We start from the raw sequence: 144,179 nt of genomic DNA, 5'->3' as shown, positions 1-144,179 counted from the left end.
GCCAGGTAACCTAATCAGGGTTTGTAGTTAAATCAGAATACCTGGAGAAAAACTGATGTAGAGATGAGGAAACCGTGCAAACTCCAGCTAGAAGACCACCGGGCATGGGACAGACTCGAACCCTGGGCTCAGGGGAGCATGACATACTGGCACTGCCATGTCACTGGAGTTTAAATATGGGGCGAGGTGGGACGCCAATGACCTACAATCTGATTTTTACAGCACAAAAGCAAAGATTATAAGACTGTGTGGATTCTTTATAGTCTGAGGGGCCGGTAAGAAAGGCACAAGTAGAAGGCATACTGTGGGCCCCCGTGGTGGGCAGCCCCCTTATCTGATCTCCTTTATCTGATCCTCAGTTTTCCATACCGATATAACAATTCCATGTGGCTCGGGAGTACAACACTCTGATTATCTGAGGGCCTGGCAGGCGGCATCACTGATATCCCACCCAGAAACCCAAAGATTTCACGCTAAATTACGCGTGCCTGTGACTTAACTATGCATTAGGCTGACGAGAGCTTCAATAATGGAGTCCAAGGAAGTCTAAATTATTAACAGTTGTAGAAGTGACTTTTAGAAATGGAACCTCTTAATGGCTTACAGTCTCCCACCGAGCACAGCTTGGAGAGATTTGGTTGAGGAGGACGCCCACCATGGAGGTGTCTCAGCGCCAGTAAAGCGTCTGTCCGTCCAGCTACAGGTGGACCATCACGTCCATCCACTTTCATAAATGCTAATCTGATGGTGTTGTGTGTAAGGCAGGAATCAGCCCTGAAAGTTGGCAGGGGGCTGGTGGTCTTCCAAGGGGCACACTCACAGAGGCTTCAGAAAGTCCTCAGACCCTCCACTTTTTTCAGATTTCCGGTCACCGCCGCCTTGTGCTAAAATCATCTCAGTTCATTTTTTGTTTCCCATCATGCACCATTCCATGAAGCAAAATGACAAGACAGAAACACGACTTTAGACATTTTTACAAAAAAACTAAAGAGCTGAAATCTCACATCAGACCATTTATTCGGTGCTTCATTGAAGACCCTTTGGAAGCCATTCCAGCCTGGAGTCTTCGAGGGTCTGACACAACAAGGTTCACACAGCTGGACCTTTCATTCTTCTTGGCAGATCCTCGGAAGCTCTGGCAGGTTGGATGGAGACCACCACTGGACAGCTACTCTCTGGGCTGGTGCTCTGGTGGTACGCTCTACCATCAGGGGCATTCTGGGTGCCCCCCAGTGAAGTCAAGGGGTCTTTCACCCATCAACCGCTCAATGAAACGATGTGAGTGTCAGAGAATAGAAATGTCCAAATCCAGGGGTCTGTGGTGGTCTTAATCCAGCAGTGACTTTGGGACATTCACAGAGTTGTCCCTAAGCCACCTTTGCCTTGTCTTTGTTTTCTACTTCGGGTCATTGCGGTTTCGGAAGGTGAACCTCCAGCCCAGTCTGATGTCCAGGGTGCTCCGTAGGTCTGCACGTTGCTCCATTTTGCTCTCCCAGTCCTTGATGCTACCATCGCCCTGCTTCACTGTTGAAAGCGTATGGCACCGCTGATGAGCGCTGGCTGGTTTCCTTCACACCTGACACTTGCATCTTGGCTTCATCAGACCAGAGAGTCTTGTTTCTCGTAGTCTCAGAGCTGTTTGGGTGCCATCTTGCAGACTCCACGTGGGCTTCCATTATCTGGCCACTGCGTCTTAAAGCCGAGTGGTGGTGGTTGTCCTTCTGGATGTTTCTCCCCTCTTCACAAAAGTTCTCTGGACCTCAGGGTTGAGTGATCGCCAGGTTATTGGTGACCTTTCTTCTCATGGCCCTTTGTCCCTTAATTGCTCAATTTGGCCGGGTGGCAAGCTTTAGAAAGAGTTGTGGTCTTCCATTGAGGAATTATGGAAGCTGCTGTGCTTTTCAGGACTTACACCTTTTCACATGTTTCTCCCATCTGCACGGAGGTTCTCTGCAACTCAGCCAGAATGCCCATTGGTTTCTTGGTCATCTCTCTTACCATGACCCATCTTTCCCAGTTGCCCAGTTTATCCAAGTGGTTATTCCAAGCTTCTTCCTTTTGAGTGCTGCAGGATTTTTTTTTCTGTAGCCTTCCCCACATCTGTGCTTCAGCATAAACCCGTGTCTAAGTTCTGCAGGCAATTCCTTGGACCTCATGGCTTGATGTTCACTCATGTCTGGCATCTTCTGAAGTCAGTCAATTGGACTGACCATGCGTGTACACCAATCAAGGTGTAGAAACATCTCAATGGTGGTCAATAGAATGGGATACACTGGAGCCAAAGCAATGGGTCAGAATATTTGTACCAATGGGATTTTTCTACTTTTTTATTCACCTGGGATAAGTGTCTGTGTGTCCGTCTGATTGTTATTTCTCTGTCATTCAAAAAGATGGTACATCACAAACAGTTTTAGTAATAGGATGCATTGCATTTATCATTCCAACAGACAGTGGGTCACAAATATTTGTAGTAATAAAATGTATTACATTTATCATTCCAACAGATGGTGCATCACAAACATTAATACTTCTTTTACAAATCCCATACCAAATGGCATATAACAGAGACATATGCATTGCATTTGTCATTCCAACAGGGAGAACATCATAAACAAATAACATTTCTTTTATTAATTACATACCAAATGGCATATAATACTGTAGATATGCATTGTATTTATCATTCCCACAGATGCCACATCACAAACATGTGTACAGTAGTAATAAAATCCATTGCATTTGTCATTTCAACAGGTGGCACATCACAAACATTAACACTGCTTTTACAAATCCCATACCAAATAACATATAACAGAGACATGTGCATTGCATTACCATTCCAACTGATGATGCATCACAAACATTTGTAGTAATAGCGTCCATTACATTTGTCATTCCAACAGGTGGCACATCATAAACAAACAACATTGCTTTTATGATTCCCATAACAAATGACATATAACAGAGAAATGTGCATTTCATTTATTTTTCCCACAGATGACACATCACAATTTGCAGTAGTAAAATCCATTACATTTGTCATTTCTAAAGGTGGCGTACTGCTAACATCCACACCGCTTTTATGAACCCCATACCAAACGGCATATAACAGAAACATATGCCTTGCATGGTGCACTGCAAGCGTTAATACTGAGGTCCATGTTGATTATTCAGATTTAAACCCATCATAGAGCACTTAGTATTTAATAAATATGAAATAATTCCTAAAAGCCTGATTTTGCCAGTTCGTTCTGGTGTGCTGAGTGTTGCTGGATGAGGGAAAACATGAACTGAAATGATTTTAGCACAAGGGTGCAACATAGCAAAATGAAGAAAGTGAAGCGGCCTGAAGCCTTCTTGAACGTCCATAATTTCCCTGTGGAGACGTCAACATCAACAAGGCGCTTTGTAATGTATATGAATAAGTCATACAATATAGCGCCTTTCATTGGTTGTTTACAAAAATGGGCGCTTATGTTTTATCACTATGTTTCGGTCATGCCCGATTATCATTATTCAAACAGTCCTTTGGTAAGTAATTTGCACTCGGCGCATTCATCTTTATTTTCTTTTGTTTTCAAAAGGCTTCGCGGCGTTAATCCCAATGAGCTATGAGTCACGAGCCTTTATCACATAAAGCAGCGCTCATCACTGCGCTGTCACGAAGGGCGTTTCGAATAATGGAAGAGCTTAACTGCCTTTAAGTGACGAAAGCCTCAAAAACGTGCAGCGCCTTTCATGAATTGTGACAGCAGGGGATGAACGCTCATATCTGGCACTCCGTTGAAATTTAGGACACCCAATCTGCAAGGACATTTGTGGAGAAGGGTCTGCTTTCGTTGAGATATCCCGTCCAGAACGCTTGTAAAACTCGCTTTTTCATAAACATTGACGAATTTTCCAAAATGTCACCTTACAAGGGAGACACATTCACTTAAAGATTGATTCTTTTGTATTTATATTAAGAGAGGTTCGTTCATCCTGTTTGTACGTTTTATTTTAAAACTCTCCCAGACGGCATAACAACTCCCCAGTACAAGTCACTGAAACGGCAGTAGAATAGCGCGTGTGGCTGGCAGGTCGCAGTCACCTCCGCTACTGGAGCGCCTGGACGGATTCCACCTGTCCATTGGGTGAGTCTTTCAGAAATTTAACGTTTAAAAAACACGACATCAAATTAGCCATAGACCCTCCATAATCAGACAGCAACAGCACACCAGCCCTTCCATCACCTGAGCAGGAATCTTTTATCTGGGAAAGCTGCGCGATCCGCCACAAGCAAGCAGTTGGGCTCTGCTTTAAAGCAACTCGATACTGCAAAGTGGCAATAAGAAGCGTGCGCATTACACACTCGCTGCAATTACACTCACCTTCCGATGTTATTTTTTAATATGACTTGTTGCTATTGACACATGTAATAAATGACAACGCGATTACTGGCTTTGATCACGTGGTTGACAATTAAATTAAAAATGCCCCGACTTTCAAAACACTTAACTGAGTCCCCGAACGTCACGCTATGCTTACGACATGTGACTTATTTATTATTACCATCACATGTTTGACAGATGGCCTTCACAAGCACAGACAAGCTAAGTGACTTCCTCAGGGTCACACAGTAAGGGGGAGTAAGGGTTGAACTACCGCTCTTGTGAACGGAAGTCCAGAGCCTCAACCACTATGCCACACATCGGCTTATCTATCTCGGGGTCGTGAGGGGATCAGCATTGTGTGCCAGGCTGGATGCCATGCCAGTCCCTCATAGATAGATAGATAGATAGATAGATAGATAGATAGATAGATAGATAGATAGATAGATAGATAGATAGATAGATAGATAGATAGATAGAAGTGAAAGGCACTATATAATAGATAGATAGATAGATAGATAGATAGATAGATAGATAGATAGATAGATAGATAGTGTAGTAGGCAAGACTATAAAATTAAGATTAACAAAATCGGAATTGTAGATAGATAGATAGATAGATAGATAGATAGATAGATAGATAGATAGATAGATAGATAGATAGAAGTGAAAGGCACTATATAATAGATAGATAGATAGATAGATAGATAGATAGATAGATAGATAGATAGATAGATAGATAGATAGATAGATAGAAGTAAAAGGCACTATATAATAGATAGATAGATAGATAGATAGATAGATAGATAGATAGATAGATAGATAGATAGATAGATAGATAGACCGGAGCCATCTTAGCGGCAATAAAGGGCAAAGCAGGGCACTGATGCCCCTACCTACACATCCACTCAGCAAGTCACAATATACATAGATTAGCATGGGGCTCCTATGCTTGTGGGGCTCCCGTGCAAATGCCCAGTTTACCCGTGCGTTAAGACGGCCCTGATCATGACTTCAGTGATGAGGTCTGTGACATCTGAGTCAAAGATTTTATCATCTGAAGAGTTGTGCTCACACGGTGGGCTTGCACCTACTTTGAACTAGCAGGGAAGTTGGTGGGCTAGCCACCCAGACCTCACGCCCAGGACTGTCATATGGCACACTGGAGTTTTAGACCCTGTGCCAATGTGGCTATTTTTTTGAGTGGCAAATCTTTGTGATTCCTTTGTTTATGAGGATTGAGGCAACATGACAAAAACGATTCTCAAATCTAAGATGGGTTCTTATAAATTTATTATGCCATATGGAAATCAGGGACTGATAAAAGTTTGACAGAAAAGGTAAGATCGGTTTAGGTGGATCAGACAGGAGTTGGTGCTCATTGAATTTCAAATCATTCACTTTTTTTGCAAAAGTATAAGAGCCACAAGTCTCACATAATTGTTGTAAGAGATCAGGCCTACATCAGCTGTGTCGTCAGCAAACTTGAAAATGATGTTTGAGTTTTGTGCGGCCATATTTCTATTTATTTATTTATGTGTTGTGGTTTTGCACCAAATCCCCACCAATTGTAACCCAGTTGGAATTTAAGAACGGTCTGAAAGTTGAGATTTTTCATTGTATCAACAATAAAATGCATGCAAAAATTCCATGAACTCTGAATCAGACATTTTGGAGTTTCAAGAAAGTGGCTCTGCCAGCCACGGAGCCCATGGTAGCGACTTCTGCGGGGGGCCATCGATAGCGTCTCCCACCGACATCTTCTGTTCATGTTGGTCAGCCCCTCACAGCTGCTGCTCCCATGAGTCCCCCCATTACTAATCACAATCACCTCCGTTTTAAGCCAATCAGAAGGCCTCATGAAGAATACCGTGCTTGTGTCACAAAGGGCCTCGGCCATGCAGGACAACTCTACGATGAGAACTGTACCTGTTCTAGCATTTTCAAAATAAAGGGCTGGTGTGAATTTAGGCTGATTTAGACTTTTTTTTCTTTTAGTCATAATCTTCTCATGTTGGTGGCACAGTGATTAACACTGCAGCTTCATGGAGCTCAAATCCCATGCCAGTCAATATCTGTGTGGGTTTGCTGGGCTCCTTCTGACTGGGCCCAGTAATGCATCTCTTCCAGGGGTGGTCTGTCCTCTCTGACCCTGAACTGGAATAAGTCTGTGACCGGCCATCAAGCTGATTATGGTGCTCATAATACAATGAAATTCTACCTTGCATGTCTTCTCAGAATAGTGACAGTGACACGACACCAAAGAAAGCCACACAGAATAATCACAATCACCAACCTCTAGATGTATGCCAACACTGGCATGTCACTGAGGCTTCACAAGCATCACTACCGAAGCCCACCAGCCTGCAGTTGTAATCCTTATGCAATCCCCCCTAACCACGTAAAGGCCTGCGATTGCCCAAACATGTAGTTGGCCCCTAGCGGCCTACGCACTTGATTATGTCAGGGCTCATTAACCTCAATTAAGTACTTCCCCAAATCGCCAAACCACAACATGCAGGCAGCAAAAACAAGTTTTACTCATCAAAAAAACGGAAAACGCCGTCCCCGGCACCTGGCATGGCGGGCTATCAGAAACGGGAAGTGGCTTCCACATCGAGCGCACCACACAGGAGGTCGTACTTTTGTGAGATCGGCCGCTGATAAACGCCCCCAGCTTCTGACCCTGGGCCGCGATGATGGGGGGGCACTTCGGCAGACTGACCTCTCCTTGCTTCTCCGGATGCTTTCTGTGTGAACTTCTAAGAACATGCAGCCCCCTTAACGTTATGTTGACCCCTGAAAAAGAGAGCCCAGAATCAGTGGCTCTATAAAGTGGAGTGTAGCGAGGGGCAGCAAGGCTAAAAAGGGGGGGTGAGACCACCGTGCAAATTAGGCTGTCAGTTGCAGCTTCACGCCAAAGGACCCGTCAAAGTGGAAGTTCCCATAAGCTCAAAGGAGTAAGCAGGTGGTCTCTTTCACTTTATGGACCAGTAACAGATTGGGGGTCCAGTGACATTTAGTGTAGTGAGGGATCACCCTGTATGCTGTGACATCCTCACAGTTGCAGTCTGAAGTCAAAGGCCCACTTGGTCACTTGTGTGGGGGACCCCCAATTAGCTCAAAAGGGTAAGATGCTGCCTTGTGACTCTGAGGCCCCCATGTTTAGTGTAGAATGGGCAGGGTGGGCTCCTGAGAGATTTCTCACCAGTGACATTTTGGGGTTCATCCGGAATCACCAGGATGAAGTGGTGTAGTGTGGGGTAGTGACGCTAAATAGATAGATAGATAGATAGATAGATAGATAGATAGATAGATAGATAGATAGATAGATAGATAGATAGATAGATAGATAGATAGATAGATAGATGTGAAAGGCACTATATAATAGATAGATAGATAGATATATTTTATTAATCCCAAGGAGAAATTCCCATACTCCAGCAGCCGCATACTGATAAAAAAAATATTAAATTAAAGAGTGATAACAATGCAGGTATAACAGACAATGACTTTGTGTAATGTTAACGTTTACCCCCCACCCCCCAGGTGGAATTGAAGAGTCGCATAGTGTGGGGTCTCCTCAGTCTGTCAGTGGAGCAGGACGGTGACAGCAGTCTGTCGCTGAAGCTGCTCCTCTGTCTGGAGATGATCCTGTTCAGTGGATGCAGTGGATTCTCCATGATTGACAGGAGTCTGCTCAGCGCCCGTTGCTCTGCCACGGATGTCAGTCTGCTCAGCGCCCGTCGCTCTGCCACGGATGTCAGACTGTCCAGCTCTGTGCCTACATTACAGCCTGCCTTCCTCACCATTTTGTCCAGGCGTGAGGCGTCCCTCTTCTTTATGCTGCCTCCCCAGCACACCACCGCGTAGAAGAGGGCACTCGCCACAACCATCTGGTAGAACATCTGCAGCATCTTATTTTAGATGTTGAAGGACACCAGCCTTCTAAGGAAGTATAGTCAGCTCTGTCCTCTCTTACACAGATCATCAGTATTGGCAGTCCAGTCCAGTTTATCATCCAGCTGCACTCCCAGGTATTTATAGGTCTGCACCCTCTGCACAGTCACCTCTGATGATCACGGGGTCCATGAGGGGCCTGGGCCTCCTAAAATCCATCACCAGCTCCTTGGTCTTGCTGATGTTCAGGTGTAGGTGGTTTGAGTCGCACCATTTAACAAAGTCCTTGATTAGCTTCCTATACTCCTCCTCCTGCCCACTCCTGATGCAGCCCACCATAGCAGTGTCGTCAGTGAACTTTTCAACTGGCAGGACTCCGAGTTGTATTGGAAGTCTGATGTATGTTGGCTGAACAGGACCTGAGAAAGTCCAGTCCCCTGTGGTGCTCCTGTGTTGCTGACCACAATGTCAGACCTGCAGTTCCTGAGACGCACATACTGAGGTCTGTCTGTAAGATAGTCCATGATCCATGGCACCAGGTATGAATCTACTGCCATCTCTGTCAGCTGGTCCCTAAGGAGCAGAGGTTGGATGGTGTTGAAGGCGCTAGAGAAGTCCAGAAACATAATTCTTACAGCACCACTGTCTCTGTCCAAGTAAGAGAAGGATCGGTGTAGCATGTAGATGATGGCATCCTCCACTCCCACCTTCTCCTGGTATGTGAACTGCAGAGGGTCGAGGGCGTGGCGGACCTGTGGCCTCAGGTGGTGAAACAGCAGCCGCTTCATGGTCTTCAGTACATGTGACATCAGAGCGACAGGCCAGAAGTCATTCAGCTCACTAGGACATGATACCTTTGGGACTGGGGTGATACAAGATGTTTTCCAAAGCCTCGGGACTCTCTCCTGTTCCAGGCTCAGGTTGAAGATGTGCTGTAGAGGACTCCCCAGGCCTTCAGCAGTTGTGGTGATACTCCATCTGGACCCGCTGCTTTGCTGGCATGAAGTCTCCTCAGCTCTCTGCTTACCTGGGCTGCTGTAATAATATGGACTTAACATAATATGGGACCCTCATAATAACATCTCGGGGGGGTAATCTGGTACCTTGTGACCCTGAGGCCCAGAGTTCATAGCCATCTTCTCTGTGTGAGCACCTGAAACAGAGTAGGGCAGGACCGGACCCTGAGAGATTTGTCACCAGTGACATTTAGGGACTTGTCTGGGATTGCCAGGGGACGGAAACAGAGGGACACAGATAGAGGGATCCCACAGCGTGGTGTGACATTCTCAAAGTTGCAAGTTGAAGTCAGGGGTCCGCTTGTCCTGTTGAGCAGATAACTCCTTTTAGTTTAATGGGGTAGGCGGGTGCTTTCTGCCTCAGAGGTCCCAAATTCATGGCATGAGCCCCCAGTGAGAGGATGTAAAATGGATGAGGAGCCCCGAGCCATTTATCACAGGTGACACTTCGGTGGCTCGGCCACGATTGCTTGGGTTTAAAGGTGGTGTGACTGGAAAGCGGAGGAGAGTCTGATTTGTAGTATGACATTGCAATTAGAACCCAGTGGTCCACATGCTTACGTGTGAGGTGGGCTCCTTTGAGGTCAATTGGGTAACCTGGTGGTTGATGACTCCATGTGAAGACGTAAAACTGAACAGTCCTAAATGATTTTTCAAGACATCTGGGGGGCTCATCGAGGACCACTTCATGTGGAGAGATGAGCTGCAGGGTACTGAGACAATATGACACCCTCACGTTGGCAGTCAGAAGTCGTGGATCCGCTTCTTCACATGAACAGGAGTTCCCACACAGCACAATGGGGTTAGCCGATGTTTCCTGACTCCAAGGTCCTGAATTAATGGCCAGCTGGCTTGTGTGAGGAGGTGAAATGGAGAAGCAGGGAGTCCCAAGCAGTTTCTCACTTATGATATGGCTCATGGATAAAGCAGCAGACCCCCAATTTGCCCACAGGCCAGTCCTCCAAATGGCAGCTCGCTTTTCGAGATGTTCTTCTCTTTAAGTTAAGAACTGGCATTTCTCCTCAGTTATCTTCTCTTGTCAGAACTGGTCCGATGTTCTAATGGCTACTGTGTCTGCTTCATCAAGTGCGAGGTGCTCAGCATCCCACCTCTGTTCCACTCAGCTCATCATCACTAAAACCCACCTAATCAGTACGCAGCCTTAGGGGGGTGGGCGATGGCCACCTGTCCTTCAGGGACCATGTTGTCACACCACATCTGACAAGTTCAGGTCCAGTGTTTGGCATCGTCACCTCTGGACTACCGAAACTCTCTGGTGGCAGGAGCACTGGAATGTGTCACCAAACCACTGCAGAAGATTCAAAATGCCACGTTGAGCACACGTCACTCCTCATCTCACTCTGTGGCTCCTTGTAGCAGCACATAAGTTCAGTTCCTTGATGCTCACCTACAGAGTGGCCCGGGGGTCCACGCTGATGTATATGGAGTCACCTGGGAAGTTCTCTGCTCCTTCTCACCCACTCAGGTCTGCGGATGCCACCTCTACGTGGTATCAAACCTCAGCCCAGAATCGGTTCATGTGTAGCTCCTGGCTGGTGGAACGAGCTGCCCACCTCCATTCAGACTTCTGTCTGACCTCAGGGTGTTCCAGAAGGATTTGAAGACCCTCTTGATTGGTGATATTAACTGTTAGGCTTTACCATCTAGGAATTGTAACTCTGTTGTATTTTGTTCTGAGGTCTTCACTTGCAGTAATCAGCCCTGTCACCTTGTCCTGTCACACAATTGTTGCCCAACAGCCCTGCAGAGTGAATGCTGCTCGATTATGTCTTTTGTAACTCACTTTGGATATAAGCGCCTGCTAAGTGGAGAAATGGAAATGGAAAAAAAGAACAATATTGGGTATCCATCGCCCTCTGCTGGTGGCTTATAATTATTACACTAATCACAGGAAAATAAAACACTCGGAGACCTCACTGTCAGTCAGCAAGAGCCGTCAAACATGAACTCCGGCTGCTATCTCTGAGTAAATATGTCCTCCTGCAAGGTGCTTCTGGCGCCTTATCACCACATGGATAGGTCCTGAGTCCTGGGTTCAAATTCCATAAAGGGTAGGAGCCTCAGCGGGCATTTTTAGTGGTTGCCGCTGCTTTAGCGCTACAGGGGGTTCAAATCCTGGCCTTGTCTCTCTTCTCTTAGGTTACTTGGTGACTCTAAAGTGGATGTGGACGGTGGACCGTATAAAGGACTGGTATCCTGTCCCAGGATGCTTCTCCCCTTGTGCCCAGTGCTGTCTGCCAGGCTCAAGCCCCCAAAACCCTGCACTGGAGAAGTGGGTTAGAAAATGAATGGTGGTGATGTTCAATAGAACCTAACAAAAAGCTCTAGGGGGCGCCATTGAGTTTCACTAAGGAAAATGGAAAAAAACAGGGGGCAGGATCAGAGGCTGGCCGGGGTCTCATAGGATTGTGCAGGCAAACAGCAGCAAAAAAGACTTCTGAGCTTGGAGTTTGGGGTTTTTTAATTTCACTTCAGAAGTGATGAGGAGTTTTCTTCATCCATGGCTGGCTTCGAGTTTGCTAGGACAACCTCCGTCCTACCGTGATCACAAGAATACACGTATGGAGAAGTGGATCAGAACTTCATCAATAAAAAAGGGGAACAAATGAAACGTTTATATGTGGTGTAGGAGAACAGCGCCACCTAGGAGTTTACTCAACCAGTAATGACACCAAAAGTTATTACCACAAAATAGATTTTATTAACCAAATTACTAATAAGGGATGATTATAAGTAAGACATGAGGCTAGCAAGTGACAAATAAATCGTACTGTCCCACTATGCCTGCCCGGACATTTATTTGTCTTCTCTCTGCTGGCCACCTGCTCTCTCTGGCCCACCAGTGTCTAGTCAGGAATGGTGTTAAAAATACACTGGAACTCCATAATCAATGCCAAGGTAAAATACATCTGAGATACCACAGCACCCTCTAGTGGCCACCAAATGAAGCCCCTCACTGAACATTCCCTTTTTTATTATTATTGAACGATTTTACGAGTAATTTGACTCCTCCGTCTGTGTGTTTGTTTGGGTCAAATCTTGCAACTGATTTTAAACTCACTTTTGCCGAAACAAATTTCTTCAAATATTGCATACTTGTTCAGTATCGATGACAATGCAATAATCAGTCAAAACCGATGCAATTACGTAACACATTTCGCCGTAATCAATGGTTATGTGATTCCAACTAACACAACACACGACAATGAATAATATAATGCGATATTGGAGCATACAAGTGAGACGCGCATCGGATTTCCCCCATTTGCCTCTTCCGGAGAGTGGAGTCGCTAAATACGCGCGCCGACTTTACTTTCTTGCGAAGGAGTCGCCGTGATGATCGCGCTGAGGACGAATCGCCGTAAATCTGCCGTCGATATTATTTTTTCGCAGCGACCGAGCGCTAATCCCATAAGAGCCTGGACAGGAAAATAGAGACAATAATCTCATTCTTTTTAGTATTGAAATAATTCTGCAAAGAAAGTTATGTAATACGTTTAAAGAAGTTTCCCGGTCATGAAAAATGATTAAAGAAAAATCATTTGTGAAATACCCATCCATCCATTTTCTAACCTGCTGAATCCGAATACAGGGTCACGGGGGTCTGCTGGAGCCAATCCCAGCCAACACAGGGCACAAGGCAGGAACCAATCCTGGGCAGGGTGCCAACCCACCGCAGGACACACACAAACAACAAGCACACACTAGGGACAATTTAGAATCGCCAATCCACCTAACCTGCATGTCTTTGAACTGTGGGAGGAAACCGGAGCGCCCGGAGGAAACCCACGCAGACACGGGGAGAACATGCAAACTCCACGCAGGGAGGACCCGGGAAGCGAACCCGGGTCTTCTAACTGCGAGGCAGCAGTGTGAAATACACACAAAATAAAATAAATTTTTTAAGTAAAACGTTTTTTATTTACTTTAGTTATAATTGCAATAAAACGCAAAACAAAAAAAAATTATTTAACCACATTTTTCGGGGTTCTATGTGACTAAATAAAATCGTGGGGCGCACATAAATTAATTCAATCAACTAATAGAATAGCTACTTTCATCATAAAGTATAAAAAAACAACATTATAATTCCCCACCATGCTAAAAACGTTTCAAAAATTTTTTGAATCAATTAATTTATGTGCGCCCTACGAATTTATTTAGTCACATATAACCGTGAAAATTGTCGTTAAAGAAATTTTTATTTTTTGCTTTTTAGTGTATTTATAACTTAAAAACTATATATATATATATATATATATAGAATATACACTCACCTAAAGGATTATTAGGAACACCTGTTCAATTTCTCATTAATGCAATTATCTAATCAACCAATCACATGGCAGTTGCTTCAATGTATTTAGGGCTGTGGTCCTGGTCAAGACAATCTCCTGAACTCCCAACTGAATGTCAGAATGGCAAAGAAAGGGGATTTAAGCAATTTGGAGCGTGGCATGGTTGTTGGTGCCAGACGGGCCGGTCTGAGTATTTCACAGTCTGCTCAGTTACTGGGATTTTCACGCACAACCATTTCTAGGGTTTACAAAGACTGGTGTGAAAAGGGAAAAACATCCAGTATGCGGCAGTCGTGTGGGCGAAAATGCCTTGTTGATGCTAGAGGTCAGAGGAGAATGAATGGGCCGACTGATTCAAGCTGATAGAAGAGCAACTTTGACTGAAATAAACACTCGTTACAACCGAGGTATGCAGCAAAGCATTTGTGAAGCCACAACACGCACAACCTTGAGGCGGATGGGCTACAACAGCAGAAGACCCCACCGGTACCACTCATCTCCACTACAAATAGGAAAAAGAGGCTACAATTTGCACGAGCTCACCAAAATTGGACAGTTGAAGACTGGAAAAATGTCGCCTGGTCTGATGAGTCTCGATTTCTGTTGAGACATTCAAATGGTAGTCAGAATTTGGCGTAAACAGAATGAGAACATGGATCCATCATGCCTTGTTACCACTGTGCAGGCTGGTGGTGGTGGTGGTGTAATGGTGTGGGGGATGTTTTCTTGGCACACTTTAGGCCCCTTAGTGCCAATTGGGCATCGGCTACCTGAGCATTGTTTCTGACCATGTCCATCCCTTCATGACCACCATGTACCCTCCTCTGATGGCTACTTCCAGCAGGATAATGCACCATGTCACAAAGCTCGAATCATTTCAAATTGGTTTCTTGAACATGACAATGAGTTCACTGTACTAAAATGGCCCCCACAGTCACCAGATCTCAACCCAATAGAGCATCTTTGGGATGTGGTGGAACGGAGCTTGCCCTGGATGTGCATCCCACAAATCTCCATCAAGTGCAAGATGCTATCCTATCAATATGGGCCAACATTTGTAAAGAATGCTTTCAGCTCCTTGTTGAATCAATGCCACGTAGAATTAAGGCAGTTCTGAAGGCGAAAGGGGGTCAAACACCGGATTAGTATGGTGGTCCTAATAATCCTTTAGGTGAGTATATATAGATATATAGAGATATATATGTGTGTGTATAGATAGATAGATATTATTTGACGTGTATTGCTTACGTGGCTGACGTTTTAGAGTGACTTATGACATTGGAGTTAGAACTGGTGACGTATGACTGTATGCTTTCAGAATCCAATGCAGTTTACGATCGTGAACCTTTCATCAGAGCCATTTAGACACCAGGATGAGATGCGATTGTGAAATTAGAAACATGAAAATGAGATTTGCTTTAGTGGCTTTAATGAAATTCACCTTCTTTTTGGCTTAAGAGAAACTTGTATTGCTCTCAGTTTGGGGGTCCTTTATTGGGGGGTGGACATTTCCTAGTCAAAGTAATGTAAAACTTCCCACCCTCGGACCAGTGCTGGATTAAGCAAAGTAAGCACATGCTTAGGGCATCAAGGGTAAAGGGGGCACCACAAACATTTTTCATGGCCGAATTTATCACATAAGTTATTAAATTAATTAAATTTATGGCCATTTTCAAACTTTAGTGAAAAATGAATAATGACTCCCTGCACCTCCCTATGCCGTCACAGTTCGCAGATGGCGCCTTACACCGTGCGTTCTGCAGACTACGAGGGGGAATTCCCGTTTCATGGTGATTCTCTTAAACGCCATGTTATGTCAAAATATTGTGAAAATAATTTGATTCAAAACAATATGTTTTTAAGTTTTTAAATAATAGTTAATAGCTGATTAAACATTATTATTACGTAATTTTTGTGTTTCGTGAATTATCTGTTATTTAACTTAAAATAAATTTCTAGTGCGTAGAAAGCGTTATTTTCTGTTTTAAGCAAAAACAAAAAATCATCACATTTTGAGGAAAAAATATTCTGGTAAGTCTATTTAATTCTATTCTTGGATATTTTTAAATTCATTTACACTATGTAAAATTGAAAATCGTACAGCTGATTACTACTGGATAGTTTTTATAATTTTTTTACTAATAAAGATTTATTAACTAAATTTTCACAAAATATTCTTCAAATCTTGTACTAAGAATTTGTGTAAATAGATTTGCTAAACTGACACAAAAGCCATAAATAAATTAAATAATCAAAATGGTAAATCTACGGTTTTCATGTCAAAATGTTTTGTATAATTTCGAATTTTCGATAATAAAATAACATTTTATTTTCTAGTTTGTTATTATTTTAATATTTTGAATTATTATTGTAAGGGGGCACCAAAGTTACTTAGTGCTTAGGGCATCTAAGGGTCTTAATCCGGCCCTGCCTCAAAGGTTAATGAATCACTTAAAGAGGGAGAAGCGCCAACAATGAATTACCTGTCATTCCACAACTGCCCTATAGGTGGCAGTCAGTACAAGTCCAAGCCATGTTTCAATTTGCTTATTATTGCAGGTAATTATTGTGGGTGTAGACCCCAAATTAAAGCCACCTAAAGTTGTACGCCGCTCCCAGTCATCCCAGACCCAGCTGGAACCCAACAGTAAGGGTGCAATGAAGACTTAAGCCGAATTGCCCCCCTCCGTATTGTGACTCATTCCTTCAGTCCACAATGCCAAAGGACCGATGTCTGTCCCATAATGCTGGGACTTGTTCTGGGCCAAATGCCAATATACTCCTTCATGTCTCTTGGATGTGAGTGGGAAATGGGAGCCCCTAAAAGGAAAATCATAAAGGCGCCTGAGAAAAATGCAAACTCCGGGGAGGTGGTGCCCACCCTGGGATTTGAACGCAAGCTGTGAGGAAACTTTCTTCCATGCCATGCAGAACTGCAGCCCACTCCCTTAATTAAGTGCACTTAGGGGCACGTGTGCAAATGTTTGCGTAGAAATAGAAGGAGGACCCTGAGGCTAAAATGTGGTGGGCTTAGAAGCAAAGCGAGGCCACTCTCATTTTACAGATGTGCCCCTCCAGTTCGTATCACTTGGTGCAAAGATACTGGAACACCATTACTGGGGAGAGGGTCCACATTGGGAGGCATTTTTTTAACCTCTTGGTGGTCCCTGAATGAGACAGAGACACATCATCAACAGTGCCAATGAATGGGGGTCTCCTACTTCAACAGTGGTCCTTGGCTTTTTCCAGATCTTTCCAAATATACAGCAGCTGGTCGGGCTCTAGATGCGAGACGCTGATGAGTCGAGAGAATCGGCACCTGCTATACGCCACCGGGTAAAGGCTGAACCAATTGCTGTCTGCGGGTTGCGTTGGTTGGATGCCCAGCTCCTGAAGGCACATGCCTACGTAGACATCTTCCAAATAGACGGGCACCACAGACAATGAGGCAGATAAAATCTTTTGGGCCAGGTCAACAGAAAATACGTAGCCAATCCCAGAGACGTACGTCGGATAGAACAATCCGGGGACGAGTTTGAACGGCATGTACCATTTGGAGTCTTGGTCTCGGCGAATTATTCCAAAGTGGAGAACATTGCCAGTAATGAAGTTGACTTTGGCATGAGGGGCTTGGGGCTGCAGGAGTTTGTTCACCAGAGTGTCCACATTGAGGAACATATCAGTGTCAATCTTCATGGCATAGGACGCTTTAGGACAGTAGGAGGCCAGCCAGTCCATCATCATCATGGTCTTGATGGTTAGGTTGAGGTAGGTGTCCTGAAAGTCCTTCTGGACCAGATCATGGTGCCGCCGGCTCTCCCTCTCAAGCTCTTCCTGCAGACCGCCCCTTCTGTTTTGAGACGGAAGCCCCAAGTAAAAGATCCGTCGGATCGTCACCGTTGGCATCGAGTTTTCGTCTCCCCAGGTTTCTCGAATGACATCTCTGACTTTCCGGTTTTCCGGAGCCACCGGTATCATCAAGACCAGAAAGGGAGGCTTGCCGCTGCATTTTTGGGGCTCATTGAGGATGTAATTGTAGGGTCTCGGGTAGGCGATGTTGTAGATGTCGAGGGATATTGGATCCCGTAGCATGACGTGGACTCGGCTGAAGATCTGGAGAAGGAAGGAACCAGTCAGGACCAGGATGAGTGGAAAGAACCATTTCTTTAGGAGCCTCATGTGAATATTGCCTGGTGGTGCTTCCTCCGGGACTGTGCTGAGAAAGACAAAAAAAATGGATAGAATTCACAAAAAAAAGATCAAAAACAAAATGATAATCAAATATAAAGTAGGGGAGGAATACGAATAACCTACTACTCATTGGCAGAGTCCAACTGCCGATGTCAGGATTCAAGTCACAGTCCTTTAGCTGGGATAAGGACATAGAAAGTGGACGGGTGGTGCGGTGACGTGCGGTGAGGTTCATGGCTGGTGACTCCTTCAGAGTCAGATTTACAAATTTATGAACTCAAGGAGTCGCTTATTCAATATTCAATAATTGGCAGTCTGCACATTGACTACTGGTTATTTTTCATATCTCATTCTTTACACACACACAGGTAAGGCGCATATTTGGCTAAGAAAGAACAGAGAGAGAGCGCGTTTACTCCTCACCCTCCATGTGTTCTTAATCTGCCATTGCAATTCCACAATTCACACTCACTTAATGCAAATGAAAGTATAGAGTGGTGTAAAAAATGGATTTCAATTTTGACCTTAATTGAAACATTTAGTTCAAAGCTTTTAATTCTGATGCTTTCACCAATTTTAATACAGACTGTTCAACAAAAGGATAACACGTAAAACGAATATTTAAGGTCAAAATGTAGTTTTTAAATATTGGATTGTTTTGTTTTTCTTAGTCTGATCCCATTTTTTATAAAATTGAAAACCGTTCATGGTGTTACCTTTATTTGTAAATGAAGTCCGTGCGTCTATCCTTCTCCACTAAAATCTCCGTCACTTTCTTTTAATAGTCGTCCTTATTTTCCTTTAGTTTTAAAAATAGTTATCTTCCATTTTGGCAGTCAGTCCGAACAAAAAATAAAAATAAACGGCCCGCTGCAATGCACTTGAGTTTCTGATGTCGCTAACTTATTGACGCCTCTGCGTAGAACAGCAGCAACGAGAACCGGTTTAGCTCACATGCGCCCCCTTCAGGCCGGCGCGGTACTGTCTGCTTCACCTTGTGCCTTTGCGCTGCGGTTTTATGTGCAATCACCAGGACTAGATATGTCAGACACATTCATTAAAGATATTAGCCAGACTGTCGAAAGTCGGTGTATAACAAACGTGTCTGCAAACCTTATATTGGCGACATACAGACAGACAGCAACGGGCACGCGCCAATCGCACGCATCAACCCCAACAGTGTGAGGGAGGGCGTCGTCCCATGTGAGGTGAGGCTCGTCGTTGCCGCACCTCACATTTCCACCTTGTATTTGAACAGGAAATGCGCCATTTCAGCAATTTTGGCTATAAACATTATCACAATTATTGGAATCATACAGAAAACAAATTTATAGCACAGACCAGTGGACACATTTATTTTATGTTATCATTATTAGTTTTTTTTTTTTACTTTTCATGATGACCTGCCTCCCCTGACTGCACATCACTGAAGGTTGGTCTGAGAATTGAACTGATGCTTAAATGGATGCAGGGATAAGTACATTGATGCTTATATGGTTGAATTTATGGATAGTATGGATGGATGGTTGAATGGATGGATTCATGGATGTGATGATACGTGGGTAAAGGTAAAGAGATGGATTCATAGATAGAAGGACAGATTTTTGGATGGAAGTATGGTTGGATCTATGGACAGACATACAAAGAGTATGGACAGATGGAAGGAAGGATGAATTGATTCATGGAAAAATATACACAGGAATAGGAAGACTGCAGGAACACATGGATTGAGGACTGAATATTTTGATGGACATGTGGATAAATAGATGGTTGGACTGATACTCGAGAGGATTCTCAGCTGGGTGGATAGATAGATAGATTTATAAATTAAGATGTGATTGGGCTCAAGATTTACTAAAGGGTTGGTGAATGGATGGCTGGACTAAGGATTGATTGGACTGGGTTGGTGTGTGTATGAAGAGACCAATGATGAATGATGATTCGGTGGGTATATGGATTTAAAATGGATTGGTGGACTCATAGACATAGGCAGCCTCTGGCTCTGGTCTGGTAAATATAATGGGGGAGAACTTGAGTGTGGCACAGTTGGTAACACATTTGTCTTCCTAGACTGAAGGAAGAGAAGACCCTGGAACACATTCTGCTCAATTATGAGAAGCTCCATCTCTTCTCTTCTTCCCAAAGAGCCAAGTTCTCCCACCGAGACAACCTCATTTGGTGGAGCAGCTCGTTTGGTGAAACAGCCTAGGACTGGTAGTCTGGGTTTCTTCTGTTGTGTGTCCTATTAAAAGGGGGTACCTTTACCCCAATTGTACATTTTAACACTTCTTGTGTCACATGATGGTGGTGTGTGGCATAAATCGGGCAGATTATCATTTCTAGCATTAGCTAAAGTTCAAGTGGGCAAAAGGAGTGACCTCGGTGCCTTGGTAGTTGGCAGTAGGCTTGTCTGTTCTCACACAACTGGTTTCAAGGGTTTACCAAGCACAGGGGTGAGACATAAAAAAACTACCAGAGACGGGTGAAAATGACATGAGGGGTCAAAGGAGACGGGCAAGAATCGGACCAGCAGACAGATGGGCGACAAGCAGGCCAGTCACATGTGAAGTCAGTGTCGGTGTGCAGAATGTCATCGCAGGACAGACGGCTCAGAGTTCATGAGGGTCCAAAACACGCACCTAAAACTGGAGGGTGGGTAAAAAACTGCTTGGTGAAATGGATCCTGGCATGTTTTCTCATCATAGAAGGACCACCCTCAAGAGTTCATGAAACTAAAGTCAAAAGTACAGGCAGGGTGATGGTGAGGCACACATTAGGATCCCTCGGAGTCACTGAAGAACATCTGGACACCAAGGCCTATTTGAACATTGTTGCTGGCTGGGTTCATCTCTTCAGGGCCACGAGTGGTCCACACTTGGATGGACACTACCAAGCATGCATCATGCCACAAGGCACATGTCACTAACAAAACAGTTCTGGGGACACGGCAGTGAGGATTCTCCTCAGATCTCAAGCCTACGGAGCCTCTTTTGGGTTGAGGTGGACAGAGTTGGGCAGCAGGTCAGTAAACACCTGACACAATCACTTGCACGTGGCGTACCCTGACTGAACAACACATCCAGAATGTCACAGACGCCATGGCCAGTTCTGCAGGTCAAAGGATGCATGAGAAATAGGAGGACCTAAGAAACTGTCAGAGTACAGTATGTCTGGACGGAAGTCTTTATTGATGGATGGATAAATGGACAGATGGGCAGGTGGATGGACTGGAAGAGCATTGGATGGATTCATAGACACATTATATATATGGACAGGTGGATTATACGGCTGGCGTGATGGATGCACTGAATACATTTTGACGAATGGATGGTTGGCCTCTTAGAAGGATAAATAGTTGGGCAAGTAGATGAGTTAGAAAATACATGAATGTGTGGATTTATCAGGTCAGGTCAGCTTGGGGGGCATACACTGGTACAGTACATTGCCACACCCACCACATAATGAAACAGCTCGAGATCCTGGTTGGCAACACCCCAGGCAGACATGCAGTCCAGTACCACCCCCCACCCAGAAATGACCCTCTATCTGCCACATTCAGGTGTTTACTGGGTGTCCCCTTGGCCTGGACCAGCCTTCAAGTGGATCACCCTCGGGTAATCAAGCCACATGGCCATAGTGCCATAAATGACGCTCCCTCACAATGCAGGTCATGTGCCTCATTCAGGACTCCGTGAGCAACACAAAGTCAAACCAGCGACACCCAAGGACCCTCTGAACAGACACAGTACTGAAGGAGTCCAGTCTTCATCTCAGGTCACTGGATAGCGTCCATGTCTCACAAACAGGAAGCACCAGGACTCTAAAGACTTGGACCTTCGTCCTTTTGCAGAGATATCAGGGGGACCACACACCCCTTTACAGTGACCACATGATCCCCCCATGCTCTCCCAGTTCATCTACTGACTTCATAGGAAGACATTCATGTCTCTGGTGTGGATTTATGGATTGACAGATCATTTCTAGAAGGTTTGATTCCTTCAATATGCCAATATCAAGACCCCCTAATTGACCCCATGCCTAAGGGTGGTGACGTTTCTGTACAATATATCATGATCCTTTTAGTCAGAGCAGAATGTGTGCAACGGATGCAAATTCATAGAATTCATCTCCATCACCAACATTCAACAAACCTACCTTGAGAATGTGGGAGTGAAGCGTTCTTTGATGCCAACATAGATGTCTGGGAAGATGGCGTGATGTCAAGGGTGTGGCCTTCCAACACCAGACTCTTCAGCTATTGTGTGTCATTCCTATAGAGAATACTGGCAATGGATGAGAGGGCTGACCAAGATGGTGAGACTAACTCTCGATACCCAACAAAAGGCTACGGTGAGATGTTCACCCGTTGCCACATTCCTGTGTGGGCCAAACTTTCGAAAGGCTCATTTATTAAGCCACCTAAAGTGACACAACATTTCCACTCATACCGAATCAGGTTACAATCACAGATACACCTGACAGCCTGACTCATGGGAAGACAAGGAGAACATTTCAAACCTACATGGACACGGACTGGCCTGGAAATGAGAACACAACCGGTTGAAAATAAAACCAGGGTTTAGGAGTTCTGAGGTAACCACACCATTCTAGTCCATTGAAAGTGCCCTGAAGTTGGATCTTCTAGCTGGCCCAGACAAATCGTGGACTGTTGGTCTGGCGCTGAAGTCCAAATGTAGAAGTGTCACCTAACTGAAGCGATTTCAACAGAGCGGAATGGCAACCCTGTGGCATCACATGCCACATGCTCACTCCATTCCAAGGCGTTTGTTGTCTGTACTAATAAATACACGTCAGTTTTCATTCCAGCAGATGGCGCATACAACCACAGCTCAATTAAGGAGGGCAGGGGCCCCTGGGCTAGAGACATTTTTGGGGCTCCCACGAAACACAAAATATTTTGAGTGTACCGTACATCATCTTCAAGGTATCAGAGGAATACTACAGAGAAAATGAGGGACACAAATCTGAAGAACAGAAGAAAACACACAGCAGTCAGCCAGTATATTCAAACCACCACCAGGTGACGTGAAGAACAGTGATGATCTCGTCACGGGTGAGTTATATTAGGCAGCAAGGCAACAGTCAGTCCTTGAAGGTGATGTGCTGGAAATGTGGGCAAGCAACTTTGACCAGGGTCAAACTGTGATGGCCAGACGACTGGGTCAGAGCCTCTCCAGGTCTTGTGGGGGTACTCCCGATGTGCAAATCTTAGGAGTTACCAAAAGAGGTCCAAGAAGGACAACCGGTGAACTGGTGACAGGGTCCTGGGCACCCAAGGCTCACTGGGGAGTAAAGGAGCCCCTCTGGTCACAAGCTGCTTAAGAACTTAATGCTGGCCGTGAGAGGAAGGTGTCAGAACACACAGACCCCCACATGTGATACACCATTCAACTCATCGTGATGTTTAGTTCTGCAAGACTTCAGCGTTTTGGGGTTCCTCTAACTATTTTAGTCCCTTTATATCCAAAAAGGTACTCATTTTAAGGTCAGTTTTGGACCATACATTGTCTAGGAAATGACACCCTTATGATAAGGCGTAAACCCATAGGTGTCTTCAGCAAAAAAATGATCAGGGGGACTTGAAACTGTGCAGACCACGTCAACCGACCCCTGGGGTCTACCCCTAATGGGATACAAGGGGTCAAAGTTGCTCCCTTTCACAAAACTTTGAAGAAATGGGTCTCAGTAATACAGGCACCTGGAGTGTTGTTTTCTGCTTTTCTGAGGTCGCTAATCACGAATGTGTTTAAATTTTTCATGCTTTACTGGTGGTCTTAGCCCCCTAAGATCCATTTCCAAAAGGTTAATCAAACATAAGCATGTGGGGTGTCGTTTCAGACTATTTCAAGGTCAGTGATTACGATTATGAGGTTGTTTTTTTATTTTTGGTCCTTCGCAAGCCCCCTGTTGACCTCAATCAGAAGGTAACAAATGACACCTTTCTATTGCAGTTGAGACTATTTAGACTTAAACATTTAAATTAAAGCACACGTTTTAATATTTCCAATATCTGACGTAACGATTTGTGTTTATTATGCGACTCTTCCTCATGAAGTAAATCATTACCTTTCTTATCAAGCCCCTGAACTAGGGTGGCTTACACTGATTCAGACCTTGTCGTTCAAGTTGCAGTTCATGAAATTGCAGAGTCAGCTTGTCTGTCCTCTCGTTTGCCACAGGATTCTCAGCAGCAGTGCTAATGTTTGTGATGCGTCATCTGTTGGAATACAAAATACAGTTGAGTTCGTTTATGGAATACAAAATACATTTCAATATGTCAGTCATCACAAACAAGAACTTTTTCCCCTTATTTACATGCTACACAATACACAACAATATCAAAATATTTTTTTCATTTCCATCAACATTGATTTGATATCCTACAGTGGATTTAGAAAGTTTTCAGACCCCTTCACTTTCTGCACCCTTTATTGTGTTGTAGATTAAATTTTATACAAGCTGTGCTACTCGTCTAAAACTGGTGAAAATCGAACTAATCAATGTAGACTTCGGCGTCACTGTTGGCAGTGCACTATCTACGGGAATGTATTCTGTAATGTATGCAGTAACACAATGCACAGCATTTATCATTCCAACAGATGGTGGTGCATCAAAAACAGTTGCAGTAATAAAAGGCATTAAAATTCTTTACGATGCACCATCTGTAGGAACGACAAATGCAATGCATAGGTGTCTGTCATTTGATATGGGGTTCATTAAAACAGCGGTAATGTTTGCGATGCACCATCTGTCGGATTGACAAATGTCTTGTGATGTGCCACCCGTTGCAATGACAGAGACATACACAGACACAGAGATATGAGGTGCCTTATACCCAATAACCCTAATGACAAAATGAAAATCTGTTTTCAGAAAGGATTGTAATTTCATTAGAAATCAAACCTGAGACCTTTCATTCCCACAAGCATTCAGACCCTTTGCTGAGGCCCTCCAGACTTGACCAACAGGTGCATTCTGTCGATTCTGTCATTGGATTGAATGACATTGTATTGGTGTGCTTGATGGAGGACCAGGGGACCAGAGGGACCCCTACCCCCCATTCGATCGAGTGCTATTGCATCGTCACAAACAGAGGACCGCCAGTTCCACTTCAAGCACTGGTACATTTGACGCGTTACGTGTCACCAAAAACATCTTCCCCGTGGAAGGCCATTCAAAACAAGAGCACTGTGGTACAACGACATGCATTTTTTTTAAAAAAGAAGCAAAAATAAGCTGTTGTGCAGACCACCACACATGGAGTTTTATTCAAATTAACCGAAATGGTGATTTGGGTAAGCCGTAAATACTTCGGGTGGAGACTAATGACGGTGACCGTACGGACAGGATTGACATCGCCGCTCCTCGCAGCAGCGCAGTGCGGTGACAACGGCAGGGACATCAGTGTGGAGGACAAGGAGACCACCGCAGCAGGCAAGAAGCACCAAAAAAAAGCGATCGATGTTCCCCCTTTGCGGTGTCGGTAGACTTATGAGATTCCGAACGCGCAGATACGTATCAATCGTTAGCTTTGTAGGCTTTTTACGAAAATTGCACACGATGTCTGTTAGCGGCGCTGTCAACGGGAAAGGAAGTCCGTTTCCCGCACATATGACGTAAGAAATAAATGAACAAGAAAGGAGAAGCTGCGGACCTTACCCAGGTTGCGATATGTTTTCCATTTCAGCCCCCTCCACCTGATTTGTTACCAACATTCTGTACGGGAAGTTCATAGAGTGTGAGTGTGCCAGGTGGGGTCAGGGGGCGAAGTCAGTTTGGACACCCTGGGGGTCTTAATTCTGTCTGGCCGCTGCATACCCTGTTGACTGAGCGGACACTCATTGCAAGAATCTTTTTAAGAAGAAGAGTAAGCAAAATTTTGATAACCCTGGACAAACGATACTACAGTCATACATTCCTGGAGATGTCAAAAATATATTTTTATATATTTTCAAATTGATTCCTCGATTTCTTAAACTGTGTTTCTTATATTTGAATTTGAGATGTCTTAAATTTGACTCTAGCCTTTACAATATCTTTAAAAACTGGCAAGCCAACATATATACAGTAGGTGTATCGTTAAAGAAGCTGCAGATGAACCTCATTTCAAGATTTTGCCAAATCTAAGCTCCTTCACATTTTAGGACATCTGCATTATATTTTGAGATTTCTAAGTACTGTAATAAACATTTATAGATATTGCAAAAATAGCACCCTGCGCATGCCCAGATACCCGCCTAAAATTAAAGGAGCACGAGTTATTTTTCATAACCATAAACGTTTTGGGACTGTGGCGCCATACCAAAGTAAAAACAACATCAACAATAATAATAATAATAATAATAATAATAATAATAATAATCTGTGGAACCCAATATAAAATTGTAAAAAATAAATACATTTCATTAAATTTCTGGGAGCCCTCACAAGTCCAACAAGAATACCGAATGCACGCTACGGACACTAAGGGGCGCTGTTTGTGAAAGTCGACGGGCCTGCGCTCCAGAATCACTATACAGAACAAATTGAAGGGGCGGCACACTGGCGCAATAGTGGAGCTGCTGCCGCCCCGCTGTGTGTTTTGCGTGTTCTCTTCGTCTCTGCGCTCGTTTCCTGCTACAGCAGGTTAGGTGCATTGGTGGCTCGTGTGTGTGTGTGTGTGTGTGTGTGTGTGTCTTCCCTGCGACGCACTCGCGCCCTCTCCAGGGTTTGTTCCTGCCTTGTGCCCTTTGCTGGGTTATGTGGGTTAGAAAAGGAAACGATGTGATCACAAAAGTACGAAAATTACCTCCAAAATAATCCTTTATTCTTAAAAACTTGTGTTGATTCTGATAGAATATCAATACTGTTGCTGTTAGTTGTACTGTATTTGAGTACTAATTACACCCAAGATACCAAACCTTTTCTATGATTTGTGTGTGTGTCTTATGTGTTATTTATATCTCTATATATTTATTCGTAGCTCTGAATCGCATTCTGTGCCTACCGTGTTAACGCTTGTGGTCGGCAAACATCCGCCATGTCCTGTCAGTTTCAACTAGCAGCGCTCACGGCGTATCAGGCAGAGTCCCCGACACACGTCTTTGACCAGCTGCAAAACCGGGGATTGGGTTTCGAGGTGGTCGACACCGCTGACTGACGCTGTGCACTCATTTTCTAATTTGTTTAAGTATAAGAAATGGTTTATTTCGCCACAAGTACAAGAAGACCAAACAAGTTTTCAGTCATTTAAGTCTTAAGTATTTAAGAACTTGCACAATTTTTTTTTTTACAAAGTTTCAAATGTGTTATTTAAATGAGATTTAGGTTTGGTGATATCTTTATTTTACAAACTATGTATAAAATATTATTTGCATATGACTTTCCCCAGGCTCAAAGTGCTTTATGTTTTGTAACAATAGGCCTGGGGTGTCCTATGCAGCATTACAGTCGTGACGGCTTTCACCGCTGCGTTCGGTTGGTTGGATGCGTTTTCGAATGGCATCAAAGAAAAGACGTCGCATGCAGCTTTTTCTGCCAAAATCCCGATGAACGCGAAGAAAATGTCTCTATTGTGTTTAGATGCTGTTCATGATTACGCGTGTGTGTAATATGTATATACAGTATGTGTGCGTGTGTGAGAAAAAAATGCACATTGAATAGTTTTACTGTCAAATAATGCAAAGAGTACGCGACACGTGTTTCACCCTAATTCTGGGCTCATCGGACGTACACACTCACTGCACCCCCTCTCGTGGAATCGAACCTCGGAAGTCAGCGGCGAAGCCTCTTTACGTTGTGCCACGGCGTGTAGTTCGTTTATTGGACAGCATGTAGAGCGGGGTAATTAATTACATTTAAATTCACAATCTGATTGTATGGGTGGTTACGGTGCTGAAAGAGGGCCGGGATGTTTGCCGACTTGCATACCAACCACAAGCGTTACCTGGTAGGTAACCACCCATACAATCAGATTGTGATTCAGACTACGAATGGCATATACGGTGCATCCAGAAAGTATTCCCAGCGCCTCACTTTTTCCACATTTTGTTATGTTACAGCCTTATTCCAAAATGGATTAAATTCATTTTTTTCCTCAGAATTCTACACACAACACCCCATAATGACAACGTGATAAAAGTTTACTTGAGATTTTTGCAAATTTATTACAAATAAATAAACTCAGAAAGCACATGTCCATAAGTATTCACAGCCTTTGCCATGAAGCTCCAAATTGAGCTCAAGTGCATCCTGTTTCCCCTGATCATCCTTGAGATGTTTAATTGGAGTCCACCTGTGGTCAATTCAGTTGATTGGACCTGATTTGAAAGGCACACACCTGTCTATAGAAGGTCCCACAGTTGACAGTTCATGTCAGAGCACAAACCAAGCATGAAGTCAAAGGAATTGTCTGTAGACCTCCGAGACAGGATTGTCTTGAGGCACAAATCTGGGGAAGGTTACAGAAAATTTCTGCTGCTTTGAAGGTCCCAATGAGCACAGTGGCCTCCATCATCCGTAAGTGGAAGAAGTTCAAAACCACCAGGACTCTTCCTAGAGCTGGCCGGCCATCTAAACTGAGCGATCGGCAGAGAAGGGCCTTAGTCAGGGAGGTGACCAAGAACTCAATGGTCACTCTGTCAGGGCTCCAGAGGTCCTCTGTGGAGAGAAGAGAACCTTCCAGAAGGACAACCATCTCTGCAGCAATCCACCAATCAGGCCTGTATGGTAGAGTGGCCAGACTGAAGCCACTCCTTAGTAAAAGGCACATGGCAGCCCGCCTGGAGTTTGACAAAAGGCACCTGAAGGACTCTCAGACCATGAGAAACAAAATTCTCTGGTCTGATGAGACAAAGATTGAACTCTTTGGTGTGAATGCCAGGCGTCACGTTTGGAGGAAACCAGGCACTGCTCATCACCAGGCCAATACCATCCTACTGTGAAGCATGGTGGTGGCAGCATCAGGAACTGGGAGACTAGTCAGGATAAAGAGAAAGATGACTGCAGCAATGTACAGAGACATCCTGGATGAAAACCTGCTCCAGAGCGCTCTTGACCTCAGACTGGGGCGACGGTTCATCTTTCAGCAGGACAACGACCCTAAGCACACAGCCAAGATATCAAACGAGTGGCTTCAGGACAACTCTGTGAATGTCCTTGAGAGGCCCAGCCAGAGCCCAGACTTGAGTCTGATTAAACATCTCTGGTGAGATCTTAAAATGGCTGTGCACCGACGCTTCCCATCCAACCTGATGGAGCTTGAGAGGTGCTGCAAAGAGGAATGGGCGAGACTGGCCAAGGATACGTGTGCCAAGCTTGTGGCATCATATTTAAAAAGACTTGAAGCTGGAATTGCTGCCAAAGGTGCATCGACAAAGTGATTTCTCAGTTTTTTTTTTATTTTTAATAAATTTGCAAAAACCTCAAGTAAACTTTTTTCACGTTGTCATTATGGGGTGTTGTGTGTAGAATTCTGAGGAAAAAAATGAATTTAATCCATTTTGGAATAAGGCTGTAACATAACAAAATGTGGAAAAAGTGAGGCGCTGTGAATACTTTCCGGATGCACTCTTTATATATAATAAAAGTTGAAGGCCCTCGGGAGTGGCTGTTGGGTCCGATTGAGGGAGGGCGGATGACTGACAACGGGGGTATGATTGACGCTGAAATGCGGGCGGTACCCGGAAGGGATGGGATGGAAGCAGGGTCGGGGTTCGAGAATGAGGGCGGCATTGTATTACAAAGTCGGCGTGGTTTTTTCTTTAACGTTCTTCGGGCCTGAACAATGACAGATGTACAGGTGCCGGTCATAAAATTAGAATATCATGACAAAGTTGATTTATTTCAGTAATTCCATTCAAAAAGTGAAACTTGTATATTAGATTCATTCATTATGCACAGACTGATGTATTTCAAATGTTTATTTCTTTTAATTTTGAGGATTATAACGGGGGGCGGCACGGTGGAGCAGTGGTAGCGCTGCTGCCTCGCAGTTAGGGTTCGCTTCCCGGGTCCTCCCTGTGTGGAGTTTGCATGTTCTCCCCGTGTCTGCGTGGGTTTTCTCCGGGCGCTCCGGTTTCCTCCCACAATCCAAAGACATGCAGGTTAGGTGGATTGGCAATTCTCAATTGGCCCTAGTGTGTGGGTGTGTTTGTGTGTGTCCTGTGGTGGGTTGGCACCCTGCCCAGGATTGTTTCCTGCCTTGTGCCCTGTGTTGGCTAGGATTGGCTCCAGCAGACCCCCGTGACCCTGTATTCAGATTCAGCGGGTTGGAAAATGGATGGATGGATGGATGGATTATAACTGACCACTAATGAAAGTCCCAAATTCAGTATCTCAGAAAATTAGAATATCAATTAAGACCGACGCAAAAAACAGATTTTTAGAAATGTTGGCCAACTGAAAGGTATGAACATGAACAGTGTGAGCAGGTACAGCACTCAATATTTAGTTGGGGCTCCTTTGGCCAGGATTACTGCAGCAATGCGGCGTGGCATGGAGTCCATCAGTCTGTGGCACTGCTCAGGTGTTAGGAGAGCCCATGTTGCTCTGATTGTGGCCTTCAGCTCTTCTGAATTGTTGGCTCTGGCGTATTTCATCTTCCTCTTCACAATACCCCATAGATTTTCTATGGGGTTAAGGTCAGGCGAGTTTGCTGGCCAATCAAGAACAGGGATACCATGGTCCTTAAACCAGGTACTGGTAGCTTTGGCACTGTGTGCAGGTGCCAGGTCCTGTTGGAAAATGAAATCTGCATCTCCATAAAGTTCATCAGCAGCAGGAAGCATGAAGTGCTCTAAAACTTCCTGGTAGACGGCTGCGTTGACCTTGAACCTTAGAAAACACAATGGACCAACACCAGCAGATGACATGGCACCCCAAACCATCACTGACTGTGGACACTTTACACTGGACCTCAAGCAACGTGGATTCTGTGCCTCTCCTCTCTTCCCCCAGACCCTGGGACCTTGATTTCCAAAGGAAATGCAAAATTGACTTTCATCAGAGAACATAACTTTGGACCACTCAGCAGCAGTCCAGGCGAGACGCTTCTGACGCTGTCTCTTGTTCGAGTGGCTTGACACGAGGAATGTGACAGCTGAAGCCCATGTCTTGCATACGTCTGTGCCTGGTGGTCCTTGAAGCACTGACTCCAGCTGCAGTCCACTCTTTGTGAATCTCCCCCACAGTTTTGTTTCACAATCCTCTCCAGGGTACCAGCGGTTATCCCTATTGCTTGTCCACTTTGTTCTACCACCACATCTTGTCCTTCCCTTCGCCTCTCTATTAATGTGCTTGGACACAGAGCTCTGTGAACAGCCAGCCTCTTTAGCGATGACCTTTTGTGTCTTACCCTCCTTGTGCCAGGTGTCAGTGGTCGTCTTTTGGACAACTGTCAGGTCAGCAGTCTTCCTCATGATTGTGTAGCCTACAGAACTCGACTGAGAGACCATTTAAAGGCTTTGGAGTTAATTAGCTGATTAGAGTGAGTGTGGCACCGGGTGTCTTCAATATTGAACCTGTTCACAATATTCGAATTTTCCGAGACACTGAATTTGGGACTTTCATTAGTTGTCAGTTATAATCATCAAAATTAAAAGAAATAAACATTTGAAATACATCAGTCTGTGTGTAATGAATGAATCGAATATACAAGTTTCACTTTTTGAATGGAATTACTGAAATAAATCAACTTTGTCATGATATTCTAATTTTATGACCGGCACCTGTATTTGTAAATAGTTCAAAAGATCAAAGACGTTCATTTTCGCTGTTACAATCCTGTGTGTTTGTATAATGTTCTAGTAAACTGTTCTGTGATCCCTTCTTCCTCTTTCTATTTTTTTTTTTTATTATTCTTCTTTTCGAACCTGACGAGGAGGTCGCGTCAATATATTTATTATACACTCACACGCGCGTTCAAATGTATCAACATAATTATAATGGAGAATTCGAAACCGTTTGGTGCTAATGCCGTAACTTGAGCTACCACTGCTGATTATTAATCCCGGTGCGCGACTGCACTCGTGGGTACGGTTTGTAGGTTTGCTTACCTCAAGGTGACCAGCAGCCGCTCTTCAGGACTCCCACTGACTCGCGTGTTGGCTGATCGGCAGTCAAAACCCGAACATGACAACCGACTGGATTAGAACATCCGCAGGAAATCGTCGCATTTCTTCATACTTCATTCTTCACACACACACACACACACACAAACACGCGCGCGCTGTGCTTTCTCTTCCTACGTTGCCGTATCAGGAGGATTTTCAACACCAGGAGGTTAACGTTCAGGTCTAATAAAGTCAACTGATTCACGTTCCGCGAATTCAAGGAAGGGGTGAACCTCAAACCCCACAGGTCTAAAACACCGAGGAGTCCAGAGTCTGGACTTCCTGATCACTGCCCCCTAAAGGTAAACACACAAAACTACAATCGGGGCTGCAGGTACGAATATTTATTTGAATTATTTTGCCATTTATTTGTACTCGGGGAACAAATAACGTGACATCAAATAGGCACTGTCTGCGTCTGCCTGCTTGTGCTTAAGCTGCACCCCCGCTGACAAGAACACGCAGTGAAGCTCCGCTTTCGCTTTTCGGAACGCGTTGGACTTCGCGAGGCCACTTTATCTTTTTTTTCAGTTGGACATGCAATATGTGACTTTCCCCATGCAGGCTCAAAGTGCTTTATGTTTTGTAACAATAGGCCTGGGACGTCCTATGCAGCATTACAGTTGTGACGGTGTAAAAAAAAAAGGCAACCATTTCCCAGATTAGTTTTGGTTTTAGTTAAAAAGCAGTCTCACATCACAAACATTTGTAGTAGTAACATGAATTAGGAAACATGTTTGTAATGCACCATCTGTTGGAATGACAAATGCAATGCAGTTTACAGGCATCTTAACATGCATTCCAATAGATGGAGCAAACGTTAATGCTGAGGTTTAGGCTGATTAGATTTCAACTCCTCTGAAATGGGCAGCACAGCTAATTGCAAATTATATAAAAACACAAAAAGCTGTTGCGTATATAAATGGAGGGCCGTTATGCTCAAACCAAAGAATGCACTTGAGAGACCTCATCTGTTGTGTTGTGTGCTGCTGTGGTCCCCGCGCTACAAGAATGGCGTAACAACAACTGAAGTTGTGCGCAAAGGAGAGGAGCCAGAGAGTGACGGACTCGAGAATGAAACCTCGTGCAGACCTCATCCGGGTCTTCTGAATGCTCAATGGCGTTAATAGAGCGGTTCAGCAGAATTATTTTAATTTAACAGTGAAGCGCGTACTCGTGAATACCGGATGGGCGGTAGGGGAAGTGAGTTTAGGACTGAAGCCAAGAAGAACTTCTCTATAAGAGAACTGTGGTCATCAGGAACAAATTACCAAGACATGGAGTTGAAGCACAAACCTTGACACCCTTTAAGAAGGACCTGGATGGACAAATAGACCAAGCGGTGGTCTCTTGTTTTTTTTTCAGATTTCGTATGTTCACTGCCTTTATCTCCGTTTATCTGCCATCTGTAGTGTCAGGCTAGCGTGAACTGAACGCCGAGCGTGTTTGATTGGCATTGCAGCCAATCAGACCGTCCACACGGGCTTTCACCGCTGCGTTCGGTTGGTTGGATGCGTTTTCGAATGGCATCAAAGAAAAGACGTCGCATGCAGCTTTTTCTGCCAAAATCCCGATGAACGCGAAGAAAATGTCTCTATTGTGTTTAGATGCTGTTCATGATTACGCGTGTGTGTAATATGTATATACAGTATGTGTGCGTGTGTGAGAAAAAAAATGCACATTGAATAGTTTTACTGTCAAATAATGCAAAGAGTACGCGACACGTGTTTCACCCTAATTCTGGGCTCATCGGACGTACACACTCACTGCACCCCCTCTCGTGGAATCGAACCTCGGAAGTCAGCGGCGAAGCCTCTTTACGTTGTGCCACGGCGTGTAGTTCGTTTATTGGACAGCATGTAGAGCGGGGTAATTAATTACATTTAAAGTATTCGTAGTCTGAATCACAATCTGATTGTATGGGTGGTTACGGTGCTGAAAGAGGGCCGGGATGTTTGCCGACTTGCATACCAACCACAAGCGTTACCTGGTAGGTAACCACCCATACAATCAGATTGTGATTCAGACTACGAATGGCATATACGGTGCATCCAGAAAGTATTCCCAGCGCCTCACTTTTTCCACATTTTGTTATGTTACAGCCTTATTCCAAAATGGATTAAATTCATTTTTTTCCTCAGAATTCTACACACAACACCCCATAATGACAACGTGATAAAAGTTTACTTGAGATTTTTGCAGATTTATTACAAATAAATAAACTGAGAAAGCACATGTCCATAAGTATTCACAGCCTTTGCCATGAAGCTCCAAATTGAGCTCAAGTGCATCCTGTTTCCCCTGATCATCCTTGAGATGTTTAATTGGAGTCCACCTGTGGTCAATTCAGTTGACTGGACATGATTTGAAAGGCACACACCTGTCTATAGAAGGTCCCACAGTTGACAGTTCATGTCAGAGCACAAACCAAGCATGAAGTCAAAGGAATTGTCTGCAGACCTCCGAGACAGGATTGTCTTGAGGCACAAATCTGGGGAAGGTTACAGAAAAAGTTCTGCTGCTTTGAAAGTCCCAATGAGCACAGTGGCCTCCATCATCCGTAAGTGGAAGAAGTTCGAAACCACCAGGACTCTTCCTAGAGCTGGCTGGCCATCTAAACTGAGCGATCAGGGGAGAAGGGCCTTAGTCAGGGAGGTGACCAAGAACCCGATGGTCACTCTGTCAGAGCTCCAGATGTCCTCTGTGGAGAGAAGAGAACCTTCCAGAAGGACAACCATTTCTGCAGCAATCCACCAATCAGGTCTGTATGGTAGAGTGGCCAGACGGAAGCCACTCCTTAGTAAAAGGCACATGGCAGCCCACCTGGAGTTTGCCAAAAGGCACCTGAAGGACTCTCAGACCATGAGAAACAAAATTCTGTGGTCTGATGAGACAAAGATTGAACTCTTTGGTGTGAATGCCAGGCATCACGTTTGGAGGAAACCAGGCACTGCTCATCACCAGGCCAATACCATCCTACTGTGAAGCATGGTGGTGGCAGCATCAGGAACTGGGAGACTAGTCAGGATAAAGGGAAAGAAGACTGCAGCAATGGACAGAGACATCGTGGATGAAAACCTGCTCCAGAGCACTCTTGACCTCAGACTGGGGCGACGGTTCATCTTTCAGCAGGACAACGACCCTAAGCACACAGCCAAGATATCAAACGAGTGGCTTCAGGACAACTCTGTGAATGTCCTTGAGTGGCCCAGCCAGAGCAGAGCCAGACTTGAATCTCATTGAACATCTGGTGAGATCTTAAAATGGCTGTGCACCGACGCTTCCCATCCAACCTGATGGAGCTTGAGAGGTGCTGCAAAGAGGAATGGGCGAAACTGGCCAAGGATAGGTGTGCCAAGCTTGTGGCATCATATTCAAAAAGACTTGAGGCTGGAATTGCTGCCAAAGGTGCATCGACAAAGTGATTTCTCAGTTTGTTTATTTTTAATAAATTTGCAAAAATCTCAAGTAAACTTTTTTCACGTTGTCCTTATGGGGTGTTGTGTGTAGAATTCTGAGGAAAAAAATGAATTTAATCCATTTTGGAATAAGGCTGTAACATAACAAAATGTGGAAAAAGTGAGGCGCTGTGAATACTTTCCGGATGCACTCTTTATATATAATAAAAGTTGAAGGCCCTCGGGAGTGGCTGTTGGGTCCGATTGAGGGAGGGCGGATGACTGACAACGGGGGTATGATTGACGCTGAAATGCGGGCGGTACCCGGAAGGGATGGGATGGATGCAGGGTCGGGGTTCGAGAATGAGGGCGGCATTGTATTACAAAGTCGGCGTGGTTTTTTTTTTTTTCATTAACGTTCTTCGGGCCTGAACAATGATAGATGAAAGCCTTAATGAAAGTCCCAAATAGTTGTCAGTTATAATCATTAAAATTAAAAAAAATAAACATTTGAAATACATCAGTCTGTGTATAATGAATGAATCTAATATACAAGTTTCACTTTTTGAATGGAATTACTGAAATAAATCAACTTTGTCATGATATTCTAATTTTATGACCGGCACCTGTATTTGTAAATAGTTCAAAAGATCAAAGACGTTAGTAGTTATATGCATGCGGCTTCTGTCACAATGATTTATGACCCTTAAGCCCCGCCCCCTTTGGACTTTGGACCGGAAGTCCCTCCCAGCTGAAGCAACACCGGAAGTCCCGCCCCTAGGACACAATACCGGAAGTCCCTCCCAGCTGAAGCAACACCGGAAGTCCCCCCACGTGACCTAGCCCCCGTCCTCTGGCACCTGATTGGTTCAGGAAACTGTCAAGGGCCTTTTGATGGATGTCTGTCCCCTCGTTGAACACGCCCCCGGCACCTGATGTAGTTATATGCATGCGGCTTCTGTCATAATGATTTATGACCCTTAAGCCCCGCCCCCATTGGACTTTGGACCAGTAGTTATATGCATGCGGCTTCTGTCACAATGATTTATGACCCTTAAGCCCCGCCCCTTTATACTTTGGACCGGAAGTTCCGCCCTATGATTGATTACCCTGAAGCCCCGCCCCTATGACACAATACCGGAAGTCCCTCCCAGCTGATGCAACACCGGAAGTCCCGCCCCTGCTGACGTCACATCTCCCCCACGTGACCTAGCCCCCGCCCTATGGCACCTGATTGGTTCAGGAAACTGTCAAGGGGAATTTGATGGATGTCTGACCCCTGTTTGAACTCATCCCACAGGTGCTTAATTAAACAAACTGTCAAGAGCAGCCCCTCTCCATGAACGGGCATGTCGTGACAAATCCACGCCAGTTACAGACCTGTTGGTGTCCCCACTTCTCTCGAAGACACACAAGCGTTTCAAGGGGCAGAGCTGCCTGCCTCTACGGTTTGGGTAAGAACTCCTGTATCTATCTATTATTTAAAATAATCTACGACTTTAAAGATCTAAACCTTAGTTTAGCACTTGTAAACCGTTTTTTTTATTTTATCTAAATCAAGCCCCCAGACATTCTCTGCACTGACAAGCTGTCCCTTCACTCACTCTACACAGTTGATGCGTGAGAGCTGAGAGAGCCTCTGCTGGGTCGAAGCTCCGAGCGCACATGCAGTCAAGTTCGAAAGACGATTTGCCGGCTCTGGGTCTACACTTCCCAGTCCCCCACACGTCCCTGCCAGTTCTGAAAGGCCGGTATAAAAAGCGAAGCATTTTGTTCTATCTACGATTTTAAGACGAACACGCAATTAAAACATTTCATCTTTGCTTCAAACTTAGTCAAGCTGCTTTTTTTCCATCTCACAGACAGATTCTGCAGTAAAAAGCAGCCTTAGCGGCGATTCAAGTTCCCCACCTCACAGAAATCAAGCAGCCCCCGCTCTCAAAAAAATGACAGGTTCTGTGTAGACAGAGAGAGTCGTGCAGCCCCCATGTCCCCCCTGCACGGCCCTGCGAGGTCTATAGCTGCAAACTGTATGAAGCCGGAGCTCTGCTGACAGAAACACCCCCATGCGCATGCTTGTCAACCTCCCACCCTAACCCGGAACGGGAGCGCGCATCAAGCTCGAACGTTCGCTCAGCTAATCAGTCCGGGAGAACAAGTTACGTGTGTAACTTTTAAAGTTAAAGGATTTAAAAATCACTCGCTTGGTTAAATAATAGGCAACAGGGATCTTTTAAAGAACGTTTGAGACGCTAGCTTCGAATGTATATTTTGTATATCTTTAAAAAAAGCCCTGTTCCATCCATTACATGCCATTTTACATAATCAGCTGCCCCTAAGGAAACAGATCGCGAAAGCACGGCGAATAGTTTTCTAAAAGTTACAATTGTATTCAGATAATCCCAGAGTGAACGGAGCACAAATATTTACCAGAAGCGGGATTCGAAACCAAGCTGGCATTTGTCCCTTGAGTCTTAAAACCATAGATCGGACCTCCGGGGATACATAAATGCGCTTCACAGCCCAGAGATGGCAGGTGTTTTGTGTGACCGGTTAGGGGAGAAAGGAGGGGCGCTATACAGAGCACCTAGGCAACACAAATTGCCTTACATGTGGAATGCAGCTTGTAAAACAAAGGATGATTTTAGGAGACATTCCAACACTCTAAAAACTACTGTTTTGAGCCAACAAAAAAAATTAACGCAACGCTCTGCATCAAGCTTTTTAAGTTACTACAACTTCTGATTAAAATTACGTTGAACCAACCCACAACATTGAGTAACTGGAAAAGGTTTTTCTTTCAGATCTTAAATTGCTTTTAAGCACCATCAGCTTAAAAAATTATAGGGTACACAGAACTTTTTAAATTCACTGCACATAAAAAATTAAGTTGTCCCAACTAATTTATGTTACATTTTTAAAGACTCTTTTAAGTTCTACGTACTTAATTAGTAATATATTTTAAAGTTGTGATGATGTAAAAAATGAAGTTGGTGCAATTAGTGTTTTCACACTATTATTTTCAGCTTCATCAAGTTTAATTATTTATTAAATTATCAAAAATACAGCCACTTAAAGAATGGGAGTGTTGCAAAATTTACTTTATTGGAAATATAACATTGTATTTTTACATTTTTCAACATCTTTCAAAAACTTTGACTAACAAATAGCCATACTACAGTGGTTTGAAAGAAAAAATTGCTGTTCTTGAAATTCATTACTTTTTCCACATGTTTTTAGTCCATCAAGTTCAAGGAGCAGTTTCTGAAATACTTTGTATGTACATTTGAGACCCTTGATAGCTTCGATTCAGAGCACATATTAAACCCACGAGCAAAGCACAGCACCTTAAGACATCAATTCCATCCAGGATTTTGGCTCCCTCGATCACGATGGTTCCAGTGTTCGGATCCTGGTCTTTGATGATGGCGATGTTCAATACTTGCCTGTCAAGGTTTGTTTCAAACTCTTCAATATCCTGACAGAACAAAAGCAAAAGTATATTAAGAGGTTTAGTAAAACAGAATTGTGTTATTACTGTTGACGTTATTTTAACCATTCCAACACACAACCATACATATCTACTTACATGAGCAGTGAGTAGCATTGCCATCACACCGTAGCTATGGAGACAAATTTAACTCGCTTTTTTTGTTTGTTGGGGTCAAAAGTGCCAATCTGAAGTATTACAAGAGCAGTAAAGCTTACTAGAATCTTCATAGTGGCAAAGTTGGTCAGGTAGTAATCCACCAACAAGAAAAGACGGTGTTTGGCAGCCTAATCAAAAACCTGACTATGTCCGGACTAAGCATTAAGTCAATACATTCAGAATTTTTTTTTTTCTCAGTTACAAATGGAACAATGGTCAGATCGATTTCCAGGATTTAGCAAAATGCTGCTGTGCTGATTTCTATTATTTAATGAAGTCTTCTTGCATATAATGTGTTAAGTTATCCTCTAGCATTATAATGTGTCATTCTTTAGGAAAGTGAGAAGGTTTAATCTATTAGTGATGTCAAATTTTGCCACTGTAGAACTTACTTTCAATTTTCAATTCTTTGGTTGAGGTCTGCAGAGAACAATTTCCTTTTTTAAAATGTCATCTCTTACTTTAGGCATATCACAGTGAAAGTTATAAAAACACCACATTTTTTTTTTAAAAAATAACCACCTTACAAGTGAAACAGGTTTTCAGTAACAATTACAGTCGTCTACAGCAGGTTTTTTCCTGGTGTATTAAAATGTAGATTCCACTGTGATAAATTACTTACATTAAACTCCTTGAGAAGGTCCTGTTCCTTTTCTCCAAGGTAGACAACCAGGCAACGAATGGCCACCTCTCACTGTACGTCAATTGCATTGTTCTTATTGAGTAAAAAGAGAAAAAAGAATAAAATTAAATTCCAATACGACTAATCCAAAAGGGTGACAAGTCAGCAGGCTGAATTTCAAAGACAGACAAGTCTGATTAGTGTTCATACCTCTAGAAGCTGATTCTTAATGTGCCTTCTCCTCAGTCCTGAAGTTCCTCCCCTCGATGAGACTACATCCATTAATTTGGAGTTTGGCCATAAATGTCGATTCGAGACTTACAGTGGTTATTCTTGTGAATTCTTCATTTATCTGTATTTTACACAAATAAGTTGTCACATAATTAAAGTTAGCAGGCCATTAGCTAAACCACATCTTGATAGTTCAAGAGCAACAACAAAACGCAGTGATATTCCAATATGACTGTTCACCAGTAATGCACTACGCTGCTGGCCTTTAGCTTGAATGTGTTGACTGCTCTTTAGTGCCTGGCGCGCTCACTCTTGGGAGGTTAACAGATAATTCGACCTTAAACTAGGGAGGCATCCATCCGAAATATTCGGTATCAGTTACTGGGTCACTCAAATGGCATTGCCACAGCAAGGACCGGTGATCTGCTTCTATGTGGAGAGCCACTAAACTCAGCAGGACTGGAAACACTTTGCAATTAACTGTCTAAAGCATGCCAAGCAAATGTTGACTTTTAAATAAGTTTTAAATAAGAGTGTACAATCTCACCTGTGTTGCATCAAATAAAGCAGGCCATCGGTCAATGATGTCTTTAATTGCAGGGGCCAGATAAATTATTTCCTTCCTGCGAAGAGAGAAGGTTTTGGCCATTTTCTCTGCAACCACAACACAATTATCCCTCTTCATCACTTCATATAAGAGGTTCACTCTTTCCTTCTCCAAACTTCCACTTGTTTCACCTTGAGGTGGTAGATAATTTACTTCAGCCTTTTTTGGTTTTTTAACATTTTACAAGGGGGGCGTCGAATAAATGAACAAGACATCAAAATTGTATTTCAAATTTAAATGTGCAAGCATATAATCATAATGAATGAATTATAACTCTAATTAAAATAAAACATTTCTAAGGCAGAGATCTAATGACTAATATGTGCCAGCTTTAAAGTACACAGTCTGTCCAGGTTTGGTTTGATATCTGAGATACGACACTCTGAGCTCCTTTTGAAGTTTGTTTCTATGACGAGCGCCACTGCTGCTGCTTTTATAGTCGCGTATTTTCAATCCAGAAAGTTCGAGACGTATCGGTGTCTGTCGCGAACATTCGGGTAACAGTAGATCAGGTGATCATGCGGCGCAACTGCACCGCATTGGCAGTGTAGCCAATATTACCAAATTGAGTGAAATAATTGACTGCCTATTGGGTTATTTTCGTGATACAACTAACAGCGGCATAATTTTTGTCGAAAATACGTTCGTCTCGCGCAGATTGACTTCATCGGTGTCGTCGTTTACGAGATTTTTAAAAATTAAAACTTATGTAATCTTTTCTTTACATAAAAAAATTAAAGAAGAATAAATAATTTATTCTTTGTTTTGGGGATTAGAATTACTACCAAAAACCGCACAAGGCATTTTAACAGTCATTAAAGCACTTAAAAAAAAAAAATTGTAAATATTTCATCGAAGTTAGCCGAACACATGCAAATCTTATGGAACTAAAAATGATAGGATACAGCGACACTGCACGAGTATCATACCTTTGTTAGTTGTATCAGGGGTTATTGCCATCTATTTTATATTATGCAGGGGGCGCAGATTTATTCCAGGTTGAAAGGGGTGCATAATACGAACGTTTGAGAACCGCTGTCTTAGAGCAATGTAAATAATTATTAACTTGAAATGGCTCCTCTATTACTTAGCTTTTACCTGCTCAACTGCCTAATGCTATATAGACAGCCATTACGTTAGCCTGCCTGACTCCGTTGCTTAACTTCTACAGACGTAAAGTAAAATTACTAGTCCTGTCAGCATTGCGCAAATAATAATGAATGATTATTGAGGGAGGAATTAAGTACTATTCACCTTTGACAGCAATTAAAATATCTGCTCTATCACTCACCGTAGTTGTTTGTTGCACTAGCAGTATGGCGTTACGATCTTGTCACAGCATGTTAAGAGGGAGGAGCTTCTTGCCCACTCATGAAACAGAGAAATTAAGTAGCCATAACATTATATTAGGTTAGACGAACTTGAATATTGCTTTTCAATAAATGAAAAAAGGAATTTGAGTTTAGATTACTTACAAGTCTAAGCTAAAGTATGTACTAATAAAATTCTTTCACGTCAACATACTAAATCATGTTTTCAAATTAAAATGTTTAATAAAATCATTGAACTTGAATTTTTAACCTAATATAATGCATTTGGTTAAGTGGTGGTTAGAGGTCCCTTGAATTGCTTTTTAGAGTGAAAGACGCGGTGCAACGAGCGTGACTTGTGTCCGGTTAAAATGATTGGCAAACATAAAGCACTTCCAAAATACCGCTTTATAAAGAGAGATGCTTTAAAATGCTTCTAAAACCTTTTTCATCCCATTTAAATATATTCCGGTTCAAATGATTGGTAAACATTAACATAAAGCACTTCCAAAAATACAGCTTTATAAAGAGAGATGCTTTAAAAATGATCTAAAAACTTTTTTCATCCCCTTTTAAATATAATTTGATATATAAGCCTTGTAAAAATCACACAGTTAAATAGGCAACAGCACCCTTTTTAAATGGCTTATTTTTTAAAAAAAGCTATCCTCGGTGTATAAAAAGTATTTCCCCAAACTTAGATTTTATTTTTTAGACATTTATAGGTCTAAAAGTTAGATCGCCTTCAATATGCCGTCATTCTGGGAAAAAAGGTAAAGACGCTTTGGCCATCCACGAAAACGGAGGACATTTACCCAATACATGCGGCGCTCGCCTGAAGCTAAAGTGGTGATGGGGGGTGCGCTTCACAGCACAGAGATGGCAGGTGTTTGTGTGACCGGTTAGGGTTAAAGGATGGGCCGCGATTCAGAGTACCTAGCAACACAAATTACCTTACCTTGTGGAATGCAGCTTGTAAAACAAAGGATGATTTTAGGAGACATTTCAAAGACGCGGTGCAACGAGCGTGACTTGTGTCCGATTGAAATGATTGGTAAACATCTGGTATCATAAAGCACTTCCATAATACATCTCTATAAAGAGAGATGCTTTAAAAATGATCTAAAAACTTTTTTCATCCCCTTTTAAATATATTTTGATATATAAGCCTTGTAAAAATCACACAGACGTATGCCGCAGTTCCCTTTTAAATCATGTTTGAGACGTCTAAAATATCTAGCCTGGGCTGATTGGTGGCTGATACCAAAAATGTTCACATATATACAGAGCTTAACTTTAGGGTTTATTTTCCTGGGGGGCGTTTAAAATCAGACAAAACACAGTTACTAAAAAAGAGCAAAACCCTAATTTCCTTAATTACATTGTCCTCCTGGCTGAGTAATGAATCACGTCCTGTACATGTCTGCCGTCCCTTACAAAATGAGCAACCTAAAAACGTTATATAGTGTAAGTATAATATAATGAAGTTATTTTTAAAAGTAACACCACGCCGCTCAAGAGAGAGACTGATTCCACAGGTGTTTTTGGATTTGCTGTGGTCAGTGATTTTTTTATTTTTAGATAGATAGATAGATAGATAGATACTTTATTAATCCCAAGGGGAAATCACCTAGAAGCCTTTTGACAAAGGAAAACTCTGTAAATGCACTTGTGCGTTTAAACGGAGCTTTATAAGGAAGCACACGAGGCTCTACTGGAGTGTGCTGGTTTAACTAGAGGCCTTTAAAACACCCTTTGGCAAGCCACGAATACGTCGGTCATTTTTCAACTGTTTCCAAGGCACATAGCCCCCAGCGTCTATATGATCTTCTTAGAAAAAATATTTCTTTTATCTTTGTATAGGATGAAATGAAATAAAACTATTCTTCATGCAGACTATTCATGATTCTTATATATTTTTAAAAATGGAAGTTTGAATCCTTTTTTATAATATATTTTAGAGGGTTATATCCCCGAAGAGTCTCCGATCTTTTATACGGATTCAGGTAAGACCCTTTTTTTAAAACTGCTTTAGGCTTGCAAGGTGCTTCAGAGCACTCGTGCGTGTGTGCGTGCATTTTGGGCACGCGCATCGTGCGTGTGTGCGCGAGCTTGGGCACGCACTTGTGTCCAAAGTCCGGGCGACTTGTAAACGTCTCCAGTGTATTGTTTAATGGGTAAATGAATAGGGTTAAGAACTAGGGTGTCTGTTTTGATAAAGTTTTTATCTCGGTGTAGGGATTGAGGTTTCAGGTAGTTACAAAATAACCTATTTAGTCCGAGATTCTGTTTAGCTAACGTAAAATAGATTTTTTTGTATGGACAAGCATCTAGCGGAATAGAGTCTGCAGGGTGGCAACGCATGAGCTGTGGTTGCATGTGTGGATGGATTGATTTAAAGAGAGAGCACGTGTGTTTTTTAATGAGCCGAGGCAAACCTTGGAAGCTTAGGACTTTTTGTTTTTTAGAAGCTAGTCCTTTACACAGTGAAGAAGTTTCTCAAGGGGCTTCCTCAGGGTTGACCAATCGCAGTAGTTTTTGTCTCGGCGTCTGAAAATTCAAACAGGGGCCTCTCCTCTGAGAATATTCAGGAGTGGCTTTAAAGCGCAGGCCGGTGGTGCATTAACTCCGACATAATAAAAGGATTCTGAACGACCTGCAGAAGGGACCCGCTGGTGAAATGCCTACTGTCCGAAACGGCCTCTCTCTGTACGGAGCCGCCTGTTTTAAAAGGCTGAGATAACGAAACATTTTTGCTTTATAAACTCTCATTTGAACAACCGGTTAGAGACAGACTCCAGGAGCTTACTGTAACGGTGTTTTCATTCATTTCATTAAATGTAATGATTTTAATACAGAATAGTAGCCCAGATTCCGGATGATTTTAGACGTGTGAGTAATATAATGAAGTTATTTTTAAAAGTAACCCCAAACCGCACAAGAGAGACTGATTCCACGTGTTTTTTAGGATTTGCTGCGGTCAGTGATTTTTTTTACATTTTTTGCTTAGCTCATTTCTATCACCTAGGAGCATTTTGACAAAGGAAAACTCTGTAAGTACACTTGTGCATTTAAACGGAGATTTATAAGAAAGCAGGTTGCACACCTTATCCCAGTTTTGTACGTGCATTTAAAAGCACTCACTGTTACACGAGCACAAATGTTAATATTTTCTGTCTACTCAGAACTAAAATTATTTCTATTAACACAGGGGATAATTCGAAATCATTTTACTATTTTTAATTAAAAAGTTAAAAACAGAAAAGCCCAATTATGATTTTTGTTTCTGCGGTGGGTTGGCGCCCTGCCCGGGATTGGTTCCCTGCCTTGCGCCCTGTGTTGGCACGGAACGGCTCCAGCAGACCCCCGCGACCCCGTGTTCGGATTCAGCGGGGCGCTCTGTTGCACATCCGAAGTTCGTTGTACTAAAATAGCAGAGCTAATGACTCTTTCTGCTTAAACTAATGATCAAATATTTAGGTAATTCTTAATTAAACACTAAAGCATTAGTGAACAAAACATATTTTCAGTAACCCAGTAAAATGACCAGTTGCTTTAACATGAAAATAAAGCATTATAAGAAAAATCCCTTTTTCCAACAGGTTTTCTTGACCGGTCTTTGGAATTATCAGTGCCTTTCTGATCACATCCACCCCAAACATAGCATAGAACTTAATTTCTGTACTCATTTTAAATGATAATAGCCAGTATAAAGACCCTTAAAGGAACTGGAGACATCCGATATCTTCTATCATATATCTTTTCTTGCCACCCCAAGTCATTCAGATTCTGCTTACAACACACGGTTATTTTTCTCAAACGGCCAAATCTTTGGCCTGCTAATCATGAAAAAATCAGATTTTATTCTCATGACACTTTTATTATACCTACTTAACTTTTATCGACATTTATCTACCTCTATATTTATTTTTCTGTATCAGAATGTAGTTTAAGTTCATTTGTTTTGGGTTCAATAGATGTATTTTTCATATTTTCGATTCTTGTTTTCTTTTATTTCACATCTTCGAGTCCCCTTTTTGTTACTTCGCGCCCCCTAGCGTTTGAGAACCACTGTGTAGGTTTTATGTGTAAAACACTCTGCGGCATTTCAAGCTAAGTTAGATCCCCTTGTTTATTCAGCCGTTCGTCGGTGTTCCATTTTTATTATAAATTGTATTTAGTCTCTCTTTACTTACTAAGCATTTTGTACGATGATTAGAAAACAGTTATCTTGTTCAGGCTTTAATTTAAAACAGCATTTTCATCAACAGGTTATAAACACTTTGGTACTCAGGGGGCTTTGTATAATACAACGTTTTAGAAATTCTGTGAACGCCTTCCATTTTACATCAGTTATGAACCCCTGAAAATAAGAACGGTTAGAGGAGGTTATAGGAGCAGATACACTACAGGGCTGCTGAGGATTAGGCTTTGGACACGTTACGCCAATCAGGATGGAAAATGTTTTAGTGAATAGTTACATCATATCTATTATATGTGTTAGCACAAGGATTAAAATTTTACTAAAACTATGAGGTTTTATTCTTTCTTTTAGGTAGTCCAGGTGACATAGGACGGCTGTCATTGAAAACCGCTTTTCCCCTCTGTTTGTGAAAAAGCACCCTTGGTTTTAGTAGCATTCAGGGTGAAGGGGATGTAAGTTTAAACTGTGATTCCAAGAGTCAACAAGTGTCTTCAAACGTCTTGAATACGAATCACAGGACCAGAGTTTGTGCAGGGGTCATAGTCAGGGGCAGAGTTAAGATGGACATTATTATTAATCCAAAATGAAACAATGACTCGCCCCTATGACAAAGATAAGACAGTACAAACTAAAATGTACAAATACTAAGTGACAGAGGAGATTAAAAAACATCTTAAGACCGGATCACCAAGGGATCACCCCAAGCTCACCGAACACTGCAACAGAACCGACGTGTTCTGCGATTTATTATCAGCTAAACTGTCATCTATGTACAGTAGGCACTTCCACAGGATTGCAAAGAGTTGGGGAAAACATTATTGAACATCGGCTAGTATGAGGCTAATTAACATGAGCCGGTTATTGTTAGAATCTTATCTGGCACTAAAAGTGTGGCGTGTGCTCCTCCTGATTCAGGAAGAACATTAAATATTGGATTTTAAAATATGAACTAGACTGGTAGTCATGATGGTAAGGACATTTTGTGCAAAATAAATAAATAAAGATAATACTTAACCCTAATTGATATCATTAAATGATATTTCTGTGTTTTATTCAGATGTAATATTTTTAATTTGCCTTTTTAAATAACTTTAAATAAAAATAACTTCATTATATTATACTTACACTATATAACGTTTTTAGGTTGCTCATTTTGTAAGGGACGGCAGACATGTACAGGACGTGATTCATTACTCAGCCAGGAGGACAATGTAATTAAGGAAATTAGGGTTTTGCTCTTTTTTAGTAACTGTGTTGTGTCTGATTTTAAACGCCCCCCAGGAAAATAAACCCTAAAGTTAAGCTCTGTATATATGTGAACATTTTTGGTATCAGCCACCAATCAGCCCAGGCTAGATATTTTAGACGTCTCAAACATGACGTTGCACCGCGTCTTTGAAATGTCTCCTAAAATCATCCTTTGTTTTACAAGCTGCATTCCACAAGGTAAGGTAATTTGTGTTGCTAGGTGCTCTGAATCGCGGCCCATCCTTTAACCCTAACCGGTCACACAAACACCTGCCATCTCTGTGCTGTGAAGCGCACCCCCCATCACCACTTTAGCTTCAGGCGAGCGCCGCATGTATTGGGTAAATGTCCTCCGTTTTCGTGGCTTGCCAAAGCGTCTTTACCTTTTTTCCCAGAATGACCGCATGTTGAAGGCGATAACTTTTAGACCTATAAATGTCTAAAAAATAAAATCTAAGTTTGGGGAAATACTTTTTATACACCGAGGATAGCTTTTTTTTTTAAAATAAGCCATTTAAAAAGGGTGCTGTTGGCTATTATTTAACTGTGTGATTTTTACAAGGCTTATATATCAAATTACTAGCAAAAAACCCGCGCTTCGCAGCAGAGAAGTAGTGTGTTAAAGAAGCAATGAAAAAGAAAAGGAAACATTTTGAAAATAACGTAACATGATTGTCAATGTAATTGTTTTGGCACTGTTGTGAGTGATGAGTGTTGCTGTCATCTATCTATCTATCTATCTATCTATCTATCTATATATATATATATATATATATATATATATATATATATATATATACACATACATATACATACACACAAATACATATATATATATATATATATATATATATATATATATATATATATACACACACACATATATAATACATATATCTACATATATACACACACAGCTATTTCAGTATCAGTGCAATACGCTGTTTGTTAAAACGGATAACTCCCGCTCTTACGTGCAAGTCTGCGTGGATATTATGAACTATCGTATTTGTTCAAGTTCTATTTAAATTTTAAATAGAAGGAATTTTTATTTAGTCGACAGAAATATCTTTGGTAGGAATGGTAAAAACAGACAGGAATATTATTCCTGAATAAATCAACTCAAACCTTAAACAACTTATAATATTTTGCTCTCCATAAAAATATATCCTGTCTAAATTATACAAGTTAGAAATAAAGTAAACGTTAAAAGAACAAACATTCAAATTTCTTTACTCTTATGTAATTTTATATAAAAATAAACTTAGATTTTAAATATCCCAAAAGATTTTGCTCTCCATAAAAATATATCCTGTCAAAATTATACAAATTCAAATATGAACATGCTGCATAACAAAACCTGGAAATATAAATAAAATGTGTTCCTTTCAGCAATAACAAATCAAATCATTCAGTTGTCTTTGCTCATATGTCATTTTAGAGCTGGACGCCTGGCATCTTTTTGGCACAGGTTCGTTTCTGTTTGGTGTGAGGTTCTGTGTTGTGGAGATTCTCAGGATGGATTGCAGGTGCTCATCAGTGAGGCGACTCCTGTGTGCTGTTTTGTTAGTCTTTATCACTGAGAAGAGCTTCTCACACAGATATGTGCTACCAAACATGCACAAGGTTCGAGCCGCATGTAGACGGACTTTTTTTGTTCTTCAAAGTCACCAAAGCGCGTGCAAACTCAGTGTGCTCAGTTTATCAGCAAAGTGCGTATTTGGGAACACCGTAGTGACGACTTGGTTTAACATTACTTGGCAACAGGGAAAGTGGGGCAAATTGCACTGGTGCATAAAAGCAGCTTCACTTGAAATCACTGTGTGATTGTGCACGGGTAAAAACGTCCGCTGAAGTGTCAGATTCTTATTTAATTCTTCTGCTTTCTGTATCTTCTGCATTGCATTCAGGTTACCCTGATGTTTTGTCTCATAGTGCCGTCTTAGATTAAATTCTGTAATTACAGCCACATTAGCTCCACAAATGAGACACACGGGTTCAGTAAACATATACTCAGCCTCCCATCGGTTTTAAAGGCTCTATTTTCAGAATCAACTTTTCTCTTCAGCATCGTGTGAGCTAGCTTCGCAATAACTTGCAGCATCATAAGGTAGACTTGATTAACGCGGTAAGTGTTCGGCAAGGCAGCTGAAGCGCTGCATTATGGGATCTGTAGTTTATTGTGTTACCAGCGCTTCATATACCCGGGCATTAATAACAATAATACAGTATATAAAATGATCTCGCAGGCCGGATATAATTACACGCGGGCGGATGTGGCCCTGCCCTTGAGTTTGACACATATGGACTAAATAGAACTTGAAAAGATATATTTTTTCAAATGTGATCGCGCAATTCAGATAGAGTTGACGCGCACTACAGCCTGCATGCCTCAATAAGTCATCCTCCCTCGCTCTTACTTTTTACCGCTCATCTAATGAATACACTGAGTATGGCTTTACCAAAACAATCATTGATGGCAAATAAAGTATCCATTATTCGAGTATGTAGATCGGGATATATATATACATATATATATACCCGCGTATCGCAGCGGAGAAGTAGTGTGTTAAAAAGCTAGAAAAGAAAAGGGAACATTTTAAAAATAACGTAACATGACTGTCAATATACAGTATTTGTTTTGTGAGTGTTACTGAGTGTTGCTGTCATCAAGGATTTGATTATCATTATTTCTTTCAATCAGGTTCGTATTTGTAGGATGTGTTGTGTTCAAGTTACATTCCGTGTTTGTCAATCGCTGTAAAGATGACAGGTTTCATTCATCGATTCGTTTCTTACTGCATCAATAAACAGCTCGTCTTCTTCTTTATCTGAGACCTGACACACTGCATGCACGGGTTGTTTTTACACTGTCTTCCTTTAGCGGGACATTGACTTTTTCCACGTGTGCTTTGTTTCCGCAGTAGCTGGATTTATGAATATGCTTGTATGTATCAGACGCTTCATACTTTTTGCTGCCTTTTCAATTGTGTAATTCGGTTTTGTTCAGCTCTTTGGAACTGTTGCTTTTATCTGTGCACTGCGCCAGTTCACGTGAGCCGCCGGTGTACATGCATCGAAGGTTCCCAGCTGTGCTGGTGCCATCTCGTGCTATGTCCATGGCTGTATTTAATGTTACCTTAGTCCTGGCACTTAAAACTTTCTCTCACAGTTTCGCTGAGTTTGTGTCAAACACCACCCTGACCATCTCATCTTCCTCTCCATAAGCACAGTCCTTCACCCGTGAATATTTAGTGGAGTTTGCTATTGGATTGCCGCTGACGGACGGCCTTATATGGGCAGGCACTAAATTACAAACGCCAGCGCAGCCTGTCTATGAACTTAATTTAAAGTGTAGGTTTACATCGTGCTTTGTTTCTGAAGTAGCAGAACTCATGAATATGGTTGTATATGTCACTCGCTCGCTTCTTATTGTTTCACTGCCTTCTCAATTATATAATGCATGTTTTCTTCAGCGCTTTTGAGGTCTTCCTGGTTTTCTATGTACTGCGTGATTACGTGGGAGGCGTGATGATGTCACACGAAACTCCGCCCCCACGGCGTTCAAGCTCATCTCCATTACAGTAAATGGAGAAAACAGCTTCCAGTTATGACCATTACGCGTAGAATTTCGATATAAAACCTGCCCAACTTTTGTAAGGAAGCTGTAAGGAATGAACCTGCCAAATTTCAGCCTTCCACCCACACGGGAAGTTGGAGAATTAGTGATGAGTCAGTGAGTGAGTGAGTGAGTGAGTGAGTGAGGGCTTTGCCTTTTATTAGTATAGATATTTAAAAGGGGATGAAATAAGTTTTTAGATCATTTTTAAAGCATCTCTCTTTATAAAGCTGTATTTTTGGAAGTGCTTTATGTTAATGTTTACCAATCATTTGAACCGGAATATATTTAAATGGGATGAAAAAGGTTTTAGAACCATTTTAAAGCATCTCTTTATAAAGCGGTATTTTGAAGTGCTTTATGTTTGCCAATCATTTTAATCGGACACAAGTCACGCTCGTTGCACCGCGTCTTTGGAATGTCTCCTAAAATCATCCTTTGTTTTACAAGCTGCATTCCACATGTAAGGCAATTTGTGTTGCCTAGGTGCTCTGTATAGCGCCCCTCCTTTCTCCCCTAACCGGTCACACAAAACACCTGCCATCTCTGGGCTGTGAAGCGCATTTCTGTATCCCCGGAGGTCCAATCTATGGTTTTAAGACTCAAGGGACAAATGCCAGCTTGGTTTCAATCCGCTTCTGGTAAATATTTGTGCTCCGCTCACTCTGGGATTATCTGAATACAATTGTAACTTTTAGAAAACTATTCGCCGTGCTTTCGCGATCTGTTTCCTTAGGGGCAGCTGATTATGTAAGGGGCGGGACTTCCGGTGTTGCATCAGCTGGGAGGGACTTCCGGTATTGCGTCATATGGGCGGGGCTTCGGGGTAATCAATCATAGGGTGGGACTTCCGGTCCAAAGTCCAAAGGGGGTGGGGCTTAAGGGTCATAAATCATTGTGACAGAAGCCACATGCATATAACTACTGATGTTCATTTTTGCTGTTACAATCCTGTGTGTTTGTATAATGTTTCAGTAAACTGTTCTGTGATCCACTCTTCGTCTTCTATTTTTTTTTTTTTATTATTATTCTTTTCGAACCTGACGAGGAGGTCGCGTCAATATATTTATTATACACTCACACACGCGTTCAAATGTATCAACATAATTATAATGGAGAATTCGAAACCATTTGTCGTTTGGTGCCTTAGCCGTAACTTGAGCTACCACTGCTGATTATTAATCCCGGTGCGCGACTGCACTCGTGGGTACGGTTTGTAGATTTGCTTACCTCAAGGTGACCAGCAGCCGCCTTCAGGACTCACACTGACTTGCGTGTTGGCTGATCGGCAGTCAAAACCCGAACATGACAACCGACTGGATTAGAACATCCGCAGGAAATCGTCGCATTTCTTCATAGATCACACACACACACACAAACACGCGCGCGCGCTGTGCTTTCTCTTCCTACGTTGCCGTATCAGGAGGATTTTCAACACCAGGAGGTTAACGTTCAGGTCTAATAAAGTCAACTGATTCACGTTCCGCGAATTCAAGGAAGGGGTGAACCTCAAACCCCACAGGTCTAAAACACCGAGGAGTCCAGAGTCTGGACTTCCTGATCACTGCCCCCTAAAGGTAAACACACAAAACTACAATCGGGGCTGCAGGTACGAATATTTATTTGAATTATTTTGCCATTTATTTGTACTCGGGGAACAAATAACGTGACATCAAATAGGCACTGTCTGCGTCTGCCTGCTTGTGCTTAAGCTGCACCCCCGCTGACAAGAACACGAGTGAAGCTCCGCTTTCGCTTTTGGAACGCGTTGGACTTCGCGAGGCCACTTTATCTTTTTTTCAGTTGAACGTGCAATATGTGACGCTCATTTTGACCGGCAATGTAATCGGTTATACACGCGGGTTCCATAGTCACCATTTGTGTCACACTGTTGGTAATACTTGAATCTAATTCATTTATTTTTTTGACCGGGAGGATATTAGCAGATATGGTTACGTGTTTGTTTCTGGGTGTAACTCATTAAAGTGTATTTAAATAAAGTCTTCATAATTATTGTATTTTATTCAAGAACACTGCAATAGCCTAATACAAGGCATGCAAAACTGACAAAAGTAAACTCGTGGGTCATCTATTCTCACTCCTTAAAACACACAAAATGAACTGAATATGAACTATAGTTCAGAATTAAAAAGGTGAACTGAACGTGAATTTATTCATTTGAATCTGAGCGAGTTCTTGTGAGATGTGAACTTGCACAACATTGGAGAATGAACACCGGCAAAGAAAATGAACCTGCAGATACGATACGACTAAATCCATTTTCATCTGCACGGCTGCCCAAATAAGAACACAGAAGGTACAAATGCAGAACAGCTGCGGCCTCCCAAAATGCTGCTTACTGCAACAACCGCCTTGGGTTTCCTCTCCTTGCATCGTTCTGATGAGCCAGCTTGCTGCCTTCACTTCTGTAATGTTCTCATCATGATATAATATTGTAAAGATTATTTAAAGTTTGTACTATTATATTTAGTGTCACACAGGGGAGGGTGGCTCCGGCTCTGCTCTGCTAAAAATGACAGGCAAGATTTTGAAAGTGACACGTTTGGTAGCACGTTATGCATTTGTTCCCCTAGAATACAGGAACAAAGACCCCTGACTCGACTCCCACACTCTGCCTGCCACAGACTGAGCACCAGCGGGTTTTGTTTGATCACCAACTGGGTCGCCTGCCCCACCTTCTGTCACTTGTGAAGTCCGTCGCGTTTTACCCACCTGCACCAGAAGTTTGTTAATGTTTTCAGGATCCAATGAGCTTTTGTTGGGTGCGGGAGCACAACGCACGAACGTGAGCGCCCCAGAGAAGTGGCTGTGAAGAGCGAAGTGGTGTGAAGTGCGCCGCGCCCATTCGTCCTCAGCAATAACTCTCTAAACTACTAAGAGACCTGAAAGACGGCTCCAAGCCTTGTGGTGAACCGATCGGCACAATGCTTTCACTTATTTGTGATATAAAGTCGGTCAATGTTTGTGGAGGGTCTCTCGTGCGGTTCAGGAGCTTCCCGGTCGTCCACTTTTATCTAACATCAGATCTTCTTCTTCTTCTTCTTCTTCTTCTTCTTCTTCTTCTTCTTCTTCTTCTTCTTCTTCTTCTTCTTCTTCTTCTTCTTCTTCTTCTTCTTCTTCTTCTTCTTCTTCTTCTTCTTCTTCTTCTTCTTCTTCTTCTTCTTCTTCTTCTTCTTCTTCTTCTTCTTCTTCTTCTTCTTCTTCTTCTTCTTCTTCTTCTTTTGCAGACCCAGGTATTCGAACTGCCGGGGTTTCTGCTTTAGGGAGCCGACAGAGATGCGGGTCACCGCATCAAGTCAAAAGGTGCAGGAGTCTGCTTTCAACTAAAGTAATAAAAGGCAAAGCCCTCACTCATCACTAATTCTCCAGGTTCCCGTGTAGGTAGAAGGCTGAAATTTGGCAGGCTCATTCCTTACAGCTTACTTACAAAAGTTAGGCAGGTTTCATTTCGAAATTCTACACTTAACGGTCATAACTGGAACCTACTTACGTACATATATACGGCCATAACCTGCAGGTCGGTCGGCGTGTGAGGCGGAGTTGCGTCCCTCATCGTCACGCCTCCCACATAATTGAGTGCCTGCCCATCAGCAGCAATCCAATAGACACGCGGCCACTAAATATTCGTGGGTGACGGACTGTGCTTATGCAAAGGAAGATGAGATGGTCAGGGATAGACTAGTGTTTGGCACAAACTCGGCGAAAGTGCGAGAGAAACTTTTAAGTGCCGGGTCTGAGCTAACATTAAATAAAGCCGTGGACGTCGCGAGATCGCACGAGATAGCACAAGCACAGCTGAGAACCTTCGATTCATGTACTCCGAGCGGCTCACGTGAACTGACTTTGCAGGACTGGGAAAGGTGAACCCGTGTATGCAGTGTGTGATGTCTCAGATGAAGAGGAAGACGAGCTGCTTATTGATGCAGTAAGAAAGGAACAACCCTCTGAATCTGAACAAGCCTTTGTAGACATATCAATAGGAAAGCAAGGTGTAATGCTTAAATTTAAATTACGCTGCCGCTAAATATTCGCAGGCAAATCCACAACCTAATACTGTACCGGGAATGCCCGTTAAACATCTGAAATTCACGAGTACCGAACACTTCAATGAATGAAACCTCTTATCTTTACAACGGTTGACAACGAAGATGAGATGGTCAGGGATAGACTAGACAAACGGAATGTAACTTGAACACAACACATCCTCCAAATACGAACCTGATTGAAAGAAATAATGAGAATCCTTGATGACAGCAACAGTCACAAAACAATTACAGTGACAATCAGGTTACGTTATTTTTAAAATGTTTTCTTTTCTTTTTCATAACTTCTTTAACAGACTACTTCTCCGCTGCAAAGCGCGGGTATTTTGCTAGTATTTAATAAATAAATCGGGGCTGTGACGTGTCCATTTTATCGAAGCACAGCTCCGGCTCTCTGGAAATATTCGCTATTAACCGTTAAGTCATTCTATTCACCTTGGGGGGGTTTCTTCAATATTTCTCGTCGGCATAGGGGGGCAAGTGTAGTCTGGGTAAACCTGGAAGACATTTTTAAGAGGGAAGATTCATATCCCTGTCGCAAAAATAAACGGGAAACCAAGAAGGAGTCGGAGATAACGCGTGACATTACCGGAACAGATCTAAAATACGCCAGGCCGAGGCACTCTGTGGGAAATGACCGGTTTTACAAACCCAATTTAACCTTTGGACTCAAAAGAAACAGAATGGCTCATCTTTAAAACGCGACATCATTATTATGAGCACGGACAGAAGGCCAATGTGATTTAGCCCAGCAAATCCAAGAGCAGGAAGTCCGTAATGCATTAAACACAGAAGGAGGTAACTGAGCACAAAAATGACTACCTACACCAGCACTCAGCAAGTCACAACATAGACCAGCGTACCCAAGACCGCCCTGACTTAGAGCCTCGTCCATCGATCATTTCTTTGCCAACAATTCCACTTCAAATTCAACTTCTCCTCCCCACGACTCCTCCGCTACTTTCAAGCTCAACACTTTACTAAAGCGAATCTGCCCGATCTTTTTTTGCCACCCCGCCCACCTCGTGCTGTTCCAGAAGTACAATACAATACAATACAATTTATTTTTGTATAGCCCAAAATCCCACAGGAAGTGCCGCAATGGGCTTTAACAGGCCCTGCCTCTTGACAGCCCCCCAGCCTTGACTCTCTGAGAAGACAAGAAAAAACTCCCAATAAAAACCTTGTAGGGAAAAATGGAAGAAACCTCGAAAGAGAGACCCCTTTCCAGGTAGGTTGGGCGTGTAGTGGGTGTCAAAAGTAGGGGGTCAATACAACACAATGCACAGAACAGAACAATTCCTTAAGACAGCATAATAATAAAAATTTTAGAAGTACGGTTTAACAGTAGATGATATGACATCATTAGGTTTGGATATTTTTAGAGTCCTGGAGACCTCATCCATCAAGCTGCCTCCCCATTTGGCCATGCCACGGCTGAAACGTTGCTCCGATGAAAGGACCCCTCTTTCCCATGATTCCTGTGATCCTCCATCAGGGATGATTTTACCGTAGGCAGGCAAACAACTTGGCAGGTGGGCCGTGGCACCAAGTGGCACATTTGGGTACCGAGAACAGAAACAGAATAGGTGAGGGTTAGTATTCAAATATAATTATCAGGAATACAGAAGTATTCCTGGTCCAGTGACGTGCGGTGAGGTTCATGGCTGGTGCGGCACTGAGTCCTTCAGAGTCAGATTTACAAATCTATGAACCCAGAAGAGTAGCTTATTGACTATTCAGTTGGCAGCCAGCAGGCACATACGGGTTATGTTTCACATCTCATCAGAATTCTTTACACACACATAAGTAAGGCACATATTTGGCTAAGAAAGAACAGCGTCGGGAGAAAGCGCATTTGCTCTGCGCCCTCAGTGTTCTAAAGTGTGAATTCCGCAATTCATACTCATTAACGGTTTCCTCCCACAATCCAAAGACATGCCGGTTAGGTGGATTGGCGATTCTAAATTGGCCCTCATGTGTGCCTGGTGTGTGTCCTGCGGTGGGTTGGCACCCTGCCTAGGATTGGTTCCTGCCTTGTGCCCTGTGTTGGCTGGGGTGGCTCCAGCAGACCCCCGTGACCCTGTGTTCGGATTCAGCGGGTTAGACAATGGATGGATGGATACTCATTAACTATAAATGAAAGTATTGAGTGATATACAAAAAAAAAACGATTTCAATTTTGACCTTAATTGAAATATTTAGTTTTTTTAAGCTTTTCCATTTTGATGCTTTTTCAATTTTAATAGAGAAAAAAAGGATAGCAAGAAAAACAAAAGAATATTTTATTTAATTTCAAAATTTAGTTTTTAAATATTGGATTGTTTTTTTTCTCTTAGTCTGATCTTACTTTTTAATAAAACTTAAAACCATTTATTGTCTTACCTTTATTTGTAAATGAAGTCCATGCGCCTATCCCTTTCCACGGAAATCTCCGTCACTTTCTTGTAAAAGTCCTCCTTGTTTTCCTTTAGTTTTGCAAATCTTAACCTTTCAATTTGGCAGTCAGTCGGAACAAAAAATAAGAATAAACGGACCGCTGCAGCGCACGTGACCTTCTGATGTCGCTTTGGCGCCTCTGCGTAGAACAACAGGAATAAGCAGCTGTTGGGCTGACATGCGCCCCCTTCAGGCCGACACAGTACTGTCTGCCTCAACCTGTGCCTTTTCACTGCGGTTTAATGTCCGATCAGCAAGACTAAATATGTCAGACACAATCATTAAAGATATTAGTCAGACTCTAGAAAGTCAGGGTGTATAATAAACGTGTCTGCAAACCTTATACTGGCGACATGGCGACATACAGACAGACAGCAACGGGCACACGCCACATGCATCAACCCCCTGGGTGAAGGAGAGCGCAGTCCGAGCTGAGGTAAGGCTCGTCGCTGCCGCACCTCGCGTTTCTCCGCTGTATTTGAAGAGGAAACGCGCCAATGCAGTGATTTTGACTATACAAATTTATAACACAGGCCAGTGGACAAATTCATTTTATGTTATCTTTTTTAGTTTTTTTTTGTTTTTACTTTTCATGATGACAGCTCCTGACCACACGTTCCTGTCTTGGTCCATCGTGAAGATTCGCATAGCATCTCTACAATTTATAAAAACCATCTTAAAGTCGGCCCCTTTCAAAGACTCCAGAGTGGCTTTTGGGTGAATCTGTCACTTAGTATTTCAGAAACTGAGCACAGAATTCATTCGAGCACCACATGTGCAAAGCATTCAGTCATTCGTTCAACTTTAAAATCTTCTATAGAGCTCATTTATCTCCTATTAAAATTGCCCAAAATGATCCCAGGTCGCGATCCAACATGCGGACGTTTGGAATTGAGCTTCAGCCTCACTGGGCCGCACGTTCTGGGCGCCGAGCACCAAATTAACGACATTTTGGACAAAAATCTGTCAGAGTGCCTCGGTGTCCCAATCACTCCTAACCCAAGAACAGCTGTGTGTGGTGGGCTCTCAGAGGGGCTTACAGTGTAGAAGGATGAACTGGAATTGCCTTTACTGCACTACTAGCACATATCTGGCTCAACTGGATGAATCAAAACTCTGAAGTCGGTGGGTAACCGATGTTCTATACTACTTGAAATTGGGAAATGAAATTCTCACATAGAGGGTTTGTTCAAAACTGAAAAACCTGTCAGGAGCTTCCCTAATCAATAACCTTGTATAAGATTCCATTTGTTTAGGGAAAAGGACACCCTTCTTCCTCCTTTTATCGAATAGCTGCAGTCGTTGGTTCCTCTCTCTTTCTGTTGCATGGGGGTCAAAGTCTGCTTTGATTTGTTAAATTTTGACTTGGCTGTATATGGAATGTTATCCATTTCTAATAAAATTATCCATCCCGCTATATCCTAATACAGGGTCACGGGGGTCTGCTGGAGCCAATCCCAGCCAACACAGGGCGCAAGGCAGGAAACAAACCCCAGCCAGGGCGCCAGCCCACCGCAGGGCACACACACACCAAGAACACACTAGGGACAATTTAGGATCGCCAATGCACCTAACTTGCATGTCTTTGGACTGTGGGAGGAAACCAGGAAGCGAACTCGGGTCTCCTAACTGCGTGGCAGCAGCGCTAACCACTGCACCACCGTGCCGCCCCTAATTAAAATCAATCAATTCAATCAATAAAAAATATATTTTTAAAAAACCTCGTTTACATCCTGGCTGAGGTGAATGTGACTGAAGCGCAGCAGCACCTGGCAGATCACATCACCACTTTGGATAAGAGCCACGCGATCCCCCCAGTTAGAGCGATGGGCGACTTTAATGAGGCAGACCTCGCCATTGAGCTCCGCAGATGCAAGCAGTTCATTCATTCGACTCCGCTAAACGTGACGCACTCCGGCCGGGCTTGACCTCGAGTGCCGCCTGAGATTTCTGACCGCTTCCCACTTTCAAACAAAGGTAAAAATGAGCTAAAGAGGTGAAGAAATCCGTACGGCCGCGGACTGCTGCGTCAGCTGATGATTGTCAGGACTGCACAGACTGCGCGTGAAAGCCTTCATGAGCCGACCGCCATATCAGCTTCTGTGAAGAGGTTTGCATTCTCGGCCAAACTATTGTGATCTTCAACAATGGAGAGTCGCGGTGCGCCAGAGAACTAAGGAATCTGTGTCAGATAAGAGAGACAGAAAAAAAAGGAACCATAAAGCTGACGATAAGGACACCTGCACACATTCCAGGAGTCGGCTAACAGTGCAGTCAGATAAAGCAAACAGGAGCTTCAGTGTTGGGCAGACAATCGCGCCTCTGTGTTTAGTGCCCTCGGTCTGCCGTGAATTACAAAAAGAAGAAGTCGCTCCTCTGCTTCTGAAGTGGTTTGGACAAAAGCAGCCACTTCTTCACAAAAGCTTCACTCCTTCCTCCTCCTCCTCCTCGTCTTCTTCTTCTTCTTCCTAATTGGCCAAGGAACGAGACTTCTGTGCGTCTCACAACACAGAACTGCAAAAAGTCGGCTGGGCAGGACCCTGTTTCACCCACACCAATCCAACCTGGGCCAGGCTAACTTGGCAGACATCTTGAACCATTCTTGTGGTCAGTGTACCGTAGCCAATTGCTTTGAACTTCAGTTGTTCCCTGATGGGATCAGACAAGCTGCCTTGCTGATTACGGGCCTGTTGCTCTTCCACCAGGAACGGCTTCTTCTATCCCACCAGAAGTCTGACACTGCTGTGCTACTCGCCTGGAGCACACAGGTCTGTGGACGATGCCATCCAGCTGGGCCTTCGATTTAATCTGGCATAAGCTCCTTTTACAGTCCCAATGCTCGAGCACACTCTTTGTAGACTTTGGTTCAGCTTTGCTTCTGCAACTTCTACGGACTGAAGTGAATCCTGCCACCTGTAAAACTGGAGACGGTGCGTTTGGGTGGGGGCTGCCATCTCTCCATATTGGCACAGGTGCCCTTCCAGGCTGTGGTCTTCCCTCTCTACTTTACAGCCTGGACCCCAGTGACTGGAGGTCCACTGATCTTTAAGTAAAACTCCACAGGTTTGTTGAGGATGCCTGCAAACAAACCCATTGGAATAATAACTAATGCTATCAAAACAGCTTACAGAAAGGAGGTGTCTCATCTTGTGTCTTGGTGGTCCTCAATTCCAAGCAGGTGGTTCTTCATCTTCGCAAACAGCCTTTGCATTACATTTATTAATTTGGCTGACGCCTTTTATCCAAAGTGACTTACAACATTGGGGACCCAAATTGGTTTCATTTCTTTTTCCAATTGGAGCCTAGGCAGGTGAAGTGATTTGCTTGGGGTCACACCGTGCCCATGGCAGTGTTTGAAGTCCAAAGCCTTAACCGCTGTGCCACACGGCCTGCCATTATGACCTCTCGCAGTAGAAATGAGCACCTGCTGCAGACACTCTGGTGGAAATCCTTGAAATTCTCGGGCACAGCTGGCACAAACCCTCTCGGCTGGGACATGAACACCACTTTCCTCATTTAGAAGGCTCAGCAGTGGTTGCACTTTCTACACTAACTAAAGAGCTAGGATTGGCTGGGAAATCTTTTAAATATCAGTTTTGACAAAGCCACAGTTTGAAAATGTAATCTCACTTGTCATCGTTGCCTGGTTTGGGATCGGCGATGTCGCACTCCAAATCGAAATGAGAGGGCGAGGTGTGAGGTCTGCTGGGAAAATCCTTGGCCGGGCCCTTTCGTCTGTGGCAGACCTGGAGAACTTCTCGTGTCGCCAACCGCATCAGGAGGACCACCATGGAGTCCTCACCCAGCTCATTGCTTGTTCCAAAACGCTTCAGGCCCACTCAGACTAAAACAAAAATGACCCCTCGACAGTTTCTTTGTCAGATCTGTAGCCCCCTCGGACCGCAGTCATTGAGCCTGTTGGCTCTGCATATTTATGTGCTCTGCCATATTCTGTATTAGAACAATCTGACGAGAACAGGCCATTCAGCCCAACAAAGCTCGCCAGTCCTGTCCACTTGTTTCCTCCAAGAAAACATCAAGTCGAGTTTTGAAAGTCCCTAACGTCTTACTGTCTACCACACTACTTGGTCGCTTATTCCAAGTGTCTATCGTTCTTTATGTAAAGAAAAACTTCCTAATGTTTGTGTGAAATTTCCCCTTCACAAGTTTCCAACTGTGTCCCCGTGTTCTCGATGAACTCATTTTAAAATGCAAGTCTCGATCCACTGCACTAATTCCCTTGATAATTTTAAACACTTCAATCAGGTCACCTCTTAATCTTCTTTTGCTTAAACTGTAAAGGCCCAGCTCTTTTAATCTTTCCTCATAATTCAACCCCTGTAGACCTGAATCAGCCTCGTCGCTCTTCTCTGGACCTTTTCTAGTGCTGCTATGTCCTTTTTGTAGCCTGGAGACCAAAACTGGACACAGTACTCAAGATGAGGCCTCACCAGTGTGTTATAAATGTTGAGCAGACCCTCCTGTGACTTGTACTCCACACATCAAGGCGCTATATAACCTGACATTCTGTTAGCCTTCTTAATGGCTTCTGAACACTGTTGGGAAGTTGATAGCTTGGAGTCCACTACGACTCCTAAATCCTTCTCATAAGGTGGACTCTCGATTTTCCGACCGCCCATTGTGTATTCAAACCTAATATTTTTACTTCCTATGTGTAATACTTTACATTTACTGACATTAAATTTCATCTGCCACAAATCTGCCCAAGCCTGTCTGCTGTCCAAGTCCTTCTGTAATGATATAACGGATTCCAAATTATCTGCTAATCCACCTATCTTGGTATCATCTGCAAACTTAACCAGCTTGTTACTTATATTCCTATCTAAATCATTTATAGATATTAAAAATAGCAGCGGCCCTAGCACTGCCCCCTGCTGTCACCACTCTTAACATCGGCCAGTTCTGATGAGGTTCCTCACACCTTCACCCTCTGCTTCCTGTGTCTGAGCCAATTCTGCACCCATCTAAAAACATCACCCTGAACTGCCACTTCTTTTAACTTGATGCCCAACCTCTCATGTGGCACCTTATCAAATACTTTCTGAAAGTCCAGATAAATAATCTCATCTGCTCCTCTCTTGTCGTATCCTTTTGTTGCCTCCTTATAGAATTCCAGCATGTTAGTAAAACACGACCTCCCTCTTCTGAACCCATGCTGACTGTCCTGTCCTTGCCATGTGCTGCTCTTATCCTTAATAATTCTTTCCATTAATTTTCCTGTGATGCTTGTTAAGCTTACTGGCCTCTAGTTGCTCTGATCTGCCCTGTCACCCTTTTTATATAATGGGATGATATTTGCCATTTTCCAGTCTTTCTGAATCTCTCCAGTGCACAGTGACTTCCTAAAAATACGTGTCAAGGGTTTATATCTGAACTCGCTAGCCTCCTTGAGAACATGAGGATGAATATTATCTGGGCCTGGTGATTTGTTTGATTTCATCTTATTTAATCATCACAGCTCTTCTCTCTCTATAATTTCCAAATCCCTCAGTACCTCCTTAGTAGTCCCTGTTACTGCTCTGAGGTTATCCACTTGCTCACTTGTAAACACCTCAGAGAAATGTAAGTTTAGGGCATCTGCTATTTCACTGTCTGTATCTTTTCATTCCCCTTTACTATTCCTGATGAACTTGACCTCCTCCTTAACTGTTCTTTTACTACTAAAATACTGAAAGAATCTCTTGGGGTCTTCTTTCGCCTTATCTGCTCTATTCCTCTCCAACTGCGCCACCTCCACCTACTCAAAGCTTCATGATGCTCCAACAATGATGGACGGATTAAAAGGCAGAATTCTACGTGACCATCATCATCATCATCAAGCCTTTCCGTGAGAACCCTAAATCTAAAGAGGACTGTTTCATTGATGTGAGGTAGAATGCCCAGAGGGGACTGGGTGGTCTCATGACCTCGGACCCCCTACAGATTTTATTTTTTCTCCAGCCGTCTGGAGTTTTTTTGTTTTTTCTGTCCCTCCTGGCCATTGAACCTTACTTTTATTCGATGTTAATTAATGTTGATTTATTTTATTTTCTTATTGTGTCTTTCATTTTTCTATTCTTTATTATGTTAAGCACTTTGAGCTACTGTTGGTATGAAAATGTGCTATAGAAATAAATGTTGTTGTTGTTGTTGAACTGTCTTTTAGCCTCTCTGATATCCTTCTTAATGGTTGCCCTCATTTTCTCATACGCGCTACGGTTCACTTTGCTGTCATTAGTCTTATATGCCTTATAAAGCAGTTTTTTCCTTTGCAACTTCTTTTTTAAATCTTTATTAATCCATTGTGGAGTTTTTTAGTTTCCTATTAATTCCAAATTTAGGTCTGTATCTGTCCTGCATTACATTTTTAAACCTGTTCCACTGCTCCTCGACTGTCTCCACATTTAAAAGCTTATCCCAGTCTATCCTACTTAGACTTTGTCGCATCTGCTCAAAATTAGCCCTACCAAAGTTCAACTTAACAATTTTAGTCTTTGCATCTGTACTCTTACAAAATACTGAGAATTGTATGACATTATGGTCACGTGACCCTAGTGGTTCAATCACCTCTACACCCTCAATTCTATCCTGATTATTACAGAATACTAAATCCAGACAGGCTTCACCCCGTGTTGGCTCTTTAACATGCTGTGTTAAAAACAGTCGCTGATTACTTCTAAAAACTCCTCCTCCATCTGCAAGGTTATCCCAGTTAATATTTGGATAATTAAAGTCCCCCATGACTATAATATCCCCTGTAAACTTGCCTTTTTGATATTACTAAAAAGATGTGTGTTGAAATTACTGTCTGAATTGGGTGGTCTATAACACACTCCTAAAATAAGACCTCTTTCCCTAATATTTTCCAGGCGAAGCCACATGTCCTCACTAAGATGGGGCTCATCATCCAACTGAAGATGACTTACATTTAAACCCTGTTTGGCATAAACAGCAACCCCACCTCCTTTCTGTTCTGTCTATCCTTCCTAAAAATGTGTATCCCTCTATGTTACACTCATCCCCATCTTTGTTATTTAGCCAGGTTTCCATTATTGCTATAATATCATAATTATGCTCTGCTACATACAACTCCAACTCACTTACCTTATTTTGATACTTCTAGCATTAAGGCAAGCTATTTTAATGTGTTAATCCTTCTACATTTACGTGTTTGCTTAGAATTTACATTACTATGCATTTTTATTTCTACACCATTGTTTGTTCTTCCATGTATAGATCTAAATCTGGCCTGTCCTAAACTCCCTGCTCCTCCAATCCTCGACTAGCCTACACATACGCCTCCCCAATACATTGGTGCCCCTCCAGTTCAGATGTAACCCGTCACGGCGGAGCAGGTCCCATCTGTTCCAAAAGGAGTCCCAATGCCCCATAAACCTATACCCTTCTACCCTGCACCAAGATTTGAGCCACGTGTTAAGCCTTCTAATCTCCTCAATCTTACCTGGACTGGCGTGGCACAGGCAGAACTTCGGAGAAGAACTACCTTGTCAGTTCTGCTCCTCAGCTTGGCACCTAACTCTTTGAATTTGGATCGCAGAACTGACAGACTTTCCTTATGTATGTCATTTGTTCCAACGTGGACAATGACAACTGGATCCACCCCCGCTCTGGCCAAGAGCCTATCCACCCTTCCAGGGAGGTCTCCCACCTGAGCTCCCGGAAGGCAACACACCTCTCTCTGGAGCACACCTGCGCTTCAATCCCCCTAATGATCTCTCTCTTTTTGGGAACTGGTTTTGAGGTGGCCCGTTGGGGCTCCTCAACCCTGCCTACCACCTCAGAATTATCAGAGTCACCGTCCAGCTCCGCCAGGACATGATAACGGTTAGACACTTCTAATTCTGGGTTGATGCCCCCGGACAGTGTGCACCCTTTACCTTACAATATATAATATTTCTAATAGCATAAAAACAGATTATGACCAATAAACCATTTTAAATTGTAACAACTTAAAAAACAGATTTACTTTAGTAAAAAAAACAAGTGAATTGCACCCAATCACTCGAAACGATTTGCCTCAACTTAAAAATTGTGGGATCAATAAGATAAAAAGAATGATATTGGTTCAGACTGAAAACATTAAGTGTGAATCATTACTTTAATTATTTTAAGTTGAATGGAGGTTACACTTTTTTTTTAGTGATACTGCGATTTAGTCCTTTATAATATATTACGTACTACGTCTTTAAGTTGTTTTAGTTGTCAGTACACGACGTTGCAGCGAAAAATTTGGTCAAAACTGCCTTTTGCCGATTTTTGTTTCGATACGCTATTTCGTTTAGCCTATTATTGCAATTCATTTTACCTCAATTGTATTTACATTCTTCGGTACTAATAATTAGTTTAGATTATGTATTGTATTATGCATTATATTCTTCTCTGGTCGTCGGCGTAACGTTTACGCAGCCTTACCTCTGAAGTTTTTATACTGGTATCTTCATACGGTGCCATGCAGTTGACCCGTTCTTTCGGTGTCTGTGCCTTCTGTTTTTTCTCACAATCTCCTAAGACGTGCAGTATATTCAGGGTTATTTGGCAGCGATCAACCAGACCTGGAAAGAGTGAGGAGGGGTGTGTGAGAGTGTGCGTGTGTGTGTGAGGGTGCGCGTCTGTGAGAGTGTGCGTGTGTGTGTGAGGGTGCGCGTCTGTGAGAGTGTGCGTGTGTGTGTGAGCGCGCGCGCGTCCCCCTGGAATGATCTGGCAGCCTGTTGGATTCTGTTGGCTTCTGCCCTGCGCAGGATGCTGCTGTTGTAGGTCTAACCCCCCGCCGTGTCCCTCATCAGGCTCATGCTGGATGGATGGACATTTTCATACAGTGTTGGGGTGAAGTGAGGCTCGACTCGCGTTCATCCGCTTGTTTTTTGTTTTTTTTTAAGCTCCCTGTCCGGAAGCTCGCACGTCACTAGCCGTTCGTTCATCGTCTGCATGAAGAAGGCTGCACGGGCGACAAGCTGCGAATGCCAGAATATTATTCTTTTTTGGGGGTTTCTCTTCTTGCTTTTTTATTTGTGTGTTCTTGATATGATCTAAGAGATGTGCAATTTAGCTGAAGTGGCGCAGTGGGTAGCGTTGCTGCCTCCCGGCTCGCTTCCTGGGTCCTCCCTGCGTGTAATCTGCATGTTCTACCCGTGTCCTCCTCCGTTTTCCTCCCACAGTCCAAAGACGTGCAAGTTACGTGCATTGGCGATTCTAAATTGCCCCTATGTGTGTGTGCGCGTGTGTGTGTGTGCGCGTGCGCCCTGTGGTGGTCTGGCCCCCTGTCCGGGGTATATGTTTCCTGCCTTGCGCCCTGTGTTGGCTGGGATTGGCTCCAGCAGACCCCCTGTAGTTAGCGGGTTGGATAATGAATGGATGGATGAAATTGATATACACAATGTCCAACTTGACAGACTTTGTTGTAAAATCATGAAAAGAAGCAGCAGGTGCCCGGCAAGTGATCCACAAGACATGACACTGGAAGTAGCCCGGGATGTGTGTGTGTGGGTTGGGTTGGCCACGGTGGACGGAAACTGGCGCAAAGGCTGCAGCACAAGTCGGAAACCGTGCAGTCCAAGGCAGGAGTCCCGGCGGGCAGAAGCACTCGGCCCACTGAGCCACGGAGTGAGCTACACGAGACCGCAGCTTCTCACTTCAGTGATTTCTGTTCTTTTAATTGTACTACGAACCGAAGACCGCAAAACAATTCAAATGTAATGGCCCTTGTATGCTGTGTGAATCTAAACGATGAATGAATGAATGAATCAATTGTGTGTGTGTATGTATGTAAAAAATATCGGCTTTCTTACTGTTACTTGCCCAATAGGTGAATAACTTAGCTTTTATACAGCCTGGGACGTTTAATGCATGGAAACGTTACATGTGGCAATGCCGCCCTTAAAGTGACAATTAAGTGAACACGTGATTCTGTACAGGTATATGGCCTGGAATATTTTAGTGCAAAAAAATCAATGGGAATAATGAGTGAATAAGATTAAATATGACATTCACACAAATGCATTCATTAACTCAAACGTAGGCCGGGGTGCTTTAATGGAAAATCACCACAAAAATGTAATGAGTAGATGTCAGCCTTCTGTGAATGGAAATTGAAAACGAATGAATGAATGTCTGCATACATGATAAGGCACTCTTAAATGAACAGTAAGTGAATAAATTCTATATAAATAGGAATCAAATGCATGGCATGTTGCTTACATGTGAGCCAAGCTGCTCTTTAAATGGACAGCAGAACTTCAAGTCCTTTTAATCATTTTTGTTGAAGAGGTCGATTGTTTTACTCTTTTTGGTGTCATTCCCTCCAAAAAAAAATTAAAACCTGGTACTAAAATTAGTGTTTTTTGAAGGGTCTAGAGGACTATGGGGGGACTCCAAAATGGTCGACTTATTACATAACTAGACACCCTGGCGAGTCGAAGTGGGGATTTTATCACACGGAGAAGCCAGACCAAAAAATAAATAAATCAAATTAAGTGATTTTTCAAAGCGATATGATTCTTATGAATAAAAAATCTAGAAAAGACGCTATATACATAATCATAAACAGTAGACAGTCCAATGAAAGACATATTCTAATTGATATATACAGCGCCGCTCCTTTCTGTCTTATTAGCAGGTATAAACCATGCGCTAAATGAGATCGATTTTAAAGAAAATCACACAATAATACAAACAGCGAGCACATCGCCATCAATGAAACTCCAAGCAAGGGGTGGAAAGCCGGTGTACTGATTTCCATGGTTCACTATTATAATTACGTTAAACATTAACTGTATATTTTCACTGTAAAAAATGTAATAAACGGTTAAAACAATTTTTGTTGTTTGTTTTTGTAAACGTACATTTTACGCAGTGTTTAGCTGTCAGTATCGCATTGTTTCCATGTGAGACTATTTTATGATTCATTGTTGCTTTGCCACACACTCATTGGTACAGAATTCAGTATATCTGCATAAGGGAACGCCCCTCTGCAGGAAGCCTGCAAATTCTAATATGCGGACAACAATCTTGGATGGTCCGCTGTGGCAACTAACGAGGAGAAGAAGAAGAAGAAGACAACAAATGAGCTTTAACAATTTTCTAATGTGTACTAAGTGAGTTGTGGTGGTTGTGGAAGTTGCTTTATGAGGAGTTACTTCACTGGCACACCCTTGTGAATCTCCCCTTGGGATTAATAAAATATCTATCTATCTATCTATCTATCTATCTATCAGAAAGGTGCACCTTTTCTTCTCCGCCGTTCAAGCATTTCGCACACCCAATAATTAAACTTATTGTTGACTTTTTATATTTTAAAATAGTTATGTGCAGCTATTAGTCAATGCGTTTTAGTGTGTTATAAAAGAATAACTGACTCACAGAACTGTTGAGCTTTAGTTGTTTCGATTTGCGGTAACGGTCAGGTGGACATTTAAAACATAATGAAGCAATTCCATTTTATGTTGATGACGACAGTATTTTAATTTTTAACTGCATTGGTTTTCCCGAGGACACTAATCTAAGCTTGACGATTCTTTGTCTGTTAGCTCAGCTGACACATTTTAACCGTTAAATTGTAGCCACGTTTTTTTTTAATACAATAAATAAGTTAAAATCGGACCCCTGAACTTTTACCAGGACCACCCACGAGAGACGCCCTGTCGCACTGCACGACCTTCCCCGCGATATATTCCGTCGCAGACTTCATTTACATAATCGTCTCGAGTCGGGAGGGGGCGGTTTGACATCCCCGACATGTTTTAATGTGCGTTGTGTGTGTGTGTGTGTGTGTGTGTGTGTGTGAGAGAGAACATAAAGTATAATTGCAAGTCTCTTATTTTGTGTCTCTCTCCTCTCGTGTGTTCGTTATTTTAATTCATTTTTAAAAAGTAAAATGTTGTTAACAGAATAAACATAATTAAATTAGCAGAAGTTACTTTTTTAAATTCGGTATTTTTGAGGCTTTTCTAGAGAGTTGAACGATTTCTTTTCGTGCGGTACCGAGAGATGGGAGGTCGTCTCGAAGAGGATGAAGGTGCCGCTGTATTCGCAATGGCGTATCGTATTTTACGAGTCATTTAGTAACACACGACTCGAATGCATTCAAATATCTTCTTTAATTGTGTTTTCTTTGAGTTGTGTTGGATAACATAATGTTTGTAATAATAATTGCATGCGCATATGTGTTTGGTGCGGACTGCTGGTTGTTGTGATTCCAAGACTAAAAAATACAAAAGGCGATCTTAGCAAGTGAGAAACTCTGCACTTCGCAGACACATTTGGCGACGAGAATGGCTGAACTTTCGCTGCCACCATTACCACCACCACCCTCCTTTCTTACCCAGTGCAGGATTTACGTATAAACTACACAAGCTATAGCTTAGTGCCCCCGCCTTCTTGGGGGCCCCCAAAACAAATCATATTTGGCACTTACATTGAATATCTGGACTTATAAAGGGCCCCATGTCTCAAATAGCTTAGGGCCTTATCAAGTCTAAATCCGGCCCTGTTCTTACCTTTACCTGGTGGTCCTTCTGTGCCTTGGACTTGCTGGTTTGAGTCTTTTAAAACTCATCTGATCGCTTTGCTTGGACTCAAGCGTGCCATCTTGCTCCATTGTGTGGGTACAGAAAGGCAGCGGTTTTTTGTTTGTTTGTTTTTTTAACTCATAGAAGGCGGCAGTTCAGGTTCTCATGAAGTACTTTTTCTGGAACACAGGGGTCCCTCTATACGGCGGTTTCACGTTTGTCAACGTAGCCGTTGGCGGATGAATCAATACAGCCGTGCTACGGGAATTAGCCGGACACTGCCATTTTGGTCCGCTTCAGAACGACATGATGAGAGATTAGCTGACAGAGAAAACACATAGTGCACCGGTGAGGGAGAGATTACCGATGTAACTCCTACGAAATAGAGATTGCGTGCCAGGATGAATTTGGCAGTGCCAAGCGCAACGCAGCTCACTGCACGTCCTGTCCGCTTTCGCTGATAAATATACCGAGAAGGCTGCTTCAGTCCAGTCCTGCAAACATTGTTTCAGGACAACATTGTGGATCTTACCATCTCCATCACAGGCACTCGAGTTGCCCAGCAAGTGGGCTGAGATGTATAAAAAAATGCAACAAATGACACCATTTTGCAACATTTCGTCCCTGGTGCCTGCATCTGGGGAGCCCTCGCCTTCACATTCAGCAGCAGCATCCATCCATGCAGTGTAGTCTTGCTCTCCTGATTTTCACACTTGTGCAGTACACAGTATACATACAGGATGCGTGCATTCCTTTGCCTTTGGATACGGTGGTCTCTTAAGTGTCTCTTCTTAATTATGCTATGCAAGCAATTTAATTCTCATCAGCCTTTGCAGAGGCCATCCATGGCTCTGCCTCGTTATGGGCACACTTCACGCTCAGAACGTGTACGCGCACGCATCATGGCTGCCACGCGTTCCCAGCGTTCATTTGACGCGTCCTCTGAGCAGGTCCTCAGAAATTAAAGCGGCGCGTGCGCAAGTAGCAGTACCAGCAAAAAGTCGGGGGTGGGGATGGCACAGTGTGACAAAAGTTGGAATGTGACGTCCGAGTCTCTGTCTACTATCGACGTGTGACAGAAAGCCGCTTTGCGGATCCTAGGTCAATATCCTCGCTTCAATGTTTGATGAATGGATCGATGTGGTGAAGCAAAATGCCGGCATACAGACGCATTCGTGGAGCTTTTATATTCAATCGTCGCATATTCCCGATTGTAATGACACGATACATTTTAAAAGTCTCACATACCATCTCACATGACCTGACAGCAGCGGCAAGCAGCAGTAGATCACCACACAGAACACGTTAAATGTCTAATATCCCAACTTTCTGCACATTTAGAATCTTTAGATTTGTACTTGATTTCACTTTCATGATGAAATGCATCAAAGTGTGTATGTTACATTTTACATATAATTTCGTCTAAATAATGACTACTGTTAATAATTACACACATGGGGGTGTCATGGTGGCGGAGCGATAGCACTGCTGTCTCGCAGGGAATTATGTTGCTGGTATTTCCTGCTTGTATTCCACACTGTGCTCCGGTTTCCTTCCAAAGATATCCAGATTTGGGGATTTGGTGCCGCTAAAAATGACTGTATGCGAGTGCTTGTATTCACCTTGCGATGAGCTGAGGCCTCGTCAAGGTACGGTTTCTCACTCGTGCCCAATGCTTGCTGGAATAGGCACATCCCTGGATTCATGGATTTAATCAATAAACATCGTTTTCAGCGATATTGCGGTAAGGTGTCATCGGAATTTAATAGGTGTTCTAGGCAATTCACAACACAGAGAAGCCGAACATGTTCTCACCGTGATGATATCTCGCACTGCCACCTGGTGGATTCCTCCAGATTTACGTAAAGTACGCGCGCAAGTATGAACACTATACGCAGCACGCGTCGCGTGAACTCCGGGCTAACACTACACCAACCACTACACCAATGATATTTCCATCCTTCCATCCATTATCCAACTACAGGGTCACGGGGTCTGCTGGAGCCAATCCTAGGCAGCACAGGGCGCAAATTATGCAGGAAACAAACTCTGGGCAGGGCGCCAGCCTACCGCAGGGCGCGCGCGCGCGCACACACACACACACACACACACACCAAGCACACATTTGGGACAATTTAGGATCACAGCAGTGATATTTTCATAATGAAAATGAAAACTAAAAATATTCTTTTTCATTTTACAAGAACAGAGACTCAAACAGAGAAACTAAAACTAAATGAAAATAAAAATGTGTGATTTGTGAACGAACTAAAACGTGAACAAAAATTGAGGAAAAACGAAAAAAAAAACAGCAATAGCATTTTCGTTGAGTCCGGTTCAGTAGTGCAGAGGGGCTGTTTGTAGGTCGCCCTGAGCGTTCAGTTAAGTTGTGCTGTCGGTGATCTTGTAACTTGGGCTTACTCGAGTCACGTGGTGCAACTTCCATAAAGAACAGCTGTTGGTTTATTGAGCACATTTGGCTTGTCGGGTTGAAGCAGTAAGCGCGTGTGGTTGACGATGGCGAGTTTTGCACAGATGTTGGCGAGTAGAAAGCGAAGAAGTAACTTGTGAAAATACTTTAATTACAGCGGAGATGATAGCGCGCGAGAAGAACAAAGGAGTCTCGGAGTTTCAGTGCAGGGCCAGTTGGATCAGTTCTTAGTGGAAGTCCAGCACTTCGGTCAGGGGCCATTATGAAAAGTAAAAAATAAAATTAATAATGATAACATAAAATAAATGTGTCCACTGGTCTGTACTATACATTTGTTTTCTGTATAATTTCAATAATTATGATCATTTTTAGAGTCAAAATCGCTGAATTGGCGCATATCCTCATCAAATACAGCGGAGAAACGCGAGGTGCGGAAGCGACGAGCCTTACCTCAGCTCGGACTGCGCTCTCCCTCACCCACGGGGTTGATGCGTGCATTTGGCGTGTGCCCGTTGCTGTCTCTCTGTATGTCGCCAGTATAAGGTTTGCAGACACGCTTATTATACACCCTGACTTTCTAGAGTCTGACTAATATCTTTAATGATTGTGTCTGACATATTTAGTCTTGCTGATCGGACATAAAACCTCAGTGAGAAGGCACATGGTGAAGCGGACAGTACCGCGCTGCACTGAAGGGGGCGCATGTGAGCCCAACAGGTGCTCGTTGCTGCTGCTGTTGAGAATTTTGGTTAGGGATTTGCTGAGTCTGCGGTGGGTTGGCACCCTGCCCAGGGTTGGTTCCTGCCTTGTGCCCTGTGTTGGCTGGGATTGGCTCCAGCAGACCCCCGTGACCCTGTATTCGGATTCAGGGTTAGAAAATGGATGGATGGATGGATTTGCTGAGTGGGGAAAACATCGTGGGAACCTCCATACAGTTGATGCTAGGAATCTAGTCTGGAAGGGGGTCATTTTGAGACAAGAACTGTAATATATTCGGGGCGCTCTGGACACTTCATGAATTGAGACAGCTTTATGTGCTCAGTAATTGTTTTCCATGCTGTGCAATAAAGTCTTAAATTCTGACTGCCTTTCTGAAGACTCTGCTTGTTTTTTCTGAAATTTCTCCACAACACTCCTCGGCGCCAGTAAGTCAGCGATATCAGAAAGTCAATTGCACTGCAGCGGGCCGTTTATTTTTATTTTTTGTTCTGACTGACTGTCAAAATGGAAGATTAAGATTTTTAAAACTAAAGGAAAACAAGGAGGACTATTAAAAGAATGTGATAGAGATTTTCATGGAGAAGTATAGGCTCATGGACTCCTTTTGCAAATAAAGGTAAGACAATAGACGGTTTTCAATTTTATAAAAAATGGAATCAGACTAAGAAAAACACGCAATATTTAAAAATTAAATTTCGACTTTAAAATATTCTTTTGTTTTTCTTCTTATCCTTTTGTTGAACAGTTTGTGTTAAAATTGATTAAAGCGTCAGAATTAAAAGCTTAAAAAAACAACTAAATATTTCAATATAAGGTCAAAATTGAAATCTGTGTTTTTTGTTCAGTACTCAATACTTTCATTTGTATTAAATAAAAATTAATTGTGGAATTGCAACGGCAAATTTAGAACACATGGAGGGTGAGGAGCAAATGCGCGCTGTGTGCTCTCTCTCTCTCCGCTATCTCTCTCTCTCTCTCTCTTTCTCTGTCCGCTCTCTCTCTTTCTCTGTCCGCTCTCTCTCTCTCTCTCTCCGCTATCTCTCTCTCTCTCTCTTTCTTTTTCTCTCACCGTTCTTTCTTAGCCAAACATGCGCTTTACTTGTGTGTGTGTAAAAAATGAGATACGAAACATAACCAGTAGTCAATGTGCAGGCCGCCAGCTGAATGGTGACTAAGCTACTCTTTTGGGTTCATATATTTGTAAATGTGACTGTGAAGGAGTCGGTGCCTCGCCAACTTCAGTACTGGCAGCAGAAATCGTCACCATACAGTCTGCCGGCGCCAGTGGCCGAGGACCTCGTCTGTGTACCTGCATTACAGGCGCTCGTCAAGCGAATATTTTCCCTTTGTGACTGTCTATCTGTGTAACGGACGTCGCTGCAACATCAAGAAATCTCTCAAAATGCGAGCTTGTTTAAAGCTTAACAGCAACGTGATCGCACAGACTGGTTTTTTTGGGTTAAAACATCTGATCTTGCTGACTGTGCTCATTAGGCCACTTCATCTGTTTGATCATTGACAGTCAAGTTGTGTTTAACGGCATTATGACATGTGAGTGTATTTTATTGACTGAAACATAACTTTCATTTAAACATTTGTAGGCCAGTATTTGTGGTCTTGCAACAGAAAAAAAAATTATAAAATTGTCCTAATATTATGTAAAAAGACCAGAACTAAATAAAATAAAACTAAAATTTTAAACACAGAACTAAATAAAATAAAAATGGTTGACTCCATTGAAAACCAGAATGAAATAAAATTAAAAATTAATTTTATAAAATAAAATAAAAACTAAAACTACAATTAATATCAAAACTGAACTATCACTGCTCTACGCTTGGGAGGGCTCATTAGAATTATTCCATTATAGGGCTCTGCAGCGCCCCCTGGTGGCCCCCACTGCACCAAACTCCAAGTCCCAGCATGCTCTGCAGGACTCAATCATGACACCGCCATACCATCGTTTCACTTACCCATTATTTTTTTTTTATTATTATTTTTGGTTCTTTGCCAGTGTTGCGCTTGTTCTTTTTTTGTGTATGTTACACCGCGCTGTTACTTCATTATTTCATGCCCCTGTGCGAATGATCTGACAATAACGTGACTCTACGAAACAGTGCAGTTGGTTTGGGTGGCTTTGCATGAACTGGCATGAACAAAAAAAAAAAGCTGCCATCCATCCACCCATCCATTTTCTAACCCGCTGAATCCGAATACAGGGTCACGGGGGTCTGAAAAGCTGTCATTAAAGTTAGTTTATATGTATGAATATCACGTCTCTTGTTATATTTTTTCAAAACTGTATTGCTGTATTTTTATATTACTTCATATTATATTTTTTTAACAATTTCTTACTGATTTCTTTGTTAGTACTTCAACTGTCCTTTCCCTCTTTTATTTCCATGTTCTTTGCAAGCTTGTTTAGACCAAATGAATGACATTATGGGTGTGACAAAGGACTGCTGTATCTGTAGTGTGTTCAGGATTTATAGTATTCACTCCGGAGCGTCGGTAAGGACACTGGTAAATGATGCAGATAATTCCACACAGCAGTTCAGAATGATATACACCTCCATTTCAATAGGTATATAGGTGTATGTGTGGTCACAATAAAAAGGAATACATAAGACGTTTATCGTGTGGTGACTGGTTATGTGCAGAAAGAAAAAGCAAGGACAGGAACTGGCGGTTTAGTACGTCAGATAGAGACAGCGCGCACGCCATAAAGAAAGCCCGCTCAGAAGAACATCCACTGAATTCTGCGTTCGTATCCCCGATCATCACATCACGAACCAAACATTTACACGAGATTCCAGTTAAACCAGTGCGATACCCATTCACATATGCAGTTTTTTTGGAGCCTCGTCACACCTGCCATAAAGTTCATTACACTGAACGTACACCTGGGGAGGGACCCCTTAATGCAAGGGAGCAGCTCTACAGCCACTGTGCCCCCCACCACCCATGTTTAATACCTGCTGTAATGCATTTCATCGTGAAGAAGGTATAAAGTATTTATCTTAGTATTCTGAATGCTCATAGAGCAGGAATATCATGAAGTCGATGTTATCGAGGAAGTCACTTTAAGAAGCGCATAGAGAGTAACAGCTGGGTCGAGGAATATAACACTTAATATAAAGCATTGAATGTGCTACATTAATTAATGACAGCGTCTGAGAAAATCTAGTAAATTAAACATTCATTTTAAGATGAAGTTTAGTTTGCGACATTCTACTGAAAAAATAAACTACTAGAATAAAGTCAACATGTCGACTTTAATCTCGACATTTATATATATATATATTTTTTTTTTCTTCACTGTGTCCATATTTTTTTTCACCGTGGCCCTAATACGCTTCCGTAGAGTTTACTGATATAACTTACGTGTTTTTTTTTCCTGGCATCTTCAAAAATGTCGAAATTGACACCGTGATGCGTCCAAAACTGTAAAATAATAATTTGTAACACGTAAGCATCCTTTAATTTTAATGTTAATTAAACCATAGCATTCTTTATTGAAGTGGATAGAAAGCCACGTCTTACCTTCCCACGCAGTACGGGCTCATCCTCATCCTCATTGGACTGTCCTTCCGCAAGCACTTTCACTTACGATTTCTCTGGCGTCCAGAAAATTTCCATGTGACTGAAAGTTCATTCCACTGCCGCATTGTTGGATGGCAAACAAAATGCAAGTTGAATTACATTTTCCATGATGCTATGTGGCAAAACTTGTTCTTTTAAGTGTTGGAATATTTCTGCAACGTTGTTATGTCCTGGTTTGTCCAGTCACTGAACTTCGTGGCCAGGTAGTCTTCTACGTACGTAAATTCATCAAACATCAAGTCAGTATTTACGTTGAGGATTGGGCATTTGGTTTGCAGTGTTTCCACTGCCCTCTCAAAGTCATTTCTTCCAGGAATTGTTCTCAGCAGTAGGCAATTTAACTCGGGAAGGTTATCCAAGTGTTTGCCTTATGCATTAATGTCGTCAATTGCTATGCCAAAGAACGTATCTGATGTCCTAAAATGCACTTCCCTTGTAATGTGGCCATCATCTTCAAGTCTACGAAGGGGACCTCGAACCCGCATAGGAATACATTTCTCTTCTTTCCTGGCTGTCAGCTTTTGGGTCAAATCTTTCAAAACAGCGCATGCCTCAATTGCGCTTTTGTGGAACATGAAGCATGGTGTCATGAAACAGGCTCATTGGACAGTGCGCGAACAAGAGCCACATTTCTGCTGATGGGTTCTCGAACAATCGTGGACATTGGTTCTCTGACAGAAAGAATGATTTTAATGATTGGAAAATCTGCGGTAATCCTCTGCAGTGCTGGCATTAAAGACAACCAACGCACGTTTGAGTATCCCGAAATGTCTCTTCGTTAACCAAATCACAAAACTCCTTCAGTCTCTCCACACGTCCGGAGTAAATGTGGAAATACCTGAACGTTTTCTGGACCAGACCTTCAGCGTCTCTATGGGCAGTGTTGTCTAAGGCAGATTGTGCACAATTGTGACTTATGGGCATTGCAGCCCACTCCAATAATTTCTCTCTGCAAGTGAGGCTTCATTTTTTGTGAATACATTTTCTTTGCCTCTTTTCAAAAGTGCGCTGAAATTTGTGTTTTTATTGTCCGCAGAAAGGGCAACAACTTTGTTTTGCAGTCTGTGTTTTTTAAGCACTCCCATCACACTTTCTGAAATACTTTCTGCAGTTTCCCTTCGGCAACTCGATAAAGTCTAGTAATTTGTTTTTCACAATTTCTGGTGAGTCGTATTTAAAGTATCTGATCATGATTGACAAAAGTTTAGTGTTTTTATGGTTCGAAACATCAACACAAACGCTTATGTAGTTCACATCCTTAACTTCGTCCAAATGTTCTTCTCGTGCCAGTGGAGAAAACACGTTTGTAATTATAGCCTCACATTTCGTTCTGGCACAGGCGAATCTTTTGTCACTAATTTTTTTTTTTGCAAACTACTTGTACGGTCTGTGGATCGGAAACCGTGATTATGGTTCACTGTGCGGAACACGAACGCACCTTCATGAATTGCCAGCTGGTACTCTGCATCTGACGGTTCTACTCTTTGAAAAAATTGACTTCGACTTCGCCAAGCTAATTTGTGCTTTTCTCTCCCCTCGTGTTCCGTGATTGAAGTTCTCCCACCACTACCGATGGAAAACTGTGAGTCGCACAAGCTGCAGATCACAACAGAAGCATCCGGGGTCGGACGCAAATACGAACATTAATGCTGAAGCCCATCATTGAAGTGACACTCCCTTTCAGCACCCACAGGGATCACCGCGGCAAAACGCAGAAACAACAGGTGGAAGAAAAGAGCCGCCACGTCCAGAAGCAGGCCACGTGTAGACACAGCCAGAGGCAGAGGCAGAGGCAGAGCGCGGTGTGCCTCTCTTAGAATCTACAGATCACGAGTAGAGACGTTAGACGCTACAGAGTACAAAGCGGAAGCTTATCACGTGATTTCTCGCTACAATTGCAGGATGCGGTAAAGCATAACCTCCATCAAAACACCGCGCACGCGCGCCGAGTTCGGATTATCGTGCTGATGAGATACATTCAAAAAAGTGAACCATCTGAAACCGGGGACATAACGGGGACATGTTTATGAGTGGGGGACAGTTGTCCGAAAAAGGGGACTGTCCCCGGAAAACGGGGACGGATGGTCACCTTAGCTCAACAGTACACTTAAAAGAACTTTGCATCTTAACGTATAAAAACATACAATACGAGTACAATGCAAACGAACCCATCTCTGGTCATTAACACACACTTCTTAATAATCCATGACACTACTGACTCTTACTTATAATAAACAAATGACTACTGTAGCACACGTGTTTAACATCCCATAATATGCGCTCTCGTGCATACTGGGAGGTGCACCTTGATATGTGAGCCGTGTCTCTTTTTATTGATATCTCCCTAACAATGGGCTTCCTCCACGTGAGTAGGTTTGACTAGGTAATAATTAGAATAAGGTATTTGATAAGGGGGGCGGCATGATGATTTTACAGAGGCCTAGGTGGGGCATGACCAAAACAAAGGCTGGGAACCACTGCTCTGTCATCTTTGCCCAATGGCTTCAAGCCACTCTGTGCCCTCAGCAATTGCCAATGTCAGTCCAAGGCAAAAAAAAATGAAACGGCAATTTGATCAGCGCTACGCTACAGAGTGAAGCTGTCTAACATCCGTGCCGGTGACTCGGTGAGAGTACTGGCGGCTGCGCTCTTGTCTTTCTTCACCTCTTCAAATTACCAGGCAATAATTGGGTCCAGCACCATTTCTGTTCCAGGATGGATCTCGCCTGCATAAAGTGTCAGCGCCTGACCATACCATGCCAGGGTCTCAGTTTCGTACCCATTTTAGAACCGCACCTCCACCAGATGACAGCATATTTACGGGGTTTTGTCACATCCTTTAATACTTGACCTTTGAGTGAAATGCCGGATAACATAACGTTTGTAATAATAATTACATGCGCGCATGGAAAGTGAGCGCCTATGTGTTTGCGCATGTGTGAGAATGGTGCGCAGTCTTGGTGGTTGTGATTTCAAGAGTGAACAATTAAAGAGCAGTTGAGGAACTGAGAACATGTAATCAGTTCGACAAAATGTCGGTGTCATACCGGAGGTGGACTTGTGAGGAGCTTTAAAAAAAAAAAGCCTGACAATGTTAATGCGTCAACAAACAGTTTACATTCTGTTTATATTCAATTTGAATGCTCAACTTTTACTGAGTTTGCAGTTAGAAAAGCGACACTCTGGGCTTTCACCCGGGTAAACTCCGATCATTTTAAGCGTATTAAATCACTTAACTTATGAAATGCTCTTGATCCTTTTTAACTACACGCACATTACAGTGAAACAGAATCCAAAAACGGAAGTGTCTGGAAGTAAATTCATTTTAATTTCGACTTTATGTAGCCTTTACTTTCCAGATTACAGCTGAAATGTTTATTTTCCGGATGTCTTCACCCCCAGACGATTTACACAACGAGTTACAATCCACACAATAATGAAGGTGCAAACATCAGAACAGCAGAGAACAGGATAAAAAAAGTCGAGCAGCAGAGATGACACCCACACCCGCAGCTAATTCGGCGCACCCAGTAAACTCTTTTGGCGCACCAGCAGCTGTCCTGTGGGAGACAAACGGAGAAGCTCCAACGTATTGAAAGAGAGGCGCGTCTTCAAAAGACATCTCAGCCTGACTAAACGTGGTGCCCTTCGAGGTCACTCCACAGCTTTCGTGTATGAACCCGAACAGACCCCAGCTGCACACGAGACACCCTGAGGCACCCTGAGGCACTCTGAGACACCCTGAAGCCCGTAAGACGACGCGCCTGTCGTCCGCATTCTTTTTAGACCCCGCCCACTTTCCAGCCGCACTGACTCTACCAAGCCACGGAACTTCTTGAAAAAAAAACTTTTTTTTTACTATCTATACATTGCATTATTACAATACAAAAAACAAAATGCACATAATACAAATTACTCAAAGAATTATAATGCTAGGTCAATATTGTTATACGTAACATATTTAACATGTATATGTACATATTAAATTTAAATGGCATACTATTTTAATACTTTTGATAGAGCATATTAAATAATTAAGGTCATTAATAAATACATCTAAGCCTCAGAACTTAACATTTACGATATGGTTTTGTACAATTCAAACGCTTCAGACTTGAATCTTTTAAAAATAAAACTTAAAAGTAAGACTTGTAATGTCTACTTTTAAAAGTAATTTAACATAATATGCTGTAGCATTATTGCCTGCAATATAAACTTTAATTTTATTAACCCTAACCCTCGCAGTAAGGAGACCTGGGTTCGCTTCCCAGGTCCTCCCTGCGTGGAGTTTTCATGTTCTCCCCGTGTCTGCGTGGGTTTCCTCCCACAGTCCAAAGACATGCAGGTTAGGTGCATTGGCGATCCTAAATTGTCCCTAGTGTGTGTGCTTGATGTGTGTGTGTGTGTGCCCTGCGGTGGGCTGGCACCCTGCCCGGTGTTTGTTTCCTGCCTTGTGCCCTGTGTTGGCTGGGATTGGCTCCAGCAGACCCCGTGACCCTGTAGTTAGGATATAGCGGGTTGGATAATGGATGGATGGATGGTTATTAATCCAATGGTGAAATTAAAAAATAAAGGTTAAAAATAAAGGAAGATTTTTTTTGTGTCATATAGTAGCGAAGACAAAGTTTGTGTGAGGTCATTCCAGAAGTAATGCTTGTGTAATAAGCGTCTCCTCGAGGGCGTCACGATGTGTGAGGTGCCCGGATCTGACTCTCACGTCTCGCGGGAACTGGGAATCGTTGTCCCGTCCTGGCAAGAGGAGGGCCGTTCAGCAAGCAGGCAAAGTCAGCACGGGGCCTAAATGAAGGGACAAGGGGCGACCAAAGACTGCAAGTGTTGAGGAGCTGAGACCTGCAGGTCAGGAGAAGAGTTTCAAACTGGTTGGATCTTTGCATGTGAAGAGAACGAAACAGAGGAGTGAAACGAGGAACCGAGAACACCAGTCATTAACCGGCATTGGGACTCTTTAGCGCACTATACCTCTAGGGGGCACTGATACGCTTCATTGAATGTGCGGTAAGGAAGTTTATAAATTCTCTCTATTTTTTGAAACGCAATGCGCTGCTGTATTGTTTATGCGAGAAAAATGTTGTGTTATTGCATGTGTTTTGTTCTTTTTAATATAATTTACAAGAAAATATAAAAATAACAGCGTCAGCTCGCACCACTTTTACTTTCACTTTTACTTTGTTGTTTGTTCTGCTGTGTCGCAGTTCAGGTAAGAGGCCTTTTGATCATAGACGTTCACAGCGAGGTCACCGTGGGGTGAAATCGACATGTTCCTTTTCAGGTTTTGTTGTTACTATTATTATTAATTTAGCTGAAATGGAATTCGTCTTCTCGATTTTTTTAATACCCCTTCAATTTGTACTGTAACTGTCGTGAGCGAAGTTCGCGCACCTTTCAAAATGGACAACAGTTCTGCCCATTTTTCAAAGCTCGCTTTTCCACCACTGGCGCTGCAGCGCGTCCTGACGGGTTCATTAGAAATACAAATAAGATAGTGAGAGAGAATCGGAGAGCGTGGGCATCGGGAGGGAGCATCTCAACCAATTTCTTACCAGCTACCCCTGCGCAAATCTAATCCTGCCCAATAGTGTAACCTGGCGTCATTTCGGATGACAGAGTTAACCTTCAGTGTCAAATGGCTCCGAGTTGCCCAACACAAGGTGTCCAGTCGGACTTTGTGGCAGGCAGACAATTGCGTCTTTACTCCTTTGTGGCTCCTTCCCACTTTGCGTCTTTACTCCTTTGTGGCTCCTTCCCACTCCTATTTTAGTGTTTGCTCCTGCTCTGTGGAAATTTCTTCGAACTCACAATCTGCCTCCTCTTTCATCCAACGAAACCCACGTGCTACGCGTGACTCTTTAAAAATACACCTTGATGTCCACCTGAAGAGCCAAACCCTTAATTCCATGCGGATGTTGACATCTTCAGTGCCATATCAGGCATCGTGGGGGACTGGCAAGTGCAAATCCAGCAAGGTTTGAATGTTGATCTGGAAATGCCAACTTTTCTTTCCTGGCAGGCAATTCAAATGGGGACAGGATGGTATGTGCCACCCTGACCTGTGAGAGAGAGAGAGAGCTGCAGTTGGAGCCAATAAAGAGGAGCTCAAACACATTGAGCTGAGGAGGTGATGAAGGTCCAGCAGGCCATCGATCAGCTTCTTCATCAGTAAACAAACAAAGGTGTCCTCTGTCGGCGCCGCTGAAAGTGCAGGAAGGCAGGAGAAGATCTTGGAATCCCCCTGGGAAAATCTGAAAATATTGTACATCAATGTTCTGAGAGTTGAGAGACTTTCATTTTTCATGTGTACCCTTATTAATACCCAAAATAATCTTGAGCGCGATTCTGTAACCCCAATCCGTATTTACGAGTTTTATGGGACGCTCTTACTAAATGTATTCTTTTCTTTGTCTAAAGGTGGGACACACAGGAAGATGAAAGCAGTCAAAGAGGACGGGAGAGGACAGTTTGGGGTCAACATGGAGCCCCTAATCCTGCTGCTTCAGCTCTTCTGTGTTGCTGCTGGTGAGTCGGCGTCCGTTTCTGTTACGTCGTCGTAATAATACATTTGATGTAAAGCTCCGTTGAGAAGGTCGAAATGCCGGAGGAATGGATGGCTTTCAGTGCCCTCAAGATGTTCTCGCTTTGCCAAGGCTCATTTCCAAGTGCATCTCTTGATCATTTGGGTGCCAAGTGTACGTGAATTTCCTTTTAAATAGTGACACGGAAGTGACGCATTCTGTTATTCTGTGACTTTACCCCGTGACATTTGTAGCTGAGGAAAATCTTTAATCTCGTGTGTTTGTTCGGAGGAAGCGAAGCATCACGCACATCTGAATCTGTTCCTCGGAGAGTCGCAGTCAGGGTGGCTGATGGAGCGGTCCTTACGGATGACACTGCAGTTGTGGCCCGCTGGGCTGGCTACTCCGAGCAGTTGTTCAAATCTGATCCTCTGGCTAGGACGTTGGATATCTCAGGGTCCACGAGGCTGATCCTCCAATTGGCTGTGAACCCCCAGTCTCACTGAGATGGCACAGGTGGTGAACCAGCTGAGGGTTAGGGTAGGTGGCAGGAATCTGTGGTATCCGGGGTGAATTTCTCCAGGCTGGTGGTAAGGCAGTCCTCCTGGCAAGCTTCCATTTGGGAGACTGGCATCATCTCAACTGACTGGAAAACGGGACTTGTCGTCCCTATCTGGAAAGGGAAGGGTGATGGCCTGGATTGCAGCAACTACTGGGGGATAACACTGCTCTCGGTGGCGGGTAACGTCTTTGCTAGGGTCGTCCTCAATAGGATCTGTGATCACTTGCTCACCTACCAGCGACAGGAACGGTCTGGTTTTACACATTAGAAGTCTACCATCGACCGCATCCTGGCACTGAGTGTTCTCTTGGAGCGCAAACATAAATATCGGCAGAGTTTCTTTGCAGCCTTTGTCGATTTTTGTAAAGCGTTTGACTCGGTTGATCGAGCTGCCCTGTGGGACATCCTGAGGATTCGCGTGATCCCCTCGAGGTTGCTGGATATCATGGCCGGTCTCTATACTGGTACTGCGAGTGCTGTGCAGGGTGGAGGTGTGACCTCTGCGTTTTTCCCAGTTGATTCTGGGGTTCGTCAGGCGTGTGTTCTGCTCCTACTCTGTTCAATGCTTGTATGGACTGGGTGTTGGGCAAGATCGTGGGGTCCAGTGGCAGTGGGGCATCTGTTGGTGAAGAAAGGTTCACGGATCTTGATGATGCTGTGATCTTCGCAGAGTCAATGGAGGCTCTGATCGTGGCGCTTAAGAGACTGAGCAAGGAGTCTGAGTGTCTGGACTTGCGAGTGTCGTGATAAAAACCAACATCCAGGTCTTTAATGACCTCTTGGGCATGGCCATCAGCAGTGTGTCTGTCTGCGGAGAGAGTGTCGACCTCGTCATTGAGAGGTTTACTTACCTCGGTACTGACATTCATGTCTCCTGTGACTCTTCCTATGAAGTCCGTAGACGGATTGGGAGAGCTTGGGGGGTCATGAGGTCGCTGGAGTGGGGTGTGTGGCGCTCCCGATACCTGCAGAAGGACGAAGGTCCAAGTCTGTAGAGTCCTGGTGCTTCCTGTCTTGCTGTATGTTTGTGAGACATGGACGCTATCCAGTGACCTGAGACGAAGACTGGACTCCTTCATGTGTGTCTCTAAGGAGAATCCTTGGGTACCACTGGTTTGACTTTGTGTTGCTCATGGAGTCCCGAATGAGGCACATTACCTGCATTGTGAAGGAGCATCATTTACCGCACTACAGCCATGTGGCGCATTTCCCAGAGGGTGATCGGCTCGGAAGATCCTCATTATTGGGGACCCGAGTGGCTGGACCAGGCCAAGGGGTCGCCCACGTAACACCTGGCTGTGGCAGATAGAGGGTCATTTCTGGAGTGTGGAACTGGACTGCATGTCTGCCTGGTGGGTTGCCAACCGGGATCCCGAGTCGTTTCGTCGTGTAGCGGGTGCGTTAACGTGCTGTACCAGTGCAGGGTCCCCAACTTGACTTGACTTGTTTGATCAGAAAGGCTTGAATGGAAGCGTCCAGCACACAAACAAAATGAAAAGCTCTGACGTGACTCGTGTCACATCCTCCGCATGTCCGTCCAGTTGTGAAACTGTTAAACTGGCACATCCAGAGAACTCGAGTAGCCGGCTCCGGTGAGGTCGTGCTTTTAAATTGGGGTCCGGTCCGGCCCATCTGGAGTTTTGTTTTTTCTGTCTTCCCAGTCCCATCCCAGATCTTCTGTGCACCTTTGTGCACTTATTAAAATAATTTGAATGCTGCCCATCGTTTATATCAAAATCTACAAAGGTCATAAGGAATATAAAGGTGCGCATTTGTTTGGCTGTGGATTACAAGCAAGGGAAGTGTATATTTTAAAAGAGGCTCCTATTATTAGTTTTGAATCTGCGGTTTTTAAAATGATGTTATGTGTCGGGGTGGGGGGCATAAGTGTCATAATTCATAATTTGGGGGTGAGGGTATAAATTTCATAATTTTATAACGTGGGGTTGGAGTAAATTTTTAATCATTCACATTTCATAAGTTAGGGCAGCACGGTGGTGCAGTGGGTAGCGCTGCTGCCTTGCAGTAAGGAGACCCGAGTTTGCTTCCGGGGTCCTCCCTGTGTGAAGTTTGCATGTTCTCCCCATGTCTGCGTGGGTTTCCTCCCACAGTCCAAAGACATGCAGGTTAGGTGCACTGTCCATCCATCCACCCATCCATCCATCCTCTTCTGCTTATCCGAGGTCGGGTCGCGGGGGCAGCAGCTTGAGCAGAGATGCCCAGACTTCCCTCTCCCCGGCCACTTCTTCCAGCTCTTCCGGGAGAATCCCAAGGCGTTCCCAGGCCAGCCGGGAGACATAACCCCTCCAGCGTGTCCTTGGTCTTCCCTGGAGCCTCCTCCCGGTTGGACGTGCTCAGAACACCACCTCACCAGGGAGGCATCCAGGAGGCATCCTGATCAGATGCCCGAGCCACCTCATCTGACTCCTCTCGATGCGGAGGAGCAGCGGCTCTACTCTGAGCTCCTCCCGGATGACTGAGCTTCCCACCCGATCTTTAAGGGAAAGCCCAGACACCCTGCGGAGGAAACTCATTTCAGCCGCTTGTATTTGCGATCTCGTTCTTTCGGTCACTACCCATAGCTCATGACCATAGGTGAGGGTAGGAACGTAGATCGACTGGTAAATTGAGAGCTTTGCCTTACGGCTCAGCTCCTTTTTCACCATGACAGACCGATGCAGAGCCCGCATCACTGCAGATACCGCACCGATCCGCCTGTCGATCTCACGCTCCATTCTTCCCTCACTCGTGAACAAGACCCCGAGATACTTGAACTCCTCCACTTGGGGCAGGATCTCTCCCCCAACCCTGAGAGGGCACTCCACCCTTTTCCGGCTGAGGACCATGGTCTCGATTTGGAGGTGCTGATTCTCATCCCAGCCGCTTCACACTCAGCTGCGAACCGATCCAGAGAGAGCTGAAGATCACGGCCTGATGAAGCAAACAGGACAACATCATCTGCAAAAAGCAGTGGCCCAATCCTGAGTCCACCAAACCGGACCCCTTCAACACCCTGGCTGTGCCTAGAAATTCTGTCCATAAAAGTTATGAACAGAATCGGTGACAAAGGGCAGCCCTGGCGGAGTCCAACTCTCACTGGAAACGGGCTCGACTTACTGCTGGCAATGCGTACCAAGCTCTGACACCGGTTGTACAGGGACCGAACAGCTCTTATCAGGGGGTCCGGTACCCCATACTCCCGGAGCACCCCCCACAGGACTCCCTAAGGGACACGGTCGAACGCCTTTTCCAAGTCCACAAAACACATGTAGACCAGTCGGGCAAACTCCCATGCACCCTCCAGGACTCTGCTAAGGGTGTAGAGCTGGTCCACTGTTCCATGACCAGGACGAAAACCACACTGTTCCTCCTGAATCCGAGGTTCGACTATCCGACGGAGGCTGAGGCTGAGGCCGAGTCGAGGTCAGCAGCGCACCATCCCCACTATATACGGTGTTGACACTGCACTGCTTCCCCCTCCTGAGACGCCAGACGGTGGACCAGAATCTCCTCGAAGCCGTCCGAAAGTCGTTCTCCATGGCCTCTCCAAACTCCTCCCATGCCCGAGTTTTGCCTCAGCAACCACGCCGCATTCGCTTGGCCTGCGGTACCTATCAGCTGCCTCCAGAGACCCACAGGACAAAAGGTCCTATAGGACTCCTTCTTCAGCTTGACGGCATCCCTCACGCCGTGTCCACCAACGGGTTTGGGGATTGCACCGCGACAGGCACCGACCACCTTACGGCCACAGCTCTGGTCAGCCGCCTCAACAATAGAGGCACGGAACATGGCCCATTCGGACTCAATGTCCCCACCTCCCTCGGGACGTGGTTGAAGTTCTGCCGGAGGTGGGAGTTGAAGCTACTTCTGACAGGGGACTCTGCCAGCCGTTCCCAGCAGACCCTCACAACACGTTTGGGCCTACCAGGTCTGACCGGCATCTTGAAGCCAACTCACCACCAGGTGGTGATCAGTTGACAGCTCCGCCCCTCTCTTCACCCGAGTGTCCAAGACATATGGCCGCAAGTCCGACGACACAACCACAAAGTCGATCATCGACCTGAGGCCTAGGGTGTCCTGGTGCCAAGTGCACATATGAACACCCTTATGCTTGAACATGGTGTTTGTTATGGACAATCCGTGACGAGCACAGAAGTCCAATAACAAAACACCGCCGGGTTCAGATCGGGGCCATTCCTCCCAATCACGCCCTTCCAGGTCTCACTGTCATTGCCCACGTGAGCATTGAAGTCTCCCAGCAAAACGAGGGAATCCCCAGAAGGTATGCCCTCTAGCACCCCCTCCAGAGACTCCAAAAAGGGTGGATACTCCAAACTGCTGATCATCGCATACGCACAAACAACAGTCAGGACCCGAAGGCGGAGGGAGGCCACCCTCTCGTCCACCGGGGTAAACCCCAATGCACAGGCTCCGAGTCGGGGGGCAATAAGTATGCCCACACCTGCTCAGCCTCTCACCGGGGCAACTCCAGAGTGGTAGAGAGTCCAGCCCCTCTCAAGGAGATTGGTTCCAGAGTCCAAGCTGTGCGTCCGAGGTGAGTCCGACTATATCTAGCTGGAACCTCTCGACCTCGCGCACTAGCTCAGGCTCCTTCCCCTTCAGAGAGGTGACATTCCACGTCCCAAGAGCCAGTTTCTGTAGCCAAGGATCAGACCGCCAAGGTCCCCGCCTCCGGCCACCACCCAACTCACACTGCACCCAACCTCCTTGGCCCCTCCCATAGGTGGTGAGCCCATGGGGAGGAGGACCCATGTTACCTCTTCGGGCTGTGCCCGGCCAAGCCCCATGGGTGCAGGCCCGGCCACCAGGCGCTCGCCTTCAAGCCCCACCTCCAGGCCTGACTCCAGAGGGGGGCCCCGGTGACCCGCGTCCGGGCAAGGGAAAACGTCGTCCACAGTTTTTATTCTTCATTGGAGGTTTGTTGAACCGCTCTTTGTCTCATCCCTCACCTAGGACCAGTTTGCCTTGGGTGGCCCTACCAGGGGCATAAAGCCCCGGACAACAGAGCTCCTAGGATCATTGGGACACGCAAACCCCTCCACCACGATAAGGTGACGGTTCAAGGAGGGTTAGGTGCACTGCCGATCCTAAATTGTTCCTAGTGGGTGTGTGTGCCCTACTGTGGGATGGCGCCCTGCCCGGGGTTTGCTCCTGCCTAGTGCCCTGCGCTGGCTGGGATTGGCTCCAGCAGACCCCCTAGGACCCTGTGTTCGGATATAGCAGGTGGGACAATGACTGACTGACTGATTATTTCATAATTCATAATTTGGGGCGGGGTTTAAGGCCATCAGTCATCCATGTGACAGTCTGTCTGATATTACTACTGTACTAACTACTATACCGTTACTTCACTTTCATTCTCTTTTGTGCCTTTTCTCACAGGACGTGACCCACTCCAGATTGACCCTCACAGGGTCTCAGGTTTGTTGGGGAAGGACGTGCGACTCGACTGTACGTTTGACCGCGGCAGGACTCGGGCAGATCTTCAGATTCACTGGGACAGAATTGAGAGGTCATTGTACAAAAGAGTGCACAGCTACCACAGCGGGCGAGATGACCTCCACGATCAGGACGCCGACTATCGGGGCAGAACGAGTTTATTCCCAGAGGATTTCTCCAATGGCAACGCTTCATTGCTGATCTCCAACGTGCGCGTGGCTGACGCGGGCGCATATTCCTGCTTTGTTGTTTACCCGAGTGGCCCTGAAGAGCACCGCAAGGAGCTCGTCGTTTTGGGTGAGCCGTGCCCTCATGGAGCTGCGTGTTGGTCGTGTTGAGTTTTGATCTGGCGTATCTTTTATGTATTTTCTATGATCTGCACATTAATGCCTGCAGCAGCCATCCCACCAGCACCCACCTGCAGCTAAGCACATTGAAACCCTGCCAGGACTTGGGTTGGGTTGGTGCTGAAAGTGGTGTAGGTGAGGCCAGCAGGGGGCGCTCACCCTGTGGTCTGAATGGGGATCCCAGTGGCCCAACTCTCTGTGGTCATTAAAGGTCACCACAGAGCATCCTTTGTAAAGAGTAGAGTGCCTCCCAGTGTCCAGGCTAAACTGCCCACCACAGCCTGGTCATTCTGCCCCCCAGTCATCCCCTTGCCTCTAATTGGTTAACCACCAATTAATGTGGCTCATGTGTGGTGAGAGTCCTGGCACAAAAATGGCTGCCGTCACATCATCCACTTTAGTGTTGGTTTAAGTGGCTCCCCTCTCCCTACAGACTGATGAGAAAGGCACTATATAAATGTAAAGAGTTATTAATTATTTACAAGACGCCCCAACTCCAGGGTCCTGTCTGTCTGTAGCTTATAAGGATGTAATTCAGTCGCCACCTTCCCTGTGCTGCATGGCTCCACGCATGTTAAGAAGAAAGGCGTCTCCTCCATCCTGGTGTCGCCCTGGCCCTGCCAGCCGGGTGCTTTTTGGGGTGGTTGGGGAGATTCATTCTGGTTTGGATTCCCACCTTTCCCACTGGGCTGCCACACCAGATCAAGCGATACCGAATGTTTTCCTTTCAATATTTACGTGGTGACTGGCAAGGCCGGGGTCCAAATGAGAAGCGCGAGCAATGTCCCTGAAGGATGAGGAAGAGCCGATTGCAGTCTGCTGTACGCCGAGCCAGACTCCACACTGCGACGCATGGTTTTTAGAGTCTGTGGTGTGAATCACGTTGGGATTCCTGGACGACCGCAATTGGAAAAGAAGGGAAGTGAGAAAAACTTAAATTAAAGCAGGGGAGACGGAGAGAGTATGAAGATGAGGGAGGAGGGCAGAAAAAGTGTAAGAAGAAGAGCAAATGCACAAAGCGCAGCACCGAGTGGACGATAAACTGAAATAAGCTGATGGCGTCGTCTTGGGTCGCAAGGAAAGGTGTTGTCCTCTAAATCCACGCACTTTGTATCGACACAGGAGACTGGCACGGCTCATCCGTATAGCAAACTGAAGAAAAACGAAGTGCGGGGAGTCGGGCAGCTCGATGAGGAGAAGAAGCAAACAAATCCTGGGCCTGTCAAAGATCAACTCAGGGCGCCAGTTTCTCTTTGAAGGCACAGCCTTCTGCGCCTCTCTTTGGTATTTGCACCTTATTTGCTGTTTCCATGAAGAAATCCTTGGCTGAGAAAGATTTTCTGCTGGCCCCTTTAACGTATGCCAGGGGTTTTTGGTCCTCCGTTCTCTTAGGTAGATGAAAGGCACAATATAATTATAATAAAGATAGATAGATAGATACTTTATTAATCCCAAGGGGTAATTCCCATACTCCAGCAGCAACATACTGATAAAGAACAATATTAAATATCAGAGTGATGACAATGCAGGTATAACAGACAATTACTTTCTATAATGTTAACGTTTACCCCCCCAAGTCACATAGTGTGGGGTCTCCTCAGTCTGTCAGTGGAGCAGGACGGTGACAGCAGTCTGTGGCTGAAGCTGCTCCTCTGTCTGCTCAGTGCCCGTCGCTTTGCCACGGATGTCAGACTGTCCAGCTCTGTGCCTACATTACAGCCTGCCTTCCTCACCATTTTGTCCAGGCGTGAGGCGTCCCTCTTCTTTATGTTGCCTCCCCAGCACACCACCGCGTAGAAGAGGGCGCTCACCACAACCGTCTGATAGAACATCTGCAGCATCTTATTCCAGATGTTGAAGGACGCCAGCCTTCTAATGAAGTATAGTCGGCTCTGTCCTCTCTTACACAGATCATCAGTATTGGCAGTCCAGTCCAATTTATCATCCAGCTGCACTCCCAGATATTTATAGGTCTGCACCCTCTGCACAGTCACCTCTGATGATCACGGGGTCCATGAGGGGCCTGGGCCTCCAAAAATCCACCACCAGCTCCTTGGTCTTGCTGATGTTCAGGTGTAGGTGGTTTGAGTCGCACCATTTAACAGAGTCCTTGATTAGGTTCCTATACTCCTCCTCCTCCTGCCCACTCCTGATGCAGCCCACCATAGCAGTGTCGTCAGTGAACTTTTACACGTGGCAGGACTCCGAGTTGTATTGGAAGTCCGATGTATGTATGAAAGTCCAGTCCCCTGCGGCGCTCCTGTGCTGCTGACCACAATGTCAGACCTGCAGTTCCCGAGACGCACATACTGAGGTCTGTCTGTCAGATAGTCCACGATGCATGGCACCGAGTATGAATCTACTGCCATAGGTGACGTGCTGATATATGAAGATGGTATTAATTGCCATAAGACCCAAAGAAAATAAAGGCTAGGATTTTTAAAAAAGTCAACTATTACAACACTTTTGGATCACCAGGAGTGAAGACACTCAGGTGTGTCTTCCCAGAAACAGGTGAGTTAATGTGAGCCCAAGACTCCTTGAAATTCCCACGTTGTCACCCTGAATGGCCTTCCTGTCTTCCATTATTTTAAACTTTGATTGTCCTAAAGCAGTTTAATCAGCCTTTGTTGTAATGCTGAGCAGAGCCTAAGACCTCCCCGGGTGGTCCTCCACCACTAAGGTGACCAACCCTTCACTCAGTTCTCCTCCAAGTCAAATCATCTTCTGTCTCCGCAGCTCCTTACACGGACCCTGAGCTGACCTACGACGAGCTTCTGGACTCTCTGACCTGCAATTCTTCAGGTGGGTTTCCACTGGCCTCGCTGTCCTGGACCCATACAAGCGGACAAGACTACACCTCAGCCTCCAGCACTCAGGCCCATCTGAGTCCTATGGGGGTGTATGACATTCATAGCACCCTACGAGGAGATTTCAAAAAGGAGGACATGTGCTGCTCCATCTTCAACCGAGACCTCGACGAGACCAAGACGCACTGCTTTGGGCGAGAGACCCCAGGTAGGTACCACCAAACCACCGTGCAGTCAGCGCCACCTTAACAGAGAAACGAGGTTCAGATACCCCGGGAATGGTCAGGGGGACCTTCCCAAACCTGAGGTCAACGCAGGGAATTGTGGGAAATGGTGAGGGCAGAGGCAGAAACCCAAGATACTGCTATAGAAACGGGAAACAAATTGGGATTGGGATGAAATGAGATTACATAATCAGGACTGGTTTGGGACAAAATGAAACCAAATTCGAGCCCCTTGTGTCTCAAGACTTTAGAATCCACTTATTGATTATCGGTAGGCGCTCTGAGATTGGCAGGGGGGCTTCGGGTGGGCTCAGCTCGGCTTTCTGCTCAGGCATTGGCTTGCCCCGCTTTTGGGCTCCTGTCGTTTGGCTCCCCTTTGGCTGTTTGGTTTCCTTTTTTCTTTCTTTTACCCCAATTGTGTGAGTTGTGAGGCTTTTGACTTGTTTTTTTTTTTTTATTTTTAATTTTTTTTTTTTACATTTTTGAATTTACAACTTGGATTTGATGATTTTGGGCTGTAAAATTTAAAAAAAAGCCTTACAGCTAGACCTTAAAGTTAAAGCAGATGAACCTGGAATTGAAAATGTAAAAGAATAAAATAAAAATCGCACAAGCGAAACGGTTTATTGTTCTCTTGTGAAACTCCGCCTTCTCACATTTAGCGCCCGCCCCTTTTCTATCGCTTGTCCAATGCAATCTTCTGTTTGACAGGCGGACTGTGAGGGGTCTAGCTGGTCTCTTCCTAGTCGAGGAGCAGTCTCTGGGGGTCTCAAGTCATTAGATGTACAGGCAGTGCCACTTCCCAGAGCCTTGGTGACAGAGGACACAACGGTCGGTGAGCACAGCCCTCCGTGTGGCGCTGTGGCTCTTCCTCGTGTGTCACTCCCTCCCTCCGTTATGGCCAGTTGAGACTGATAACCAGAGGTGGACTCCTCACTGGCCGTTCCAGCTGCCAGTGCTGTGGTTCTTGATGCTGGTCACTGGAAGAAGGTGGCAGTGGCGGCGGCTGAAAGAGGAAAATTCAATTTGTTCAGGACGTCAGTTTTGCCCACATCGCCTTGTAGCACCGGAGCTCTGGGCGCCTCGAGTCCAGTTGTGATGCCCACTCCACGCTTGCCCTCCTTCATGGGCTTCGCTTTGTAGTTTAATTCTGTCAGCTTCATTCCTTTTATCCGCTTTAACTTTCTCTTCACCAGATGTTGATTCTCATTCAGGAGACTTTTTAGCCCCCCTGGGCTTGTTGCTTGCGAATGACGGATTTATAATTTTGCCAACAAAAAAACTGGATAAGTTCTGCAAACTGGTACTTGGGTTTTATCAAAAGGACTGATGTGTTTTGGCCGTTTTTGTTCAGCGAGTTAGCAGTTGTTGCTGCGTTAGGCTCGGGATGAAGCGGGTTTGGAAAATGAAGGACTTTCTTCCTACAATATTTCTTCCCTGTTCCAGAATATTCTTATAAATGAACTGTTTGATGGCAGCAGCGGAAGGTGGTCTGCTTGCGAGTCTTCATAAGATGATGAGATGATGGAAAGAAGAACTCGGTGCTGAATACGCCCTTGCCTGGTTGCGTCAGGAAAGGGAGATCTCGGAAGAAGTCCTCACGGTTTGCTGTGCTCGGCGCTCCGCCCATTCAGTCACTCAGAACACGGGGCCAGCGTCGAAAGACCCTAATTGTGGACAACGCCGGGGGGCTCGGGCATCTGTTTTGGGACTGTCCAAAGTGAAAGCACTTTTGGGGGAAGCTTGTTTAATTAATCTTAGTGTAGAAAGTACGACCATCGCCAACCCTCTTAGAGCAGTCCTAGGAGTCGGGGCAGGCGACAGTCTTGGGCCACTTGGGGATAAACTGACCACTCCTTTCTTCATTATATGGTGACACGCATCCCAGAACTCAATGGGAAAAATAATAATCCCTTACATTCATCATCCACCCCGCTATATCCTAACTACAGGGTCACAGGGGTCTGCTGGAGCCAATCCCAGCCAACACAGGGCGCAAGGCGGACAGGGTGCCAGCCCACCGCAGGGCGCACACACACACACACACACACTAGGGACAATTTAGGATCGCCAATGCCCTTGACCCTTGGGAGGAAACCTGCAGACACGGGGAAAACATGCAAACTCCACGCAGGGAGGACCCGGGAAGTGAACCCAGACGGGACTCCTATGTGAGGCAGCAACGCTACCCACTGCGCCACTGTCCCTCACATTTCTATAGTTAATATATTTTATCACAAAGCTTCTTTAGAATGGAGTTCTTCTAAATTAGTGTGCTAAACTCCTGCCTGTGTTTCTGTAAAACTCTCTGTGCTGCCCGTCTACATGGACTCAAGTCTAAGTAACCGACGCGGACCTCCGTGTTAACATTTGCAGTTCACCACCTCTTGGGACATACCTTGTAATACATATTGTAATAAAATGCACTGCGTTTGTCAATCCAACTGATGACACAACTTAAACCATTGAAATAATAAAATTAATTACTAAGGTTTGTGATGCGCCATCTGTTGGAATGCCGTAGACATAGCAACTGGACATACACACAGACACTTATCCTTTAAATACTTTTTTTTTTTTTTTTTTTTTACTGCAAGTGGTCAAGTTTAGCGAGGCTCCTGTGATATTTGAGTATTCCCTGATTTCCTTAAATCTTGTAGTCTTATTTCACTGAAACTCCTGTTTCATTGTATGGAGCCTTGTATCTGTTCAAACAAATTACTCCCCCCAAATCTGGACTCTTATTTCAGTCGTACAGAACCCTGTTCCCTATTAATTTGTTTGAACAGATTATTATTATTATTATTTATCCCTTGCACTCCACTTTTTATTACGGATTTCCTGGCATACGCTTCAGTAAAATGTGAGGTGTGCGTTTAAAATCGTTGAACCAGCAGAGGAAGTCGTTGGAAGACAGTTCTTTTGAGGAGTCCTGAGCCGAGCTGTCAACACAGGAGAATTTTTATTATGGGAATGGATTTATGGAATTTTCTCCAAGAACGTGTTATTCCTGAGTCCGTTAGTAGAAGTAAAGGGAAGTTGAAAATGCCAGTCGATAAGAGCGGTGAACCGCGGGTTAAAAACTCTTCAGGTTCGCTAAGCTGCACGCCAGGAAAAACGGAAAGCTACGGAAATCCGATAAGAGCCGTTGGGGGATCAAAAAAATTTACAGATTTTTTTTTGCCGGATTCCTTCGGGGCTCCGTGCGATTGTTCCCAATCTATGCATTAAATAAGAAATGACAAGTATTGAAGGCGGTGGGCTGCCTCTGGTGGTCCCAGTGAAGCTGACTTTGCTGTGGTTGCAGGTGCAGGTGCAGCATCACCAACATATTTCGCGCTGCTCGGGGTCTTCTGTGTACTGATGGCTGTCACGCTGTGTGCGACTCTCGCCGTCTATTACAGAGACCACCTGCCCCACTCGGGTGAGTATAAACACTTTGTGATGTAGTTGGTGGTCCGGCGCCCTATTGAAATGCTGCTGCAGTGTAACTTGGTTTCTCTTTTTATAGTTTGTGTCCACTCGTGGAGGCTTCGCCGTAGAATCACCAAGTTTTCATCGCCCGTGACGATCAAACTGCTCGGCCTGGAATTCAATGGGATTCCCTCCCTGATGAACTCCTGCGTGTGGGCATTTAAGAACAAGGGCGACTTTCAGAATGTGGCCAAGGCGGACATGGAGGGCGCCGTAAACGGAAAGCCCCTCGAGATCAAACTGACGGAGTTCATAACCCTGAAGAAGGAAAAGTTTTTAAAATTGACAGACAACAATGGCTTCGAGGACATGCAGGAGTGCTTGAACAGATGGAATGAAGAAGCCAAGACGGAGAAGAGCGTTTTTGTGTTCGTGTACAGGTAGGCCGCTCAAAGGTGCTGCATGCAGGCAGGTGTGGGCCGAAGAGATCATTTAAAGTGCTTATGGGGTACAGAGACCCCTTCTACTCTACTCTAGAATCGGAGTCTGCCGTGGAGGGGCTCATCCTACTGGGCTCTGCTGTATTAAGCAGCACCGGGTGACTGAGGGGCTGACATCACACCTCCCATCACATTGAACTCAATGGCCGCTCCCAGAATGTTCCGAGAATTTGACGAGTGTCATCTTTTCCACTGCTGTGTAGCTTATGAAGGGGCTAAACACTCCCACCCGTCTGGGACCGCGTTACGCACCCCCAGAGCTGAATTTCTCCTTGCCCAATGCCAGCTTTCCATGGCCTCCTTTGATTCTTCAACAAACTCCAAAATAGGCAACTTCCTTCTGCTGTCTTTCAGCCTGAAGGAGCTTCCTTAGACCACCAGACTTCGAAGGCTGACCTGTGACCTCAACATGAAGTACCCTGCTGGAGGCCTCAAAAAACACCCCTAAACAGGCCTGGCCAGCAAAGAGCAGACTTCACCAAAACTCCACTAGCGGGCCTGAAACCCATCTAGGACAGGAAAATGGAGAACAAAAAAAAATAAAATTGTAATATATGTTATATATAAACAGAAATAGCCCAAAATATATCCAAAATGGATGCCAAGGGAGAGCATAACTGTAAAGCCCTGGCTTGTAAAGGGTAAGGTAAGAAACTTTATTTAAAAAAATTCATTAGAGGAAAAAAAAATCATTACTAAGGTTTGTGATGCGCCATCTGTTGGAATGACAAATACTGTAACACATAGGTCTCTTGTGTTATGCCATTCCAGATAGATACTTTATTAATCCCAAGAGGAAATTCCCATTCTCCAGCAGCAGCATACTGATAAGAACAATATGAATTTAAAGAGTGATAACAATGAAGGGTTAACAGACAATAACTTTGAATAATGTTAACATATGAGCTTTGTAGAAGCAGTGATGATATTTATGATGGTGGAGTGACAGACATAGCAACCAGATGCACACACAGACACGTATCCTACATATTAAGGCAGATTTTTCTTTTTACTATTTATTATTAATTACTGTTTTGGTTCAGGATCAAGTTTAGCTTCTATGATATTTGGGTATTGTCTGATTACTTTAAATCTTGTAGTCTTATTTCACTGCTACTTCAGTTTGATTGTATGGAGTCCCGTAGGTGTCAAGCCAAAAATTCTGTTTAAACAAATTACAACCCCTAACCATTTCAGCGGTACAGAATCCTGTTCTGTATTAATTTGTTACCACAGATTATTTTTTCCTCCTTGCATTCCTCTTATTACAGTTTTCCTAGCATACACTTCAGTGAACTGCTGGAGGAACGAGTTGGGAGACCACGGCAGACAAAGCAGGCCTTATGAGGAGTCCTGAGATGAGGACCAAACACACGAAAAGCTAGGAGAATGGATTTAGGGAGTGTTCCCTGAGAACGCTGGTACGTTGGCACAGTGGGTGGCGCTGCTGCCTCAAAGTAAGGAGACCCTTAAAGGGTTCGCTTCCCAGGTCCTCCCTGTGTGGACTTTGCATGTTCTCCCCGTGTCTGCCTGGGTTTCCTCCTACAGTCCAAAGACATGCAGGTTTGGTGCATTGGTGGTCCTGAATTGTCCCTGGTGAAGCGTTTCTCACCCTTTACGTATTTGCGAGCCAAGTTTTCATAACAGTTTTAATTGCACCCCCCCCTAACATTTTTCTGAAAGGGGCCCACTAATACCAATTTGTTCTTTTTAAATGAATGATATATCATATTTTTACCTACTTAACGTTTATGAACATTTATCTAACTCTACATTTATTTTTCAAGTATCAGAATGTAGTTTAAGTTAATTTGTTTTGGTTTCAGTAGATATATTTTTCATATTTTCGATTCTTGTTTTCTTTTTTTCACCTCTTCGCGCCCCCCAGTTTGAGAACCACTGCCCCAGTGTGTGCTTGGCGTTTGTGCCCGGTGTTGGGCAGGCGCTCTGCCTGGAGTTTGTTTCCTGCCTTGCGCCCTGTGTTGGCTGGGATTGGCTCCAGCAGACCCTGTGTTAGGATATAGCGGGTTGGATAATGGATGGATGAGAACGTGATATTCCAGAGTCAGTTAGTAGAAATAAAGAGACGTGGAAAGTCCTAGTCAACACAATATTCAAAAATCAAAACGGATTTGCCTAAAAAAAGGGCCATCCACAACCGGCAACTCCCGATACAAATCCAGAACTCGGCAAACAATAAAACGGGAGCAAAAACATCTTTTGAAAAAAGAAAATTGCATTCAAAGGCCACGAGAGCCCAGACCTGTTTTTTTAACTCCCTAGTAGTGAGATTCGCGACCCCCCGTCCGAGTGTTAATTTTACAATGCAGGTATGGGAATAGAAACTTGCCGACTTCACCCATCGTCACCTGTGATTGGTCAGCCTGATCACATGACATTTAGACGCCGCGCTCCAAGGAGGGTTTCCAGCGAGACATGAGTGGAGGTTAAGTGCTAGTGAATGGGGGGATGGCAGCAGGTCACAGTACAGACGGGTGTGCCAAAGCAAAGCACGGTGGCCGATGCCAGTTCTTTCCTGACACATCGCCGTTTGTGAACCATTCTTCATTTCTTTCTTATTTCAGGTGTGATCGGGTCATGTCTGTAAAACTGAAAAAAGAAATTGAGCAGCTGCTTATGGATCTGACGACTTTAAGTGGTAAGTCATGATGATTCAAAATAAAACAAAGACACGCCGACTGAAAATATCCGGTATGTCAGACCACGAGGCTTTTTAATCACATGCAGAAGAACGGCACCAGAACCGAAAATGAAGGCTTCACCAGCTTTGTGAGGAAAACCCATTCCTGAAAAGTGTGAATTTTCATATTGTGAGGCCCTGTGTATCCAGCAGGGGGCTCCCTAGGAAGATGTTCATTAGAGGCGCAGCAAAGGCTGCAGTCGCTAAAATACAGGAAAATATCTACAGTGGTGCTTGAAAGTTTGTGAACCCTTTCGAATTTTCTAGATTTCTGCATGAATATGACCTAAAACCTCATCAGATTCTCACTCGAGTCCTAAGAGTAGATAAAGAGAAACCAGTTAAATGAGACAAAAATATTAGACTTGGTCATTTATTTATTAAGGAAAATGATCAAATATGACATTTGTGAGTGGCAAAAGTACAGTATGTGAACCTTTGCTTTCATATTTGGTGTGACCCCCCTAAACGTTTCTGGTAACTTTTGCTCATTCCTGCACACTGCCATTCCTCCGTACAGAACAGCTTCAACTCTGGGATGTTGGTGGGTTTCCTCACATGAACTGCTCACTTCAGGTCCTTCCACAACATTTCGATTGGATTAAGGTCAGGACTTTGACTTGGCCATTCCAGAACATTCACTTTCTTCTTCTTGAACCATTCTTTGGTAGAACGGCTTGTGTGCTTAGGGTCGTAGTCTCGCTGCATGACCCACCTTCTCTTGAGATTCAGTTCATGGACAGATGTCCTGACATTTTCCTTTACAATTCTCCGCTATTATTCAGAATTCATAGTTCCATCAATGAAGGCAAGCCGTCCTGGCTCAGATACAGCACAACAGGCCCAAACCCTGATACTACCACCACCATGTTTCACAGATGGGATGAGGTTCTTATGCTGGAATGCAGTGTTTTCCTTTCTCCAAACATAACGCTTTTCATTTGAACCAAAAAGTTCTATTTTGATCTCATCCGTCCACAGAACATTCTTCCAATGGCCTTCTGGTTTGTCCACGTGATCTTTAGCAAAGTGCAGACGAGCAGCAATGTGTTTTTTGGAGAGCAGTGGCTTTCTCTTTGCACCCCTGCCATGCACACCATTGTTGTTCAGTGTTCTCCTGATGGTGGACTCATGAACATGAACATTAGCCAAATTGAGAGAGGCCTTCAGTTGGGGTCCTTTGTGACCTCACCGACTATTACACGTGTGCCTTGCTGATGGAGTGATCTTTGTTGGTCGACCACTCCTGGGGAGGGTAACAGTGGTCTTGAATTTCCTCCATTTGTACCCAATCTGTCTGACTGTGGATTGGTGGAGTCCAAACTCTTTTTACAGATGGTTTGGTAACCTTTTCCAGCCTGATGAGCATCAACAACTCTCTTTGTGAGGTCCTCAGAAATCTCCATTGTTCGTGCCATGATACACGTCCACGAACGTGTTGTGAAGAGCAGACTTTGACAGATCCTGTTCATGAAATAACACAGGGTGCCCACTCACACCTGACTGGCATCCCATTGACTCGAATTTCACCTTCAAACTGACTGCTCATCCGTGAGGTTCACATACTTTTGCCACTCACATATGTCATATTCGATCATTTTCCTTAATAAATGACCAAGTCTAATATTTTTGTCTCATTTGTTTAACTGGTTTCTCTTGATCTACTTTTAGGACTTGAGTGAGAATCTGGTGATGTTTTAGGTCGCATTTATTCAGAAATATAGAAACTTCTAAAGGGTTTACAAACTTTCAAGCACAACTGTATAAGATAAAATAGTAGATCAGTCCTTAGTGTTACGGCGGTAATTTATAAGGAAGAAAGAAAGAGACACCAAAGTAAGATTCTATTGTAGCTTCAGTTCAGTGTTACACTCATAACACAAGGATAAGAAGAAGAATCAAAGGAGATCGTAAACCTGAAAAAAGCATTGAAATTATGTTTGGGGGGTGCAATCGTCACTTGTCTGGTCGTCAAGAGTGTGTGGTGTGTGTGTGTGTCGTTGTCACTATGACCTGTAAACTTTATTTCATTGTAGCCGGTTGTACTCGTATAAGCAGAAACCCAACACATTTAGCTAAGCCTGCTGACACAAGAATCTGTTAGGCGGGTAGGGTGGGAGATTCAGAGACCACTGGAAGATGACACAGCCGGATGTGCGGCCAATTTAAGTATGAAATCCATGGGACAGGGAGAGTGAGAGAGACTGCCAGAGAGATACAGAGATGGGCAGAAAACGGGTGAAGGTGTTATATTGGCACACATGAATTCTATGAACATGTAAATGTGCGAGTGGTTAGGATGACTAAGATCCAGCACAACGTCAGAAGCGTCTTCACTGTGCCGTCGACATTCCCGCTGGATGGTTGTGATGTCCCTTGGCATCTCTCTGCCCTCAATACGTACTGTATGTATACAGGATTATGAATTATATTCTGGGAATGAATGTTATCTTTTAAAGCAAGTCAAATACGTATGAATTTTTCTGTACCGCGCTACTCTCTTGTAATTATTTTCCACCACGGGTACAAATAGGAAGGCTTTTGGCTCAAGTCAGTTCTCCATCAAGAAAGGGCACATCGCAGGGGAGAAAGCGCACCCCCTGCCAGATGCACCCTGGTCAACTAGATATTCTCATTGTAAATAAATTACTGTACGTCTATGAATACCCCTTACAGGTCGCAGTCACGTACTAAAATCCTTTTCCTTCAACTTGATTTGCTATCCATCTCAACAGCAACCCAGTGTAGGCCTTCCCTGGGCTCAAGACTCCCACCGTTGTTAAAATGATGGGAGAACTGACTTAATAAGCTGGTTTAATATGAACATTACTCGTTACAGCAAACCCAGTAAGCCCCCGCCCTTCGTTACTGCTATAAAGCGGCGGTGGCTTTGACTGTAGAATTTTTCCAACTACTTCGTGGTCTCTTTTGGAGCCATGGTGCTCCATGATCACACGAGAAGATGCACAACAAGCCAATTGAAGCACAGCTAACCAACAGGAGAGAGCTTTATTCATCTGAAATGTGACAATGACTGGGAGTTTCCAGATACTCGACCCGCCTTTGAGGAGGGGCAGACACCCAGGGCCCCAAACAGCCAGTAAAAGCCCACGTGTGCCTCATTTAATTCGACAGGCGACCTGACCCTCCTGCTGATCCCACATTCATTTCAATCAAAGACGCCAATGGATGCTTTTATTTTTTTAGGTCTGTATCCTTATGTCGTCCTCACATTTATGAACCGAAATGGATCAAAAGCCCTGGAGACCTTTTCCTGGCCAGAATCGTTGCGGGTTTTCTTTGTCCACAATTACACCAAGGACGACAAGAAGCGGAGTAGCGCCCGAGACCTCACATTCCTGGAGTTCCTGCAGGCCTGCATTGTCAAAGCAGGAGGTGCCGAACAACAGAGGGCACTGATGCGCTGAGGCCGAGGCCACTTTGGGCAACGACTGCCCCCAGATGCGGTTTGTTTTACATTTTCAGTGTCACATTTGTTTACCCTAAAATGGGATTTTTACAATTCTTATTTATTTTGGTCATATAATTGCCAGGGTCTGTTCTGTGGAGGTCTGTTTCCCAACCTATATTGGATCCTCACCCTTTGTCTTATAAGTGGGCTGCCTGAACAGCAGCTGGTTGTCTGCAGACTCCAACCTTTAGTGTGGGGCCCAGTAACCCGACCCTAGGTGGGCTACACTGCTCTTCAATTTTGTATGGTAATGAGGGTCTATGAATACAACCAGGATAAGGTGAGCAACTCTGTCAACCTGGTTTCCTAAACCCCCATCTCTACTTGCAAGCCCCCTTGTGGCGTTCTCCTTTAACAAAACGCTCATCACCCTCCACGGACATCCTTAACATGTACACACCAGTTTGAACAGGTTGTAAAGATGCCTGTAACTTGCACCCCCAAGAATTGGCTCTCCCCACTGGGCAGATGCTGGCTATACTGGAGGAATTCTCTCTTGGCTGGTTCAGGAATTCTTGGAAATTCCATAAGAGCTGCAATCTGCTTGGCCCACTGCTGCAGAGACCCTCATCAGGAGAATCTTATGGTTAAGGCAAGGCGGCCCTGTGCAAACATGTCTGCCTATGTTCATTTTTAATTATTATTATACTGTATTTATGTATTCTTGTTTTTTTTGTGAAAGTGTGTTTTTGATCACATTGGTTTCAAGCTGTGGATGCCTATTCTGCCATGTCGCTTGGGTTTGGGGGGGCTGGGTCCTCAGAGATAAGGGCTCCAGTCACTCTCCATTGACGGCCTTGCCCGCCCCAGCCCAATAAAGGCTCATGGGAATTGTGCCTGGTGTGTATTCAGTGCTTGGTTTTTATTTATTTTTTCTTTTTATTGGATTTTTTGATTGCTGTGCTCCACTCAAAACAAATTGTTGTGAGGCCTTAAAAAGCAGACTAGAGTGGCTGGCTTCGGCACACAGCAGGTCGAAAATGCACTTCTTAAAGATATACTTTAACATCCCAATTATATAAAAAATTGGGTGGACAGGCATGTCTGGCCAGCATACAGATGACCCCTTACCACAAACCAAGAGGCACGGAGGGGTTCCAGCAGGAGCAGTGGCGGTGGGGAGCTGCATGCCACCAAAGGCACTGAGTAGATGACCACAAAATCTGCTGGAGTAGGCTGTGTCAAGCCGAGTCCCCCACACCTGCATATGTTGTCTATCAAAGCAGAGTGTGGCTCTTTAGATGGGGGAAGATTTAATCACCACCCTGTCGACTGAGCCGTGGAACAGTCACTGCACCACATTCTCAGCTGGTGTCCAAAGTGAAAAAGGAGAAGAGGAGGCAGAAAGAGATAAGTAGCTGAACAATATTTCCAAATTGAACCATGACAATAAGCTGAAACTCAAAGGCTGCCACATAACTAGCAAGTATGGCAACAGCTGCATTGGGCCCCTACAATCACACCTAGTCAAAAAAAAAAAACAAGAGACCATCACATCCACTATCATGAAAGGACAAGTGTCTCTGTGTTAGTCCGGTTGTCTGTCATTCCAACAGGTGGTGCATCACAAACAATAGCACTGCTTTTATGAATACCATACTAAATGGAGAAGATATGTATTGTACTGGCGATATGCCATCTGTTGTAATGACAAATGCTTTTTTCATTACTACATACATTACTGCAGATGGCACATTGTTTACTTAAGATTTCAACTTGTCTTAGAATGGTAGCACAAAAAAATTAAAATGTAAGGCTTAAATTAAATTCTTGTTTAGATTTTAGAGTCTAGAATCCCAGCTTTACCAAGTCTTCTCTGACTAACCCTCAACCTTAATAAAAAGACAAGTGTCTGGCCAGATGATATGTCTGTGATGTGTCATCTGTTGGAGTGACAAACATTTGTAATAAAATGCACTCCCATTATCAAACCAACAGACGGCACAACACATACATATTTACACTGCTTTTATTAAATCCATACCAAGTGGTAAATAACAGACATGTGCACGGTGTCTGTCAATGTGTGCCTTAATTTTATTCATACAATGCACCATCTATCTTCTGGATTGACCAACAATATATTTTATTGCTAAATGCGTGGCAAGATTCATTCCAACTGCTGGTGCATTGCTAACCTTGACACTGAATACGCAGAGGTCCATGTAGATCACTCCGATTTCAGCCAGTCTTCGATGGGTAGCTCAGTTACTCACATTCATATCATTTGGCCATAGTTCCTACCCAGCAGGAACAGTTTATAAAGATAGCAACCCACAACATGTACTTCACCTAGGTGGCCTTAACTGAAATCACGGCATCCATGGTAACAATTTTCATTATAAAAGTTAAATTTAAATCCAGAGAATACCTTAAACAAAACTCTTCTGTCTCTCTCTTCGGGATCAGCATTGTCTCCCTGCGTCCACACTCAAGAGGTCCTGTATACCAAATGAAGGCGTTTAGAATCCTTAGGTGTGGATTTAAGTGACTTCCTTCACTTGGTCAGAGATCTAAAATATGAAAACAGCAAACACAAACCAACTTCTCTCTCCCCCGCCTCCGAGAATTCTAAACAGACACAATGACTGGAATTCTGGGTACTGCGCAGCCCTACTGACACATTCCCTTTCTGTAGATACTTCAGACCCAAAATGCAAGCAAATTACAAAATACAAAAAAAGATAATAAACTGGTACCAATAAAGTTTGTATTTATTCAGCCAACAGTTTATCCAAAGTAACTTACAAATCACAGCACAACTGTTTGATTTTGCCTATAAATGAACACTGGTGGATCAAGTGATTTACCCGAGACCCAATGACTGAATTGGTTTCCATTCCCTCCCATTCAACCCAAGCCTCACTCATCCAGATTCTATCTTAAAATAAAGTGCCTAACGTACACGATAGTTGGTCCCATGTGGCACCTCAACCTGAATTTAAAAAAAAAAAAAAAAGTTGTTACTCATTGTTTTCCAACTCGCATTCTTCTCCCAGGGTACAGTCATCACGTTTACCATTAAATCGCACAGTCAAGTCACGTCAACGCTCCCAGTAGCAGCGGATGAAGTGCTCTGCAGTAACATCCACCTTAACAACCAGCACAACACCTAGGGGATGCACTGAATTCTCAGCCACCTAAACTATTTGTCTGAAAGTAGCAAAATAATTGGTACATTTGGAATTCAATCAGTAAAAATACTGATTTATTTTTTTAGTTCCTTGTGCAATGTTGTTTCTCTCCTGTACTGATCAGCCATGACGCTAACGGACAATGCTTCACATGCTATAGGAAATGAGAGATATAAAACGCCACATTGCATTTGGGGCAAAGATTCCATCGTTAGAGGTTACACTGTGGAAGAAATAGAAGTTGACATACTGTGAGAAACTAATAAAAAGTAAAAGCAAACAAAATGAAGAAAAGGTGAACAATGTGATCATACTGGGACAATCAATCAGGACACAAAACAATTTAACAAATAATGTGCATCCATACAACTTCCTAACTAAGGAATGAGTGGCCCAAGTATGTAAATGAGCTAACTATTCACATTTTGGAAAATGTTATATTTTTATATTTATCTATTGCTCAATTCACTTTGAGAAAATTCAACTGATTTATGGTTTCAGTGAAACTGAATTATGAATTCTGCAAGCCTATGAAAAATTATGACTTAATTTATTTAGGCCTTATGAAATGGCAATAAAATGAATGTGCAAACAATTACTGGGGGGAAAAAAATTAGCCAAGACCAATAAAATTTCATTTTGGTGAATCAATCAATATTTAAATCATTAGAACAGAACGTCTGACTGGCACTAAAACGCCACAAATGCAGAAAAAGTAAAGTAACATGAAGGGTGGAGGGGGTGGGTGAGAGGCTTTATTTTTCAGTCCCTGCCTTCACTATTGTGAAGGACTGGATGAGTGACTGGAGAAATAATTCACAGTTTAAAAAAATAAAATAAAAATAAAAACTAAACACTCACTAAAGTGCTTAAAAAACATTTTTTTTTCTGTACAGCTATACAGATTTTCAAATTACTGTTTAAATCAAGCTACCCAAAGGCAACTATCACTCTGCATTGCATTCACTGGAAAAATTTCACTTTCTTTAAATATGCTGACTCAAACAAACACTCACCTCCTCACTTTACCAGTATTCGGTTATTGGCAGTACTGTTTAAATTAACTAAACACACTTAGAATTAAATCCACTGACAACTCTCAAAACATTTACTCCTTTGCAAGTAATGAGTGAAAAAAAAAAAAAAAAGCCTCCTATGGGATTTTCCTTTTGAATAAAACCACAAAATGTGTTTGCTTTGCTATAACAAAAGGATCAGGGGAAAAAAAAACAAAAAAAAACCCACCACCTTGTACCCTAAAAGGTGACTACCAGTATGTAGCGTTTGACAAGCGAAAATCCCAAACTAACGGTTTCTATAATTAAGCAGCCTCCACTGTGAATGGCCACCACCAGCCACTTCTACCTTATTTGCAAGGCACACCAAGAAGCTGGAATTGCAATGTCAAAACAAAACACAATGTCAGGCTTTAGGAAACACTTGCTTCTAAATAATTCTGCATCATAACTTTAAAAAAGGTATCTTGTGCCATTGACCGAGAAAGAAAGGTGAGTCAAAAAAACAGCCAAATCCTCTCCTCACACTCATCCATTTAACACCATTCAGTTCAGTCTAGATTTATTGTCCAGTTATTTGTAAATACTAATTTTAAAAAATATTATTAAAGTTACATTTGGTAAAGCATCTGATTCCTTCTCCATCCTAATGAGGGGAAGGAAAAAAAGAATAGGGCAGAAAAGTTTAATTTATAAAAAGCACATGTTCAGGGTAAACAGCAGAGTTAAAAACCTTGTACATTTACACTTGCTAACTGAAATGGACTTCAACACAAGCTCACACACCAAGAGCCGTCACATTTATTAAAGTTAACATGTTAGCACAGCTTAGCAAAAAGGTGAATAGAAAAATATAAAGTGTAGTGGTTTTACCTTCTTTCTACTTCAACTATTTTGATGCCCTGAAGCCTTCATTTTCTACCTAAACTGCACTGAAATGCCCACACTATACAGCAAACAAGTAACTGTCAACCACCACAGCTGATAGTCACCTTTGTATTGCAACCATTAACAAGTCCATTTACTATGGCTGAGCACTTTAATGTTTCTGTGATTAAACCTACAGATTGCAAATCTTAAAATCCCTCTTTAAAGCAGTGTGTGTGTGTGTATATATTTAATTTTGGTCAGTAAAAAAAAATAAATTTACAAAGCACAAGATTCAACACTACAAAAACAATGCTATACAAACTCGTTGCCTCCAAAGCTAAAATAAACAACTTCAGTCTCAGAGGGATTATATGGAGAAGTCCACGCAATCTGCCAAGCAATTAAAATAAAAAAAGAAAAAAAGAAAAAATATGAAAACGTAAATGTCTGAATCGTTCATCCTCTGGGGTGAAGTTTTCTTCAACTCATTCATCTGTATTGATAGCCTTGTTCTCCTCCTCCATACCCCCGATGGCTAGAATATGAAGACTGACTGCCACCGTAGCTTTGGCTGCTTCCACCTTGTGAGCTGTAACTCTGAGAGCCAAAGCCTGAGGAAACAATCACAGCATGATGTTAGCCAGTCTATTAGAGCAGGACATCATCAATAAACATAAATGACGAAGGCCTTCTGTGCGTGTACCGATTAAAGCTTAAAAAGGGTGAAATGCATGCCATGTTTATCATCCAGAAGTGAATAAAGCAAGCCTAACATGAATAAAGCAAGCCTAACAGATTAACCAATATGTTTTAGTAAAATTTTTCTTCACGCATGGAATTACAAAAGAGTGTGTGAAAGGAGTACTTTAGGGACCTTCAAAACTTTACTGCATCACTGTGAAGGAAATAGGGATATAGCACTGTAAAAGATCTGTTGGGCTGAATGTCCTCTTGTCAGAAATGTGAACTAACATCGCAGCCTAACTTTCACACCCTGCAATCTCCCATCTGCATGGTGAAAGAAAATTTTTTTTCACTCGCCTTGATAGCTGCTGCCAGAACCAGAAGATCCTCCACCATAGCCTCCTTGCGGGTTTGAATAGGATCCTCCTCCAGATCCGTAACTGTTACTGCCATATCCTGCTTTCAACAAACAAAAGAATAAAATCTCATCAACACAGAACGAATGTTTAAATTTCGGACACCTTTATTAAAGCTGAAGGATAAAAGAATACACAATAAGCCTGAAATATGCACACTTAAATTAAGCAACAGGTAAGACTAACAGTAAACGTTTGATAGATTCAGAAACCCAGTAAAAGTAAAAATACAAATTTTGTACTTGTGCATTGTGCTAATGTAGTCCATTTTTTGGAATAAAGATGTGCAACAGGTACCCAACAGTTTTAATCATTTGGATTGCACACAAACTAATCACGGGACTCAAACGTAAAATCGCATTTATAGTATTTAACCACATTATTACCTCCACTCCCCCCAGTCACCTGACTAGGGTAGGCTGTGCTGTAGTTTGAATAGCTGCCTCCGCCTCCACCTCCTTGGCTGGAGTTGAAGCTCTTCTTTGCTTGGCCACCTTGACTATATCCTGAATACTGGCCCTGGCTGTAGGGGCCTGGATTGCCCTGTGAATGGTAGCCTGCTGACCCTCCTCCACTGAAGGGCTGCTTTCCAAGACCAGCACCACCACTAACCCCCTGATGGTGTAAAGGCTTTTTGGCAACAGGCTTAGGATTTGGTGGAGGAGGGCCGTAGCCACCATCATTCTGATAGTAGGAGTATCCTCCTCCTCCACCACCACCACTGCCTGTCGAGGCTGCTCCAGATCCACCACCATTGTTATAGTTATCTAGGAGAAGAATGGTAGATTTTAAAAAATTTGTCTTCTACAACATTACTGACGACAATACAAGCCTCCATATTAAACTCTTTAAAAATAATTAACAAATAAATAAATAACCCAAGAGTAAATTCCAAAGATAAAGCAATTGTTTTGCTTTGAAAACAAAATCAGTCATAAAGCTGGCTTTGTGGAAGACATGCACAACTGCTCTGATACTTGACAACAAGATTCAGCAGTAGAGAATGAACACCAATTTAAGGGTATATTAAAAGTCAAAGACACCCAAGTTAAAGAGAGTGCCTACATTTTATATTCATTTAAAAAAAAATACCCATACTATGTTGCTAAAATAAACAGGAACAGACTTTTCAGGTTAAATTGTTTAATCACTGGAATATTAACTATCAAAAGTAAAGGTAGTTTTAGGAACAAGATTATGAAAGGAAGCCTTTTCTAGATTGGGCATACAACAACTTCAAACTTCAGGTTTATTGAGTCTGTCCCAGGAGAGTACACCCGACTACATATCATTTGGTGCCATCATGCTGGGCCTACAGGATACTACCCCTTTTTTGTTTACTGTATTTTAAAAAGCAGCATTTTCTTTTTTAAAAAGACTTTGACTAACCCACTTAAAACATGTTCAATATCTACAGTGTGAAGATATAAAGTATAAAGAAAGCCTATAAAATAAAGCTGTTAAAACAAAAATACAGTCATCAAACATTGGAATTCATTCATAATATATACTCAATTCTAGGGCACTATTACCTATATTTAATTTAGTTCAGTATGCATCTTAGAATCAATGCCACCTTACTGATGAGGTGAAAAATGCCAACACTTGGCAGGTGGACCAAGAAACAGAACCCGTTAACACATGCATAGCCTGCAGCTGCATGGAGGTAGTATGAATAATGCCAAAGATACCTGGTTAGCAAATACAGTACGTGAACCCCTTAAAATGTCAAAAACTAAATTATGAAGCAGCACTGAAATGGCAAGTTATACCATATAAATGTACATAATTACAGATGGTCAAATGTTGCATTTTAAATTACAGAACTATATCAAATGACAAGACATTTTCCCAAGAATGTTACTGTACATTTATAAAGAAAACAGGCTGCTCATCTTGAATGGGCACCCAGAAACTATATGGTTAAACAAAAAAGACTCCACATCACATCCCAGCCTGTGAGGTGTGTAATTACATCTTATGGACATTTACCTGAAAGGCTAAAATGTGGCAGAGGACACTGACCTTGCTATTATTTCCAATGATGACAAAGTGTATTTCAACCCTTTTGCGTTTCACTCAAAAAAATGTAAAAACATTTGAGAAATGTATGAAAAGTCCTGGTTAGCTACTAAAAAAAAAAAAACACCCTACACTTAAGACATAAATGCAAAAGAGCATCTAACCACAAAAATATCAGAATAAGCATACAGTTCAAAAAAATACCAGGAGGAAAAATTCAGAAAAAAGATCAGTTATTTTGTATTACAAGGATGCTTGATGATAGAGAATGCAGCACTGCTGAGAAAATGACATTAATGCTCCTTAATCCAATAAGCAATTCAGACCAATGTGAATTTGATGTCCTTAGCATCTGAACAAGTGATAATATATGGAATAAAAGGTGTTTAAATGTACTTGTATTTAGCATTTAATTTCTCCTTTCAGAGAGACTGAAAAAGCTACACAATTCTACACTTAAAAATTTAGTATAAAAAAATAGTCATTCTTCTTGTTTTGCTTTATTATGTGAACTACGGTGTTGCCATTGCTTTCACTTACAAAAATGCATTTCTAAGTCTAGAAGGCATCTTATGAGCAGTGTCAGTATTGAGTAAATATGGTATGGTTTCAAAAGAACCATCATACTGTACTGAGTATTAAAAGTTGCTTGGCAGTTTTGCAGTACTGAACACCACAGATGGCACACAAAATTATTTCCTTTACAAATGTCATTCCAAGTAGCCCAATGTTGTTAGACTGCTCAATACAGCAAAACAAGACTTCTTAAGCACAATCACTCACCATTCTCTTTCACACACAATACACCCCAGAATACAGTTTAACCATACCACGAGTTTATTAAAATGTGCTCTTTTCCATATTGCAGATATAACTCTGCATTTATGGCTTCTTGCATCATAACTAACACTAATCATTTATGTCTGAACAGAAAAGATTCCAAACCAAATAAACCTTTTGCTGTTAAATGTAGCATAAAGCCTGCTTTCTGCTTGACAAGTTCAACGTGCAGTCCACTTCACGGCCACTCAAACTCACCACTTCTACTCTAAGTAGAAGGAAGTGCTCATTTAGCAACATGAACACTGCTATGAGGTAAATGTTACGCAGCACAGCTGTCAAGTTTAGAATGTTGCTAAATGAGGTATTCTCATTTGTGTTAGCTCTCAATACATAACGCAGATGTGTAAAGGCCAACAAGTGTCTTACATCAACATGTTATTCGGAAAGGCTGCCACGCAGACGATGGTGCACTCTTACAATTACTTGGGGGTCACAGGCTGCATTGGTCTCACAACACAAAGGAACTACATAGCAAAGGAGAAAATAGAAGTTCTATTTTCTTAGGATGCTTGTAATGTTTGTACTGACATCCTTCACATACTCTACAATAGGATGGCCATTGTGGCCTTCTATGCTGTGGTGCGCTGGGCCAGTAACGTCATTTTAAGAGAGGCCCACTGAATCAACAAACAAATTAAAATGGCAGGTTCATTTATGTGACATACGTCTGCAACTACCTCACTGTGACTGTATTTTTCTTTTTCAATTTGCTTCCATTTTAGTGGGTTCAGTATGTGTATAATATACATATTTGACTGTCTGTAAAAAGCCAAATCCCCCGTCCCCCACGAATGCAGTTCTATACAGCTACGCTCTTTGAATGTGACTCCGAGGCCTTACCATGGAAATCAAACTAGGCTCTCTCTCGTTAAAGACAATAGATTCAAATATACACATTTTCAACCTGGAAAATAAGTGAATTCCACAGACAAATGTTCACCATAGCAAATTACAAAGATAAAAGTTCTATTTGTTCGCATACAAAACACTGAATTAAAACAGAATTTAAGAAATTTAAAAGCTAGAGTTTAGCATGTTGCATACTTTAATTACTTTATTTATATATTACCTATTAATTGTAATTATGGAACAATGAATATTCTAGCACTCAAGTTGCCAAAACCTCCACCAGGACCCCTAGAGCATAAAAATTATAAAAGACGGATTTCAAAAGAACACCACCTTTCTCTTTTGCAAAAAAGATTTAACACTTCCGCTACAATTTTCTTGATGTATTAAGATTTGGTAACAGATTACTAATATTTTCAGTGCCCATCTAAGGGCAAAAAGAAAGCTTAAAAAAAAGGCCTAACATCCCTTTCATATGACATCCATCTTTTAAAAGACACACACACACACACATTAAAATCCCTAAACCCGCCTGAACATTTGCTCTAATTTAGAACATAAAAAGATCCACACATCCTCCATACCAATGCTACATCAGGATCTCTTACTCATCAGGGAGAATTCCCCAAAAATTAAATAAGCAAAAAAACATTGCACACGCCAACACACACCTATTACTGTACTACTGCTGTGAGCTTTGCACATTCAAACATTTCTCCCTTCTGCTAGTGTGTTGTGTTCTTCCCCAGCACCACGCGTTAGGCTGCATTTTAAAATCACATTGTCAATTATGTACCTTCAGTTTTAATAGCGTTTCGTAGCTCTTCTCTTTTGTTATAATCAATTACTCTACTCTACGTTGTTATGGATGATAAATGTATGCAAATGATGTTGGAATTGTTACAAAAATGTTAAATTAAGCATTTATGAAATGGCGAAAATTGCTTCAATCTACAGAGTAGCAAGAACATTTGTGATGCGTTGTGCAGGAGTAGAAAGGGTGGAATGAATGCTCTAAGTGATGGGACTGGGTGAAGGGCTTCTGTTCTGAAAGGGGTAGACATGCTTCTTAGGAGAAAAAGGAAGGTGGGGCAGAAGGAAGTACTGAGTAGGGAATTGGGAGACAAAGCAGGAGTGCTTGCAGTATAAAGAAAAAAAAAAAAACGCAAGAGTCAGAAAATAAAAGAATACGTTCCCTACCAATCAATTTATCGTTTTGGAGGTGCGCTCCATAACCCAGATAACGTATAATATAGGGCACCGTTTGTTACGAAACAAAGACTCCGAAGTAAAACATAGCAAACTCACAGGACCTCTGAGCTGTATTTGCTTATTACACTGGTCATTACCAAGTGTATTAACTTTGTTAATATAGTTTTGTAAAGTTATTTATGACTATTAGCTAAACTAATGTACTGCATATCATTTTTAAAAGTAGCTGTTCCATTATCCATTCTTTTCTTTTATCCGCCATGGCTTTGGTACCGACCTCTGACAAATAGCTTACTGTATTTATTTAAAACCCACTCTACACCACAGACCATACAGTAAGAAATGGTATAGCTAGTATACCTTTTTAAAATAAGAGGGTTAATGTCACTCATCCATTAAAAGAAAAACTTTATTATGAACAAAATCAAAAATGGATCCATGCATTTTCATATTCCACATTGGTGGGTGCATTTTCTCATTTTAATAAACCATAAATATATACCAAAAAGTTCTGTTCAGATTTTTATTTTGTTAAAAAACAATAGTGACAACATACATATAAACAGGGAAGGAAAAAAATAAAAAATAAAACCAAACCAAAAAAAAAAAAAAAAAAGTTGTGCATTCTGAGTGTGCGCCAGTCTTGTTACAGCTTTGGAGTTCCAGAGCAAACACTCACCCAAAAACTGATGTTTATGGGGAACAGATGTTTGCCATTTCACCAGTAAAACTAAACTTTCATGGATATGTATTTTTTTTTTTTAATTTCAAATTCTGCAGCTTTAAATATTCCCCTTCTGAGGTTTCATTAAAGGAGTATTTAACCCAAAAATTATTTTTTTGTTTTTAATTTATTCTCTCCCTATATACTTTGCAGAGGTCACAGAGAAACAGTTTGAATCTCACTTTTTTTATACAGAATGGAGAGAAAAATGTTTCACACAATAAAAGGAAATTGTTACCAATGCAATAAAATAACAAAAGACGTAATGTTTTGTATCGTTTGCCGCTGTACAGCACTGGCCACTATTGGCTTTTATTACATCATAAAATTCTCTTTCCATTCTGTATTACAACAGGAGAATAAAAATTTTTGGGCCACCACTTATGTGGAGCAAGTAAATGGGGGGAAAAAAATATATTTTGAGCATATTATTCCTTTAATAGACATGGGACAATGTTTAAAACTTGCTGTGTCTCAAAAGTAAGACGACATTACATGGATATAACATTTTGTGTTTCCAATCCGCAGCTTAAAATGTTAATACACTAAAATGTTCCCCCTTCTGCGTGCGCTTTACCCCGTTTATAAAGTAAAAGCTTCCTCTTTGCTGACCCTTAAATGCCATGATCGTACGGACTGATATTGCTTCTCACTACTCTGCATCAAGCTCAGCAGGAAGATGTTATTTTCCCAATTTAGGAACACAGCCATACTACGTAAAATAAACATATTTGCAATAATAAAAACACAACCAAAACTTTGCTCACAAAACTGCCCCAAATCAGATGATTAAAGCTTTGATCCAAATTTTTTCTTTACAGTCCAGTTCATAACAGCAATGAAGAGATTTTGCAGGACGGACGTCAAAATTTGATGCACTGTCACTGGGCTTCTAAATATTTAGGATTTTTGAAGCTGATGCCAAAAGACAGAAGAAAAATGTTCAGGAATGGGCTTTTTTCTTTTTTGGGGTAAACACTTTTGGGATGATTTATGATTCAAAATCGTGGTAGCCATAGCAGTCTGAGACAAAGTCACCTACAGATTGAGACAGAGCAGAGAAAAACAAAACAAAAATTAAAATTAGATTTTCTGAGAACTGGCAATTTCCTGCCATTTATTAGATCTATATATAAATAAATATTTTTTTTTTTTTAGATTTCTCTGCTCCTGTCACCCTCAAGATAGATGGCTTTTCCTCAGGAAAAAAAATTGCTGGATTCAGGTAACTCCCATTTGCAATGAAAAATGACAGAAAGCGATCTGCAGCTTAAAGCAGAGAAATGTAAAATTGTTACACAGTTGAAAAATGCAGTGGGAGGGAAAAATGACCTAAAATCTTGTTTAAAAAACAGACATCACACAGCAGAATAAACTAACACTGAAATAGAAGGGTAACATTGCTCAGTTATTGGTCGACTCCTCCAAACAGCCTTTTATTGTAAGAGAGTGTTTGTTGGACCAAGTTAAGAGTTGATCATAAGGGAGGCCTTTCAGGTAGTGCAATGGAAGTGATGAGAAAAATTTTGGTATCTTGTTTAACTCTGAAAATACACTGGAATTCACAATATTGCCAGCTCAAGTGATGCAGATGAAAACGTTTCTCTGCCAATACTACCATTTTCTTTTAACCGGAATAAAATTCACTGAAATCCAAGATATAAATACAGTCACACACCAAATTACAGCCTACAGAGTTGAGGCCATTCATACTTGCAGCCAATGTTCCTTTATTTGGTTTTGTTTACTGATGAGCATAATACATGACCAGTTATTTTCTGTTTCTGACAGATTTGTCCAATCACACGAGCTTTCCTCTATGAAACGCTAAGCACCAATAAATTAATAATTTTTCTCTGCGACATTGCGAACACGTCAAAGCACTGACACATGAACAACATGCGGTACCCCCATGGAGTTTTGGGAGTACAGCTGTGCACCACTTCCATTCAAACAGCTGCAGAGAGGCAGGGGTGAGCAGCATGGCAACAGCTAAGCAGCATTTTAAAAGTACCACTTTGCACTCTGAAAAAGGCCACCAAAGTCAAATTTCAGCTTGTGCCAATCTGTACAGGCAGTATGCATACCAGGAACCTATACTAGAGTTAGAGCTTCAACCGCAATGACCCGACTGGCATTCGGCCAAATGGCTGGTGTGAAATGGAGCAGTTAGTCAGCATGAATATGCAATATTATTGTTTGTATTTATATTTGTGCATTCAAATGGGTTTAGTTAGCAGTAAAACAAGCAAAGGCGCAAGCAGGTACATTATCACAAAAAGCGTAGCTTGAAGTACACATACATCTAGCCATTTTCTTTCAGTGTAATGACAATGTATTTCTGATGGTAAATCTCTGGTAAGGTTCACTGGCCAGAGTTAAATTATTCAAATACCAACAGTGAAACGTTTAACCCTACGTAACCTGGTACTTCACTGAAAAACCATAACAGACATAACTATGCTGTTTATGCATGAACTGCAAACAGTGCTGAACAAAATAAAAAAAAAAGTCAAATTTCAAAAACAAATCTGTGATACTTACTAAAACCAGAATTAGCATTTGATCCATAACCGTAGCTTCCATATCCTCCTGGAGTGAGAAAAAAAATAAAATTAACGCTATGAACACACATGGTCTGAATACTTAAGACTTTGGAAATGCTCACAACAAATAAACATAAGAGTTTAAATCTGTTAAATCAAATTTTTTTTTTTTTTTTTTTTATTTTATTTTGAAATCTATTTTCATCATGGCTGTCCATCCAGACTAGAGTCACCCAGGTCACCGTCTGTTTCTGTCAAGTAAGCATAACAATGAAAACTGGATGTGGCAGCAAAGTTAGGAACAGTGTTGAAAATACCTTCACCATAAACAAACAAAACCTTATACAAACAGATGACAATTTGTAAAATTTGTAATAAGTGGTGCTCATAACTTCTGTAAAAAACACTGAACAATATTAGAACTTCATGGTTTTGAGTTATTTGTTGTATGACAGTGTTAATATCACAGCTAGAACTGATGTGCAAGTAGTTTAAACATCTGCTATATTCCACTAAGAGAGAAAAGTGTTGGGGCTTTCTATTTTTAAAAAAGTGAAATTCTCTACTACACTGCCAAGGGCTTCAAATGTTATTCATGCTCTGTTAAAATTTCACAGTTCAAAATAATGAAACAAAATCTGTACATTTTGTCCTCTTCAAGTAGCACTCATTATGAGCTATTTGGTATGTGTCATTCCCGCTCAATATTTGTAAGCGTTCAAGTATACTACTGTCATTCTAGCTCATTACAATTTTTTTCATATATCATGACAACATTAGAGAGTTTATAGCCTTACTAGATTAAAATTTGCTTTACTTAGCGGATGTCTATTTAGACTAGTATCTTTTTGATTATTAGTCTAAAGAACCAAATTAGACATGGTAGCAGTCAACACTGAATGAATTCAGAGCCATAAAAGTAGTTTAAAGTGTAACTGCCAATTACTGTGCAATGTTCAGGTTTTTAGAAACTTGAGTATTTTGAGTAAAAATTGTTACTGGTTTATTAATGGCACATTATATACATTGGTCACTAAGGAGAACGGGTATCTTAAATATTTATCTCTATAAATGACAGAATGCTGCATTTCTAAGTCACAGACATTTTCATAGGAAATTGATGTTATGCCTTATATTTATCAGGCTAGTGTCAGAAGACCGGTTAAAACAGGGTTATTTCATAATGATTACCAACATAACAATGCTCAACATCCACTGCATCAATAATCTTGTCTGAATGTTTCATATTCTAATATGAATCTGTCAACATTTCTTGCGTTTAGAAAAAGCTGCATCTCTTTTACCCCCATGACAACAACAACACTGTTGCATGAATACCTTGGTTGTAGCCTCCTGCATTATTGAATCCCCTGCCTCTGCCTCTTCCACGTCCACCTCTTCCTCGCCCTCTGGGGTTAACGGGAGCATCTCCTGCTGCACCGGCAGCCATCAGCCCAAAACCAGGATTATGCTAAATTATATATTAAAACAAAGCTGCTTTAGGGAAAAACCAATAAACAATACTAGAGCTCACACTAAAGAACGAGAAATAATTAGGCAACGAGTGATCTTAAGAATAATCAACAGGGAATTTAATTATGCTGATGAAGCAGAAGTGAAAAAAGGTCACAGCAGAGTTAAAAGGCATTGCCAATTATGGCAGAATCAGAACCAAACCTTGTAGAGAGCACCAGTCCAATCCGATGGACATTAATAATACAAAAGCATTTATCCTTAACAAGGAAGTTGTTTAGAAAATGTGAAAAATCCACAAAACTGCCCAGATGCAGTGTTCCCTTGAGAAAACAGACATGATTTAATAATGCATGCTTTCATTTCTTCCATGTTAAATTTCCTATTATAAATGACATACATGTGTGACAGTCCAACCTGATTAGCAACTTTAATCAATACCCTGCATCGTTTGCCAAATAGGAATGGAGCTTTTTAACCAGGTTTGGCATTTTTGCTTCATCAAAGTAGTATTCGTGTGATTTGATTGTGCTGACTGTGGTCACATGAAGTGTATTCCCAACAAAACCGACAAGTATTGGACTTTATGCTAAAATGGTTGGCTGTTTCATTGTGAGTAGTATATACAGCCCCGATCAAAAGTTTAAGACCACTTGGAAAATGGCAAAAAAATCATATTTTGCATGGTTGGATCTTAACAAGTTTCCAAGTAGAGCTTCAACATGCAACAAGAAGAAATGGGAGTGAGACAAAACATTTTTTGAGCATTTAATTAATTGAAAATAACGATTAAATTGAAACAGGCTGTTTTACAGCTGATCAAGATTTTAGGACCACATGCCTTTAAAAGGCCAAATCTGTGCAAAGATGTGGAGTCCTTGTCATTTTCTGTCAGGTAGTCACATGTTCTGATGGCAAAGGCAAAAAAAACCTCTCCCTTTTTGAACATGGTTGGGTTGTTGAACTGCATAAGCAGGGTCTCTCACAGCGCGCCATCACTGCTGAGGTGGGACACAGTAAGACAGTCATTTGGAATTTCTTAAATGATCCTGAGGGTTATGGAACAAAAAAAGTCAAGTGGAAGACCCAAAAAAAATTCACCAGTACTGAGCCGGAAGATCCAATTGGCTGTCCGTAAAGACACTGGACGATCCTCGACCCAAATTAAGGCCATTACTGGTGCTGACTGCAGCCCCATAACCATCAGACGGCATCCGAGACTGAAGGGCTTCAAAAACAAAAAACGTCTTCAAAGACCTCGTCTCCATGAATGCCACAGAACTGCTCGTTTGGACTTTGCAAGAGAGCACCAAACATGGGACATTCAAAGGTGGAAGAAAGTTTTATTCTCTGATGAGAAAAAACGTAACCTTGATGGTCCTGATGGTTTCCAACGTTACTGGCATGACAAGCAGATCCCACCCAAGATGTTTTCTACACGCCACAGTGGTGGGGGCGCCATAAGGGTGTGAGGTGCTTTTTCCTTCAGTGGAACAATGGAGCTTCAGGAAGTGCAGGGGCGTCAAACGGCCGCTGGCTATGTCCAGATGTTGCAGAGAGCATTCCTTATGACTGAGGGCCCTCGTCTGGATATTTCAACAGGACAATGCTACAGTACACAATCTCCGCAGGACAAGGGACTTCTTCCAGGAGAATAACATTACTCTTTTGGCCCATCCTGCTTGTTCCCCTGATCTAAATCCAATTAAGAACCTTTGGGGATGGATGGTAAGGGAAGTTTACAAAAATGGACAACAGTTCCAGACAGTAGATGCCCTTCGTGCGGCCGTCTTCACCACTTGGAGAAATGTTCCCACTCACCTCATGGAAACGCTTGCATCAAGCATGCCACAACAAATTTTTGAAGTGATCAACAATAACGTTGGAGTTACTCAGTACTGAGTTCATGTTTGGAAGTTTGATTTCTGTTTTGGGGGGGTTGGTTTTACGGGTTTTTTTTGGAGGTGTGGTCCTAAACTTTTGATCTGCTGTAAAACAGCCTGTTTCAGTTTAATCATCGTTTTCATTAAATTGCATGCTCAAAAAATGTTGTGTCTCACTCCCATTTCTTCTTGTTGCATGTTGAAGCTCTACTTGGAACCTTGTTAAGATCCAACCATGCAAAATATGATTTTTTGCCATTTTTCAAGTGGTCTTAAACTTTTGATCGGGACTGTACACACACACAGACATACAAATAAACAGAAATATATACACATATACACACACACATATTTTTTATAATATACACACACACACACACATACATACATACACATATACACACACACAAACTAGACAAAAGACTTTGGACTTCTCCACAGTGGATGGAGTCCTGGTGATAAAAATCACCAAAACAGGATAACTGTTAATACCCTGGAAAATAGTGCTATCCGGCACTGCTACACCTACACAATTCAAACAATTTCCTCTAATACTAGGAAGAGTCACTTACCATCGGTGGTGGTTTCTTCTTTTTAACTGGGTCTACAGCAGGTGCATCAGGAAAGAGTTTTTCAAGAGCAGCTAGAGCAGCATAGGCTTTGGCCACCTTTTTATTAGAGCCAGCACCCTGGAATTTCATTCCATCCACTTCAACCTAGAAAGACAACCAAAAAAAAAAAAAAACATTTAGCATTGAGAACAATCACATACTACTCGATGGAAATTCTATTGTACAAAGTGGCATCGTGCCCAAGGTTATACAAGACACTACATGAGGCTTTATGGAAAAACAACAAAAACGCCTTCATATATGGAAGGAATAATGTGGCACTGCACCACTAAATTTATGACAGAGGAAGAGAGAAATAATCTTCCCATCTTTCCAGACAGCCAAAAACTCAACTTCACATACCTCCATGACAAAGCGCTTGTCGTGACTGCCTCCAGTCTCCGATATTAACTCGTATTTTAGACCTCTCCTTTTCTCATTTAGCTCCATTACTGGATTCTTACCATGCTTGGTCAAAATTGGACCCTGTTGCCGAGCATTCTTGAAGGAGATTGGGGTAGGAGAGAAAAAAAAATTAGTCTCTCTGCCATACATAGGACCCAATGTAGTTTTATACTGTTCAGTAAATCAGGTAGCCACAAACCTCAGAATTATTGCCAGAGTCTGAATTCTGAACATTCGAGTTACTACTGGTCTCTGAAACAGGGGGTGCTACTACAGATGGTTTAATCTCCACTTCATTTACAACTTCCTCAGTTTTTACAGGTTCAGCAGTTTTTACTTCTACTCCCGTCGGCAGTCCCATGTCCTGCAGAACCTGGAAGATAAAACCACAAGATATTTTTAAAATCACGCTGTGTGGTGACACACAATTATAGCTAGAATTTAGTGGACACTTTGAAACAATATTTTCAAGTAAGGATGAGGAATTACAATGATTTTCTTTTTTTATTATATTTTTATTAATTTTATTACAATCCATATAAATCAATCAAGTTTTTACAAAAAGAAAAATTGAGTTAAGGACAAATCGATCCCCACTCCTGAGAGAGATAGCAAGGCAAATGGTGTGAAATTTAAGGCTTGTAAACATACCTAAATTAATAAATTCCCTGTGCTTTATGAGCTTATTTTAAAATATTACCGATTAGATACTGCCATGTTTTGAAAAAGGTCTGTATGATCCTCTGAGTATTTGATTTTTTCCAATTTCAAATAGTAAAACATATCGGTTTCCCACTGACCTGAAAGAGGAGAGCTTGGGTTCTTCCTGTTTATCAGAAGAAGTCTGTGTGCCAAAAGTGTAGTGAATGCAATCACAATTTGTTTGTCTTTCTCCACTTTAAACCCATCTGGAAGAACCCCAAACACAGCGGTTAATGGGTTAGGAGGGATTGTGAGACCAAGGCTGTCTGAAAGGTAATTAAAAATTTTTGTCCAGAATAATGTTAATTTGGTGCAGGCCCAGAACATGTGACCCAGTTAGGCTGGGACTTGCAGTGTTCGCAGGTTGGATCATGCCCTGGAAACATTTGAGAGTTTTAGACGAGACAGATGTGCTCGATATATAATTTTGAGTTGTATAATTGTATGCTTTGCGCATATGGAGCTAGAATGAATTTTCTGCATTGCTACTTCCCACTCTTTTTCCGATATATTAATTGAGAGATCTTTTTCCCAGTGTCCTCTTGGATCTTTGAAAGGGAGGGACTGTAAAATGATTTTATATATTGTAGAGATTGTGCAATATTTTTTCCAGCATGGATGAGGGTGCAAGATGAGGAAAATCGGGAAGGTTCTGTTTAAAAAAGTTCCTAATTTGAAGATCGTGAAAGAAATGTGTAGCTGGAATGTGAAATTTGGAATGTAATTGTTCATAGAGATCTTTATATAGACAACGTCTTTGCATCCTAAGTTAGTTAATTCCAAATTTTTTCCAAATATTAAAAACTGCATATGTTTGCGAAGGTTGAAAGAGGTGGTTCTCTTGCAGAGGTGCCACAGATAGAAGCTTCTCCATCTTAAAATGCTTTCTACATTGGTTCCATATTCAAAGTGAGTGAAGCACAATTGGGTTATTAGTATATTGCAGATAACGTGTGCTTATTGGTGCACAGAGCAGGGAATACAAAGTAGTACTGCAGGATTTTACTTCTATTGCGGACCAAGCCCGTGTATGTTCCATTTGTGTCCAGGATCTTATCACCTGTATATCTGCTGCCCAGTAATAGAACTGGAAGTTAGGTAGAGCCATGCCGCCTTCTGCCTTTTTAGGGTCGCTCTTTGGATGCGTGAATGTAAATTATGTTATTGTTGAATCTAATTGCTTAAAGAAGGATTTATTAATGTATATTGGGGAATGTTTTGGAATAAAAAAAGGAGCTTAGGAAGAATATTCATCTTAACAGTCTTAATTCATCCAGCTAGTGTGAGATGAAGAGTTTACCATCTATGCAAGTCTTGCTTAATTTTTTCCATGAGCTTTATGCTTACCCTGAGGTATTTAAACTGTTCTGCTATGATAAAAGGTAGGGTATCTAATCTAATATTATATGCTTGAGAATTCACTTGAAAGAGTACACTTTTATTCAGATTCATTCTGAGACCAGAGATCTTTTGAAATTTTGGGAGTGTCAAGACAGCAGGCACAGAATTTTCTGGGTCTGATATATACAGTACCATATCATCTGCATATAATGAAATTTAGCCCAAAATCACACAGGAAGTGCCACAGTGGGCTTTAACAGGCCCTGCCCTCTTGACAGCCCCTCAGCCTTGACTCTCTGAGAAGACAAGGAAAAACTCCCAAAAAAAACCTTGTAGGGAAAAATGGAAGAAATCCTTGGGAAAGGCAGTTCAAAGAGAGACCCCTTTCCACGTAGGCTGGACGTGAAGTAGGTGTCAAAAGAAGGGGGTCAATACAATATAATACACAGAACAGAACAAATCCTTAATATAGCGTAATAAAGATTTTAGAAGTACGGAGCAGAATTTAACAGTAGATGATATCACATAATAAGATTTGGATATTTTTAGAGTCCTGGAGACCTCATCCATCAAGCTGCCTCCCCATTTGGCCATTCCACGGCTGAAACGTTGCTCGGCCAGCCAATCCAATGAAAGGACCCCTTTTTCCCATGATTCCTGTGATCCTCCATCAGGGATGACTTTACCAAAGGCAGGCAAACAACTTGTCAGGTGGGCCCGTGGCACCAATTGCCACATTTGAGTACCGAGAACAGAAACAGGTGATCTGATCAGTATTTCGACAATGTATTGCCAGTGGTTCAATGGCAATTGCAAACCGTAGCGGTGAGAAGGGGAATCTTTGTCTAGTACCACGTTCTAGTTTAAAGTAGTCTGAGCACGTGTTGTTGATACAAACTGAAGCTTCTGGGTTAGTATACAGTAATTTGATCCATGCACAAATGTTCAGGCCTAACCCAAACTTCCCCAATGTAGTAAAAAGGTATTTCCATTCAATCATGTCAGATGCTTTTTTTGAATCCAATGATTATTATTTCTGGGTTTTTTTTTTTGTTGGCAAGTATGTTACATTAAACAGGCATCGAAGATTTGAAGTTAAGTGTCAGCCCCTAATAAATCCAGTTTGATCTTGTGATATTACCAAGGGGAGCACTTTCTCCATTCTTCTAGCTATGATTTTAGAGAGTATTTTAACGTTATTATTCAGAAGTGAAATTGGTCTGTATGATGCACATTGTAATAAGTCCTTATTTTGTTTTGGAAAAACGGTGATTAGTGCTTGGCAAAAAGTTTGAGCAGGAGTTTGGTTCTCTCTGGCTTCTGTAAATGTTGCTAATAGGAGGGGAGCTAGCTGAGCGGAGAATTTCTTGTAAAATTCTGCAGGGTAGCCATCATGGCCTGCTGCTTTTCCGCCTTGGAGTGACTTTATAGCATTTAGTAATTCTGATAATGCCAGAGGTTTATCAAGTTCCTCCACAATAAAAGTGTCTATTTGTGGTATTTGCTATGTATCCAGAAATGCATTAGATTGTGTATTGTCGTCTTTAAACTCAGTAGTATATAGGAATTTATAGTAGTCTCCGAAAGTGTGCATTATATTTTTGTGGTCGACGATTTTAACTCCGTTCACGTTGGTGATTACTGAGATTGTGTTGCACACTTCTTGCTTGTGAATTTGTTGAGCTAAAAGCTTATTAGCTTTCTCTCCATGTTCATAGTAATGATGTCTGGATTTATAAATTAGTTGTTCAGTTTCTTTAGTTGTCAGGCGGTTTAGTTTTGAATGCAGAGCCTGCCTTTTCCTATGTAGAGTCTTGCTTGGTAGTCTGGCATGTTCATCTACTCTTGTAATTTCACTTTTTATCTCTGCTACTTTCTTGGTTTCTAATTTATTTCTGTGGGAAAGATATGAGATAATCTGTCCACTTAAGGACTTAAGTGTTTCCCAGAGTACTCCTGCAGAGATCTCTGAGGATATATTTGTCCCTAGAAAGAACCCGATTTGTTGGGATATAAATTCTGTACAATTCTCATCTGCTTATAGACAATGATTTTCTTATATGACCTGCAGAAACACTAGCAGAAGGTACCTTTATAAGAGGTCTTGGAAACCTTCTTTTTAAAGTTGATAAATTCAAAAGAATTAGGTTCTGTAGCCTTTAAACATCATTTTTAGTTTTCACTCCGTAACTGAAGTGCAAATACACTTTTATTTTTTGGCTTGGTAACATCGGCTATATCTGTGCAAGCTGGTATCAGCTTTTAACATTCTCTTGCTTAAAGCAATTTCAGAATAAGAAACACTCTTGAGTTTTTTCACATCATCATCCTTTCTGAAATTTAACTGAAAAGTAACTCTAAAGCAGGGTTCCCTAAAAAATGTGCCGAGGATTACCACCGTTCGGGCACAAGTTACTGCTTTATTTAAATGGTACAAGAGGTGTTCAATAATTTAACTACCCGAGTATGTAAGAAAGTAGCAAGCATGTTGATACAAGTCTGGGCACAGTGTGACAGGTCTCAAGGTTACTCATGCACAGCTGTACCTCAATGTAAGTCTAACATTCCAAGAGACGGGATGTCACAGGAGTCATCATACAAATCAAGACAGAAAAATGCTACATTTGGAGTACAAAATTTCTCACAAAAAGATGGAAAAAAGCCAAAGGAGACTCATGAGCGCCTGAATGCAGTTTATGGGGAGTCTGTCCCCCATCATCCTACAAAATAAAATTTTGGATCAAGGAGTTTAAGTGGGGGAGAGTCAACTGAAGATGAAGCTCACACTGGATGGCATGAAATGTGCAAGAAACTCAAGGATTTAATTCTATCAGACGGACAAATTAAGGTTTCCCAAAGAGCTGAAGAAATGGGCATCTCAGCAGGTACGGTTTGAAAAGTAATTCATGAAAAGTTGGGCATGTCAAAGGTCAATGCAAGATGGGTTCCAAGAATGTTGATGCCAAAGGCCACGAGGCTCTAGTGCTTTCAGGAAAACTTAGAGATGCTCTGTGAGGACCAAGTGAATGTTTTTCATTATCTGGTGACTGGAGATGAGACTTGGGTCTATCACAGAGATTCCGAGTCCAAAATTGAGTCAATGCAGTGGAAGCAAAAGTCCCATACAATCATACATGGTCCTCTAACAAGGACCCCACACTGACTCTGTTGCCCAAGCACACACTAAAGACATCTGCTCTAATGTAATGACATGTGCCTGCTTCCCACTACTTACTACATTTCACTTCTCTTCATGAGCAGATATGAGCTACAAAGCTAGCCAATAAAGGTTTTGAAGATTCTGATGCTAATAAAAAGCAAATCTTTTGTCAGAAAAAAAAAAAAAAAAAAATGTGCATTCCTCCAATAAAGACTCCTTCAAAGAAAACTAACACTGGTGGGCAACACTGTTACATGATCCAATAACTGAAAATGATAAACGATAGTTTAAATTTTGCTGTGCTATTACTCCCCAAATTACTGAGATTGCTAATCATGCCTTCTGATTAAGGTTAGCTTAGAAGGACATCCTATTTCTGTGCATACTTAAAAACTTACTTTTCCTAATCCACAGATCCTCCTGTATTGTTTCCCAGCTGGCCTGTGTAGTCAGTAACTTTCAAGGTAGATTTACAAAATCAAAACATAACATATAGATACAAGCATTGTGTATCTTAGAATTACCTGCAACACTGAGGTTTTAAGACACCACCAGTACTTTCTAAAACATTTGTAAAGAAATAAACATAACATACCTTAACAGCCACATGAAGTTTTGCAGTTTTCTTGGAGGGCCCTGAAGCTTCGAATGTTTTGTCATCAACCTCAACAGCCATAGTAAAAACAGGAACGTGAACTGGACCCGTCTGAGAAATAAGTTTGTACTGGAGACCGGGCTTCAGTTGATTTAACCTCATTAGTGCATTCATTGCTTGTGGGGGTTCAGCTTTCTCTTCAGGAGCTAATACAAAGTAACAAGAACTAAGCTTTATTTATGGCTGATCCTTTTCTTAATTTTAGTTATAAATGAAATGCATGACCTTAGACAACCACCCAGAACATCCTAAATTCACATTAGTCCGTGATCACCTTTTTTTTGCAATTTCTTTTTCTTTTTATTAGGGCTCTTGTCATCACCACCTTCTTCTTCTTCTATAGGTCTTTTCACAGGGGGAGCGTAAGTTGTACTAGGAGGGATTTGAACTGAAATGAAATGAAAACACTGGTTAGATTCAGCCAGATTAAAACTTAACACAGAACTCAAAACTAAAACCCTACCTGTATAGTCAATTGGGGTGTCACTTTTTGGCTTTCTTGGCATTTTTGAAGGCAGAGGATCCATTCCCAACACTTTGTGAAGTTGTCCAAATGCAGCCAACCGCAATGCATGCTTAATAAGTTTAAGAGTGACGGGGGGAAAAAAAAAAAAAAAAAAAAAATTTCAATAGCCAATCTCATCTGTCTAGCAGAAATTCAATTTACTAATTCTATAATATGGCTTCAGTTTGTTTTGACCTAGAGCCAGGAAGATGGTAATCTTAGCAAAAGACAATGCAAGAAATTAATTAGGATTAACATTTCTCCATCACCAAGACATTTAACATTAACCAATCTTGAAGGCATGAATTTGAACGTCAAACAGATATACACACAAAAAATTAATATGGTCATTAAAGTATCAGTTTCTAAATTAAACCCATTTTTTCACACTTTGTATAAATTCTCATACCAATTAAAACTACTATTAAAGTATTGTGGATTGGAGACTTGACAGTGGCATACCTGAGCACTCTGTGTAATATCCTCTCGCTGCTGTCTGTCTAAGTGGTTAATGGCATCAGTGATTTCCTTTTCACATGGGTCAGAAATGCCAGGGCCATCTTTAAAATTGTTCCCAAAAAAATAAATACATTAGACACTGTAAACCCTTCAGCTATCAAGGTTAGCATTCCACTCTTTTCAAAGCTTTATATGACAAGGCAGGCTTTTTATTTTACAGACGTCTATTCTTGTGCTGGAGGAACCAGACAAATAAGATTCCTCAGTTAAAAGGAGAGCTGGTTGAAATCAATTAACAGGCTTGTTCTGATTATAAGCATGTCCAATTTAGGTCACTGGACTCAAATCTGGTTTCTGAAGGGCATTTCAATCACTAGATCATTGCCACCATCATGCAATGTTGCATGTATTCTGCTTTTAATATTTTCTCATTATTAGTATTAAGTGTTCTTTTTTTGTTTAAATACATAACGTACCAACAGCTCAGCATATTATAAAAGGAGACAGGCAGGTATATCTGATAAAGATTAAGATGTAGATTAAAATACAGCTAGAGTTCCTTGTATAGGTTAAAAATGCCAATCTATGCCTTTTGAGGCTTCTAATTAAATAGTTCATTTGCAATTCACAGCTGTCAAATTTTCACTTAAATAACAGAAACAGATCATGGATCAGTAGCAGTGCAGGATTCAGGAAGGCTTTTTATGTGGTAGCTGGTGCATTAAAATGGGCATTCACATTACAAAAATAGACTCTAGAAAATATTCAATTCAAGAAAAGAACAATCACCTTTACCTGGCATAAGTATTCCTGAGGCAATGCACTCAAGGACTCTACGCAGGGCCTCTCCAGCACCCATTGGCCTGTTACCTGTTCCAATGGCCTTTTCACAGAGTAACTCAAGTGGCTTGTTCATATGAGGAAGAGAAGGGGTGGGGGGAAAGAGAATCAAAAAAAAAAAATCAATCTTCCAAATAACTTGACTTGAGGTAACTAATGATCAACACTATATAAATATGCATAAACATCAATCTCCAATGCAAAACATTTTAAGAAATACTCACCCATCCTCTTAATGGAGACCAGGTAGGAACTCTTGAACACAAGTCTCTAAGGATACGGATAACAATGACACAGGACTTCAAACCATTTGCCCTTGCCTAGAATGAGGATGAGGAGGGGATAGTACACATCAGAAAAATATAATCATGAAAACAACCTGTGCAAGGTACACTGGTATACTTGTTAAAATATTTTCCAAAGAACATTACATATCATATAGTAGACACCTTTAGACCCCAGGGAAAACGCAATTTGCAGCACATCTAAAATATGCATGTGTGACTTGTATGCTAAAACATCCAGTGTTCAAAATCTGTAACAAAGCTTACATAAAACCAAAAATGGTCACTCGATTTGTTATTGTCCTAGGATCACAGATTGAATTAGCAATTGGAAGTATTACAAGTTTTGTGTGGAGAGAAGGTCCTTATGGTAAGAATTTCCTCTCTTGTTCTGTAATTTAGTTAAGCCTTAAACAAACTGTGACCCAAGTACTAGAGAGTGGAATAAAACAAGCCAGTTGATTACAAAATAGCTTGCATTTCACGTTCTTTAAAAAAAAGTGATGTACAACACAGGGAGGATGGAATCTAAAGGTATAAAATTGGGAAAAGTTAAATACTAGTTTATTACTTGATATTTCAGAGCTGTGTTGTGTTAGTTAAGTAAATACTCTATTGGCTACTAACAAGATTTGAAACACCAGTATTGTACTGGTGTCAAAAGAAAAACTATAGTTGATTTCAGGGTACCAATATTATTATTTGGTAGGTAATTAATCACAATACAGAATTTGACAAACTGTCAAAATAAAGGGAAAACAAAAACATCACCTGATCAAAAAAGCTATGCACGGTTTTGATAAACAGCAGGCCACATAACCAACACAGTAGGGGCTATAAAAATACCAACAGAATAGCAAAGGCCTATTCCGGTCACTCTTGATGAATACACAGATCTGAGTTATCATCCATCCAGGAGAAACAAAAAATTTTCCATAAATTTCCCTGGGGTCTAATTTACTTAAACGAGGGGGTAAAACAGAAAATCAGCCAGATCTAAAAGCAGTAAAGATGATCTTCAAATGAACTGAGCACTGAACTATGCATGTTTATGATTCGTTAACTACTGTGCCATCTAGAACAACAGGACAGAGTATGTTCTCCAAATAGCCAAAATCATGAGTACGAACAAGTACACCAGCTTACGATATAATGGGGAAAGGGGAGAATCACCACACACACTCGCACACTTTCCTTTTAAGGACTCAGTTAAATAGTCCTTTGTGATTACATAAACTAAATTCATAACAAACATCCAAAATAAAAACACAAGCAAAACTAAATAGCTTCAAAGTAATGTTGCACCCAGTTGTGTTTTTAAAAAAAAAAAAAAAAAAAAGTTAACATTTTAAAAAAGTAAAAATACTGCATAAATCCATGAATTTACAAGATGAAGAATATTACCAAAGCTTTATACCAATCCAGAAATAAAATACCTATCTCTTGAGTAAAATTACACACTTTATTTTCTCAATTTTAAGGTTTAGGTGCATTTTTATTACAAAAAGTTAATAATTGTGTATAGTTACTCTATGTAAAAACCTATGGAATGCAGTACAAAAGAAATGAAAATCTATTTAATAATAAAGACAAATAAGAACAAGATGCAAACCTGGAACCACTTGGCGTGGCGGAGGGACGCCAAGGCAGTAAGGCATTTCTGCCTGTCCAGAACATCCGGAGGATCGTTGACTGATAGCGTTTCTATTGGCAGGTGGAATAAGAAGACAAGGTACAGTTTGACCAAGGGGGTTCTGTCAGGCAGAGAGGGGGAAGAGGCAGCCTCCCAACACAGGCTAAAAAGGGGGGGTGCTCCCAAGCAATAAGAGCCTGACATATAATCTTCTCTCCAGAAGCCCTAAACATAAGCTAAATCTTAAGTTTTTCCATTTAACTGCACACACTATCCTTACTATGTAGAGGTGAAACTAGTCAACTACAAGATAAAATGGACTTAACATCTGGTACAACTAAAAGACCATTTATGTTGCTCTCTACTGCTACTATAAGAACTCTTAAGATGTTAAACACTGAATCTTTGCTATGCGTAAACTTATGCTTTATTAAGAGGGATTCACCCCCCCCCCTCGCCCCAGATGGGAATCCTGCATTGCCCCTCCCGGAGACAGAGAGCGTCCAGTTGGTCAAAGGTCCAGCGTCCCTAAAATTGACAAACTAGAAGGCTTGATAGAAAAGATCAGATCTGAACCACAGGCATTAATCAAATAGTTGCACAAGTATTAAAAATATTGGTCTACACTGCAGCAAAACTGATGGCTTTAGATTAAGCAAGTAGATTCTTAACATTGGTTTTTAGATAAGGTTAGATCCATGAACGGGACACCTTACATTCTCAGTGTGCAAAACTGTATTATAAATGATGTGTGCAATTTAGATTCTGGAGCAAGGACTAATTAAAGAATGATGAAATACTGAATTCTACGCTGTCTAAATGTTTGTTGTGTCTACAGTAAATACAAAATTTGACAATGACTGGCAGAATATGCAATTCCACCAAGCAGAGTCAAGACTTAGGCCAACGTTATCTAAAAACGATGCATCCCATTCTAAAGATTAAGCATCACAACATCTTTGGCGTTTGCCAGTCGTAAATTGGAAGGGAACATCTGCAACTCATTTTTGCTGCAATATAAACCAGAATACAATTTAAGCATAAAAACACATGCAATCAGCTGTAAATACGTTTTTCTTTTAAACTTTAAGCCTTCAATAGTAATTAACTAATTAGAGATGTACAACTTCATAGTTTATATAGTTAATCTTACTGTATATTGGGCCATCAAAAATGCTACAATTAAATGTTACAGGCTAAAAATAGCAAGATTCACTACATTACATGTACAGTACTCAGCTATATTGAAGGCCCAATAAACAATGGAATATGGTCTCTTTGGCTCAAGCTCGTCAACTCTCAAGACAGGATTACCTCCAGCAGCCTGCTTCTCTGCTTCTTCTCGAACTACTGGAGAAGTCAAATGTATTGTGAGAGACAGCACAGGCTCTTTCGTACTTTTGATGACTATAGCCGCTTCTCGTATGCTCTGGATTACCTCATAACTTTCTTCTGTCACAGTCTAAAATGAAAAGCAGAGTAAGATTAAAGCACTTTGTATCACAATATGTGTTTATTTTTGAAGAGAGGGCAATATATCCATTAACAAATAATATTAACAAGTCTTAACTGTGTAGGTGAACAGGCAATGACAAAAATGAAACAATCCAGTACATAGAGAATTTACTGTTTTGTACTCGTTAATGTACTTAACAGCCCAAGTACAACTCAGATGCTGAAGAATGTCTCACCTTCAATTGAACAGTCAGATTATCTGCTACTTTCTTAAGGAGTGAGATGGTAGGCTTCTCTTTACAGAGGAGAACTAATTCCAGATCAAGATCCCCTTTCAAGAGCAGGCCCTTGGCCACAAGGCCTACCCTCATAACCCCTCGCAATGTCCTTGTTGCCTGGTCAGGTTTCTGCTCGCTGGAATAAAAAAAAAAGAAAAAAGGCACCATTTAGCTGCATATAGATTTATTAAATGCTGCCATTTTTTAATTTTGAAATGTTACAGAAATACCACAAATCCACAATCCCTGCCCCCCATACTAAAACTTAAAGTAATAAACGTTTTGTAAATATAATTAACCCAAAAGTACACAGAAAAAAAAAAAAAAAACAGTAGCATGCATCACATAAATCGAAAAAACAGTACAATCACTAAAACCTTTTACGCTATTTCAACAGCTAAAAGTCAACAGTTAAACACAGGACCAAAAGGCTGCCTACACAAATCATGAAGTTATTTCATACCTTTCCTTTTCCTCCGGGGCAGATTCCTCACTCACAGTTGACGGCGGTTTGTTATTGGTTTTCTCTTGCTCATCTAGCCAGTCGGACACAGCTTTGAGAGCTCTCTCAGTATGAGACACCATGTTCTGGACACATTCAAGTTCTTCCTGTGTTGGATATACTGCAGAGTGTTTTGCCATAACATGGCGATCATCATTCACAAAGATTCTGATTGGGCGCTGAGGAAAGTATCATGGTAGACTTAATTTTAGCAAATTTGTCAAACCTTTTCTTTTGAACATTTATAAAAAATGCCCTGAAAGTATACAATCCATCATGGAGAATGTCCATTATAGCAGACTATGGAACACTGTTAACTTCTGATGGGGAAAACTGAACTGTGTTTCAAGTCAATATAAAATATATACCAATATACCCAAAATAAGGTTTCCAAACCATCATTTCCTTTAAAGATAGGAGAAAGACAAAAGACCTCTCTTAAGCAGGGTGTTTGGCATAGTGACTAAGGCTTTGCAAATCAAACCCTGAGGATGTGGGTTCAAATTCCACTAAGGACACTGTGATCGTGAGCAAGTTACTTCACCTGCTTGTGCTACAACTAGAAAAAAAAAATGTAACCAATTGTATCTCAATGTTGCAAGGTGCCTTGAATAAAGGCATTGGCCAAATAAAAAGTAACCATTTGATGGGTGAACAAAAAAAATGGGGGACAGCTCAAGAAACTTATAAACCTTTAAATTTACTTCCACAGCAAAAAATACTCTATTTTCTGTCCACTTGCATATGTAAGCAACAGCTACTCTTCATGCCACAGAAAGTTCAAACCTCAACAAGACTTTTTGTTAAACTGGTCGTTTTAACCCAACAGTGTTCTGGCTAATAAAACTCCCATTACACAGCAGTGGATTAACAAAAGCACTGATGTGACATGTCTTGTCTCATTAATACTAATAAACTACATTTGAGGGGACATGCGATTCTGTACATGTTCACATACATCCAAGTAGGATATAAGTAACATGGAGAAAAGACTAAAAATTCCCCACTGCTACCCCGGGGTTTTCAAAGTATTCACATTATCAGAAATGAGCAGGACGTGAAGTAAACCATTTCCAGAACTGTAAAAGGAAATTTAAAAATGCACAACAGGCCAGAAACATAGTTCTGCCATGGTAATTCAAGTTCTGTGTGTTTTAAGAAAGCTACCCTCCATCACAAAGCAAAAACAGTAAAATGGAAACATGGACATCATACAATTCCTAAAGCAATTCACTCACCATGACAAATTCTGAAGTTTCGTCCTGGGGGTCCGGTCTGGCAGCGTCTTCAGCTGCTTGGTACTGGTAATATATTCTTAGGTCCTCCTTGTAACACAGACAGTCGTACCAGTAGCGCAGTTCTTCGTATCTTAAGAAAAAAAAAATTACAGGAGCTATCTAAATATTGAAATAGACAGAATGATAAACAACAAATGGGTCAATACAGATAGCAAACAAGTACTTACAGAAAGTCTAAACTTAACATTTAAAATTATTTATGGCCTAGGTTAGGTTAAAAACAGCTAGAGAAAAATAGGTGAATGGCTTATCTTTGCCATCTCCCATTGAGTTCACTCTGGTAGGTTCTTCAAATGTATTCATTATGCAAACATTTTTCAACAGGTTACCCAGCAACACTACTACAATGCAATGCACAGGAAATCAAACTATATTTTAACCATTTAGTCCAGTGATCTACTCAAGTCTTGGGGACCTATTGCGCTTGCAGATTTTTATTCCAACCACATTTACAACCAGTGATAATTGATAAAAAATGTCAGCAACTAGCTGGTCTTTCTCCTGTTCTTTCTATATTCAGAAAAGCACAGCAGTATTATTTTTACATTTATAAGACACATACTTTTATCTTCTCCCATTATACCTTACGGTGTTGGGGTATTTATTAAACAATTTGTAATTATTTGTATGTCTGCTGTGGCTTTAAATGCTTAACTCTCTTTTGTTTTTCCCCATTATTTGACCATCGTTTTGGTGTACTTGCTCTATTGATTGTATCCCAATAATGAATTAAAGCAAAGCAGACACAGAAGCAAGCAAAGCTGAATGATGAAAAGCTGCAACCATCTCAGCATCAAAGGCACTAATTAGTAAGTAATGCATTAAACAACAAGGCAAAAGCAGAATGAAAATTAGGATGAAAATATTGTTAAAAAGCACAAAGACATTATCCCCATATAACTGCATAGACCATTTTAATGACAACTTATCAAACTTTGTTTTGCAGTTTCTATATTGACCCCACAGAGACAAATATGGCTCATTAAATTAGGCCAGGAGTTCAATTAAAAACAAGATGATGGTTGGAACAAAAAACTGCAGCTAGTTGGTCCCCAGGACAGAAAAAGTGAACTATGGATTTAGACTACCAAGTGAATCTACATACATGAAAATGAGCACTAATTATGCTTTAAATGTCTCACTACTATGAAGAATGTGATTTATATGGTGTATCTTGAAGTAAAGAAAGTGTGTGTATGGGTAGCAGGGTTGAACACTAGGGCTGTCAGAAAAAAAATTCACTAGTCAAATACAACTAAAATGTATTAAAATGGGGGGTAAATATAAATGAAAACTGTTTACCTTCCACTAACCTCTGCACCATACATGTTACTCGAAACACTATGTAATAGTGTGGTATTTCACTGATCAGTTTTGCATGTCATCACCAGGTGCATTCATTGCTTGGAATAGTTGGCTTGGATTATCATTAGTAAAATTGACATTTTTGTGACAGATGGCACTAGCCCACTGCTCTGATCTTGGATCTACAGTTCAAGCAGCAATAGATTTTTAAACAAGTCTCTGGCACCATGAAAATAAACCTTGAACCAGAAATATTTTACTTGTTGCTACTTCTCTTTTCCAGAACACTTAAAACACCAATTGCATCAAGCAAAAGCTGGCTTACTTTTCTCATGAAAGACAATGGAAAAAAATATTTAATATTTTCTTGTGATCTTAATGAATTTAAAACAAAAACACACACACACAAAAAAAAAAAAACCAACTTGTCAATATTAGCAACACTCAGTTACTTTAGTTACCTAAGCCAAAATGAAGTCGGTCATTAATAGCTGCGGAAATTGCCTAAAACAGATGCAACAAATGATTTGGTTAACTGTTACGTGTTTGCTTCAACTGCGAAGGAGAGAAAGTTATACGGGTCTAAGCTAAAATCATTTATTATTCCGTGAGTTTCTGCTCCCACATGCTGCACTCAAATGGCTTTTTGCACTAAAGAATTAAATCGGGTCCAGCACATCCCATCTGTCTAATCAAACAGTGCCCCTTTCATCTAGTAAAGGAACTAAACTGTTAACTACTTGTGCTTTACTTTAAACTATTGTTCTACATTGCCCTTTTAATAGTATTTTCATAAAAAAAAAAAATTAAAACGAGTGAGTTTATTTTTAGCAAAGGTGATTGCTAAATTATAATTAAAAGAGAACACAGACAATTAAAATGCAACATTTAGCATATTTAGTTGTTTATCTGTAAACCAAGGCAATGTTCATTCAGGTTACCTTAATTTATAAAGTAGCGCTATGTCTTGTAGCCTCAAGAGGCAAAGAACACAACTGTGAAAAATAACTCCATTTAACCTGTTTGAACAATTACAAATGATTCTCTGGGCTTCATATGACCCCTACCAGGCAAAAAGAGGTATTGTGTATTCCTAGTCTCCAATTGCATCAGTTTTGCAATGGACCCCCTCTGTGTAAAAGGGCATGTTTTCTCGTTTCTCACTTGCTTGAAAAGTTGCCGTTTTCACCTGCATCTTTAAACCAGCACTACATGACTAAATAAGAACTTAATGTTTTAAAAACACCACAATCAAAAACACACTTGTTGTACACATAGCACCAAAATATTGATCCTACAGTCAAATATGCAAGACTATATACTTCTAAATATTTGTATCTAACCATGTGGCTAATTTGACAGCCCTAGAAAGTATTTTGTCAAGTTAATTTTGACAACACCTTGATGCAATTTGCAGACTTAATTTTTTAATGATGATGATGGTGAGAATGCAGCTACTTTATAATTATTGGATGACCATACTGCAACAGAAGAAATAATGCCTGCTTAAAACAGATGAGTGGAAATGTGTGAGTGGAAATTATGGCTGTTAAAAGAGAATTTAAAACTCTTAAAAGACATACTGCCATAAAAATCTAGTCTCTGTAGCAGGTGAGTGCAAACTAAGCAATCCATTCCTCTTCTAATCAACACACAGAAGCATAGCACTGGCAACCATTCAATAAATGGCACCTAAGGCAGTTGCATAATTAAGGCCAAACAAAAATCTATTTCCAGATATGAAGTTCTAGGTTTAACTTCACCAGACTCACCATGCAGAACAAACCAGAAGGTGGTACTTATATATTTAAATATAAAAATGGAGAGTGAATATTTTATGCACTATTATGCGACAAGTACTTGTTATTCAGGAAGTCTTTGTAACATCCAAATTGATTTGCCATACTACTCGTTTCCAAATGCAGTCAAAAAAAAAATTTAAATGAGTCCAAGAGTTTTTTGTTATATATAAAGTGATCCAGTGAAAGCACAGGAAAGTGATTTTTACTTGGCCCCATAGCTACAAATTCCTTGCAGTTACCTATCGTAGTCTTGTGGGTGAAGGCGCCTGCCAAGATGAATCAGACTGTCCCAGTAAAGGAGCTCCTCATACGCCATGTGTTCGTCCCAAACTGGCATTGGTACCAGCTCGCCTCTCTTAGCCTTACCACCCCTTTTCTGACCGCAACCTCTGCCCATTTCCTGCAATTAAACGGTCAGCCTTTCAACCCACAGACGTACTGGCAACCAAGGAACTTTTGTCAACAGTGCCTGTCACCTGACTCGATTACCTAAAACAATTTGTTTAAAAAAAATCCTAAAATAATTAGTAATTAGAAAAAATTAGTTCATGTGACAGGTACTGGTTTGTATCTAAATCATGCAACTCATTGTGACTTAACAGGCAAATACATCTATCTTTATTTACCTCAAATCTTTAAATGGCCATCAATCAAGTTTCTACCCCAGGATTAAATTTTTACTACCCAAATTTCAAAAACCAAATTGATTAAATAAAAAGTACCCATCTAGAGTGAAACAAAAAGCACTTTGAAAAACATGAAACATACTTTCAAAAAGTGTGCTAAATTAAAGAACATCAAATGAGGACCACCACCAAATATTTTTATTACATTAAAAATCCTACAAAGAAGCTACATTTCTAGGATTTAACACAAAAATAAAAGCAAATGGACAAAAACATCCTAAACACACCCCCTTTACTAAGCCCCACAAAGCTTGACTACACTCTTCTTACACAGCATCCCTATTTGCAGGTTAACTATCCCCACACATCCCACCCCTCTCCTGATGTCTTCAGACACCACTCACATTTGAAGCTCAATTTAGTGTCACATCGGTTTTGTAGTTTTTGCTCTGTCATTATCGTTACTGTGTACTGGGCACAAATTGTTACCAAAGGCCATTTGCTAATTTGGAGAACATGGCAAGTAGTTACTTTTGTTAAAATAGAACCACTGGGAGATTTGATATGCCAAGAAGCTAAGAAAGAAACTTGCAGATGCTCGCCACAATCATTTGAGCTTGACCTCCTAGGAGTGCAAGGGGCCCATGGATAAGGTGCAATACCAACGCCAGGGTCAGAATACAGTAATATTTTTGTTTTTCCAATATAAAACACATTATGTCAGTTACACTCTACTTTTTCAAACAGTGGAATGAAATTATCAAGAATCACAGTCTCACTTGCGTACTGTAACTACTCCCAAACACTTGCACATTTGTATATAATCCGGCCTTTGGACTGGATGAGCCTACCTCTGTAGTGGGTCTATCAACAAACATAAAATTTCATATCTAAAGTTATTTTTAAATGAGAATGCCAAGGTAATGCATGTGAAATTTAAAATGCAATATATCACTCTGCAGCCGTATTTCAAATTTTTTAATATATAAAAAAGTGCTTAAAACATGAACACTGTCATTAGATAAATGCAAGCCAACAAATATTTTAAACCTTCCTACACAAGCAAAACAGTATTTACTTCTCAAATATAGATAAAAGACCCTTAGTATACCAACATCTTATTCTAATGACATGAGACTACTTGTTGCACTCACAGATCCTTAGTGCAGTTGAGATGGAGATGAACTTTGGACTGTCAGGATAGGGGCAAGCAAATCAGGGCCTCGATGTGATGCACAATTTTAGCAGGTTTCTCAGGTTCTTCATTTTCTCTTACGTTTAAACCCTTTTGAAAACTCCAAACCTAGTATAAAATCTGCCTTCAGATACCTCTCTAGCAGCTGGTGCCGATACTAGTCCACAGTTTTCCAAACAAACAATGTGTCAATTTTCGTGTTTCATTAATTCATTACTGTTAACATTGCAAAAAGAAAATCCAAAACTTCAAACAGGCTTTTTAAATGTAGACAGGGCTTTTGTGAATCTTTACATCGGTGTGAATGTTTGTGGTTCCAACCCTGCTGGACTGCATTGTGTGAGGCATCATTGTAATAACTATTTTTTTTTTTATTTTTTTTTAAATAATTTTATTGTGTTATCAGCACTAATTTAATAACCTTAGGCCGGTACTACCAAAATTCACTTTTTTTCCCCCCAATTACAATAGATGCCATATCAAACATGTTACCACTGCTGCACAGATTCTCATATCTTTACGGAAATACTTCACTGTAGAATCCCACTAGGGCCTAAACACAGATTCCTTTAGTGAGCAAAGTTTATTAATATCTGTTTGTCCTCCATGAATTTTTTTTTAGATGCGAGAGGCAGACATCTTCTAGACATTGTCACCCCAACCCAAATTCCTGCTAACAAGCTGGGGCTACACCAAGCCTTTTTAAACTTTGCATTCGGAGCTTGCTCATAATGATTGTGATCACACAAACCCTTTTACAAAACATGTAATTCTAAGTTCAAAGCTCAGACTATTAAGCATCACTGCCCGGGTGCAGACCACTCAACTGGAGGGCTACGCAAGTAGATTTCCAATCTATCAGTCTATCATTTTAAAAACAAACCCACATGCTACTTTGACTACTTCAGAAAATGTGATACATGTTATGTGCATTACAGTGGCCCTGACATGCAATCAGCTGACAATTAGAAATAGCAAACACAAATGACACACAACATTGCCAGATGGCACACACAAAAAAAAACAAAAGGGGTGGCAGCAAACAGTCGTGTACAGAAAAGGCAGATAGAGGTGCCACAGAAAGTATGAGACGGTTGGTGGAAAGAACATCAATCAGGCCTAAGTGGAAGTTTGATAATATGGTCCACAGATTTTGAACGCTGGTTGCATTTTTGCCAAAATGTGTACATGCTCATTTTACTGCTGCACTGCTTGTGTTCCTATATTCAAACTGCATGTTTTACTAGCATCCTGGAGTTAGGATTAATGAGGTGACTAGGAAGGACAGCAAGGTGGATCTGTGGTTACAGAGATTCTACATTCATCCACTGAATATAACAGATCCATAGGCATGGCAAATAAAACAAGGGACACATTTCAAACTAAAGGTCTCTCTTTACTATAAGCTAGTTTTAAATGTTTATGATGTGCCCCCCCCATATAACAATCACTTCAAAATGCAAGAAGTGAACTGAAGTTTAAAAACTTACCACAGTCTCTAGGCCACTAAAAAATAAAAAAAGAAAGCTTTCCAGTTTTTAAAAATAATGGAATGTATCAGTACAACAAGTAGAATGCAATGAAAGCTGGGACAGCACACATCCAAATGATACAGGAGTGACCTGAGGTGCAGTCTTCAAATGTAAGTACAATGGTGGATGGGGTAGACGTACTATTGGGTTGACCAAGGATGAACATTAACTACTTGTGAGAAACCGTGAAAACAAAACAGACAGCACATTACTTTTGAAACTGAACATGCTAAAATTAGGAAATGATGTAATCTCCACAATCTATAATCAGTGGAAATTAAGGGGACGTGCATTTAAAAATGAAGCCAGGAAGCACTTCTTTACACAGAGTGTGGTGGGACCCCAGAACAAACTACTGAGACAAGGAGTGGAAGCAGAAACCTTGACATCCTTTAAAAAGAATCCAAATGAAAGACTGTTTAGCTAATAGCAAAGCTGTCCCAAACAGGCTGGAGGGAGTGGATGGTCTTCCTAATATTGTTTGTAAAATGCATGTTCTTATACCATTATTATTATTGATTTTACTTTAGTGTACTTGCATTTTAATGGTCTGAGAGAGAGAGAGAGAGAGAGAGAGAGAGAGAGAGGTGGATCTTTAAATCAAAAAGTACTGTACAATGGGAAGGTATCTTTGCTGCTCATCTCACACAAGACGTTTTGTGGAGGAATTAAAGGTATACTCCACCCAAAAACGTGTTACTTACCATGTGTAGTTTGTAGCAGCCAAGAAAATTTTTTAATCTTGTGTTTGAGGAGAAATTCCATATTGAAGATTTAATTTCAAAGGGATGCTGGGATGGCCAATGGCAAACAATGTGAAAAAAGTGGGTTTGAGGGAGCAAAAAAAATAAATAAAAACTTTTGACCCATACACAATAATCCCCATATCAGTTATCCATTCGCATGGTTAAAATGTGTGCATTTTTTTGCTAAAATATTAACAGCTATTTCTTGAAAACTTTGCATTGAACATCAACTGGAAAAACATCTTCCTAACAGTGTGTTAGAATTCATTGGTCAAGAACGTGTCTTCAAAATGCACAGTATTCTCGGAATAAGTCTTTCTGTTGGCAGGAGTAGCTGTTTTTAATATTCTAGCACAATCTACCATACAAATACATAACGGACATGAGGATTATGCTGCACCAGTTATGCAAGATTACCTGGGGACTCTTTTTTTTTAATATTGTTCGCCATTTTTCAGAATTGGTCACCACGTGGTCCCACTGAAATCTCTCCATGAAAACATGAGGATAAACATTTCTCCGCCACCACTTCAACATAGGAGGTATGGAATATAAATAATCTCTTATGGGTCAACTATTTAATAATATAAAAATGCATTCTGAGAATACAAAGACATGTGGATTATACAACAAATGTCATAAGAATGTTCTTTTACGGGGCCCACTTTTCAGTTTGTACAGAATGGGTCACCACTGACTTCCATTACCATCATAAACTGTTTTCTAATCTTTCAGTATGAAAACAGAAGGGGAGTTTACAGTTCTCTCTAAAAGCTACATGAGGTAACATAGTAAAAATATGCTTTTGGGTGCAAGATTCATTTAAAGGTACACTAGGGCGCATGTGTAGGTAAAACTGGATGTAAAAAGGATTGGAAATACAAGACTGTCCCAATCAGCCTGCCATTAGGGGTCTCTAGGGTATGAATATAATGGGTACAATACAAGTAGTGAGACAAAAGGGGGTTAAAGGGAACAGGTACAGAATCCAACAGGTTGGTTGGTTACTACCTTCCGCTTTTGGTGAACTGATAACACGATGAAACACATCCACCATTTCGTGTTTTTAAGAGATTCCTTTCACGTCGCATGGACGAATCCATCAAGTCACGTAGAAACTGCAAATAACTTGCTTCGCCCCTTTGCTCCTAACGCCTTTAGGCCAGGAGTTCACCCACGAACTGAGATCGTGTAAGAATGAGAAGAAATGAATGGCCCTATGGACTCGCAGTGAAGCCGACGTACGCAGACACAGCGCGCCGCCGAGCAGTTCCCACGGAGTTTAAAAGCTGGATGCGAGGTTTTCTCCACTCGAGTGCATGAAATGAACTCTCAATTTAATTGCAGTTTACTGCTCTCGTAGCCCGGACTCTGGTGCGCTGTGTAAGGGGGAGGGGGTACAGGACTGCAGCCATTTTACATAAGCCTAAGCGTATATTCAATGGAGACATCCGGGAAACAGCTGAATTATTAAAACCTGCAATCCTAAAAATAAAAACGCAGTTATATGCGGGGCTAGAGGATGCGCGCTCCCAAAACTCATACAACCACGCGCCTCGTTGATTCGTCGCCATCTTCTCCTGAACAAAGGACGCCAAGAGGGCTTCTCGGTTAAAAGAAAAACCCAAAAAACGGCTTTTAGTCGCTGCTCAGGGAGCTCGCATTAGGCGTACTGTCGTTGAACGTGAACGAACGAACAAGCTCTTAATTAAAAAAAAAACGGAAGGCCACTCCGAACAGCTAACCCTCTGCGTCCTATCTGCATTCTGCAGCCCTCGTGCGGCATCACCGACGCCATTTTCTGTTGCTCACGGTCGGCTTTCAAACAAAATCTCGAATGGGTGTGCGAACGTTACGCACTATTTTTACGCATGTCGCGTTTAACATTTGGACAAACCACATAAAAACGAGTGCTTAGATGAGCACTGGAAGTGGTGGACGTCATTTTAGTTTATTGACGAGTACAAAAGGCTAGCGAACAAAAGCCGTTTGCTGAAGAAAGCAAAAACGAACACCGACGTACATATCCCAACCACAAAAGAACGGACAAACAAAATGAGAAACAACACACACGGCAAAGCATTCAATAAAACATTTAGAAGTTTAAAAAAAACATGAAAAAGACCGTGATATCGCCTTACTGTAATATATGACTCCAAACCGCCGCTACAGCGCAGACTGAGCGTCAGGACGCGTGCACCGCCCCAACAAACACATGAGCGGCGGGAGAAAGTGACGCGAGCGTTCACATCCACCAATCGTAGTGGCTCCTCCGGTGAACGTAGGCGGTGCTTTAATTAACCCTCTGAAAGCCGTGCCGCAGTGTCTGTCTTTTCTGTATTTCTATTAGATTGGACGGTTATGAGGATCATTTTCCACTTTGAAATGAAATATTTATAATTCCCAAGCTTAATGAACTTTCTTTTTTCATCTCTAAATCAGATTGAGACAAAGCATTATAGTGAAAGGCTCTGTTTAAAATGCTCTTTATTATGTCTAAAATTTGTTAATTTGACTGAAGTTCATTGTATTGGAAGGCTCAGGAAAAAGAATCGAGGATTTTCCTTCAGCACTTCCA

General features: G+C 42.1%; 3 protein-coding genes across 14 annotated transcripts; 1 reads left to right on the top strand and 2 right to left on the bottom strand.

Moving 5' to 3' along the window:
- Positions 1–15,980: 15,980 nt before the first annotated feature.
- On the bottom strand, positions 15,981–77,846 carry LOC120541161 (beta-1,3-galactosyltransferase 2-like). 5 transcript variants are annotated; one of them, XR_005635955.1, is made up of 5 exons: positions 76,516–77,846; positions 76,357–76,416; positions 39,786–39,927; positions 39,576–39,668; positions 38,396–38,782 (listed from the first exon to the last, which is right to left on the bottom strand). XR_005635955.1 is itself a non-coding variant. In XM_039772531.1 (4 exons), exon 4 carries the CDS (start codon positions 17,781–17,783, stop codon positions 16,827–16,829), a length of 957 nt encoding a protein of 318 aa, XP_039628465.1. In that variant the 5' UTR covers positions 17,784–17,820; positions 23,883–24,033; positions 76,357–76,416; positions 76,516–77,846; the 3' UTR covers positions 15,981–16,826. The 5 variants fall into 5 exon arrangements, 3 of the variants coding, with proteins under 3 accessions (XP_039628465.1, XP_039628466.1, XP_039628464.1); XM_039772531.1 differs by lacking the exons at positions 38,396–38,782; positions 39,576–39,668; positions 39,786–39,927 and adding exons at positions 15,981–17,820; positions 23,883–24,033; XR_005635954.1 differs by lacking the exons at positions 76,357–76,416; positions 76,516–77,846 and adding an exon at positions 40,354–40,614.
- A 3,445-nt stretch (positions 77,847–81,291) lies between these two features.
- On the top strand, positions 81,292–115,757 carry LOC120541159 (butyrophilin subfamily 3 member A2-like). Of its 3 annotated transcripts, XM_039772528.1 has the most exons (9): positions 81,292–81,591; positions 83,002–83,109; positions 89,071–89,424; positions 92,214–92,492; positions 95,816–95,932; positions 96,020–96,362; positions 99,008–99,081; positions 102,331–102,590; positions 115,524–115,757. In XM_039772528.1, exons 1-8 carry the CDS (start codon positions 81,585–81,587, stop codon positions 102,549–102,551), a joined length of 1,503 nt encoding a protein of 500 aa, XP_039628462.1. In that variant the 5' UTR covers positions 81,292–81,584; the 3' UTR covers positions 102,552–102,590; positions 115,524–115,757. The 3 variants fall into 3 exon arrangements, with proteins under 3 accessions (XP_039628462.1, XP_039628461.1, XP_039628463.1); XM_039772527.1 differs by lacking the exon at positions 115,524–115,757 and having other exon boundaries at positions 102,331–104,076; XM_039772529.1 differs by lacking the exons at positions 95,816–95,932; positions 115,524–115,757 and having other exon boundaries at positions 102,331–104,076.
- Positions 105,289–143,839, bottom strand: LOC120541157 (interleukin enhancer-binding factor 3-like). Of its 6 annotated transcripts, none has more exons than XM_039772517.1 (21): positions 143,743–143,799; positions 137,742–137,902; positions 134,336–134,465; positions 133,059–133,276; positions 132,554–132,731; positions 132,177–132,324; positions 130,842–130,933; positions 129,170–129,265; positions 128,895–129,012; positions 128,109–128,206; positions 127,605–127,716; positions 127,416–127,529; positions 127,082–127,287; positions 121,483–121,656; positions 121,242–121,379; positions 120,840–120,983; positions 118,250–118,382; positions 116,910–116,957; positions 109,102–109,482; positions 108,657–108,758; positions 105,289–108,226 (listed from the first exon to the last, which is right to left on the bottom strand). In XM_039772517.1, the coding sequence occupies exons 2-21, from the start codon at positions 137,897–137,899 to the stop codon at positions 108,105–108,107; spliced, it is 2,910 nt and encodes a 969-aa protein (XP_039628451.1). In that variant the 5' UTR covers positions 137,900–137,902; positions 143,743–143,799; the 3' UTR covers positions 105,289–108,104. The 6 variants fall into 6 exon arrangements, with proteins under 6 accessions (XP_039628451.1, XP_039628452.1, XP_039628454.1 ...); XM_039772518.1 differs by having other exon boundaries at positions 108,657–108,755; positions 143,743–143,798; XM_039772520.1 differs by having other exon boundaries at positions 128,901–129,012; positions 143,743–143,797.
- Between the last annotated feature and the right edge of the window lie 340 nt (positions 143,840–144,179).

This window comes from Polypterus senegalus, chromosome 12 (genome assembly GCF_016835505.1).
Source record: "Polypterus senegalus isolate Bchr_013 chromosome 12, ASM1683550v1, whole genome shotgun sequence".
NCBI classification, from domain to species: Eukaryota; Metazoa; Chordata; class Cladistia; order Polypteriformes; family Polypteridae; genus Polypterus; species Polypterus senegalus.
This window is presented reverse-complemented; position numbering and strand designations above follow the sequence as displayed.

What these genes read in the sequence shown, in the direction of transcription:
- LOC120541161 (XM_039772531.1), bottom strand. Translation starts at nt 17,783, where the DNA reads ATGAGGCTCCTAAAGAAATGGTTCTTTCCACTCATCCTGGTCCTGACT.
- LOC120541157 (XM_039772517.1), bottom strand. Translation starts at nt 137,899, where the DNA reads ATGGGCAGAGGTTGCGGTCAGAAAAGGGGTGGTAAGGCTAAGAGAGGC. An exon ending in ATCTGACTGTTCAATTGAAG is followed by an intron (nt 132,325 to 132,553) that starts GTGAGACATTCT and finishes TTTTCATTTTAG; the next exon opens with ACTGTGACAGAAGAAAGTTA. An exon ending in AATACTTATGCCAGGTAAAG is followed by an intron (nt 128,207 to 128,894) that starts GTGATTGTTCTT and finishes ACAATTTTAAAG; the next exon opens with ATGGCCCTGGCATTTCTGAC.
- LOC120541159 (XM_039772528.1), top strand. An exon ending in GCTCTTCTGTGTTGCTGCTG is followed by an intron (nt 83,110 to 89,070) that starts GTGAGTCGGCGT and finishes CTTTTCTCACAG; the next exon opens with GACGTGACCCACTCCAGATT. An exon ending in GTTTTTGTGTTCGTGTACAG is followed by an intron (nt 96,363 to 99,007) that starts GTAGGCCGCTCA and finishes TTCTTATTTCAG; the next exon opens with GTGTGATCGGGTCATGTCTG.